General features: G+C 49.4%; 1 protein-coding gene across 1 annotated transcript; it reads left to right on the top strand.

The window, feature by feature from the left end:
* The first annotated feature begins 33,723 nt into the window (after positions 1-33,723).
* Positions 33,724-126,144, top strand: LOC119974705 (cytochrome P450 2D15-like). The gene is made up of 8 exons (XM_038813845.1): positions 33,724-33,991; positions 47,889-48,057; positions 66,536-66,696; positions 71,319-71,492; positions 99,031-99,172; positions 107,218-107,405; positions 118,120-118,261; positions 125,559-126,144. Exons 1-8 carry the CDS (start codon positions 33,782-33,784, stop codon positions 125,768-125,770), a joined length of 1,398 nt encoding a protein of 465 aa, XP_038669773.1. The 5' UTR covers positions 33,724-33,781; the 3' UTR covers positions 125,771-126,144.
* The last annotated feature ends 16,727 nt before the right edge of the window (positions 126,145-142,871 follow it).

Genomic DNA, 142,871 nt, shown 5'->3' with positions numbered 1-142,871 from the left:
TGCTCCCTCAGAGCAGACCATGGGGTTTCTGAAGATGCACTTCAGATGCCTGGACCGCTCAGGTGGCTCACTGCAAGACACACCAGAGAGGGTTTCTCGCATGGCCGCAGTATGCTGTGCCCTTCAAAAGCTGGCTGTGCAAAGAGCTGAACCCTTGCCAGTGAGTAAACTGAAGGAGGATGAGAGATTATCGAAAGGCAAAGATGTGGAGGCCCAGGAAAACAAAGGGACAGCTAAGGGTCAGTCTGAGTGCACTGATGCCATGGAGGAAGGAAGATGTGGGAGATGGGCCTGTGATAATTTAATTGCTGATTGGTTCCAGGAGCAGTAAAATTACGTGAAGTTATCAGGACACAGCTCCCCCAGCTCTCCAAGCCATTCCTAGTCTTCTCTGGGGATAGCCGAACCATCGCTGAGGGAATGAGTCCTGCACTCACACTTGTGTGTTTTGATCTCATGACTCACTAGGATTTGACCTGAGCTTTGGTCAGCAGTGACCAGCTAATGCACTTACTGCCAACTCAAAGCCAACAGAGGAATGACAGTGATGTGATGCTTTTCATACCATCTAATGATTCAAACACTGCTGCGAATGAGATTCAGACCAGTCTAGGACTCGCATCCTAAAGGTTCGGGCTCTAACACTGACAAGACCCAGATGTCACGAGAGTATCATTGTTGGTGAGCTGTTCTCAACCATTGCTGTCCCTCAAGGATTCAGGGTTCAAAACTTTCCCAACATACACTCCTAATTAAGATCAACACACATCTCCCTGAGAACATACAAGGGTCTGGAGACTAGTTGTATTGAGGTTAACATCGCGTGAACGTTTGTTGTATAATGGGACATTGTCACTGAGTGTGAGGATGGCTAAACCCGAGATCAAAGGATTACGAAGTACAAAATAAAAATGCCTTTGGTTGACCAGAACATTCACATACCCGTCAAATTAGTTTCAATAAGTGCAGTTTATTTACAGTGATAACACACCCCTGAACCAGAGGTAAGATTAACATTTTTACTCTCCTACCACCATGCCTTGGTACTGCCCCGACATCCTCAGGTGTAGGGACAGCCTGCTGGCTGCTACATCCTGATTCTCCTGATGATCTTGGCGCATGTCCTCTGATAGCTCTAGGCCAGGAGGGCCCAGCCTCAAAGGGTCTCCTGCTTGTGATGTTCTTGTCGGACGGCCTGCTTTATATTATAATAATACTTGTCGCTAAAGCTATAAATGATTTATTAACATTAATGTCAATAAGCTATATACAAAACAACAGATGAATAGCAATAAGATCATGCACAAGCAACCTCTCTCCAGCTTCCTCCAGGGGTCATCTGACTCTAACATTCACTTTTATACTAATGAGACTCCTAGTGGTCAGTTGGTGAATTACAACACAACCATGATTTCACTACATACTCTTTCCCTTGAAGGAATAAATTAATATATTATCATCAGTATATTTACATGTGATATCATGAGCCTGGGAGTCTAACAGTATTAATCTTTAACAGCAAGCATGGCATGTACAGAGTTCAAATCTACAAATTCAGTCGATCAGGTTTTCTTCTGACTCTGGCTGATCTTCTCAAAGTTTGACCTTGCTGCTCAGAACTTGTAGATTCAATGTTCTCCATGACATTGTCATGCTCTGGAACTGCTGAACTATCTGATTGCAGCTTGCGTTGATTCTGACGTAGATTGTCATCCATCATGTTGTTGTGAAAATCTTCTCTGGTTTTCAAGAGCGTGCAACGATTTCTTCTTAAAACCAACCTTTCTGTACAATGTAGAAACAAGGTGCTGTAGCCATTCTGGTGGCAGCTGCAGGAGGCACAACATCTTTGCTCAATAAAGTCTCGATTTTTCCACTGCTCTCGTCTTTGTGGTAATTGATAGTGCATCAATTTATTGAGCAAAGATTTTTAAAACGATGGATCGTCGCATCAAGACTGATTGCCTGCAGCTGACCCCTCAAGCAGCCAACGCTACGCCCGCTTTTGACCACTGGCTAGCCTGCTTCGAAAGGTACCTCTGAACAGTCGCTGAGGAACCCTCGGACTCGCAGAAGCTCCAAGTCCTTTATTCTCGGGTGAGCCCTGACATTTTTCCTCTGATCCTGGATGCACCCACTTACTCCGAAGCGATGGAGCTCCGGAAGGGACATTACGTTCGGCCAGTCAATCAACTATGCACCAGCGCCTTCTGTCCACGAGACAGCAACTCCCCGGTGAGTCTCTGGACAATTTCTGGCGTGCCCAGCACATCCTGGGGAAGAACTCTGACTGCCAGGCAGTTTCGGCAGTCCAGATAACAGAACTTTTAATCCGAGATGCCTTCGTTACGCGCATGAGGTCTGCTTACGTCCGCCAGCGCCTACTGGAAGGGGGTATGCTTGATCTTGCGGGAACTAGGCAGCTTGCGAACTCGTTAGAAGTGGCCTCCCATAACGTCCAGTCATACCCCCCCGACGGCGCGGCATCCTCATGGGCATCATGAGCCCCACCAGCTGCCGACACACAGCCAGCCTGTGCCGCGCGGCAGCCAGCTAACCTGGGGGGCCCAAGTGCTATTTTTGCGGCAGAACAAACACCCACCGGCAGTGCTACCCCGGCGCGGAATGCGACTTTCAACGGATTGTGGAAAGAAGGGACACTTTGTTTCTGTTTGCCAGGCCCGGTCAGTCGCATGCTGTGTTCCAGGCCCGGCATTCCTACACACCCCAGGGGCGCCGCCATTTTCCTTCTTGCAAGCCACGTGCCGCCATCTTTGATGCCACCCGCATGTGTGACCCGTGGGTGCCGCCATCTTCGGCGCCATTTTGACGCCGCCTCAGACCCCTGCTCGACTGCCGCGTACCTCCACCACCGCTGACCAGCCCGGGACAGCTCCGCATCTGCCCGCAGCTCACCTCGATCACCCTGGATCAGTCCTGGCGCGCATCCTCGCGACGCAAAACGACAGCGAAAATCGATAGGCATGAGATTGACACCTGCCTCATTTGACTCTGGGAGCACAGAGCTTCATTCCACCCCACGACGGTAAGGCACTGCCTCCCTCTGTGGTACATCCATTACCCAGAAAATCTTCCAGGTCTCTGGATTCCCATTCCATGGAAACCCGGGGGGTACTGCATCGCGACCCTCACCATCCAAGGCGTAGAGTTAGCAACTTATGGCTTAAGGTCCTCCCCACCCCTGTGCAGCCTGCTCTGGGCCTGGACTTCCAGTGCCACTTCCAAAGCTAACCGTAAAATTCGGCAGACCCCCTTCCCCCCCCCCCCCCCACCTTCACCGTATGCGGCCTCACGGACCCTTAAGGTCGATCCACTTCCTTGTTTGCGAACCTCACCCCGAATTGCAAACCCACTCGCCACCAGAGCAGACGGTACAAGTGCCCAGGACAGGACCTTCATCAGGTCGGAGGGTCCAACGGCTTCGTGGGAAGGGGGTAATTGAGGCCAGCATAGCCCTTGGAGAGCTCAAGTGGTCAGTATTAAAGACCTGGTGAGGCACAGCAGGATGGTCATTGACTACAGTCAGGACCATCACTCGATACATGCAGCTCGGCTCGTCCCCCTCCCACGCATATCTGGCATGGTCAATCAGATTGCGCAGTATCGGGTCTTTTCCACAGTGGACCTGAAGTCCGCCTACCACCAGCTCCCCATCTGCCCGGAGGACCGCCAGTACACTGCGTTCGAAGCAGATGGCCTCCTCTATCACTTCCTTAGGGTTCCCTTTGGTGTCACTAATGGGTCTCGATCTTCCAACGTGAGATAGACCGAATGGTTGACCGTACGGAACTGCGGGCCATCTTCCCGTACCTAGATAATGTCGCATCTGTGGCCACAGTCAGCGGACCATTACACTAACCTCCAAAAATCTCCAGAACCGCCAAGCTCCTTAACCTCACGTACAATATGGAGACATGCGTGTTCCGCACCAACCGCTTAGCCATAGAAACACTAGAAACATAAAGTGCAGAAGGAAGCCATTCGGCCCATCGAGTCTGCACCGACCCACTTAAGCCTACACTTCCACCCTTGTCCCCGTAACCTCCGAACCTTTTTGGACACTAAGAGCAATTTATCATGGCCAATCCACATAACCTGCACGTCTTTGGACTGGCCATCCTTGGCTATGTCGTGGAAAATGGAGTTCTAGGGCCCGATCCCAACCGCATGCGCCCCCTCATGGAACTCCCCCTTCCCCAAGGCCCTGAAACGATGCCTGGGGTTTTTCTCCTACTGTACCCAGTGAGTCCAAAATTATGCAGACAAGGCCCGCCCACTCATTCAGTCCACAGTTTTTCCCCTGACAGCTGAGGCCCGCCAGGTCTTCAACCGCATCAAGGCAGACATCGCCAAGCCAATAATGCACGCGGTCGAAGAGTCCCTCCTCTTTCAGGTCGAGAGCGATGCATTGGACGTAGCTCGGGCCGCCACCCTCAAGCAGGCGCGCAGGCCCGTGGCCTTCTTTTCCCGCACCCTCCATGCCTCCGAAATTTGGTGCTCCTCGGTCGAAAAGGAAGCCCAAGCCATTGTGGAAGCTGTGCGACATTGGAGGCATTACCTGGCCGGCATGAGATTCACTGACCAACAGTCGGTTGCCTTCATGTTCAATAACACACAGCGGGGCAAGATCAAAAACGACAAGATCTTGAGGTGGAGGATCGAGATCTCCACCTATAGTTACGAGATTTTGTATCGCCCAGGGAAGCTCGACGAGCCCCTGATGCCCTATCCTGCGGTACATGTCCCAGAGCACAAGTGGACATACTTCGGGCTCTCCACTATGACCTCTGTCACCCGGGGGGTCACCCGGTTCTTCCATTTTATCAAGGCCCGCAACCTGCCCTACTCCATTGAGAAGGTCAGGACTGTCACCAGAGACTGCCAGGTCTGCGCGGAATGCAAGCTGCACTTCTACCGGCCAGATCGAGCGCACCTGGTGAAGGCTCCTTTGAGCGCCTCAGCATAGACTTCAAAGGGCCCATCCTCTCCACCAACCGCAACAAGTACTTTCTGAACGTGGTCGATGAGTACTCCCGGTTCCCTTTTGCCATCCCATGCCCCAATATGACTTCTGCCACAGTCATAAAAGCCCTCTACAGCATCTTCACACTGTTTGGTTTCCCCACCTATGTCGACAGCGATCGGGGATCTTTTATGAATGTTGAGCTGCGTCAGTTCCTGCTCAGCAAGGGCATCGCCTCGAGCAGGACGACCAGCTACAACCCCTAGGGAAATGGATGGGTGGGGAGGGAGAATGGGACGGTCTGGAAGGCTGTCCTGCTGGCCCTGCGAAATCTCCCGGTCTCCCGCTGGCAGGAGGTCCTCCCCAACGTGCTCCACTCCATCCGATCGCTACTCTGCACTGCGACTAACGAGACCCCTCATGAACTTCTCTTTGCCTTCCCCAGGAAGTCCACCTCTTGGGTCTCGCTCCCAACATGGCTGACAGTTCCTGGACCCGTCCTCCTTCGCAAGTATGTGCGGACCCATAAGTCGGACCCTTTAGTCGAAAAGGTCCACCTCCGACACGCAAACCCGCAGTTCGCCTACGTGGCACACCCCAACAGGCGCCAGAACACAGTCTCCCTCAGGGACCTGGCACCCGCTGGATCCCCACCCATGACCCCCGACCTGACACTGCCCCCTCCCCCCGGTTGCCTCATTCACCCCTGTGCCACTCCCCCTCCCCCCAGCGAATCTCACTTCAGCCCCCGCCGCAGGAGGATCCATCCTCCCATTGGTTCCACTCAGGTGTGACGAAGACGAGGCAACATGCTCCCTGGAGGTCACAGGTGACCAATTCAGCGCCCAGATCACAAGACCAGGTACTGAAATCGCAGAGGAGGGTCAAGGCCCCCGACAGACTGAACTTGTAATTCTTTTCTTCCACCACCCCCGCCGACGTCTTTTTTTCTAAACAGGGGGGTGAATGTGGTAGTCACCACCTTAGCAGTATTATATGTATTACGGTAAGACACATATACTAGAGGTACATGGGTAAAGTCCCTGCCTACTGGCTCGCCCAGTAGGCGGCATATAAATATGTGTGCTCGCCGATGCTGCAGCATTCTGGTGCTACAGGAGGCACACCATCTCTGCTCAATAAAGCCTCAAATTAGTACACTCCTCTCGTCTTTGGTGGTAATTGGATAGTGCTGTACAGCTGACAGCAGGCAGACAATGAACTCCTGATCCACCAAGTGATTCGGAGAGACACTTGGTCAATGGCATAAGTAATGAGGTTCCAGGCACGTGGAATCACCGCGACTTCACAGCCTTCCGATCACATTCTGATAACGGGAACTTCCCACCATCGCATTTGGATAAAAAAATGGAGAATTCCACCCCCAGTAACAGAAGGTACCGAGAGGGTTAAATGTGATCCACAGAATGGGGCCCCCCACCTCCAGCCACCCCCACTCACTCTCTCGTATCTCACTGTTTGGATTTACCTTTGCAAACGACAGTGAGGGTTGCTCAAGTCTACCTAAGAATGTTCCCAATGAAAAGCAAACACCCTGGGCCTGGGAGGGTAGTTCTGACACTTCTTCCATCTCTTCATGTAGTCAAGGGCCAGGGCAAACACAGTGAAGAACACGGCCAGCACAGTGAATCTGTCAAATACAGTGAACAGGAAGCCGGGGGAAGCTGAGAGTGCCATCTTTGCCACAGAGACAATACACTTGTCCAGCAGCCAACCAGAAGAGGACAAACTCCGCCCAGTCTGTCAGCTGACTGTCAGTGAGATCATCTGAAGGGTTTTACTGGGATCTGCCACCCAATCTAATGTAACACACAACACCACGGGACTTATGTTTATCTGTACAGAAATGTATGGATGTATATATAAATATAGAAGCTATATGAATAAAAAGCTACACCAGAGATCGATGACTGCCCTTGTTAAACTAGTTGCCCTACGTTAATAAGATTATCAGATTAACCTATAAAGTGCTGGAATCTTCAGCGAATTCAGTTTTTGGAAATTCACTCACACTTCCAGAAGCTCCAGATTGAACAGACTTAAATAGATCAGAGATGTTGGGTTACATTTATAAGCCCATGCTAAGCATGATTCCAGTGGGGGGGGGGGGGGGGGGGGCATATAAAACAGAGCAGGTGCCCACTGCTCCCCTGCCCTACTCCCCCTTCGCTCATGGCCAAAATCAACACCTTGCTCGCCATGTATAAATATATAATTAAGGCTCAATTGTGCTTGCTAACAAGCCAAATGACCCCAACAATATGCACCCTATGGTACAAAAGGGTCAGTGCGGGTAATTGGGTGGCAGTGGGCTGGCTGCATTGCAAACAACGTTTCAAATGGCAGGATATGGAAGTGGGGTGTGGGGGTTGCTACCTTCAGGGACTGCCACTTACACACTGCGGGAGCAGCCCCTGAGGATAGAACCCACCCCTTTCTTCCTTCCCTCCTGCTCTTCAAAACCCACCACTGCCACCATCCCCATCCTTCCTAAACTACCCAAAACACTCCCTGACCGAGATCCGAGACCAGCGATTTTCAAAATGGGGGGTTGCAACCCGTGGATGGGTTGCCAGATGGTGCAGCATGGGTCACCAAAAGGTCACAAAATAATCTTCAAATATCGCCTGACCATGTTTCCCGGTTTCGCTTGAGGTAAATTCTCACTGCTGTAAGTTGTAGCAAATTAATCAAAGGACCAAAATTCCAATTTATTTGAGCAGATCAGGCAGACAACGGAATCAAGACAAACAGGCCATGAGTCATGAAACAGCCCTATCTCATCAAGAGACCGTGGGCAGTTGAAATGCAAATCTCTTATTGTCCTGGCCAGAGGGCACAATACCTTAATGAGATAACAATGTTGGCTCCAGCGACCATTGTCAAGAGACCAGCAGAAACCAGGGACATTGCAAGCTTTTTGTAAGGGCACTGATTAAAATCTTATTATATTAAGACACCTTGTGATTGGGGAACTTGATCACTTCCATTCTGTCAACAATCTGAAAGGCTTCCTTTGTCCTAGAACTCACCTGTGGGAGGGTCAGTGTTTGACCCATTCAGGGTTTTGCCCTTAAAACGTCAAGTCTGAGGAACTGTGAGAAGGAAAAAAAGAACTTTACTGGCCCCTGCAAGAACTCTTCCCTCCTGCAAGAACTCTGCCCTCCTGAAAGAAGCTCTACTCTCTTGCCTGACACACGCTTCGCCTGGCTGAAAACCGACCACGAGAACTGAAGGGGCAACAGCCACAAGGACCATAAAGCTTGGAAGAAGATCTAAAGATATCTGTGTCAATGTATTTTTTAACTATCCTGTCCCTGGAGCGGTGAGTATATTCCTCCAGCTCACAGAAAACCCCCAATTAGTATAGCTTGTTGAGGTTTGGGGTGGGTGAGTGAATGTATCTGTATTTGCGTCGCTAAAGTAAATCTGTGTAAACTGTAAGAATTTTCGATGTGCCATTTAGTCTCTTGTTTTACACATAGTATTTCATATTCGGTATGTGTGTGTGTGGGTTAATCTGAGTTGCAGAAGATTTAATTTCTCTTGAATAAATCAATTATTTTAAAACTACCAATATTGTGGTTCTCACCTTCCTTTCACTGTCCGCTCTGGTCGAGTCACAATAATTGCCAGGACATAATCCCGTAGTCAAGGACCGGAAAAGTGAATCTGAGCGCTTTGAACATGCTCACTCAGGAAAGGCTACTGGTCAGGAATAATCAGTGGTCCCTCTTTCTCTCTCTCTTGTGAAGTTGCACTAGTGGGGCACTTCCGGGTGACATTTCACCATCACAGGAGAGAGACTCACACAGGCGTAGGTGGCCCCCAATACCAGCCTGTTGTGGAGTAAAGGAAACCCTTTTTGTGACAATGGCGACCGCGGTGGGTCTACGTTGGACTGGAATTTGTGACTTACCAGAGGGGGTGAGAGAAAGGAGTAAAATGGAAGAGAGGATTTCCTCCTATTTATTCAAGAAAATTAACCTCACAAAACCGTGGGTATTAGCTCCCACAGGAGCAGAGCAGCCAGTAAAGGCTGCAAGGGAATGGATAGAGAATAAGCCATCATAAAAACCAGGAAAAGGCAGTCTGGCTAGTATGCTTGTCCCAACAGATAGCAAAAATGGGAAAGCAAATTATTGAGTTGGAGAGCCAACTTAAGGTAGCACAGAGAAATGCTGAGGAAAGCGCTAGGGCAGAGGAAAGGCTCTATGAGGAGTTGTATGAAGCCAAACAGTTCATTCAGCAGGTGAATGAGTCTAACCGGAATACCCAAGGGTATTTCCAACGTCAAGTAACAGAGGCAAAGGAGAGGGAGAGAAATTTCCAAGAACTCCATGTACAGGGTACCCAAAGGTACAGAGAATTAGAGGGGAAATTTAAAGACATCCAGGCAGCGTACAGGGTGGCCTGTAGTGAGCTGGGTGGGAGCGACCACAGACCTTGTCAGCTGAGGATCAAAAAGCTGGAAGAAGCTCTGTCCCAGGCAACGGGACGGATCTGCCTGATAGGACCGGGAGGGTCCCCAGGAGATAGAGGGCTTAAAGCAGCAGATGGTTCCCCAGGGGAAAGGGGGTTTAGACCCCCCCCTGAGGTGCCGGTAATGTGTCCGGGTCGGCAGGTGGGGTTCGAGCTGTCCGGGGAGGGACAGATCCAAGGGGGGTCAGGAGAGCATCCTCGGTTAGCGGCGTTTCCGCCATGTGTAGCACACCAGGGGGTGGGGTTACCGATCATGGTGGGAGAGCCGGAGGTAGGAGAATTACAGGGCCAGCAGCCCCAGGTAGGGCAGATGTGCCCGGTAAGGCAGCGCAAGTATGGTGCCCCAGTGGGACAGGCAGACAGGGCACCGCTAGAAAGTGACATTATCATTCCCCACGGGACATATACACTAAGGGGAATAGTGACCCACATCCCAAAATTGACCAGGACTGGGGACCCCTCGTTACACTTTATGGAAGTGCAGCAGGCAGCCGATATAAATGACTGTGATGAGGTGGAAAGGGTAAAGTTGCTGCTGATGACTTTGGACCCCGATCTTTGCAAGGCAGTGACCTCAAGGGAAGGTGGAAGACCTGCAACAATGGCAGCTGTGCAGCCTGCTGTTATGGAGGCCATGGGAGTAAACCAGGGTCGCTCATTTGTGAGGGTGCAGGAGACGAAACAACAGGTAGCAGAGTCCCCAGACATGTTCGCAGACAGGCTGTGGACAGTATATGAGGGAGCGTGCGGTGCCCCCCTCGATAGGCAGAATTTAGATGGGAGGGCAGCCCACTGGTTTAAAACACTAGTGGCTAACTCTCTCCCCAGGATTAGAGCCGAGGCAGAAAATTGGTTTGACCCGCAAGACCTAAATCTCAGGGAAGATGAGGTGATCCGTAAGCTGACCCTGGCATACCGGAATGGGGAAAGGGATGAGGAAAAGCCCTCCAAGGGAAGGGTGCACGAGATTCCACCAGCACTCCCAAAGAGAAGGGAGTGGAAACAGGAAGGCAGCAGAATCCCAGACAAAAGACTGGGGTGCTATGGATGTGGGAAACCTGGACACTTCAAGAGGGATTGTAAGAGCCCAAAGAAGCAAGTTGAGGAGAGGGCTCCTGCAGTGATAACCTCAACACCAACGTTAGGGGAACAGGGATTGGAGATGATAAATCTGAAGGATTTATTATCATTTGTACAATCTAAAGCAGTAGAATCAGGACAGGTAGCCATGGCAACAGGCCAGGGTGCACCAGTATCCATACCTCAGAGACCCTTATGACTACCCTCAAAACAGCCCACCTATTTATTTCCCTTAGAATATGACCCGTGCAGGCGACAGTGGGTCAGAATAGAGGTGCAGGATGTGGTCGGGAGTTACCTGCTGGACACAGGTGCTTCCAGCACAATAGTCCACATGGACAATCCCGGAGCATCCCCTCTATCCAGCAGGGTGCCATACAGTCTTGTCAGTTTCACAGGGAACAAGAAGACTGGGTTTTTCTCTGTCCCTCTGTCCATTTGGTTAGGAGCACTCCAGGCTCAGTGGAAGTGTGTCCTGATGAGTTGGGAGCAGGCAGGGAAGGGGAGGCCCCAACTTTATAGTGGCGCATCAGGTCTTAGTGGACCTGAGAAACCATTGTCTCTGGGGCATAGCAGGGGCGCGATTCTCCCAATGGGAGACTAAGTGCCGACGCCGGAGTGAAAACCGGAATATTTCATTCCAGTGTCGGAGGCCGCTCCTCGCCCACTATTCTCCCAACCTCAGGGGGCTAGGAGTGGTGCCGCGTCAATTTTGCGTGCCGTGCCTTGGCGCCCGCGTCAAAGCGGCGGCGCATAAATGACGCGGCCAGCGGCGCCTAAATGACTTCACCCGCGCATGCGCAGGTTGCCATCCTCCCCGCGGGCGCCCCGCAAGACATGGAGGATTGATCTTGCGGGGTGGTGGAGGAAAAAGCGTGCATCCTTTAGAGATGCTGGCCCGCCGATCGGTGGGCACTGATTGCGGGCCAGACCCCTCCTGAGCACCGCCCTGGTGCTCGATCCTTCTTCCCCAACCCCACAGGCCGCACACGCAGAGTTTGCACGCTGTTCACGCTGGCAGCGACCAGGTGTGGTTGGCGCCGGCGTGAACCGGTCGGATTGGGCAGGCAGCTCGGCCCATCCGGGCCGGAGAATTGCCGCTCGACCGTTAGAAACGGCGAGCAGCAAATCTCCGAGCGGCCTGTCGTAAAACTCGGCACGCCGGCACACCACTGTGGGGATCGGAGAATCGCGCCCCAGGTGAGGGGGCTGAGAGGGAGATGATGATCATAGAGGAAGCGCTGGGAAGGGGGGCTCTGTGCACAGTAAAGCCAAAGGAGTGTTACGATTTAGAGTCCCGAGTTAAAAACACCCCGGCAGAATATCAAGGGTACGTACAGCAAAATCCCGCTGCATTTTCCACCCACAAGCATGACTGTTGGAGGGTCACGAGGACAGAGGTTAGGATAGATGGGGATCCCATGTCTAGGCCGCAGAAGCAGTATAGTTTCCCCAGGGAAGCTGAAGCAGATTTGGAAATAGCTTTGGGATCGTTAGTAAAGCAGGGTACAAATTCGTCTTCACCTTTAAGGGGCAACAATTTTCTTGGAATTGCCTTCCCCAAGGGTTTTCATAACAGCCTCAGTATCTTCCATCAGTGCACTGCAGATTGTTTAAAAGGGTTTAGTGAGTCCCACAGGATCATCCAGTATGTAAATGATGTGCTGCTGTTCACAGACACTGGTGAAGAGCACGGCCCCTTAGTCAGTGAACTGCTGGAGCTGCTCTGTAAAAGCGGTTTCAAGGTTAACCCTAAGAAAGCACAGATAGGGTTAAGGGAAGTAAAATTATTGGGGCTGACAATAAGAGCAGGAGAAAGGGCCATCGATGAGGCACGGAGGCAGGTAGTGCAGGAACTCCCTGTCCCCACCAACGTAGGGGGAGTGTGAGATCTTTCTTCGGGGTCACAGGCTATTGTAGGGATTTCATAGAGGACTATGCTGCTACAGCAGCCTCTTTGCTCAGACTCTTACGTAAAGGAGTTGAGTGGGAATTGGACGAGCAGTGTGAAACTGCCTTTGTCCAATTAAAACAGGACCTACAAAGAGCACCAACCCTGGGAGCCATCGATCCCAAAGGTGAATATTTCCTGGATGTAGCAGCCAGCAGTGACAGTCTGAGTGCAGTGCTGCTCCAGGAACAGCATGGCAGGTTAAGGTCAGTAGTTTATATCTCCAGGGTCCTCATAGAGGTGGAGAGGGCATACTCCAACTGTGAGCGACACCACTGTCACACACTGGGCAGTGAAGAGGGTACAGGTCTTTATAAGAATGTCCCCCAACACTCTGCTAACACACAATACCCCGACCCAAATGTTGTTAGACGGTAGAGTTAAAGATGGGACGGTGAGCAGCGTGAGAGCCACCCGCTGGACTTTCCTCCTCTCTCAAATGGCACTGCAAGTTAAGGGGCTATGCGAGCCCCAGCTTGCAGCCAATGTGATATACCCAGGGGAGCTGCACTGATGCTCAGTAGAAGGGGTATGGGACGTTGACTTGGGGTTTAGGGCAGGCTTGCATCCCACAGGCAGGGAGATTTATGTGGACGGGTCGAACACAGTTTCTGAGGGCACGAGGCTCACAGGCTGTGGGATATGGGACCCTGAGGCAGGGATAGCCTTAGCCCTTAAACTCCCCCATACGTTAAGTGCTCAGCAGGCAGAGCTAGTAGCAGTAATGTATGTGGTCACCCACCCCGAACGTTTCCCCACTCCATACACCATCTGCTCAGACAGCATGTTTATGTGCAATTCATGCACCAAGTACCTGGCTATCTGGTCCCGCCGGGGGTACACTTCCTGGACGGGAAGCTTTGACAAGTAAACCCCTGCTAGTAAAGATTGTAGCAGCAGTAGGGGAGGGTGGGGATAGGTACATCCATAAAGTAAAAGCCCACTCCAAAGCGGAGCCACGGAACGAGGGGAATCAGCGAGCAGATCAATTGGCCAAATAGGGAGCTAGACCGGTGTGACTTGGGACCTCTATGAGGAAGGGCAGGTAGGTAGCTGTGGTTAGGGGGCCTCAGGAGAAGGGGGGCCCAGGGTTGGTTTTGGCCCCAGACCTTGGTGCGGTCCAGGTGCAGGATCCCATCCTGAAGGCTACCCTGACTGCTATCCGCAGGCAGGAAAAGGTAGAGGGTCCGTACGAGGCTGTAGATGTAGCTGTAACGGAAGGCATGCTTTTTAAGGGGGATAAATGGGTAGTGCCTTCCCTAGACAGAAAAGAGTTTTTGAAGCTAGCCCATGAGGGCACAGGGGGGGGGCACCCCAGACCAGAGACCACCTGGCAATGTGTGGGGATGGCAGGATGGTGGCCAGGTATTAGGGAGGACATCCGTGACTTTTGTGTGGGCTGTCTGTTTTGCACAGCAAACAACCCTGATCCCCAGAAGAGGAAGGTATCTATGGGACACATCAGGGGGGTACAGATCAATTACATAGGACCCCTTCCAACCGCACAGGGAGGTTACAAGTACTGTTTAGTGCTGGTAGATGTGTTCTCGAAGTGGGTAGAAGCCTTCCCCTGCCGAACAGCCACTGCCTTGGGCACAGCAAAAATTCTGGTTAGAGAAGTGTTCTCCAGGTGGGGTCTCCTGCAGTTTGTGGAGTCGGATCAGGGGAGCCACTTTACAGATCAAGTTATGCAGGCGACACTTAAAGTACTGGGCATAAAAGCCAAAAGGCATGTGGCTTATAACCCCCAGTCCTCAGGCCCAGTCGAATGGTAAAACCGGACCATTAAGCAAAGGATAAGGAAAGAAACCGGTGATTCACCCAACAGGTGGATGGAGGTTTTGCCCTTAGCGCTTATGGGGATCAGGGCCAGCCAGTCTAGGAGTACGGGGTGCTCCCCACATTAGCTCATGACGGGATGGGTTATGAGGACCCCCGTCCATGTCATGGTCCCAGCCCTTACAGAAGGACAGTTGAGGGAGGTAAACAGGGACAAGTTTGCAAAAAGGCTGTTTGAGCAGCTCAACAGATTAACTGGCAAGCTGCCAGTAATATGGGGCCCAGCACCAAAGGAATAAGCTACTGTTAGAACCTCGCACACACCGCGAGTGGGCAGTGAGTGACCAGGTAATGGTCAGGAGTTATGCTCAGGTAGGGTCTTTCGAATCCTTGTATGCAGGCCCATATAGCATAGTGGATAAAGCTAGTCCGATGGTGTATGCCATCCAACTCCCCCGTAGAGTCAAATGGTTCCACATCAAACCAGTGTAAGTTGTTTGATCCCACAAGGGCAGGAAAGAACAAAAGGGGAGCGCGGGCACAGGAACAGGGAGGTGAGAAGGCTCCTGTCGATGTGGAAACCATAGGGGAAACAGCTAACTCTGTCCCCCTGCATTCTGAAATGGCTTGCTGCCAGTGTGAGGCCAACATAAGGATCAAGTAAGGTTTTAAAAGGGACCATGGAGCAGGCTGCAGGCCTGAGTGAAGGGTTTAAGGAGACAGTGTTGAGGGCGGCAAGCCTGTGTAAGGACACTGACTCCAGCCTTCCACAGGCAGGTAAAGTAAACTGCCTCAGGGAGACAGAAATGGCAGAAGGAGAGGAGATAAGAACTAGGAGCAGGAGTAGGCCATCTGGCCCCTCGAGCCTGCTCCACCATTCAGTGTGATTATGGCTGACCTTTTGTGGACTCAGCTCCACTTTCTGGCCCGAACACCGTAACCCTTAATCCCTTTATTCTTCAAAAAACTATCTATCTTTATCTTAAAAACATTCAATGAAGGAGCCTCCACTGCTTTACTGGGCAAGGAATTCCATAGATTCACAGCCCTTTGGGTGAAGAAGTTCCTCCTCAACTCAGTCCCAAATCTACTTCCTCTTATTTTGAGGCTATGCCCCCTAGTTCTGCTTTCACCTGCCATTGGAAACTGTAACCACCTGAGTTGGCCACTTCCCAAGTTAAAATGGAGAAACACAAGGAACGCAGGGAAAATCGGACAATCCCAGAGAAACAGGCAGTTTGCAGACTTTTCCTGGGTATTCTGCCTGCAAAGAAAGCAGACAGCACTGAAACCAGCAGCCATGCATATTAATGAGCGGTTCCCGGGCACAATAGCAACAATCAAAGGTGATCGAAGTAAAGCTAGACTCCTCGGCGCCAGCAAGAGTCCAAGACAAAAGAAGCAAACGGGCACCCAAGGACCGCCCAGCGATCGGGAAACAGCCCCAGTATTGGAGAATTCAAACCAATCGATTTGTATGGGATCCAATCGATTGGAAGTAAGCTCGGGGTCCGCCCAAAAGGCGCAAAGCCCCTGAGGACTATAAGATAGAGTCCCCAAGGTCAGTTCGCTCTCTTAGCCGGCCCTCCCAGCAGAACATCTTACCAGCTCTCGAAGAACTTGACCGTAAGAAGGAGAGGCCTGGCCAACTGCTGCACCATCAAGTAAGTGTCCAGTCAACGCACGCTATGAGATAGACGCTCCTGACCCCTTAGTCCGTACCAGCTGGAAGCCTGCAGACTCAGGATCGAGCAAGAGGCCAGTGTTCCCTGACCCAGCGGGTTCCCTGATCCAGATAAGTACTGGCCTGTTAGTGGTAGGAATAGCCTAGTCTTTTAGTATTGTTTGCATGAGTAGTGAATAACTGTGTATTAATAAACGTGTTTTGATTTGAACATTACTAATTGGTGTATTGAGTCATTGATCTGAACTTGAACTTGAACCTCGTGGTGGTATCATAAGGATATCTGGCGACTCTAAAGCTACATAATAAAACAGAGCCAATTAAGTGTAAAGCGCACTCACCAGAACAAGCAACACAACCTGCCCGCATCTATCCTGTGTATTCCCTTCATAATTTTATATGTTTCTATAAGATCCCCCCTCATCCTTCTAAATTCCAACGAGTACAGTCCCAGTCTACTCAATCTCTCCTCGTAATCCAACCCTTTCAGCTCTGGAACCTAGTGAATCTCCTCTGCACACCCTCCAGTGCCAGTATGTCCTATCTCAAGTAAGGAGACCAAAACTAAACACAATACCCCAGATGTGGCCTCACTAACACCTTACACAATTGCAACATAACCTCCCTAGTCTTAAACTCCATCCCTCTAGCAATGAAGGACAAAATTCCATCCGCCTTCTTAATCACCTGTTGAACCTGTAAACCAACATTTTGCGACTCATGCACTAGCACACCCAGGTCTCTGCACAGCAGCATGCTTTAATATTTTATCATTTAAATAATAATCCCGTTTGCTGTTATTCCAACCAAAATGGATAACCTCACATTTGTCAACATTGTATTCCATCTGCCAGACCCTAGCCCATTCACTTAACCTATTCAAATCCCTCTGCAGACTTCCGGTATCCTCTGCACTTTTTGCTTTACCACTCATCTTAGTGTTATCTGCAAACTTGGACACATTGCCCTTGGTCCCCAACTCCAAATCATCTATGTAAATTGTGAACAATTGTGGGCCCAACACTGATCCCCGAGGGACACCACTAGCTACTGATTGCCAACCAGAGAAACACCCATTAATCCCCACTCTTTGCTTTCTATTAATTAACCAATCCTCTATCCATGCTACTACTTTACCCTTAATGCCATGCATCTTTATCTTATGCAGCAACCTTTTGTGTGGCACCTTGTCAAAGGCTTTCTGGAAATCTAGATATACCACATCCATTGGCTCCCCGTTATCTACCGCACTGGTAATGTTCCCAAAATCTCCACCAAATTAGTTTGGCACAACCTGCCCTTTATGAACCCATGCTGCGTCTGCCCAATGGGATCATTTCTATCCGGATGCCTCGCAATTTCTACCTTGATGATAGATTCCAGCATCTTCCCTACTACTGAAGTTAAGCTCACTGGCCTATAATTACCCGCTCTCTGCCTACCTCTTTTTTTAAACAGTAGTGTCACGTTTGCTAATTTCCAATCCACCGGGACCACCCCAGAGTCTAGTGAATTTTGGTAAATTATCACGAGTGCATTTGCAATTTCCCTAGCAATCTCTTTTAGCACTCTCGGATGCATTCCATCAGGGCCAGGAGACTGGTCTACCTTTAGCCCCATTAGCTTGCCCATCACTACCTCCTTAGTGATAACAATAATCTCAAGGTCCTCACCTGTCATAGCCTCATTTCCATCAGTCACTGGCATGTTATTTGTGTCTTCCACTGTGAAGACCAACCCAAAAAACCTGTTCAGTTCCTCAGCCATTTCCTCATCTCCCATTATTAAAACTCCCTTCTCATCCTCTAAAGGACCACTATTTACCTTAGCCACTCTTTTTTGTTTTATATATGGAGGTGTCATCTCTGGTGTGGGAAGCCCCAGTCAGGCGACGGAGTAGCAGGGTCTCAAAACTCACAGTAAGGTGGTCCCCATCACTAATGACACCTGGGATCAGTGCCAGAAACAAGAGGGCCAGCAATGAAGGGGGATCAGCTTGGACAGGGAGCCCAGGAGGACCCTGAGATCCAATAGCAGAGGAAGAAAGGGGCAGGCAGACTCCCAGAGAGAAGAGTTCTGTCTAGCGCAGCCCGGCCAGCCAGATGAATGGCTCCACCAAAGTTCCAACGAGTACAGTCCCAGTCTACTCAATCTCTCCTCGTAATCCAACCCTTTCAGCTCTGGAACCTAGTGAATCTCCTCTGCACACCCTCCAGTGCCAGTATGTCCTATCTCAAGTAAGGAGACCAAAACTAAACACAATACCCCAGATGTGGCCTCACTAACACCTTACACAATTGCAACATAACCTCCCTAGTCTTAAACTCCATCCCTCTAGCAATGAAGGACAAAATTCCATCCGCCTTCTTAATCACCTGTTGAACCTGTAAACCAACATTTTGCGACTCATGCACTAGCACACCCAGGTCTCTGCACAGCAGCATGCTTTAATATTTTATCATTTAAATAATAATCCCGTTTGCTGTTATTCCAACCAAAATGGATAACCTCACATTTGTCAACATTGTATTCCATCTGCCAGACCCTAGCCCATTCACTTAACCTATTCAAATCCCTCTGCAGACTTCCGGTATCCTCTGCACTTTTTGCTTTACCACTCATCTTAGTGTTATCTGCAAACTTGGACACATTGCCCTTGGTCCCCAACTCCAAATCATCTATGTAAATTGTGAACAATTGTGGGCCCAACACTGATCCCCGAGGGACACCACTAGCTACTGATTGCCAACCAGAGAAACACCCATTAATCCCCACTCTTTGCTTTCTATTAATTAACCAATCCTCTATCCATGCTACTACTTTACCCTTAATGCCATGCATCTTTATCTTATGCAGCAACCTTTTGTGTGGCACCTTGTCAAAGGCTTTCTGGAAATCTAGATATACCACATCCATTGGCTCCCCGTTATCTACCGCACTGGTAATGTTCCCAAAATCTCCACCAAATTAGTTTGGCACAACCTGCCCTTTATGAACACATGCTGCGTCTGCCCAATGGGATCATTTCTATCCGGATGCCTCGCAATTTCTACCTTGATGATAGATTCCAGCATCTTCCCTACTACTGAAGTTAAGCTCACTGGCCTATAATTACCCGCTCTCTGCCTACCTCTTTTTTTAAACAGTAGTGTCACGTTTGCTAATTTCCAATCCACCGGGACCACCCCAGAGTCTAGTGAATTTTGGTAAATTATCACGAGTGCATTTGCAATTTCCCTAGCAATCTCTTTTAGCACTCTCGGATGCATTCCATCAGGGCCAGGAGACTGGTCTACCTTTAGCCCCATTAGCTTGCCCATCACTACCTCCTTAGTGATAACAATAATCTCAAGGTCCTCACCTGTCATAGCCTCATTTCCATCAGTCACTGGCATGTTATTTGTGTCTTCCACTGTGAAGACCAACCCAAAAAACCTGTTCAGTTCCTCAGCCATTTCCTCATCTCCCATTATTAAAACTCCCTTCTCATCCTCTAAAGGACCACTATTTACCTTAGCCACTCTTTTTTGTTTTATATATGGAGGTGTCATCTCTGGTGTGGGAAGCCCCAGTCAGGCGACGGAGTAGCAGGGTCTCAAAACTCACAGTAAGGTGGTCCCCATCACTAATGACACCTGGGATCAGTGCCAGAAACAAGAGGGCCAGCAATGAAGGGGGATCAGCTTGGACAGGGAGCCCAGGAGGACCCTGAGATCCAATAGCAGAGGAAGAAAGGGGCAGGCAGACTCCCAGAGAGAAGAGTTCTGTCTAGCGCAGCCCGGCCAGCCAGATGAATGGCTCCACCAAAGTGAAGGCAGGTTTTAAGCTGGTCACCCGGAGACGGGTGGCATTGTACATAGAATTTGTTTTTTTTCCTTCTTCTCCACCCCAGAGGGAGGTTTTGTAGTGTAAATTATGTTTGTAATTAGTTTAAACGGGATTTTATTCTTCAAAGCGGTAGCTGCTGCTGCCGCCTGAATAAAATGCATGCACTTTAAGTCAGGGTGTGTTTTAAGAAGGTAGGTAGTACTGTAGAGGCATGGATGTGTTTTGTCTGTTTTACAGATGGGGCACCTAACGATGTGGATCTTGATGGTGATGGGCATACAGGTGTGTGCCGGGCGATGAGGGGACACAGAGGAGTCCCTGGTCTACGGTTGCTCTGGAGGCAGGGCATCCCTTGTAACAACCGGACAGGCGAACCTGGTAGCGGACGGCCAGGCTAACTATTCCCATGAGGGAAGATGGCTTGGATGGCTGGGGTCAAACTCGACCAGATTCTCTAGCCACAGGAGCTTTGAATTCGGAGAAGTGTCCGTCCCGTGTGCAGAAATTAAAGTGGTGACTGACCAGGTTAGGGTGACTGAGGGCAGGCGGGTGTGCTTGACCTGTGAGGGGGACGTTCCTTTTGGGAGATGGTGGAGGCTCAGGAAGCTGGGCTCGGACATGAAGGATCGATCCTCAGACTGGGAAAAACTGGACAATGACACCTACCGGATGATCACGGGGTCACCAGGACGGGTCACTGTATGTTGAGAGAAATGGTGGGCATATGACCAGGGGTTATATTTGTGTTTATGGGGGTCTGCCAAGGGGCTGAAGGGGCAGCAATTACCTTTGTGAGGTGGTGACAGGATCCCAGGAACGGGATAAATTGGGACCACAGTGGGGAAGCATGTGTAGCCCCCAGGGCAGGGATGGCAGTGAAAGCCACCGAACTGCTGGTTCAGGTGAAGAAGCCCCTACCCACAGCCCAACCGATCGACCCTCACAACTGTCCAGCCACCACCCAGGGGCCCAGGAATGGGTTAGTACTCATTCCCACAGAAAAGCTGCTGTATCAGGGGGTACATGACGCTGTGGTATCAGTGGTTTTAAACCTGACAGAGGTACGGTTACCTGTATGGTGTCCGTGGGAAACAGAACTACTGTACCTTCTGAAAGACATGTTTCAAAAGTTTTATAATCTGGATTTCGGGGATGTAAATATTGATCAATTGTATAAACAGGAAAATGTTTTTACTATGGGACCAGGGAGTCAACGGTGAGGGCTGGTCAATGATGGTTACACAGCATTTAATACTGGCACATCAATTGCCAATAGCCTAGACAATGTAGAATTGGCTCTACAAATGAATGATTTAAAGAGCCAGCTCAGGAAGATTTTGGGGGATGAAAATGCTGTGCTAGGGTCAGGATTCCACAAGGAGATGGTAATGACTCTACATTTAAAAGAAATTATAGCACAATTGGAGACACATGCCAAAACTATAAACGCTTTAATTAGAGATGATTGGAATGCATCAAATCAGGCTGCACAAAATGAGGTGTGTGGGCTCTATGGGGCTTGGTTGCTGGGAGACGGGAGGAACAATCTGGAGGATTTGAGACAAGGTCAGGTCCCCTCATGGATAAGCAACCAGCACCTAGCAGCGCTACACCCTTATTACAGCACATTGAGTCGCTGCCATCTTCGTGCAGCCTCAGAAGCCTACTGAGTACCTGTGGATTGTGGGAAGTCCAACCACACAATCATTGGGGTAGTTGTGAGAACCCTGGTCATGGGAACCTCTGCACAACCAGCCCCTCTGTACCGAGTGGAGAATGTGGGAGTCATTCACAAAATGGGGGGTTGCAACCCGTGGATGGGTTGCCAGATGGTGCAGCAGGGGTTGCCAAAAGGTCACAAAATAATCTTCAAATATAGCCTGACCATGTTTCCCGGTTTTGCTCGAGGTAAATTCTCACTGTGTTACAGTGTATGGCCGCACGAGGCTGATGTAGAAGCCAGAGTTGTGGGCCTCCTTGCCTCTCCGGCTGAGTGTAGTTGGGCAATTTGCAGTCAGAGACCTGTAAAATTCTCGTTGGTTGGTATATTGGGCAGCATGGTAGCCTTGTGGATAGCACAATTGCTTCACAGCTCCAGGGTCCTAGGTTCGATTCCAGCTTGGGTCACTGTCTGTGTGGAGTCTGCACATCCTCCTCGTGTGTGCGTGGGTTTCCTCTGGGTGCTGCGGTTTCCTCCCACAGTCCAAAGATGTGCAGGTTAGGTGGATTGGCCATGATAAATTGCCCTTAGTGTTGGGTGGGGTTACTGGGTTATGGGGATAAGGTGGAAGTGTTGACCTTGGGTAGGGTGCTCTTTCCAAGAGCCGAATGGCCTCCTTCTGCACTGTAAATTCTATGATATCCTGCTACTGTGTTCAGCTTGAAGATCTGTATAATTCCTTGACTTCAGTGTGGTATTATTTCTTGAGTTCAGTGCGTCACTAACAAAGCATGAGCACCTTTTATCATTTTCCCAGTTGAGTTAGACACACAGCCTCCTGCAGCCCTAGATGCCCTTATGTCCACTCCTTCCACTTCCGAATTGTCTCTCCACATCTAGGCTCTTGTCCTTCAAGGACTTTTATGTTTTTCATCACATACCCGCTGCTATTCACCCCCTCTTCCCAGGTACTCATCCCCAAGCATCTCTCTCTGCCATGTGGCTACATGGACTCCATCAGCTGAATCCATTCCTCTACATCTACAGCAAGTTTTTTGCATCTACCTTTATAGGGGCTTGAATTGTTCGCCAAAGATGGCATTAGCTGGCGAATAAACTACACTCATGTATCCATGAGCCGGTAAAATGTTGCAGATGTATGGAACGGAATGTGTCTGCATGTTTTGCATATTGGTCAGCTGAGCTGTGCCCAGCGTTGTTTTTTTGTTGCATGCTTTCAGTCTAATTACCTGGGAAACGGTACTGACAGGCATCCAGTGACATTCTGCCTGAGCGTATTTTTCGTTCAACTGTGAGGGCTCCTGTTTCTGAAGTTGAAGTTTTGAGTTTAATTTCCTATCCCAGTTTGTGTTAGGTTATGAACGTGTGAACATGACGTAGTTGTAACTGTGCAATACTGAACCTGTTAATCATTTCAGCGCTTGCACGCAATATGCTAACAAGGGGTGTGAAGAAATAAAATAATCAAATAAGCCTGAGTTACAGCCTTTAGCAAGGTAGCAGGGTGGAACTTTTGTTCAACGTGAAACAGCAACTCAATTTACAAATTTACATTTAATTATACAGAAGTGCCAATAATGAGTGAGTTTAAAAAAAAATAATTTTGGAGAATCTTTTGTGAATGTGGTGTGGGTCACGATAGTCGGCCATTCTGTCAGCTTGGGGAGGGGGGAAATTGGGACAAATTACACAACAAAACTTTCAAAGTACAATGGGAACAATATAGAGCAAATATTTCTGCAAACATATGAACAAACAGGGCAGGATAAATTCAGAACAATGATCCAAAGAACCAGTGCCTCCATTTTTACATCAGATCAATCAGAAATACGGGAGAAAGAGGATAAAGCCATATAAACATGATATCAAGTTCAGACCCTAATGTATAGCGAGATTATGGGTCTGGGAAACCTTGCAGGAGCAGGTCAGACAAAGCGGAGGCTTGAAATCTGAGATGGGTTCGCACAATTTACAAAATGTACAGTACGGATCACAGGCATTGATAATTAGGAACAAAGGATCAAATTCTAAGGCCCTGTCAAATATCCTCTCCAGCTCCTGAATGCCTACAGATCAATGGGATTAAATCAGATTCAATCTTGACACAGGTACGTGCACAGTGTATATAATCACCCTTGACTACCAGGCACTTTAGGAACATTGGGGATACAGCAGGATCAAACCTGTGTGTAAGACTCAGTGTGATATGCAAGCAGTACAGTATCATGAACCGAGTCTACTTCATTCTATTGTATACCAAAAATACATTGGCATAATCCCATACACTGCCCCATGTCTCCTCATCCATATTAGTTGCAAGTGTCTTTCTGAAGACTCTGAGGTACCCACTGTTCTTACACAGGATCTAGAACATAATGTGTCATAAAACCTACTAATTAGCTTTTTGGCTGCACAGGAATCAGGATTTTTTACGACGAGGGAAATTTACTGTCATTGCACAGACCACCAGGAGAAAAATTGGTTCGGCTTTTTGAGCCACATTTGGGTGCATGCCAATACACATTTTCCCTATCTCAAGTCACACTACAGCAACCAGAATATTGTTTTCTCAAATAAAAGACCTGCCTGTACCATTACAGGTTTTAGTCAACAACACACAAACCCCAACACAGGGCCACGTTAGTTCTGAGTGGACGTTCCTCAATACAAGTGAGGACCCGTAAGGACGTGTCCGTGAGATTATCTCCGGAAAATAACGTCAGTTCTAAACAAGAACTGCACCCCCCCCCCCCCCACAGGTCACAAAGTGTTACTCTCATAGACATTTAAATAAAGCGTCTGGAGCTTGGGACCTGCCAACTGACAGCAGGCAGACAAATTAGCTCCTGACTCACCAGGTGATTTGGAGAGAAACTCGGTCAAACAGAAATAAATGATGTTCCACGGACATGGAACTGGCACGACTTCACAACCTTCCAATAACGAGAACTTCCCACCATCCCATTTGGATAAAAAAATGGAGAATTCCAACCCCAGCAACAGAAGGTACCGAGAGGGTTAAATATGATCCACAGAATGGGGGCCCTCACCTCCAGCCAGCCCCATTCACTCTCTCTTATCTCACTGTTTGGATTTACTTTTGCAAACGACAGGTGAGGGTTGTGATGTGTTGGGTGCTCTGGATCCGTGGAACACATACAGGCCACCAACACTTAAAACAGTACAACACTATTTTATTAAACTATAAACTGTTGAACATACTCTTACTGTGGGTTAACACGATGTTAGATTAAACTAAAGACCTGTGCCTATCCTAACCAGTCTAATCACTCAGCACATGGTGAGGATCTGTGCTGTAAGTTGTAAGCTCTGCACTTCTGAAAGGCTGCATCCCGAATGAGCGGGAAAACTGGTGCCTTCTGTCTTTCTAGTGAGTGTGCTCTAACTGATGATTGGCTGCAGTGTTATGCATGTTGATTGGTCCTACTGTATGTCCATCAGTGTGTGTTTCTGCACCATGATATACTGGTGAATATTATGATAGGTTGCTCAAGTCTACCTGAAGAATGTTGCCAGTGAAAGGCACCCCCCCCCCCCCCCCCCCCCCCCGGGCCCAGGAGGGTCGTTATGACACTTCTTCCGTCTCTTCATGAAGTCAAGGGCCAGGGCAAACACAGTGAAGAACATGGTCAGCACAGTGAATTTGTGAAATACAGTGAACAGGAAGCTGGGAAAGCTGAGAGTGCCATCTTTGCCACAGAGACAAATACACTTGTCCAGCAGCCAACCAGAAGAGGACAAACTCCGCCCAGTCTGTCAGCTGACTGTCAGTGAGATCATCTGAAGGGTTTTACTGGGATCTGCCACCCAATCTAATGTACCACACAACACCATGGGACTTGTGTTTATCTGTACAGAAATGTATGGATGTATATATAAATATAGAAGCTAAATCAATAAAAAGCTACACCAGAGATCGATGACTGCCCTTGTTAAACAAGTTCCCCTACATTAATATGATTTTCAGATTCACCTATAACGTGCCAGAAACTTCAGTGAATTCAGTTTTTGGAAATTCACTCACACTTCCAGAAGCTCCAGATTGAACAGACTTAAATAGATCAGAGATGTCGGGTTACATTTATAAGCCCATGCTAAGCATGATTCCAGTGGGGGGGGCACATATAAAACAGAGCAGGTGCCCACTGCTCCCCTGCCCTACTCCCCCTCCGCTCCCGCCCCTGTGCTGATGGCCAAAATCAACACCTTGCTCGCCATGTATTAAACATTAAATCAGGGTATTTATAGTTTTTATAATAATAACAATAACAACAACATGAACATAGTATATAAGACATTTCCATCCCTCACACATCACTCACACCCCCAACAAAGAAACAATAGCCTAAACCCGCACACCCCAACCAGATTTCTGCCTGTGCTGACATTTGATTTTCTCCTAGAAAGTCGCCGAACGGCTGCCACCTCCAGACGAACCCTAACTTTGACGCTCTTAGGGCGAACTTGATTTTCTCGATACTGAGAAACCCAGACATGTCGCTAACCCAGGTCTCTGATTTCGGGGGCTTTGAGTCCCACCACATTAATAGTATCCGTCTCCAGACTACCAGGGAGGCAAAGGCCAAAACATTAGCCTCCCTCACCACCTGGACTCCCGGCTCTTCTGACACTCCAAAGATCGCCACCTCTGGACCCGCACCACCCATGTTTTAAGTACCGTGGACCTGACATCAGCGAAACCTTGCCAAAATCCTCTAAGCTTCGGGCATGTCCAAAACATGTGGACATGATTTGCTGGCCCTCCCTCGCACACCTGTCGTCTATACCAAAGAACTTGTTCATCCAGGCCACTGTCATGTGTGTCCGGTGGACTGCCTTTAATTGTATCAGGCAGAGCCTGGCACATGATGAGGATGTGTTAATCCTGCCTAAGGCATCTGCTCACAAACCCAGCTCTATCTCTCCCCCTCGTTCATCTTCCCACTTGCCCTTCAGCCGCACAACATCGTGGGCCGAAGGGCCTGCACTGTGCTGTACAATTCTATGTTCTAATGTCTCCCATTCCTGTGCCACCTGGATTCCCAGATATAAAAAGCTCCTTCCCACCACTCCAAACGGCAGCTCTCGCAGTCTCCTCTCCTGCCCCCTCTACTGGATCGCGAGCATCTCACTTTTCCCCATATTCAATTTGTACCCCGATAACCTGCCAAATTCCCCTAGGATCCACATAATCTCCCCCATCCCCCTAACTGGTCAGAAATATACACGAGCAGGTCGTCTGCGTAAAGTGAGACCTGGTGTTCCACCCCCCCCCACCCACCCCCCGATCCCCCCTCGCCTTGTCCCCGGTACAGTTTAAAATATCCCAACAGCAGCCGATTCGTTTGCACGCTTGCCACTGGTGCCTGATGCAGCAACCGCACACAGTCAATGAAGGTCTGTCCAAACCCGAACCTTCCTAACACCTCCCACAAATAATTCCACTCCACCCGGTCAAAGGCCTTCTCCGCGTCCATCGCAACCACCACCTTCATCTCCCCTCGCTCTGAGGGCACCATGATAACATTTAGGAGCCTTCTAACATTGGCCGTAAGTTGCCTGCCCTTCACAAACTCCTTATGGTCTTCCCCTATCACCTCCGAAACAGTCCTCTATCCTTGTGGCCGAACTTTTAGCCACCAGTTTGGCACCAAATTCATGACCCGCATTGCTCAGGGACCTTCTCCCGCTTCAGAATCAATGAGATTGAGGCCTGCAACATTGTTGGGGGAAGGACACCCCGCTCCCTTGCATCATTAAATGCCCTCACCAGCAGCGGACCCAACATCTCCGAGAACTTCTTGTAAAATTCCACTGGGTAACCGTCCGGTCCCAGGGCCCTGCCCGACTGCATGGCCTCCAGCCCCTCTGTTATTTCCTCAATTTCAATTGGGGCCCCCAACCCTTCCAGTCCTTCCTCCACCTTCGGGAATTCAACTGACCCAGGTACTAACTCATCCCCTCCAACCTAGCTGGGGGTTCTGCCTCATGTAGCTTGCTATAAAACTCCTTAAACACCCCATTCACCCCTACTGGGTCCAAGACCGTGATCCCACTTATGTCCATCTCTCCCTGGTCGCCCCCCTTTTCCTCAGCTGATGTGCTGGCATCCTACTGGCCTTCTCCCCATACTTGTATACCGCTTCCCTCACCTTCCACAATTGCTCCACCACCTTCCCTGCGGATATCAGCCCAAACTCCAACTATAGCCTCTGCTGCTCCTTTAGATACCCGCCTCCGGGACCTCTGAATATCTCCCATCCACCTAGAGTATCTCCCCAACCAGCCTATCCATCTCTGCTCGTCCCATCTTTTTTCTATGGGCCCGCATTGAGATTAACTCCCCCGTAACCACTGCCTTCAAAGCTTCCCACACAGTTGCTGCTGAGACTTCCCCCATATCATTTTTTTTCCATATAGTTCTGGATGGACTTGCTCACCCGCCCCACACACCTCCTCATCTGCTAATAGTCCCACATCCAACCTCCATAGCGGGCACTGCCCTCTCTCCTTACTCACCTGTAATTCCACCCAATGTGGGGCATGGTCCAACACAGCCATCGGCGAATACTCGGTATCAACCACCCCCGTCAGTAATGCCCTGCTCAGGAGAATATACTTTGTGCACATGGGAGAAAAAAAAGAAAAGTCCTTCACTCTTGGCCGTCAAAAGCTCCATGGATCTAACCCCCCCCCCCCCCCCCCCCCCCGCCATCTGCTCCATGGACCCCTTTAGTTTCTCCGCTATGGCTGGCGGTCCAACCCTGGGTCAATGACCGTATTAAATTCCCCCCGCCGCCGATCAACCATCTCCCTTCTTAGGCCAGCCTCCAGCTCACGTCCCTCGCCACATGGGGCCCGCCGTCGGGCATCCGCGGTCCTCGACCTCCCTTTTGTCCCCTCGCAGCAGTTCCTCCCCTGTCAGCAGAGCAACTCCCCCCCCCCCCCCATCAGCAGCACCACAATCCCAACCCCCCTTACCCAGCTAATCACCTGCTCACCCCTCACTGCGCTTCCATGAACTTGCTCACTGAGCTAGCCTGGTAGCTCCTGTCCATGGCACCAGACACCCTATCTCCCTATTGTTCTCCCTCCTCACCCCTGCTCAGACATAAATATTCAGAGCATCGCAGAAAAAGGAAAAGGAAGGGGCAAAAAAACAAGAATAATTCCTTGTTGCAGAGAGCACTACATATCCAGAACCTCACATAAATAATTGAAGCCAAATTGACCCTGCAATGCCCTCCCCCAAGGTTCAGTGTCCTTAGACCCCTTGCTAGCCTTTTGGCCTTGATAAAGTTCATTGTTTCATCCGGCGATTCAAAGTAAAGCTCCTGGCCCTCAAAAGTGACCCACAGACGCGCTGGATATAACATCCCAAACTTCACCCCCTTCTTGAAGTTGGATGATTTTGCCTTGTTAAATCCTGCTCGCCTTTTGGCCAGTTCTGTGCACAGATCCTAATAGATGCGCAACTCACACTTCTCCCACTTGCAGCTCCGTATCTGCTTGGCCACCGCAAAATCTATTCCTTTTCCAGGAACCGGTGCATCTGCACCGCCATCATACTCAGCGGTTCATTCGCTCATGGCTTCCTCGCAAGCACTCTATGCGCTCAGCCCACCTCCAAGGATCGAGTAAACATCCCCTCTCCCATCAACTTTTCCAGCATACTTGCCACATATATCCTCGCGTCCGATCCCTCACTACCCTCCGGGAGGCCTACAATACTCAGGTTCTGTCTCCTGGACCTGTTCTCTAAATCCTCCACCTTCTCCTGCAGGATTTTCTGGTGGTACTTCATCAGCCCCACCTTAGCCTCCAACGCGGTTAGATAGTCCTCATGCTCGGACACCTTTTCTTCTACCTTTCTGGATCGTCCGTCGTGGGCTTCTAGCCCCTGTTACACCTGATCAATCAATGCCACTGCACCAGGATATTGCGCCCCCACCGATACATTCCTGTGCTGCCGGTTCTGCATGCGCCTTCTTTGCTCGACTATATCTCCTTGTAACACCACTTCTAGTCCACTGCTCCATATACTGGTGGGGAATTTCTCCCCACTATCTCACTCTCCACCGATTATTCCAATAAAATTCTGATAAAATCGGGAAAAAGGTCCAAAAGCTCCGCCACAAGTGGGAGCTACCAAATGTGCGACCGCCTACTACGTGGCTGCCACCAGAAGTTCCAGATTCAACAGATTTAAATAGATCAAAGATGACGGGTTGCATTTTACATGCCCCTGCTAAGCATGCTTCCAGTAGGGATGGCATATAAAGTAGAGGTGGTGCCCACTGCTCCCCTGCCGTACTTCCCCTCCCTCCCAACCCCTGAGCTCACGGCCAAAATCAACAGGCTGCTCGCCATGTATAAATAAAAAATGAGGACTCAATTGTGCTTGCTAACAAGCCAAACGACCCCAACAATACGCTCCCTACGGTACAAAAGGGTCAGTGCAGGTAATTGGGCGGCAGTGGGCTGGCTGCATTGCAAACAACCTTTTCAAATGGCAGGAGATGGAAGTGGGGTGTGGGGGTTGCTACCTTCAGGGACTGCCACTTACACACTGCGGGAGCAGCCCCTGAGGACAGAACCCACCCCTTTCTTTCTTCCCTCCTGCTCTTCAAAACCCACCACTGCCACCGTCCCCATCCTTCCTAAACTACCCAAAACACTCCCTGACCGAGATCCTGGACCAGAGATTTTCAAAAAGAATATTCGCGACCTGTGAATGGGTTGCCAGATGTTGCAGCATGGGCCTCCAAATGGTCACAAAATAATCTTCAAATATCGCCTGACCATGTTTCCCGGTTTCGCTCGAGGTAAATTCTCACTGTGTTACAGTGTATGGCCGCACGAGGCTGATGTAGAAGCCAGAGTTGTGGGCCTCCTTGCCTCTCCGGCTGAGTGTAGACCTGTAATATTCTCGTTGGCTGGTATATCCTGCTACTGTGTTCAGCTTGAAGATCTGTATAATTCCTTGACTTCAGTGTGGTATTATTTCTTGAGTTCAGTGCGTCACTAACAAACCATGAGCGCCTTTTATCATTCTCTCAGTTGAGTTAGACACACAGCCTCCTGCAGCCCTGGATGCCCTTATGTCCACTCCGTTCAGTTCCGAATTGTCTCTCCACACCTAGGCTCTTGTCCTTCAAGGACTTTTCTGTTTTCAATCCGTACCCGCCGCTATTCACCCCCTCTTCCCAGGTACTCTTCCCCAAGCATCTCTCTCTGCCATGTGGCTACATAGACTCCATCAGCTGAATCCGTTCCTCTCCAACAAGGACATTTGCATCTACCTTTAACAGGGCTTGAATTGTTCACCAAAGATGGCATTAGCTTGACATCTTTATACAGGAGCCGGTAAAATGTTGCAGATGTATGGAATGGAATGTGTCTGCATGTTTTGCATATTGGTCAGCTGAGCTGTGCCCAGCATTGTTTTTTTGTTGCATGCTTTCAGTCTAATTACCTGGGAAACGGTACTGACAGGCATCCAGTGACATTCTGCCTGAGCGTATTTTTCGTTCAATTGTGAGGGCTCCTGTTTCTGAAGTTGAAGTTTTGAGTTTAATTTCCTATCCGAGGTCGTGTTAGGTTTTGAACGTGTGAACATGACATTGTTTAAACTGAACCTGTTAATCTTTCCAGCGCTAGCATGCAAAACGGCAACAAGGGATGTGAAGAAATAAAATAATCAAATAAGCCTGAGTTACAGCCTTTAGCAAGGTGGCAGGGTGGAGCTTTTGTTCAACGTGAAACAGCAACTCAATTTACAAATTTACATTTAATTATAAGAAGTGCCAATAATGAGTTAGTCTTTTAAAAAATAATTTTGGAGAATCTTTTGTGAATGTGGTGTGGGTCACGATAGTCGGCCATTCTGTCAGCTTGGGGAGGGCGGAAATTGGGACAATCATTGAGAATGGTTCCCCAATCGGTGAGGAGTCTTTTCTGCTGAGCTCGCCAGCAGGAAACCCCTCTGAGTGTGGCCTTGGTGGAGAGAAACTCCCCGAGGACAAATGTAATAGCAAAGTGCCATTGGACAGCTGGGTGGTTCTCAGCACTGCAGCCACAGAGAAACAGCCCGTTAAACGGATCGTTCAGCAGACGTGAATTGAGGTGCCCAATATCTCTGGTCCATTTAGGGCCTAATCCAGGCTTTCCCTGCCTGTGTGAGTTCAGAATCCAGGAACACAGAATGCAAGCCAATTTCTAGAAACTACCATTTTATATCTATATTTTTGTCAGGGTTTTATGATCTTTTACAAAATACTCAACAACATTTTCCAAGTACAATGGGCATAATATGGAGCAAATATTTCTGCATATATGAACAAGCAGGGCAGAATAAATTCAGAACAACGGTCCAAAGAACCAGTGCCTCTATTTTTACATCAGATCAATCAGAAATATGGGAGAAAGAGGATAAAGCCATATAAACATGAGAGGATAACATGCACACCCTAATGTATAGCGGGATCACGTCTGGGATTATGGCTCTTGGGAAACCTTGCAGGGGCAGGTCAGGCAAAGCAGAGCCTAGAAATCTGAGATGGGTTCCCACAATTTACAAAATGTATAGAACGGATCATAGGCATCAAGAATTCGGAACAAAACATAAATCCTAAGGCCCTGTCAATTATCCTCTCCAGCTCCTTAACCACAGCTGTTCAATAGGATTAAATAGAATTCAATCTTGACACAGGTCCATGCACAGTGTACATATAATCTCCTTTGACTACCAGGCACTTGCGGCAGAATGGAGATAGAGCAGGATCAAATCTGCATCTAAGACACGGTATGATAAGCAAGCAGTGCAGTATCTTGAACTGAGTCTCCTTCATTCTATTCCGTACCGAAATTTAATTGGCATAATCCCATATCAACACTTCTCCGATCTCAAATCACACTGGAGCCATCTTAATGCTCTTTTCTCAAATAAAAGATCAGTGTCATAATATACACCAGTATATCATGGTGCAGGCACACACTGATGGACACACACAGGGTCCAATCAACATGTCCAAACACCGCAGCCAATCACCAGTTAGAATATACACACTATAAAGGCAGAGGGCACCACGGTTCCCGTTCATTCTGGGTGCTGCCTCTGAGTGTAACGAGAATTCATCCAGCCCAGCACAGACTCACACCACGTGCTGAGAGAATCAACTGGTTCGGACAAGGCATAGGTCTCTAGTTTAAGTTAGCATCATTTAGACCCACAGCAATCGTGTGTTAGTTAGTTAGAAGTTAGTTAATAAAATTGAGTTGAACCTTCATCAGTGTTGGAATTGTCTGTTAATCTCTGAAGTCTACACTAGTCAACACTTCAATCAGTCTGTACCATTTTGTGATTTAGTCAACAACACACAAACTCCAACACAACAATGATACAAATGAATGATGACGACATTAGTTTTAAGTGGACGTTCCTCAAGACAAGTGAGGACCCGCAAGGCAACCCTATGGCTCCACTATCAGTACCGTCAGGAGACATACTCCTCAACAGAGAGGAGAAGAGAAAAAAGCTGATAAGGGAATGGGAGATAAATGTCCCTCCTGCATTTGTAACCCACCCATGAAGACCTAAACCCTCCAGCCACCTCCCGGCAATGGCACCGCGCAATTCTGCCATGCTTAAAGAGAGGACACCAAACAACCAGTATTACCATCTTAAAGACACAGATAAGAAGAAAAGGTGATGGATAATTAGCACATGGCACAGCTTCCACGAGTAAATGTCACTGAGATTCTTAAGAATAAGACAATCATTTCAAATTTCGCATCTGCCAATAAACAGATGACAATATAAAATCATGATGTGGCGATGCCGGCGTTGGACTGGGGTGGGCACAGTAAGAAGTCTTACAACACCAGGTTAAAGTCCAACAGGTTTGTCTGGAATCACAAGCTTTCAGAGCACAGCTCCATCTTCTGTTGAGTCTCACCTGATGAAGGAGCTAAGATCCGAAAGCTAGTAATTAAGGCTGGGAGGAAGTCCAAATTTTTAATTTCAACGAGCCTGCGATTGTCAGTCCAAATCCACACCTTCGACAAACGTTAATAAAGATATATTTGCTTTTTAAAACATATATTGCTTCGAAGAGTGAACAGATTGGGTAAGCTAAAATCACATGGTGTTGTGTGTTACATAAAAGTGGATGACCCCACCCAGTAAAGCTCTGAAGCAGAGCTCACTGACAGGTGGTAGACTGGATACAGTTCGTTAGCTGCTGGAAAGTATTTGTCTTTCTGGTAAAGATGGAGCTCTCAGCTTTCCCCGGGTTCCTGTTCACTGCATTTGACAGATTCACTGTGCTGGCCGTGTTCCTCACTGTGTTTGCTCTGACTGTTGACTTCATGAAGAGATGGAAGAAGTGTCAGAACTACCCTCCTGGACCCTGGGGTTTGCCTTTCATTGGGAATATGCATCAGGTAGACATGAACAACCCTCACCTGTCGTTTGCAAAGGTAAATCCAAACAGTGAGATAAGAGAGTGAATGGGGCTGGCTGGAGGTGAGGAATACAGTTCTATGGATCTTGTTTAACCCTTTCATTCTCTTTCCCACTGTTATTGGGGCTTATTGTTTCCACCCTATAAATTGTAAATAACTTAATTCCCTCTTTGACTCCAACTTTTCTTTACCCACAATGCTACTCTGGTTTAGCTCACCAGGCTAAATTGCTGGCTTTTAATGCAGACCAAGCAGCAGGCGAGCAGCACGGTTCCATTCCCGGACAGGTGCCGGAATGTGGCGACTGGGGGCTTTTTACAGTAACTTCATTGAAGCCTACTCGTGACAATAAATGATTTTCATTTTTCATTTCATTCTTGTTTATTTATTTTTTAAAACCCAGGTTCAATTCTGGCTGTGGGCGACTGTGTGGAGTTTGCACTTACTCCCCGTGTCTGTGTGGGTTTCCTCCGGGCGCCCCGATTTCCTCCCGCAGTCCAAAGATGTGCAGGTTCACTGGATTGGCCATGCTAAATTGTCCCTCAGTGTCCAAAAGGTTAGGTCAGGTTCCTGGGTTTACGGGAGTAAGGTGGTGGCGTGGGCTGAAGCTTAAGTAGGGTGCTCCTTCCAGGGACCAGTACAGACTTGACATCAGAATGGCCTCTTTCCGCACTGTAAATTCTATGATTTTGCAGCACTAACAGTAATTGTGGGGTGTGGGGATGGGGTTGGAGGGGGGTGGGTGGTAATGTGGGAACAAAACTGGTAGGTTAGAACCAAGGAGTTTGAAATGCTTTTCATTCCTCTGACTTTTCTTGGATAACTATTCTGCTAAGAGACCTGGAACCATTTGAAGTCTCTGGTTTAAATCCGTGTTTCAGATGGTTCTGAGAATGTGAAGCAAAGCTTAAGAGCCAGAATGAATATGTGATATGTTAGTGGAAAATTACAAGTGTAAAAGCGTGTTATTGAAGGAGAACAAACTTGCTGAAATAAGGGAGTTGAATAGCCTTGAGAAACAAGGAAGATGGCCAGGTGACAGGGTATGAAATGTGGGAGCCGCTTGCAATTATAACTAGCACCTGCTAATTAAGCTAAGACTGCTACATACTCATGTGCCAATAGATAACTTTAAAGTCTGTATAATTATGTACTGGAACTATTGCAATAACAAATTAATAACAAATTAGCTGCTTTGTAATGGGGGCGAGCTCAAGTGAATGTAAGAGACAGCCCCTAACAATACATATAAAAAAAGGGTGTTTCGAGCAAAACTTTGGCACTCTCCGAGGTGGTTCTTTGGAATACCTAGAGGGCTGCCCCGATCGCAATAAAGAATATTCTGAAGTACGGACGTGTTCGAGACTGTTTCTTCCGGACTGAGAGACAAGTGAATTAGAGACGCATTCACATTTGGTGGCAGCGGTGGGATTTCAAAGAGTCTCCACTGAGACTGGCGGCATAAGCGACTGATCGACTTCTGGAGCGAAGGAGGAATTGGGCCACCACTGTGAGTAAAATTTTTGCCACTTTGGTATTCCCCTCCGCTGTACCGTCCGCGATTCAGCCCCGCTGTCAGCACTCAGGGACGCTCCTACGAAATCCAGGTCAGTCCGGCGAACCCGTTTAAGGGAGGGAGTGTGACCCCTACAGTTACAGTCACTAGGCATAGTCAGGGACTAGTGCTTTAAAGGGAGGGTGTGTAGCCCCTACAGTTATAGCTGCAGAAGAGGTTTCGGCATCATCATGAACCTTGCTTTTGTCTAAAAGTGCCCCCGCGATAAGAAGCTTTAGAAGGGTGCGTGATCAACCCTAAGGTAAAAATATAACAAGGACGTTATAACCTTGTAGTTAGATAGGCTTGCAGGCACGGATGAGCCTGCTTGAATTGGGCAACGGAGCAGCATAATTCCGTTTAAATTCATGATTAAATAAAGTGGTCCAGGACCATTTCGCCAAATAAACAATAATCGCAAGGATCATTAACTGCCAATAGTGTTAGAGATGGGTAATACGTTAGATACAACCTCTGATAGTGAAAGCGCGCTTCAAACCTTGTGTAAACATTATCCGGAATATTCCAAGCAACTGAGACAATTGGCAGGAGAATTGCGTAAAAATCTAGGAGAAGAAAAATGGCCACTGGGGGGGGGGGGAACTAATGCGTTAAAATTGAGTATAAATTGACAGAGAAAGGAATAGTTAAAACAGCCAAGCTCTTAAAAAAAAAGGAACGCGCATATGGGAAAAGAACCAAGTCATTAGGCTATCCGCCTTGAATCTGTATATTAATCCATGTGAGTTTAAGCTTAAGTGGGATAAGGTGCTGTCAGGGACTGCGGAGTTCCCAAATCTTATCTCCCAGAATTCTGACATAATAAACTGCTTTGTTACTGATACTCAGGCCTTCGTGTGAATATTTTCACCCCTAACATTTAGTGTATGTCTGGAAGGATTTGCTGAGCTGGACGCCGCTCGAGCCGGTGGACAAGGCGAGTAGTCAAACCTTTGACTGCCAAAAATTAGAGTCACTCGGCAAGGTGGACAGACGGTGAGGTAACATCCAATAAATCTGGTATCAAGATCAAATGAGTAAAAAAGTCAGTTTAAAATTTTGTTTTGGTTTTTGAAGAGCAAAATATTCTGACAAAAAAAAAACAATGATCAAAGATGGGTGTGATTCCTGTGGAACAGAGAAAAATGGTGAGATACACAGAAGTAAAGATAAGACAAATAAAGTTAGAAGCACAAATGACATAAATTAAACCCTCACACCATTTGGAAGACAGGCTGGTTTAAAGGAATTAAGCTCTAACTCCTTTAACCATAGCGATAAAGCAGGTAAAGATACGGCAGTACAGATTCTGCAAACTAGCAAAAGACATCACAAAACTGCCAACAATTACGGCTAACGACTGTCCCGGAATGTCTCAAGGAGAAAAAAAAATCAAATTAAGTGAAGTCCAAAAGTTCAGAAAGGGGCTAAAACACTCAATTAGTTTTGTTCAGGAATATTTTAGGATGACTAATCCCCCCCTCCCAAAATGAAAAAATGGGGAGGAAAATAAATACAAGATTACGGTTAGAAAATTAAGAATGGATACATGTCGAGAATAACTTCAGATCGATTCAAGCCGTCCAGATAAATTCGGCAGTAAATCAACTAATTTGAAATAAAAGAAAAATAAACATCCAGTAATGTCTCTTTCCAAAAACCGGTTAAATAATGAACATTGAAAATTGAAAGAAAGGATGGATAATGTCTGATGGATAATGGATAAGGTCACGTAACGGATGGAGATGGCATCATGCCAAGTTCTCCACCACTTTCAATTCTGAACAAAAATTTAACCATTTCAGCAAGCAGGTCATCTGCACAAAGACATATACGTCTCTAAGAATAGTTAATGCCTCTAAAATTAATCAGTGGAAATTGACTTAAATGGAATGACACAGATAAAGTTTTCGAAGGAGAATGAAAAATTTTGTTCAGTATTTTAATTGAGCTCCATTTTAGAGAAAGAGTGAGAGGGTTAGAGAGAGAGAGAGCCAGAGACAAAGAGAGGGACTGGTAGAGACAGCGAAAGTTGAGAGAGCGAAAGTGAGCGAGTCAGGGAAAGACAGAGACGGGGAGGGGTAGTTAGATAAAGAGAAAGAGCGACAAGAGTTCCAGAGACAGACAGTTACGTAGAGAGATAGACAGAGAGAGAGAGAGGGAGGGAGTTTTAGGCATCTATAGAGAGGGAGTTTTAGGCATCTAAACTTTGTTCTGAACTATTCACTGTCTCTGTATTCAAACTTTGACTTCAGACCTTGACTTTTAAAAGTTTTGTTACGAGTTGTGATTATTTGAAAGCTTCAAATTGTCTACGCATTGCCTTTAAAGATTATAGTTTGAGTACAGTTAACAATTTTTTCTTTTCAAAGGCTATTATTGGCATTTCCAGGATAATTTTGATACACAAGGAATTTTAATCAGGGTGCAAAATCACGTATGTAAGAATAAGAAAATATTAATTTTATGGTGTTCAGTGGAGGTTAGGATAGTTGAAATACATATGACAAATATGATCAAGCCGGTGTTTCATTAGTTCAGGGTTAAAACTTCCCTGACACAAATAATCATCAGTAGGGTGAAACTAACCTGTCTCACAACGCAGATGTTTTAATTATGAGAGTGCAGAATTACTTATAAACAACAGATGGGTAAATGAAATATGTCCATCATCATGCTCGTCTGGGAAAGAACCACGATATAGCGCAAAATTAGTTCACTCAGAGTTTCAATAACATATTGTGTTTGCTGAAAGACTTGATAATGAGAATTTGGCAGCACTCCAACTTTTACTCCCAGTCCATTTGAGTGAAAAATATAAAAAAAACGTTTAGAGATGCGAATGGCATCATTCCAATTTATCCACCCACTATACGCCACTTTTTGTCTCTGCAAGACAATTAACCCTTTCAACAAGATGTCTTGACACTCCCATGCTGGGTTTGCCTGTGAGCTCTGGCCCTTTTAATTCAGATAAAGTAGTGAACAGTCCACACAGCTGAAGATGCATTTTAATTGGAACTTACAAATCTTAAGTTTTGAATTTTCACCCTCTTAACGACCCAGACCTGACCATGTTCACAGATGGAAGTGCTTCCATCGGTGAAAGGGGGTAGCAGTTATCAGGATATGTTATAGTCAACCAGGCTGGGGAGACAGTAGAATCAGCAGCATTTGAAACTCCATTCTCGGCCCAGCAAGCAGAATTGTCCGGACTAATATGCCCATGCGCACTAGGAGCAGGCAAAAAAGTAAATATTTATACAGACTCCAGATATGCCTTTTGAGTCGTTCATGACTTTGGACAATTATGGAAGAACAGAGGATTCTTAACATCCGCTGGCACCCCAATTTCCCATCAGCAGCTAGTAACCTAGTTACTCCAAGCTCTTATACTCCCAGAAAAGGTAGCAGTGATAAAGTGTACTGCCCATACGAAAGGAAAAGCTCCAGTAGATGAAGGAAATAGGCAGGCAGACCACCAAGCAAAAGAACCCTCAAAGTCAAAGGCCATGGTAGTGCCTAAAATGATGAGCCAGACTAAAAGCTCAAAAGACAAGTCTCCCTCTGAAAAACCTATGCCGACCATTACTGACGTGATCCAGCTACAGGAGGATACTCCTGCTAGTGATAAAAAGTTATGGGAAGAATTGGGATGTACATATGATAAAGAAAGTAAGCTGTGGGTCACCCCAGCAGGGCAGACATGTATGCCCGATGCTTTGGCAGCCTGGGTGGCCGAATGTGTACACTTTGCAACTCACTGTGGTGCTCGCGCTACAGGTGATATATTGTTAAAAACCTGGTGGCATCCCAGACTGCAGGAGATAGCCCAACGAATTAGCAGTCGCTGCTTGATATGTCAGCAGTATAACCCTGGGAAGGTTGTCCCCTGCGACCAGGGGAAAACACCATTGCCCAAAGGTCCCTTTGAGACCCTGCAACTGGACTACATTGAGTTGGAAAGATGCCAGTGTTATAAGCATGTATTAGTGATTGTTGATGTGTTTAGTAAATGGATAGTGGCCTATCCTACTGTAGATAATAAGGCTTCAACTGGAGTAAAAGTTCTTATGCGTGAAATTGTACCAAGATTTAGAATACCCTATTGTTTAAGCTCTGATAATGGACCTCACTTTGTGGGACAGATCAATAAAGAATTTGCACTCAACTGGGAATTAAACAGCAGTTACACTGCGCCTACAGACCCCAGGCAGCTGGAATAGTGGAAAGAGCTAACCAGACTCTGAAAACCAAACTTGCTAAGCTACAAGCAGAGACCGGAGCCACCTGGCTCAAACTTTTACCTGTTGCATTTTTCCAGATCAGAACCACTCCTGCGGGAAAGACTCGATTGAGCCCCGCTGAAATCTTGTACGGAAGACCCCTTCGCACCCCCTGGGACTGTCATACATCCCAAGACATTCAGTTCCACCACATGACTACAGAAATGGCTAATTATATAATAGCCCTCACTAAAGTATTAAAGAGTTTCCACTTGCGAGTACGTGCCACGCAAGAGGAAGTGCCACCCTTAGCTAGCTCCGATATTGTACAACCGGGAGATCATGTGATGATCCGTAATTGGACACGGAAGGGGTTGGAACTGCGTTGGGAGGGACCATTTCAAGTTCTCCTAACCACTCCCACGGCAGTCAAAGTTGAAGGACGCGATGCGTGGATTCACACCCACCACTGTAAGCTAGTGAAGTTTTTGTGATTATTAACTCTCGTGTTAAGTTTTAGGTACACACGACCTTACTCGGACTAGGAGCAGGACCCCACGATGAAGCTGCTCTTTTTACTAGTGATCCTCGCCAGCGCCATCCAGTTTACATTTACTAGCGACCGACGATGTAGACCCGGCGGACGAATTCTGCACCTTTGGCGTGAGGACACCTTTAGCTGTGCCAACAGCACCACAGATGAGACCTTGTGGACGGCGACCCCGGTAGATACCTGCACCACCATCATTCATCAAGACGAGCAGAAGCCTCGGTTCCTGACTACCCACGGATCCCTGACTGATTGCTTCGCTTGCCGGTGGGATTACCGGTGTAGAGGGGAGAGCAAGCCACGAGTTCCTGAATTTAAGACTATTCATACTCACCCGCCTGCCAGGAGGAAGTGGACAACGCACCATGTAACTCCGAATTCATTCCTGTTTATGTCTTATTCAATTTCTTTGCATAAGTATGTCTCCTCTTGTTGGGTATGTACGCATGTTCCCAGCCATGCTCATGGGGGTATTCCCTTGGTCCCTCTTTCCTATTTGATCGAGAAGGTTGCAGAATGGGCTCTGCGACGTAATTGCACTGATCCTGATAATGATACATAAGATATGATAGATTGGTGATCGGCCAGGTTCGATATGAGCAGATTTAAAGGATGGTGGTGGCCGAAATTTACTGCAACCTGTCAGCCGCCCTACCTGATCCTCCCCAGGTATGCTAAATTTCCAAAAGGCAGTATATGTTTTAAAAAGGATCATGCCAATGGGACCCACCTGATAGGTACCAGCCAATGTAACCAGACCTTGATTTGGCAACCACCCATAACTAATCTTACACAAAAAGGCTTGTTCACCTTTAATTGGTCAGCAATAGAAAACCATACTAGTGGCGGCCCCTGGAGGGGGGAGCCGACTAGAATCATGATGACGGATGCCAAGGGGAACTTGACCTCGTACAACGATACCTATTTTATATGCGGACATAAAGCATATCCCTGGTTGCCAGAAAATTGGTCGGGTTCTTGCTATATGGGCTTTGTAGTCCCTGGCATCACCCATTATACAGACCTATCCAACCATCCCCATGCCCGATCCACTAGGTCCCTTGTGCCTTGGGAGGTGATAGCTACTGTCCTTTGGCCGCAGTTCGGCAGTATTAGATCTCTCCAAAAAGTCACCAAGCTCCGGGATATATTGGAGCAGGTGGCCAATGATACCGCGGAAGGACTCAGCGAGCTCAACGTAGAGTTAATAGCTGTTCGGACGTATGCCTTACAGAACCGCATGGCTCTAGACTACCTCCTCGCCAATGAGGGAGATACGTGTGCTGTAGTGGGTTCTGAGTGCTGTACTTATATCCCTGATAGCTCGGAGAACATTACTCACCTAGTGGACCACATTAGGGATGGGGTAAAGAGACTCCGCCAGTCCTCCTCGGACGACTGGTGGGGATGGCTGTGGTCTAGTTCCTGGACCACCTATCTGTTTCATGGATTTATTATCTTTATCGTTATTTGCCTTTTGCTATGTATCATTGTAACCTGTGTTAAATGCTTTTGTAATCGTTTAGGCGCCTCTGTGATGCCACAGATGCTGCAGCGGCTTTCCCAGTTAGACAAGCAGGACTTACTAGGTGCCGAAAATGTGTATGGGGACGTTGGACCAAAGGATGATTTCCCGGAGGAATTCCTCAGACTCTCAAGGATCAGCCCCTGAGGGCTGTGTGATCATGGAATGATCAAAGGGGGGAATGCGAATGTGAAGCAAAGCTTAAGAGCCAGAATGAATATGGGATATGTTAGTGGAAAATTACAAGTGTAAAATTTTGTTATTGAAGGAGAACGAACTTGCTGAAATAAGGGAGTTGAATAGCCTTGAGAAACAAGGAAGATGGCCAGGTGACAGGATATGAAATGTGGGAGCCGCTTGCAACTATAACTAGCACCTGCTAATTAAGCTAAGACTGCTACATACTCATGTGCCAACAGATAACCTCAAAGTCTGTAAAATCATGTACTGGAACTATTGCAATAACGAATTAATAACAAATTTATGCTTTGTAATGGGGGCGATCTCAAGTGAATGTAAGAGACAGCCCCTAACAATACATATAAAAAAAGGATGTTTTGAGCAAAACTTTGGCACTCTCCGAGGTGGTTCTTTGGAATACCTAGAGGGCTGCCCCGATCGCAATAAAGAATATTCTGAAGTACGGACGTGTTCGAGACCGTTTCTTCCGGACTGAGAGACAAGTGAATTAGAGACGCATTCACAGTTCGAGGTGCAGGATAATTGCTCAGTGGAAGTTTGAACTGATTCCCGGGCAGTTGTTGCTCTGGGACTCCAGAGGAATTTCCCCAGTGTATCTTCTGAGCCATCTCCAGGGTACAACCCCGCCCTCCCCCGGCCACTGGAGATTGTAAGTTTCTCCAGGACAGAAGCAATATTGAATGACAGAAGAATAGTCCTCTAGCGTCAAAGGCAATGGAGGTGGAGCAGTGTCTCGAGCAGGTCTGCTACTGTCGGAAAGCAAAAATAATGAGAAGATTGAAACATGCATAAACAAGGAAACAAAATGGTGCTGCTGGTGGGGAGTGGTGCCGGGGAGGGGGTTGAGGGTGTGATATGTGTGTGGTGGCATCAAGAATTCATGATCTGAAATTGTTACACTCTGTGTTGAGTCCAAAAAGCTGTAAAGTGTCTAATCAAAAGATAAGGGGAGCGATTGAACTAAATGGGAACTATGTCCCACAGCAAGCACATTTAGCCGGGTGTTTGCCGGCGGTCACAGCGAAGAGAAACACAACGCTACTGAACGTGGCTCCGGTTAGATACAGGGCTTCAGTGGGAAACGAGCAGCTGAAGCAGCACTTAGTCCTGTTTCCTGCACTGAGGAGCCCCGCTCGCCAAAACTTCGCAGTGCAGGCAGAGATCAGGACGCCAAATTTAAATGGTGTCCTGAAATCTCAAGCCACCGTTGCTACCCCCGAGCCCCACTCCCCCTCTCCCCCTGCCTCAACTCACTGCAAGAACACTGGCCCATACCAGCACAGGGCACCTCCAGTGCCAGGCTGCTCGTGCCAGGCTGGCATCCAGGTGGCACGATCAGAGTGCTCAGCTGGCACAGCCAGGATGCTAGGCTGGCACTGCCAACGTGCCCAGGTTGCACCATCAGTGACAGGGTACTGTACACTGGCCTAACACTGGCTGCAGCTTAGATCAGAAAGATACTCCCGATCTTGACGTTAGTTCAATCTGGTTTATTGAACTAATAGCACAGTTAGCACAGTTCTCTGTGAGTTCGACTCTCTGCTAACTTAAGTGAGGTTACTCTGTCTGACTGAACCAGACTAGTCCTTAGCCACGTGGTGGAGGTGTGAGATTGTAACAACACCCTTGACTGACTCTCTAGATGTTCATCAGTGGAACGAGGCGGAGTGTGAGTGCCTCGTGTCTTTTATAGTAGGATCCCACCCCTGAGTGTCCTGCCTGCTTATTGGTCATGTCCTGTTCTCTGTGTCCATTAGCTGCTTGTCTGTATATCATTATGTGTTTGTGTGTGCCTGCATATCATGACAGGTACCATCCTGCCCAGAGGACATGCACCTTGGACATTCCAATCCCTTGGGAGACCCCCACAAGTGCTGTTCCATCCAGTTCCATTTGTGGAGACGAGCACTGAATGGCACTTGCCCGAGTTCTCCAAGGTGAAGGGGATAGTTCCCAATGCCTTGGTTACCTCAGGGAACTGTATATTAGAATGAGACGAGTGGTCTCGCTCTAATATGCAGATTTGCCAAAAAGTGATCCCACCCATCGTGGGTGGGCTTCACTTTGCGACATCTTGCGAGATCATGTTAGATGTCCCGATGCATGCCGAGCTGTTTAGGTCCCAGAAGTGGAGTCTCCCGGCAGTTACAGGCCATATTGCACTGCGGTGTGCTGATTTTCAGGCATGGCGTAGCTGGTAGATCGCGCCCTAGGTGTCCCTCAAGCTTACATTGAGTCTCATTTTGTCATGATGTGATTGAACGATAAATATTGGCCAGGACACCAGTGATAGTCCCCACCTTCATCGTGCCGTGGCATCTTTACATCTTTGACAGCCACCAAGCCCCAAGTAGACATTTGGGCCTCGCTTTATAATCTCACCCAAAAGACATCTGCTGCTCCAGCAGTACACTCCATCAGTGACGTTCTGGAGACAGGTCCACAGGTCACTGAAAGGGGCAACACAGGTGGGGAAGGTAGTCAAGAAGGCATACGGCATGCTTGCCTTCATTGGCCGGGGCATTGAGGAAAAGAATTGGCAAGTCATGTTGCAGCTTTATAGAACTTTAGTTAGGCCACACTTGTAGATAGTGTTCAATTCTGGTCACCACACTACCAGAAGGATGTGGAGGCTTTAGCGAGGGTGCAGAAGAGGTTTACCAGGATGTTGCCGTGTATGAAGGGCATTAGCTGTGAGGAGTGGTTGAATAAACTCGGTTTGTTGTCACTGGAATGACGGATGTTGAGGGGCAACCTGATAGAGGTCTGCAAAATTATGAGGGGCATAGACAGAGTGGATAGTCAGAGGCTTTTTCCCCAGGGTAGAGGGGTCAATTACTAGGGGCATAGGTTTATGGTGCGAGGGGCAAGGTTTAGAGATGTACGAGGCAAGTTTTATTACACAGAGGGTAGTGGGTGCCTGGAACTCGCTGCCGGAGGTGGTGGTGGAAGCAGGGACGATAGTGACATTTAAGGGGCATGTTGACAAATACATGAATAAGATGGGAATAGAGGGATACGGACCCAGGAAGTGTAGAAGATTTTAGTTTAGACGGGTAGCATGGTCGGCACAGGCTTGGAGGGCCGAACGGCCTGTTCCTGTGCTGTACTTTTCTTTGTTCTTTGTGCTTCTCATCTGGAGTCAACTTCTCCAAGATGTCTTCATTTTCTTGTTCACTGTTCACAATGATGTGCTCTCAACTGATTTGCTCACTGTTGCACTCTCATTGTCAGCCTCTGCACAGTCCAGTGGAGAACTGTCACTCTCGCATTGTCCTGCACAGCTTGTATGCTACTTGTGATCACCTTGTCACTACTGCCAAATAAAGTAAATAGACTTATGGGGTCGTCATCTTCTTCTTCTAGTTCATTGTCTGATTCTTCACTGATATCCAATGTCGCACAGTTGTGCAATTCCATCTGGTTATCGGTTCAGCCAATATTTTTTGGAATTGTCCCCTCATCCTGATTTCAAACAATTGTGATTGGTTTTATTTTTTCAGCTTCAGAAATTTCCTGTGGACCTTTATCTACACTTTCAATTGTGTTCATATAGAATGAATCATCTAATTCAAATATATCTTCCGAATCTACTTCATGTCCTCTAATGTCGGGTTTATCCGTTTTATTTTTAGATTTATTGAAATTCACTTTTTGTTTGATGCTGCTGATGTCTGGTTCAGTTTGGTGAAATTTCATCCAAGTTCTGCATTGTGAGGCAAAGTGGTTTAACTTGCTGCACTTCGCACACTTTCTTTCCAAAGGCTGGGCATTTTTCTTGGGTGGGCATGGCCACAACGCGTGCATGTCATGACGCTCGTGACATCATGCGCAAACTTGTCATGCGCATGTGCAGAACGATTTCCGGACCACACTGCTTTTTCAAATGTGCATGTGCAAAACGGTCTCCGTCCAGAAAGCGCTGTCTTTTTACGCATGCTGCGCAAATGGCCGCTTTCTGTATCGCTTAATTTTTAGCTGCACCAAAGCTTCAATGGCATTAACCATGTTGTGCACTTTCGCACCTCATTCCCTCATTAATATTTTGGGACATCTTGAGATTTTTTTGTCGCAAGTTTTTTTCTTTGAACGGAGATTTTTTTCTTTCTCCCTGCTATTTTACTTTAGGAATCACCCCTGGCACCATGTGTTGATCTCTGTTTTGCTCCACCTGGATGGCTTGGATGTGTAGTGTTGAACAAAAGAACAACAAGCTTTGTGAACTAACAAAACTAATTTATTAACATGATTAAATAAGATTTGTATGTATTCCTAAAGTATACACTTATTAAATTAAACTATGCTATCTTTAACTGCAGAATTCTCAAATACACAACTGATTTAACTCACGCCTAACAACCTTCTACCCAGAATCCCAGAAGTCACATGATATTTATGTCACTGCTCCTCGTCTCCATCTGGAGTTGAAAAGGCCACAATCAGTACGGATAGGCAACAACACCTCCTCCACGATCATCCTCAACACCGGTGCCACACAAGGCTGTGTCCTCAGCTCTTTGTACACCTATGATTATGTGGCCATATTCCCCTCCAACTCTATTTTCAAATTTGCTGATGAAACCACAGTAGTGTGTCGGATTTCAAACAATGATGAGACAGAGTACAGGAATGAGATAGAGAATCTGGTGAACTGGTGCGACGACAATAATCTCTCCCTCAATGTCAACAAAATGAAGGAGATTGTCATCGACTTCAGGAAGCGTAGTGGAGAACATGCCCCTGTGTACATCAATGGGAACAAAGTAGAAAGAGTCGAGAGCTTCATGTTTTTAGGTGTCCAGATCACCAACAACCTGTCCTGGTCCCCCCATGCCAACACTATAGTTAAGAAAGCCCACCAGCGACTCTACTTTCTCAGAAGACTAAGGAAATTTGGCATGTCACCTACGACACTCACCAACTTCTACAGATGCACTATAGAAAGCATTCTTTCTGGTTGTATCACAGCCTAGTATGGATCCTGCTCTGCTCAAGACAGCAGGAAATTACAAAATGTCGTGAATGTAGCCCAATCCATCACGCATACCAGCCTCCCATCCATTGACTCTGTCTACAATTCCCGCGGCCTCGGAAAGGCAGCCAGCATATTTAAGGTCCCCACGCACCCTGGACATACTCTCTTCCACCTTCTTCCATCAGGGGCAGCACGGTAGCATTGTGGATAGCACAATTGCTTCACAGCTCCTGGCTCCCAGGTTCGATTCCGGCTTGGGTCACTGTCTGTGCGGAGTCTGCACATCCTCCCCGTGTGTGCGTGGGTTTCCTCCGGGTGCTCCGGTTTCCTCCCACAGTCCAAAGTTGTGCAGGTTAGGTGGATTGGCCATGATAAATTGCCCTTAGTGTCCAAAATTGCCCTTAGTGTTGGGTGGGGTTACTGGGTGATGGGAATAGGGTGGACGTGTTGACCCTGGGGTAGGGTGCTCTTTCCAAGAGCCGGTGAAGAATCGAAGGGCCGAATTGCCTCCTTCTGCACTGTAAATTCTATGAAAAAGATACCGAAGTTGGAGGCCACGCACCAACCGACTCAAAAACAGCTTCTTCCCTACTGCCATCAGACTTTTGAATAGACCTACCTCGTATTAAGTTGATCTTTTCTCTACACCCTAGCTATAACTGTGACATTATATTCTGCAGTCTCTCCTTCCTTCCCTATGTATGGTATGCATTGTTTGTACAGCATGCAACAAACAATACTTTTCACTGTATACTAATAGATGTGACAATAATAAATCAATAATAAATCAAATCAGTATTAACATCAAATTGTTAATCAGTTGTATTGCTTACAATATACATATTGTTACACCCTAGTTAATTTTTTTTTCATTTTTAAGCTGCAGAAGAAATATGGCAATGTGTTCGGTGTACAGATTGGATGGACAAACACCGTGATATTGAATAGTTATGAAACTGTAAAAGAGGCACTGGTGAAAAAATCTGAGGATTTTGCTGACCGGCCAGACTTCCCCGCATACGATTATTTGATGAAGAACTCAGGAGAAGGTAACTGGGTACCTAACTTCAGAGACAAGCTTGTGAAATTGGGGTCGGGGGTGGGTGGTGGAGCAGGGCTGGCTACTATTATTTGGTTTGAATTGCTATTTTCAGTGCTTCGAACATATTTGAACTGTTTCTATTGATAAACAACATCCCATCACCTTCTCGGTCTGTGGGGGATTCTGTGGAGGGAGATGAATGATCCTCAGTTGTCTAGATTTAATGCAGTTCATTGCGGTGAGAGACTCCATGGCACGCTTCCCGGTGGTGGCAAAAACACCTTCCGATTTAATCGAAGAGCATGGGATGTGGGCGTCACTGGCCACAATGCTCTGCCTCCGATGGCCGAATTCCCGACGGAGTGGCCACATGTGGTCTTAGCGGTCATGAGCCTGGTGTGGAAGCTGTGGCGAGAGAGAGAGAAAAGGCGTGCAGACAGTGTCCAGCCTCACCACACTCCCTGAGAGCTGTTACCGTTGGCCCGGGGGGCTTCTGCCAGGGTTGGGGGAGTAGTGGGGGATGGGCAGAAGTGGGTTGTGGGCTCGGGATGGAATGGTAGGCAGTCCAGCACAACTGGCACCATCTTTTCCTGCATCTTTGGTGTGTGGTGTGGGGCTGTAGGGTTACGCCTGGCTGTAGCTAGTCAGCCCTGCGCATATCCAGCATGGACCCAGTGATTCTCAAGATGATTTCTGCGTCTCATATGGGTGTTTCGTGCGGCGCTGGTGCTAGCCCCGCACCGGTAGTGGTACGGGTGTGGCACTGATTTTTCTGGCTTGAAACAACATGGGTTCCTCCGTTGGCATCAGCAGTCTCGATGCAGGAATGGAGAATCCAGCCCAATGTCTTTCTCGAGTTTTTGTTTTGTTACTTCTTCTTTCTAGGCTTGAGGTATTTTCTCTGGCAAGGTTGTCTACTTTCTCTGTACATTCAGGATTAGTTCAAGTTTACAGCAAAGATATACCCAGCACCCTCTGGTTTTTAGAACAATAAAGTTCTTTACTTCATAGCAAGAGAGAGAGACTGTCCCTTTCAATCAAATCGACTTCCGCCAAATTTGATTCTTAAGATTCACAGTCAGCCCCAATGAGTCTGTTGCTCCTCTCCAAATACAAAAACCTAGGGACACAATGTCTTGAAAAAGCAGCTGCTTCAGCTTGAGTCTTCTGCTTAAAGGTATCAGGCATCGCAATTGAAAACCTGGAACACCCTCTCTTGCCTGTTCCCTACTTGCTGAATGCAGCAGCTTCTGTGAGTTGCCTTTTAGAGGTCCAGATGAACCATGGAAAGCCAGGCCCACTTTTGGGTCCACCTGTTTAGTCCATCAGCTGCAACATTCCACACTGGGCGGCATGTTGAAATCATTTAAGTAAGCAGGCGGTACAAAATTCACCTTTCTGCCTGTCTGAATGGGACTGAGGGAGCGGGTCTAATTGTTCTCATGATCCCTTCATCTGAAAACGGGCCCTGGTGAATTTAGTCTCTCTGCCTCTGTAGGTATCGTCTTTGCAAAATATGGTAAATGGTGGAAAGAGCAGAGAAGGTTTTTCAAATTTAACATTGAGAAACTTTGGACTTGGGAAGAAATCTTCAGAGATGCGAATTGTGGAAGAGGCTGGATTTTAAACAAAGAACTTGAGGATCGAGAAGTGAGCAGATTCCAAATTCCAAATTCCCTGTCCTCATTTAACTCTTCAATGAGCCCTGTGTACACCAGTTCTTGGACAGTTTTACACAATGGAATTTGTGAGCTTTTCCCACTTTTGCTCTTGATAGGCATCTCATTGAACACTCAAACTGTTTGAGAATAGGGTCATTTCAATTCAGACCAGCTCCAGTGTAATTTAACAACATTCTCCCCATTGCCTGACAGAAAATAAATATCCCCAATAAAGTTAAAAACTCACCACTAATCTTAGAATGCCCCCTATACCATCTTCTAAATGGTGAACAGGGATTCTCACTACCTGACTCCTGTGCAGGTTTAGTTGGGTGCTATTCAGGTCAAACTATGTTTTCAAGTTATCCCCCGGTATAACCCATACCTTCACAGAAGAATTTTACCTACTTACTACTTAGTAGCATCAATATCCTGGGTCCTGCGTTGCTAAGTAAGTAAAGTAGGCTTTGTAATAACCACTGTTTCAGGTTAAAACTTATTTTATTATAAGTTATTTTATTATTATATATTTTCTTTTAAAACATGAAATCACTGTCTTTACAGAAAAGTAAAAAGATCTTGCTTCTGGATCCTTCTGGTTGGTTGAAGAGACCTTCAGGTCCACCTTGACAATCACTCTTCTTTAGCCTTTGATCTTCCTCAGATGTGTTAGCTGTTCTGCTCGGTTGCTATGCTCTATCTTTCCCATGTACTGAGCTGTGAGAGCTGGCTCTCTCTCTTCTTTAAATTCTGGTCTTCCTTAGATGTATTAGCTGTTTTAGCTTGGCTGCTTTGCTCTGTGCCTTTCCCATGACCGAGCTATGAGAGATGGCTCTGCTTCTTTCTCTGCTTCTCTGCCACCCGTCCCCTTTCACAGGGTTTATAACTCCCTTCTTGCAGTTATTAAGTTTTTATGACTTTATTGCAAAGTATCTTTTATTTCACTTGGATTGTAAAAGGTACCTTTAATCTAAAGTTTTCTAAGACTAAGTATTCATTTTGAGCATGACCTCATCTCATAGATCTCTGGTTACATTGTTTCCTTTATGATGTTCAAAAATGCTTTGATTTCAAAGGGGTGTTACTTTTGGTTCCTGTCATTTCTATAGTTTTATTATTATCAAATTATGCCCACAGCTCATAATTTTGACTTAAATTTGGGTCTAATTTATATTCTCGTAGACACGTTGTCTCCAGCTTCCCATATCCACCTGGTGTCAGCAGAACTTCACAGCTAGAATTGTCATCTAATTCAACTGAACCTCATCCATTATTTTCCATCTGCTTACCTAACTTAAAAAGGAGGTGTAAAACACTGCTTTTAGCTGTATACTAAAATTCATTGATTGTGTCTTAAAAGACCTGCTTGATTTGTTTGCTAAGCCTGTTTGACCAAGGCTATCTGCATTTTACAATCCTCTCCTGACAGCTGCTGTTAACCCTTCGTGGGCTTTATCCCTATATTCGCTCATGTTTCTTAAATCAAGTATTACCAGACTTCCATGTTTCAAATGACATATCTTTCCATATTTCCAATTACACCAAGGAACCTCGGAGCCTGAAGTGGCCAACGTGTCTCTTCAGTTTGGAGGATCTGTAACGGGGCTGCTGGAAATCTGTTAGCACATCTAGAAAGTTTTTTATTTTTCATCAAGGTGCAGCCTCACAAGTCTGGTGACCACCTGGCAGCTCGGGGATTTCGCATTTGATCGATTGGGCTAAACCTGTTTGCAGTAGTAATGTGAAGGATGAGTTCATACATTCAAGGCAGTCTAAATCAGTTATCAAGGGATCAACAAAGAGCAGGCAATTTTTAGATCTAGTAGTGTGCAATGAGCCAGTGTTAATAACATTGTAGTAAAGGAGCCTCGAGGGAAGAGTGATCATAAAATGTAGAATTTTATATTAACTTTGAAAGTTGTTATAAATTGCCTGGATCCTATTGGCTGGGGACAATTGTTTATCCCATGATTCTTGGGATCATGGGTTCCCCCAATGAGGGGGGGGGGGCACAATCATTAGTACTGGTATAAATAGAGCTGGCCAGTATGGCACCAGTAGAGAAAGAAGCAGTAGTGAACTACTGTTGCTGTGTCCATATTGTTGTAAATAATGTTACTTTCTGTATGACTCGACAAACTCATGCTGGAGTCTTCATGGCCCTCACAAAAAAAGTAATCTGCTAAAACTGAAACTAATATCTTAAATATGTCTGGAACAAATGCTGTATACTCAAAATGAGGAGTGCACCATTTAAGAATGAGATTAGGAAACATTTTTTCTCTGAAAAAGTTGTGAATCTTTGACATTCTCACAGAGATTAAAAAGAATGTGCAAATAAAAACAAAGAGTAACATTGCCGGAAACCGTAAGTTCTTTCGTTGGTAAGAAACTTCTTCTAGGCACTGTTTTTGATTTAATTAGAAAAGTAGAATATTTTAAAACAAGAAGCTACACTTGGAATTAATTGAGAAGCCCCAGGAATAAGGGAAAGTCAGCGCCAATATAATAATGAATTATGAGTAATCCAAAGTTGAATAATGTCAATGTAAGGGAAGTGAAGTTTAAGCTGGCAGGGCTGCTCACTCAAGTGGAATTGGTGTCCTGTAATATGTGGGAAGTCATGGACCCTACCGGTGTCCGAGGTTAACAAATTTGCAGGATGTAGAGCCAACTGCAGAAACCTGAGCTCCGGGTTTCAGAGCTCAAACAGCAGCTCGAGTTACTGTGGTGCATACAGAAATCTGAGAACTCTGTGGATAACATTAAGAGAGGTGGCCACACCAAAGCTTAAAGGACTGGAAGTAGAAAGGAAATGGGTAACCATTAGGTAGTCCAGGACAATCAGGCAATTAGTGCAGGAGTTTCTGCTCAGAAACATATTTTCCATTTTGGAAGCCGGTGAAGGTGGTTGTTCCTCAAAGGACTACAGTCAGAATCAACTTTGTGGCACCACGAGCAACTCAGCTGTACAGGAGGGGAGAAAGAAGAAGGGACGAACAATAGTGATATTAAAAGGCTCAATAGTTAGGGGCACAGACAGGTGTTCCTGTGGTTGTAGACGTGACTACAGGATGGTACGTTGCCTCCAGGTGCCAGGTTCAGGGTGTCACTGAACGGCTGCAGGGCAATCTTCTGGCAGTGGGAGAACAGCAAGGGCCATGGTCCACATTGATACCAATCATTTAAGTAGGAAGGGCGATGATGTCCTGCAATCTGAATTTAGGGAGCTGGGTAGAAAATTAGCAAGCAGGACCTCAAATGTAATAATTTCTGGATTATTTCCAATGCCACTTACAGCTCAGTATAGAAATAGGACGGTGAGGTGGATTAACACATGGCTGGAAGGATGGTGCGGGAGAGAGGATCTTAGATTATTGGGAGTGGCTCTGGAGAAGAGGGCACCTGTACAAGTCGAATGGTTTGCACCTGAACAGTGCTGATGCGGGGCTGATTTCCTTCCAGGGTGTTTTGCCAGTTCTTTTGGGAGGAATTTAAACTAACTCAGCAGTGGTGTGGGAATCAAGTGGGAATTTAGAGAGGAATACCAGGGTGCACAAAATATTGGGAGAGACAGGTAGCGCCAGTGTAGAGAATAGTAAATTCATAGGCGGTGTTGGAGAAAGTAATTACTTCTAAATCAGGGTTACTTTGTGTGAATGCCTGAAATATAAGGCGAGATCTACCGTTGTGTTCTGCCCAAAAAGCAGCGCAGTCCGATACAGCGCGACTGGTAGATGCTGGGTGTTTCCACTTCAGGGATCTACCTGGGTCACCACGGCTCGAGGGATCTCGCGAGACATTGCGATGTGAATCCCACCCATTGTGGGCAGGATAGCTTTCAGGCAAATCTGCATATTACAGTGAAACAACTCGTCTCATTCTAATATGCGTTCCTGAGATAGAACCAAGGCATGGAATCTAACCCCCTCACTTTAGAGACCTCAGGCGAGTGCCGTTCAGTACTAATCCTTACAAACAGAGAGCAGACGGGCGGCACTCGTGGGGTTCCCCAGGTGATCGTAAGCCCCCCCCCCCCACTGCTTCCCCTATGGGAAGTGTGGTACTGCACTACTGCTTCTTTCTTTACTGGCAATGCTGGTGCGATCCAGGTACCCTGACACTGCTAGCCTGGCAGTGCCACCTGGGTTCCAGCTTGTCACTACCAAGGTACCAAAGTGGCACTGCCAGCTGGCAGAGGCACACCCAGACTGCCAGGCTGGCACTGCAAAGGTTCAAATCTAGCATTTTCCAAGCAGTGGGCATTGAGCCAAGGTGCACAGCACGGGTGCAGGGATGGCTGAGGACCCCCTCCTACATGGGTTGGGACTTGGGCGGTGGGGGGGTGGGGGGCTGGGGTCTGGGGATCGCGTCGGTTGCTCGAGAGATCGGGATGCCGTTTAAAAATGACGTTCCCATCTCTCCCTGTACTGAGGGGTTCCGGTGAGGGGTACTCCTCAGTGCATGGAACGGGGCTAAGTGCGGCCTTGGATGTGCATATCCCGCTGATGCCCCTGATCTATCCGAATGAGCGTTAGAAAGTGGGGTCTTTCTCAGCAGTCCGAGCCTGGCTAATCACCCATTCGGATAGATCGCATCCATAGTAAATAATAAATAAGATTGGGGAGTTATAGGCACAGATTGTCACATGGAAGTATGATTTTGTGGAGACAACAGAGACCTGGCTGAAGGAAGGACAAGACTTGTGATATGGTATGAATTAAGTAATGGCATGATGGGAAAACTGGTCAATGGGAATACCGGTCAAAATGTTTGATACAATGTAAGAAAAGCTGCCCTAACCATTTCAAACTGTAAGACTGATAAGGCCAACTCTGCATAACTTGATGTCTGAATAAGATCAGAGAAGGTCAAGCCATTCCAAAATACCGGACCTCGGCAACTCCTGATAAAACTAACTTGTTATAACCCAGGACCGTAGGAATAAAACAAGATAAATTCAGGAAGGAATAAGTCTCCTCCGACCTTTCAATGTTCCCTCCAAGGACAAGATAATGGTATGAGTGATGCAACAAAAAAGGTCTGTTTTATGACATTGCTTCCGTTTCTATTTCCGATTGAATTCCTGACTAAACTGTTGTCACGCAATCTTGATAATGATAATGTATAAATATTGAGCTGATTCTCTGTAAAAGCGCGGACTTGAGTAGGAATCAGCAGTGACACTCTCTGCTCTCCGACCTCAACTTTCAGCCATAAATTGCAGTCTGTTTGAAAATAAAGTCTTGTTATGTTTTCTTAACGAGCGTTGTTGAATCTTTCTACCACAGCCCAGAAGCGGGAAAAATATTGGCTTTAACAGACTGGGTGTTAAATATTCCTGGCTACAAGGTTTTCAGAAAAGATAGGAAGGAAAGAAAGGGGGTGGAGTGCATGTAATGGTTGTATTGGAATTCTGGAGAAAGAGGATGTCCCAGAGGATTCAAGGGCAGAATCAATTTGGCTACAGCCAAGGAATAAGATGCAACTACATTGCCCGGTGTAGTCTATAGCTCATCAACTAGTCGAAAGGCTGTAGAAGAAAAAATCTACAGGGAAATTACAGAGAGATGTTAACTTTATTGAATAGTTATAATGGGAGACATTAGTTCGCAGAATGTATACTGGGACAGTGGTAGTGTAAGGAGCAGAGAGGGGCAACCGCTCTTCGATTGTGTTCTGGAAGATCATGTGTCCTGTGTCCTTTATATATGGGTTGGTGTAATGGCCCCCTGTGGTAGTGTTACCTCTGTGTGTATCGTGAATGCCCATTGGTCGTGTCCTATCTTACTGACCTATTGGCTGAGTGTCTGTATCATGTCTCTGGTGCTCCCTCTAGTGTCTAGCTAGTCTACATGTACTTACATTAACCCCTTGTGTATCTACAGTGATGCATATCAACACCCCCCCCTTTTTTCATGTTATATATTTTCTGTACACTTAAAGAAAATTGAACAAGAACAGGTAGATAAGTGATGCTATGTACAAGTCATGAGAACAGTGATCACTAAACAATAAGTCCAAATAATATGTGTGAGTCCAAAACCCATCAATTATCATGGTCGAATGTCTTTCTTGTTGGGTTGGTGAGTTGGTGATTTTGATTGCGGCATGTCCTTGTGAACGCCATCAGTGTCCCTGTGCATAAGGAACCACGAAGTAGTCAAATCACTTTGTTGTCTGATTTGGAGTCTTTTTTTCTTCCGTTGCTTGTGATAGCGATGTTGGATGGCATCTGTCCTGAAAGGCAGGTTGCCTGTTGGTAGTGCAGCACACGTGAATTGGGAAGATGCATCATCCTGCCAAGGTATGTCATTATACTGAGCTGAGCAGTACCAGTGTCCCTCATGGGCAGAGTTGTACCATGTCGTACAGGTTGTAGTTCCATTGGTGCAGTCTTTGTTGTGCTTGCTGTCGACGTTGTTGCCTTTTTCACGCGTTGTGTCATTGTCTTTGATATGGTTTTCATAGGTTGTGATGCTGTGTTGCATGGTTCTGTTGTGTTCGCTGCGCTCAAGGACCACACTCTGTGGATAATACGAGTCCTTCACACAGTTACTCGTGTTAGCGTGCTTTGTGGCATCTGCTGTTTTCTTGAGCGTGCCGTCACTGAGTATGCGGCGCTCCCCGTCTGGAGTCATATCTGGCTTACTTGAATTAGCTTTGGCATTTGGTTGCTCCCCATCTGGCGTCTGGTCTGTTTCACCTGAGTCAGTGTTGGTTTGTCGATGCTCCCCGTTTGGAGTCATAGCAGGTTCACTGGAGTCGGCTGAGATTTCTTGATGTTCCATTTCTGGAGTCAAAACATTCAGGAATGCATTTGCTTGTGGAGAGGCTCGAGCGAATGAGGTTTGAAATAAGGTGGTGTCACCGGAATCACCAGTAGTCTCACTGTGATCATCGAGTGCCTCTGTACACACTAGCTGAGGTCTGTCACATTGCACATCTTGTATAGGAAGTGGGATGCTGTCGCCACTCATCTCACATACAGTGGGTAGAGCCTCAGTAGCTTCTTGTTGTTCACTTGAGCGTGGTAGACTGTCACAGTCGTCTTGCTGTTCACTGGAGCGTGGTAGACTGTCATAGACTTCTTGCTGTGCGCTTGAGCATGGCAGACTGTCATAGTCTTTCTGCTGTTCACTCAAGCGTGGCAGACTTGCATCGTCCATTGCTGGTTGCTCAGAGGAGGTTGCTAGACCCTCATGGTCTTGTTCATGCAAGGACTGCGCTGTGGAGTCTTGCATAGCTTCTATCATGGAGGCTGTCCACGAGCTCGCTGTGGAGGCTTGTATCACTCGAGTCACTTCTTGTTCATGCAACGACTGCGGTGTGGAGTCTTGCGTTTCTTCCATCGTGGAATCTGTCCACGAGCTCGCTGTGGAGGCTTGTACCGCTCTCTGTATCTTGGTGTCAGGCCACAACATAATCCTGCACTCATGAGTCGGGATTTCATATATGCTGAGCTGAAGATCCTCAAATCCAAAGAACCCGTCATCGGGGTCTTGAATGTACAACACATCTAGTTGTGGTTCGGATTTGGTACTGGGGTAGCCTCCCAAGGTGAAAGCTTTGTCTGAGTTGTTATCTTCCAAGACCTATCATCACGTTTTGTGTCGGAGCTGGCATTGGGCTCGCGATGTCCAAAGAAAAATTCAAGGTCTGCGTCATAGCCTTCAAGGACTGTGGGCTTCTCGCACAACTGCGCATGTGCAGTACCTGTACTAAGATGGCCGCCGATCAAAATTGTCGTTCTCTGCTCCGGGATCTCAGTTTTCTGTTGGTTTGATTGTGTTTTCCTCACAGTATTTACCGAATTTGTCCAGGACTGCCTGGAAGTCGCTCCTGTTTTGCCCTTTGGAGAAATTGAACGTTTTAAAGATTTTCTCTGGCACCGGCAATGGTGAGCAGAAGCTCTGTCTTTTCAGCATCGGCCACATCTTGTAGGTCGGCTGCTACCAGGAAGATCTCAAACCTTTGCCTGAATGCATGCCAGTTTTCGCAGAGATTGCCGTGGCACTTGAGCCGCTGCGGAACCGGGATCTCGATCATCTTGCCTGGGTGTTGTTGTTGGTTGTCACTGTCTGCTGAGTTGTAGCTATATGGATTTAGACAGTTACTCGCTGGTACCATGTCTTGTTATGCTCTTAGCGTAGCATAAGTGGCTTCCTTGATGTGCACTCTGACAAAGGAGGGTTCAGACGTGGAGATAACTTCAACACGTTTATTGAACTATATACAATTCTCCAACTCCAGTTCGCCACTACTGTTAATCCTTCTTTAGCTACTCAGACTGACGAACCAGTCTGCTACAATCCACATGGTGGATGTGATGTTGAATCAACACTGTGTCTGTTCTCACTGAGTGTCCCCACTGGAAAGAGGAAGATCATGTGTGCTGTGTCCTTTATATATGGGTTGGTGTAATGCCCCCCTGTGGTAGTGTCACCTCTGAGTGTATCGTGAATGCCCATTGGTCACCAGAAAGGCGGAGACACAGTGGAGGAGGGCGCAGGGCGCGGTATATGAGTATGGGGAGAAGGCGAGCAGGATGTTGGCGCATCAGCTCCGCAGGCGAGATGCGGCTAGGGAAATTGGTGGAGTGACGGATGAGGGTGGGAATGTGGTTCAGAAAGGGGCAGAGGTAAATGGGGTCTTTAGGGACTTCTACGAGGAACTGTACCGGTCAGAGCCTCCGATGGGGGGGGGGGATGGAGAGCTTCATGAACAGGCTATGTTTCCCAAAGGTTGAAGAGGAGCTGGTAGAGGGGCTGGGGGCGCCGATAAAGTTGGAGTAGCTAGTCAGGGGGATTGGTCAAATGCAGTCAGGTAAGGCGCCGGGTGGGTTCCCGGTAGAATTTTATAAAAAGTATGCGGATCTCGTGGGTCCCCTGTTGGTGCGAGCCTTCAATGAGGCATGGGAGGGGGGGATGGGGGGGGGGGGGGGGGGTGGGGGTGGGGGGGGGGGGGGGGGGGGGGGCTTTGCCCCGACGATGTCGCGGGCACTGATCTCTCTGATCCTGAAGCGGGATAAGGACCCCTTGCAGTGTGGATCATACAGGCCTATCTCGCTCCTCAATGTTGACGCTAAGTTGCTGGCGAAGATCCTGGCCACGAGTCCGGTGGTGGCGGCTACCCTCAAGATTTGGGGGCAGTGGAGGCGACGTAGGGGAGAAGTGGGGGGCTCGATGGAGGCTTCGCTAAGGGGGAACCATCGGTTCGTCCCGGGGAACATTGATGGGGGATTCCAGGGTTGGGACAGAGTGGGCATCAGACAGCTGAGGGACCTGTTCATTGATGGGAGGTTTGCGAGCCTGGGGGAGTTGGAGGAGAAATTTGGGCTCCTCCCGGGGAACATGTTCAGGTATCTGCAGGTAAAGGCGTTTGCTAGGCGGCAGGTGGAGGGATTCCCTTCGCTTCCCGCGAGGGGGGTGAGCGACAGGGTGCTTTCGGGGGTCTGGGTCGGAGAGGGGAAGATATCTGATATCTACAAGGTAATGCAGGAGGTGGAGGAGGTGTCAGTAGAGGAGCTGAAAGCTAAGTGGCAGGGGGAACTGGGTGAACAGATCAAAGACGGGACATGGGCTGATGCCCTGGGGAGGGCTAAATCTTCCTCCTCATGTGCGCGGCTTAGCCTCATCCAATTCAAGGTGCTGCACCGGGCCCACATGTCCGGGTCTAGGATGAGTAAGTTCTTTGGGGGCGAAGACAGGTATGTCAGGTGTTCGGGGAGTCCAGCGAACTATGCCCATATGTTCTGGGCATGCCCGGCACTGGAGGAGTTCTGGAAGGGGGTGGCGAGGACGGTGTCGAGGGTGGTAGGATCCAGGTTCAAGCCAGGCTGGGGACTCGCGATTTTTGGGGCTGGGGTGGAGCCGGGAGTGCAGGAGGCGAAAGAGGCCGGTGTGCTGGCCTTTGCGTCCCTAGTAGCCCGGCGGAGGATCTTGCTACAGTGGAAGGATGCGAGGCCCCCAAGCGTGGAGACCTGGATCAATGACATGGCGGGTTTCATTAAGCTAGAGAAGGTCAAATTCGCCCTGAGAGAATCGGTACAAGGGTTCTTTAGGCGGTGGCAACCTTTCCTCGACTTTCTGGCTCAACGATAGGGTATTGGGACAGCAGCAGCAGCAACCCGGGGGGGAGGGGGGAAAAGTGGGGGGGGGAAAAGTGGGGGGGGGAAGTGGGGGGGGGGGAAGTGGGGGGGGGTAGTGGGGAGGGAGGAAGAAAGTGGGGGGGGGGAAGTGGGGGGGGGGGTAGTGGGGGGGGGAGGAAGAAAGTGGGGGGGGGACGATGACTATGTTTATTTAATTTTAATTTATTTTAAGTTCTCTTGTTGTTCACTGGGTTTGGGGGGGGTGGGGGGGGGATGTGATTAATGCGTTGATACGGTTTTGGAGGTGTTACAGCTATTATGGTGTTATTTTGTTGCTTTTCATTGTTTGTTGTCATATTGTCTGTAAAAAATTCCAATAAAAATTATTTAAAAAAAAAAAGTGAATGGCCATTGGTCGTGTGCTATCTTACAGACCTATTGGTTGAGTGTCTGTCTGTAGACTAAGTCCCCACGCCGGCGTGAAACGTACGCCAGGGAAACTGGTGCCAAACAGCCACCGATTCCCTGTTCGGGGGGGGGGAGGGGGGTGGCTCACAGCCAGACAGCATAGAGCTTCCAGCCCGGAGAATTGCTGGGTCCATGGCAGCTCATGTGCACGGTGGAGTGTCTGCGCAGTGTTGCATGGCAGATGCCGCTCGCTGACCCGGCCCGCTCGTTGACCCGGCCCACAAAAGTCCCCCACTTCGGCCGGCTCGTGGGCCCCGGACCGCCCCACCACAGTGCCCCCAGCCCCGAATATGTGTCTCCTGCCCACGGATTGGCCCTCCCCCATGTGTGGAAGCACTGGACTGAGTCCGCAGCTGCCGCGTTGAGTTCCCGATGGGTAAGACCCATGCTGTCGGAAACTCGGCTGGTTGGGGACGGAGCATCGTGGGGCGGGCCTCAGCCAACGTTCGGAAGCCGTGGATATGGTGTGCCGTACTCTCCAAGTACACCGATTTTCAGGGGGCTGAGCATTCCGAAAGCTGCACCGCCCCTGATTTTGTTCCAAATGGGAATTCTCCACACCGTCGCCGAACGCGATTTCAGAGTCGGGGATCGGATAATCCAGACCCATGTTTAACTAACTTGCTGCAATTTATTGAAGAGGTAAGAGAAAGGATTAATGAGGGTATTGCTGTTGATGTTGTATACATGGATTTTAAAAAGAGACATTTGATGCAGTGGCACGCAACAGACTTGCAACACAAGTCATAGCTCATGGAATATAAGGGATTGTAGCAACGTGAACAAAATTGATTGACTAATAAGAAGCAGCGAGTAATAGTCAATAGATATTTTTTGGGCTTGAGGAAGGTTTGTAGTGGAGTTCCCCAAGAGTCAGTATTGGGACCCTTGCTTTTCCTGATATATATTAATATTATGGGTCAGGATTTAGAGAACCCCAAAGTGTGGCATGGAGTTCACCTGACCCACAACTTTTAATAGATTGCGATATGGGGAGCACACGGCCCACTCTACAGGTGTGGTACAGCAGAAATGGAAAAGTATTTTTTAAAGTAAACAATGTTTATTCTATGAACTCAAGTTAACCTTATTAAAACATACAGTGAACATCTTAGCAACCGTCAATTCAAATACAATCCCCAAAGAATACAACACTAAGTAATCCTTAATAACGTCCCAAACAACATCCAGAAGACAAAAGAAACACCTTTTAACAGAAGCACATTAGGTTTACATTCATTACTGAGAACATTTATAATTCTGAAGTCATCAAATGATCAAGAGATAGACTTTTATGGCAGAGAGATCAACAGTACACCTGCAGTGTCTGGCTTCAGCTCCAACACTGAAAACAAAACTAAAACACTACCTGCAGCAAACAGCCTAAAACAAAAGTAAAAAGCTGACAGACAGCCCAGCTCCACCCACTCTCTGACATGACTGCACTAGTAAACACCCATTTCTTAAAGGTACTCTCACAGACATTTATATATACACCCATGTTTTAAACACCAATTTCTTAAAGGTACTCTCACATGACATTAATGATCCAGAACTTTGCGTGCAGGGGAAATTTCAAAGTTTGCGGGTGACAAGACTTGGAAGTGTTGTAACACAGGAAGAGGTCAGTTTAAAACTTCAAAAGGACATAGACAAGTTGGTGGAATGGGCAGAAAGGTGGCAGATGAAGTTCAATGTAGAGAAAAGTGAGGATGTATTTTGGTTGGAAGAACATTGAATGACAGTATAAAATAAGGGATACAATTCTTAAGGGTGCAGGAGTCGAGGGACCTGGGTTCATAGATCACTGAAGGTAGCTGGGCAGGTGGAGAAAGCATACAATATTGTGGAATGTATTAATAGGGATACAGAATACAAGAGGAAGGAGGGTATTCTGCGACCTCACCAGCTTGCACGATGACACACTCCTTAAAGGGAGTGAGGATCTTGATGGTGGAATTTAACCGTCTCCCAAGTCGGAGTGGTGAGATTGATGGAACTGTGGCTGGAGCGGGGCAGAGGACATTGCGGTGGATCCTCAACAACGTCCATCAGCTGCTCCAGGGGACGTAGCTGAACTTGGGCGCAGCAGTCGTCTTTGGTTCCTGGGTCATCTCCTTGCTGTGCATCAGTCCTGATGTGCACGGCTGTGTTCTAAATTAGGAGCCCAGGGCAAGGTGGCAGAGAGGTCAAGGCGTGATGGGCAAATTGCAGGCTGCCCTCTCTGAGTGGATGATACGGCTTGAAACCCTGCCATTGGGGCTGGCGGGGAAACTACCCTTTTTCACTCCCACCATGGCACTTGGTGTAAAAATTGGAAAATTCCACCTAAAGAGGTTTGGATAGGAAATCCAGAGCTCAGGGCCATGGCAGCTGAAGAGAAGACCACCAGTGGTGCGGCAAATGTAGTGAAGGAGTCCATAAGAAACCATAGTTTCTACAGGCAGCACGGTAGCATGGTGGTTAGCATAAATGCTTCACAGCTACAGGGTCCCAGGTTCGATTCCCGGCTGGGTCACTGTCTGTGTGGAGTCTGCATGTCCTCCCCGTGTGTGCGTGGGTTTCCTCCGGGTGCTCCGGTTTCCTCCCACAGTCCAAAGATGTGCGGGTTCGGTGGATTGGCCATGTTAAATTGCCCGTAGTGTCCTAAAAAGTAAGGTTAATGGGTATATGGGTTATGGGTATAGGGTGGATACGTGGGATTGAGTAGGGTGATCATTGCTCGGCACAACATCGAGGGCCGAAAGGCCTGTTCTGTGCTGTACTGTTCTATGTTCTATGTTCTATAGTTTGCGAAAGACAGAGGCATCAAGGGGTATGCTAAGAGAGTGGGTTTATGGTATTGTGATAGAGGAACAGCCCTGATCATATTGAATGATGGGGCCAGCTCTGGGGACCAAATGGCCTCCTCTTGCTCTGACTATCTATGTTACAATATTTTGGTGTTTGGGGGAGATTTTATAGATAGAGGGTTGAGGCCATGAAGGGATTCAAACACTGTGAATATATTTACATTTTAAAAAATTAATTTGCGGTTTGTGGGCATCACTGGCTAGGCAAACATTTGTAATCTTTCCATAATTTTTCTTGAGAAGGTTGTGATGAGCTGTCTTCTTGAATCACTGCAGTCCCTCAAGTGTAGGTACACCCACGGCACTGTTAGAGAGGGAATTCCCGGATTTTGACCCAATGATAATGAAGCATTGGCGATGTAGTTCCAAGTCAGGATGGTGAGTGACTTGGAGGGGAACCTTCAATGGTGGTGTTCCCAGATATCTGCTCGATGATAGTAGCCATGGGTTTGGAAGATGTTGCCGAGGCACCTTGGTGATTTCCCACAGTGCATCTTGCAGATGGTACACCCGGCTATAAATGTGTGTCGGTACTGGAAGGATTGAAGCAATCAAGTGGGCTGATTTGTCTTGGTTGTTGTCGAGCTTCTTGAGTGTTGTAGGAGCTGCTCACATCCAGACAAATGGGGAGTATTCCATCACACCCCTGACTCGTACCTTGCAGATGATTGACAGGTTTTTGAGGGGTCGGAGGTGAGCTATTTGCCGCAAGATTCCTAGTCTTAGGCCTGCATTTGTAGCCACAGCATTTATATGGTCAGTTCAGTTAAGTTTCTGGTCAATGGTAAGTTGACGTGTTGGTGGTCTGAGATCCAATGTAGATCAACGAGCACGGAGGTGAGAGGTGAGTGGCATTTGATGTGCAGTAGGATATGCGCAGCAGAGTTTGTGTGTGCTGAAATGAATAGATGGTGAATAAAGGAAAGTCAGCCAGGACAGTATTCCAAAACTCCATGGACATGGGAAAGGTTCCAGTGGATTGGAAAAATACTAATTAAAAATGCTAATTGCCCTTATCCAAAATGGGAGGGAGGCAGAATATGGGAAATTACAGACCAGTTAGTTTAAGATCTGAGCCGGCATTCTGGGGATTAAGTCCCCACGTCAGCAGGAGAACTGGCGCCAACCACTCCGACGTCAACAGAACCCGAAAGTGTGGAATTCTCCGCACTTTCGGGGGATAGGTGGACACAGGAGGGGTTGGCGCCACTGCAGCAGGCACCGAAGGGACTGCACGAGTTTGCGCATGCACCAAAGGACCGGCGTGACCTCGTGCATATGCGGGACCACCGGCGTGTTTTGGCATATGCGCGGGGGGATCTCTTCTCCGTGCCGGCAATGGCAGAGTCCTACAGGGGCTGGCGTGGAAGGAAGGAGTGCCCACACGGCACAGGCCTGCCCGCAGATCATTGGGCCCCGATCGCAGGCCAGGCCACCGTGGGACCTCTCCCCCGGGGTCAGATCCCCCCGCGCCCCCCCCCAATGACCATCCCAGCCGACTTACATACCAGATCCCGCCATGTGGGACCATGAGGAACCCACGCCGGCGGGACTGGCCAAAACTGGATGGCCGCTTGACCCATTGGGGCCCGGAGAATTGCCGGGGGGTGGCGCTGCCAACGGCCCCCAACCGGCGTCGCGTGAACCCTGCTGTCACCTGAAAAACGGCGCCAGAGAATTTGTGGGAAAATTGTTGGAATCAATTATCAAGAACGTAATATCAGGACATTTGGAAAGCCAAAACGTTATCCATCAGAGTCAGCATTGCTTTATGAAGGGCAAATCATGTTTGACTATTTTGCTAAAGTTCTTTGAAGATGTAACAAGCAAAGTAGATAATGGGGATGTAGTATATCTGGACTTCCGGAAGGCGTTTGATAAGATGTCGCACAGAAGATTGATTCACAAGGTAAAATCACATAGGATTATTTGTTAGCTTGGATAGATAGAAGGCAGGCTGACGGGCAGAAGACAGATAGTCGGGATAAATGGGTCTTTTTCTGAATGGCAAAATGTAACTAGTGGGGTGCCACAGGGTTTGGTCCTTGGGCCTCAGCTATTAACAATCTATATTAGTGACTTGGATACATGGATAGAAGGTTCTATAGCCAAATTTGTCAATGACACAAAAATAAGTGGGACAGCAAGTTTCAATGAGGAAATAAGAACCTTACAAATGGATATAGATAGGTTAGGAGAGTGGGCCAAAATGTGGCAGATGACGTTTAATGTGGATAAGTATGAAGTCATGCATTCTGGCTGATTAAGTGCAAAGGCAACTTATTGGGAGAGACTTCGGGGGTCTCCGATGCAGAGGGATCTGGGTATCCTTGTGCATGAGTCACAGAAAATGAGCATGCAGGTGCAGCAGATAATAAAGAAAGCAAATAGAATGTTGGCATTTATAGCAAAAGGAATTGAGTACAAAGGGAAGGCAGTGTTGCTACAACTATACAAGATATTGGTGATCAGTTTTGGTCCCCGAATGATGTTGTGGCATTGGAGGCAGTTTAGAGGAGGTTCACGAGATTGATTCCAGAGATGAGGGGTTTGTCGTATGAGGAGAGATTGAACAGTTTAGGCCTACATTCTCTAGAGTTTAGCAGAATGAGAGGAGATCTAATTGAGGTATACAAGATGCTAAAAGGTGTGGATAAAGTAGATGTGTAACTGATGCTTCCTCTCATGGGGCATTCTAATATGAGAGGTCATAATCTCAGAGTAAGAGGGAGCCAGTTTAAAACAATTTGAGGGAAAACTACTTCTCTCAAAGGGTTGTGAATCTGTGGAATTCGCTACCCATGAGTGCAGTGGATGCCGGGACAGTGAGTAAATTTAAGGAGGAGTTAGATTTTTTATTGGTAATCGTTTGAAGGGTTATGGACAACGGGCAGGATGGTGAAGTTGAGGCCAGTATGGGATCAGCCATGATCACATTTCGGGTGTTAGGCTCAGGAGGCTAAATTGCCTCTTGGGTCATGTGTTCTAGGGTGGAGATGCTCTGGCTGATTTTGCAATCCAGCTCTTGGTCTGTAACATTGTAGGTAGCAGATGAGGAACATATCAGCCATGATAGAATGGCGGAGCAGACTCGAATGGCCGAATGGCTTAATTGTGCTCCTATACGTTATGAACTTATGAACACGAAAGTTTACAGAGCTGAGAATCCTATCTGCTGTGATAATCGATGTTCTGCATTTACTGGAAACCAAGACCCCGGGTTTCCAAAAAGGGGAAACATTGGACACAGATTGGAACAGATCAGAATGGAGGGATTTAAATGTGAAATGAACACCCAACCTTCAGTCAGCTGCTAAATATGTCACTAAAATCTGTTCATGTAAGTTTCAAAATGTCTATTATTACCAGGATCACCTCTGAGAAAAATATTATAATTGATTTTCTTTTATACAGGACTCCCTTTTGATCCAAATTTCCTTCTAAGCTGTGTGAGTTCGAATATTATCAGTTCAACTGTCTTTGGAGAACGTTTTGAATATAACGATAAAAAATTGCTCGCTCTTTTACAATTAATTGAAGAAAGCTTTTTATTAGAAGGTACATTTTGGGGTCAGGTAAGACAAATTCATTGCATAATTAATAAGTAGAAGGTGTGGGTTTTATAGGGTTCTGAACATCAGTGTCAATCTCAAATGATTCAAAGATAAAGTTGGGTTACATTTGTCAATAATAAGAGGGAAAGGTTTGATGAAACATTGTCATTACCTGTATCTTGCCTAACTCAATAGAATTGCTTGTGATTACGTTTCCTATGTCCTCACCTGACTTTATTCTCACAGTTTTTCACTAATACTTCAACCCCACCATCTCCTCTCTCTCAGGCTTCTTACTGCTCCCATATACCTTGATCATATTTCGTTACCTCAGCAAAGTGACCAAGATGTCAGCATTGACAGAATATCATGGATTTTCCTGGTTGAGAATTGCCTTCACATTTTGCTGGTTCCATTACACATCATTTAGGATTTGAGCCATGGGTATCATTGGTGGTTCAATTGGATCTAAACGCAATGTCGATGAGAGAGTATTAGAGAACACTGGTGAGGTTGTAAGGAGAACTCTCAAAGCAATTGCATACTTTGAAGGAAGTCTCACCAATAATACAGCTCCAGCAATTGGCAAATTCAGACTTTTACCATCACCATCCAGGGCTATGTCCTGTCCACCGAGAGGGTGGACTGTTAATGGTATGCTAATCATATTGTTGGGGCACATAGGTAAAGGACATTGTTTAACTCAGTACTTTGAGCACATATAATAAAGGACATCCTCTATGATAGCGGTCTCCCTTGAGCGGTGAGAGCCACAGGAGATTGTGTGCATCATCACGCCCTGGAATTATATTTTAGTTTGATTAGCTAAGTTTCCTTTCAAGTTATGGCTCCAGGCAGCAGGTGGTCGAAAGGGTTATCCAGCCTGTCCCTTTAATGCAGCAATGTTCACAGCCGGGTGGCCCTGGTGAGGGAACACTCCGTAGTCATTGGTACGCTTGAGGCCTTCTGTGACCAGCAGGCATTGGAGGAGCTGGGGTGAACCATCACCCCCGGAAATAATATTTTGGCTTAATTTTTGTTTCAGTTTCAGGGGAAGACCCCCCCCCCCCCCCACCCCCGCCCTCTCCCCCCCCCCCCCCCTCTTATTTTCTGATTTTTGTTTATTGATTTTTTTGCTTATAAATAGGGAATAATTAGTTTAATTAGCTCAGATCCTTAAAACATTTCCTTTTTGTTACAGTATCACTTTAAGGGGCTGTCACCGCGTTAATTTGTTTATTTGCTCATTGACCAACATTGATTGCTGCTCTGGAAAGGCCTCCATTTAAAAATTTTCACCTTGGTTTTCTCATTACTTTAATGGACTTTGCCCTCCCTATAATGCTCTCCCAATTCTGACCTCTTGCTGTGTCTCAGCTGCCTTGTCCCTCTGCTCAGAAATTCCCTCCTAAACTTCTCCTCCTCTCTATCCTCCACAGAGACATTTGATGCTTTTAAAATAATTTATTCATGTGATATGGGTATCACTGCTTTTAATCTGGGTGGCTTGCTCTGTCATTTAAGTGTCAACCACACCGTATTTGATCAGCTATGATCATATTGAATGATGAACCGGGTTGATGGGCTGAATGTTTCTATGTTCCCATTGCTGGACCGTGGAGTCACATGGAGGCCAGACCAGGTAAGGACAGCAGGCTTCCTTCTCTAAGGGACATTAGTGAACCAGATGGGTTCTTACAACAATCAGCAATGGTTTCACGGCCATCATTGGACTTTTAATTCCAGATTTTTACTGAATTCAAATTTCACCATCTGTGGACTTGAACCCAGGACCCTGTCCAGCGACAATACCACGACACCATTGCTCCTTCCTGACCCTATCTTCATGCCAATTTGTTCGCAGGGAGCATGAAGCTCTCAGGGAGAGCTGGCATGCATTTGTAAAGGGAAGGTCATGTCTGAAAAATCTCATTGAATTTTTTGAATAGATGACCAAGGTCATGGTTCGGAGAACGTCTATGGATGAGTATTTATCTGGACTTCCAAAAGACATTTGACAAAGTTCCACATAATAGACTGTCAACTAAGATGGAAGACCACAGAGTTGAGGACAAATTATTGACATGGTTAGGAAATTGGTTGAGTGGCAGGCGACAGAGAGTGGGGATAATGGGTAATTACTCTAATTGGCAGGTTGTGCCTGGTGGTGTACCACAGGGATCTGTGTTGGGGCCTCAATTATTCACATTATTCATTGACGGCTTGGATTATGGCATAGAAAGTCATATGTTCAAATTTGCTAACGATACAAAGGTTAGGTGGCATTGTAGTCTAGATGATAGTACAAAATTGCAAGGAGATATTGACAGATGAGGTGAAAGGGTACAATTGTGACAGATAGAATTAAATGTAAACAAGTGTGAGGTTATACATTTTTGACCAAAAAAGTGTAGAGCAGAGTACTTTCTGAATAGGAAGAGGTTCAGTACAGTGGATGTCCAAAGAGACTTGGGGGTTCAGGCACAAAGATCTTTAAAATGCCCCGAGAAGTACAGAAAATAATCAAAAAGATTAATGGAATGCTAGCCTTTATTTCTGGAGGATTGGAGTATAAAGACACAGAAATAATGCTGTAGCTATACAAAACCCTAGTTAGACCCCACTTGGAGCACTATGAGCAGTTCTGGGCAGCACACCTTAGGAAGGATATTTTGGCCTTGGAGCGCGTGCAACATAATTTTACAAAAATGATACCTGGTCTAAACGGGTACGAGGGGATATTACACAAAACCTAGTGAAAACTTCCTTTGCAGCAGCAGAGGCCAGTGTTGGGCTGGTTAGTTTAACTGCTGTGCCAGCTGGTTGAAAGAGATAAAGGATGTGTTCACTCCTGCTCCATCAAACTGAGGGATTAAATGGCCAAATTTCAATATCTCAGCCCAGAAGCCTGAGCTCAGGGTATCTTCAAGGGACTCAGTGAAATCCCTCACCCTCCTTTTGTGAAATTAAAACTCCCTTTTCTTTTCCCTTTCCTTTCCAGGAATTATCCGTCTTCTCTCCATTCCCTTTCCTGCTTCTCCCTCTGTTTACCTTTACTCATTCCCTCTATTATTCCAATTCCAATTACCGCCACTTCCACCTTAATTTTGCTGCCGCTAATTGATCCGTTTCGGTGCTTTCAATTTTCACCTCGGGATATTTGGCCACTCCTTTTAAAATTCTGCACGTTCTAGCTTTTGGGCAAAATTCTGGAAATGAGTGCCATTTAACTCTGCAAGAGGCAGGCGTTTTCAATCCTCAAAAGTAACTTCCCTCGCTTCTCAAATGGCACTGGCTTTAAATGTGGACATTTTTTCCACGTTGGGATTTATAGACCCCAAAAAACCCTTGGAAGGAACTATTTATTATTCGCACTCTAATTAAAGACACTGTGACATACACAGATCTCAGAAGAAAGAAAGTTTAGAGTCCGAATAACAGTTAAAAGTATATATAATTAAATCCTTTGTTTGCCCTTGAAGCTTAGTTTAGTCGGCCACAAAAGAATCCGAACCAAGTCAGTCAAAAGAAAACTTGGTTTGTTGAAAGTTACCATATAAATCAGATCCCAGCCAGATCTGCTCTGTCACTTCCATGCCTGGCCGATTTTATACAGATCTTCAATCATGAATATCCTTAGGCTCCCCATCCCCCCAGTGGGGGATCTCGTATTCAGTGAGACTCACGGTGAGACTGATTACTCCAATCACCTAAGTCTCGTGCGGCTTATAACACATAAATTGTTGAACATTGTGGCCATTTGCAGTTAGCTTTTTCCTTTAAAATATAAGAGTTGAATTGAAGTTTAGGTAACTGCGCTTAGCTGGAGTCTAGATTAGCTTCTGAGAGAGAATGAAAGAGATTCCTTACTGCCTCTTCCAGTAGTTTTTTCCAGTTGACTTTGATGACTTCTGGCTTGGCAAAACCTGTTCCAAAACCTTCTGGCTGGACATTCCATTAATTAATTTGATCAACATATCTTGCAGTAATTGTCGTAGTGCAAGTGATTACATTTTTAATCTTTTATCTCTGAAACCTTAAACACATTTCAATATAGTAGAAACTAACAGAAGGTGGGGCTACTTTGTCCCCCACACAAGGTTTTGTGTATCTGGTTGGTTAGCAGCGCCATTATCTTCAAGAATTACCATTATTAAAGTCCAGAGCTTTGCATGTTAATGCCTTCCTTTCAAGAGTTCCTGTTTTGAAGTGGGCCTTGACACATCCTAGTTAAAAGATACCATCCATTAAGTCAGCGCAGGTCTGCAGTGCAGTCCATATGGGAATTTTCCATAAAAGTGATTAACTTAAACCACCGGACATCAGGTGACTGGTAGTAGCCATCTTTTGTAGGTGTCTCTTCTTGTGCTTTTTTTTAAAAAACAGGTCCTCTTTAAATGGTTTAACATGTTTTTGGTTAGATGGGGAATTTATAGGTGGCTCTTGCTCTGTCATCATATCCTCTTGTAGTGACGATTATTATTTGTTAAGATATAAGTTTGGACCCAGGGGAAATAATTCCACTATGTGTTGCTTTCATGGTAAATATAATGGGATGAATTTCTGTGCTCACTAATTTCAACAATATCATATATGTTTTGTAGAAGGATGTATTTAATTTCAAACCCTACATTATTTTGCAGCTGTTGAATGCGTTCCCATTTATTCGTCACTTTCCGGGTCCACAAAATAAGATATTTGAAAATCAAAAACAAGCCATTGATTTTGTTCAGGAAATTGTCACGGAGCATAAAAAATCATGGGATCCTAATGAGCCCAGAGACTTCATTGATGCTTTTTTGGCAGAGGAGGAGAAGGTATGTTTTTGGCAGAGGAGGAGAAGGTATGTGATGCATCATATTCTAGTGTTGTGGGAATGTGTTTTAAATTCACTTTCTGAAAATGTTGAATAAAAATATTTTTCAAAAACAAAAATCACTTTCTATGCACTATAAGAAGTCTTACTTACAACACCAGGTTAAAGTCCAACAGGTTTGTTTCAAATCACTAGCTTTTGGAGCACTGCTCCTTCCTCAAGTAAATGAAGAGCTATGTTCCAGAAACATATACAGAGACAAAGTCAAAGATGCAAGACAATGCTTTGAATGCGAGCAGTTGCAGGTAATTAAGTCTTTACAGATCCAGAGATAGGGGTAACCCCAGGTTAAAGAGGTGTGAATTGTCTCAAGCCAGGACAGTTGGTAGGATTTCGCAAGCCCAGGCCAGATGGTGGGGGGTGAATGTAATGCATCATGAATGCAAGCTCCCGGTTGAGGCCGTACTCATGTGTGGAACTTGGCTATAGGTTTCTGCACAGCGATTTTGCGTTGTCGCGCATCCTGAAGGCAGCCTTGGAGAACGCTTGCCCGGAGATCAGAGGCTGAATGCCCTTGACTGCTGAAGTGTTCCCCGACTGGAAGGGAACATTCCTGCCTGGTGATTGTCGCATGATGTCCGTTCATTCGTTGTCGCAGCGTCTGCATGGTCTCACCAATGTACCACGCTTCGGGACATCCTTTCCTGCTGCGTATGACGTTGACAACGTTGGCCGAGTCGCACGAGTATGTACCGCGTACCTGGTGGGTGTTGTTCTCACATGTAATGGTGGTACCCATGTCGATGATCTGGCATGTCTTGCAGAGATTGCCATGGCAGGGTTGTGTGGTGTCGTGGTCGCTGTTCTGAAGGCTGGGTAGTTTGCTGCAAACAATGGTTTGTTTGAGGTTGCGCGGTTGTTTGAAGGCAAGTAGTGGGGGTGTGGGGATGACCTTGGCAAGATGTTCATCTTCATCGATAACGTGTTGAAGGCTGCGAAGAAGATGTTGTAGTTTCTCCGTTCCAGGGATGTATTGGATGACGAAGGGTACTCTGTCAGTTGTGTCCCTTGTTTGTCTTCTGAGGAGGTTGGTGTGTTTTTTTGCTGCGGCGCTTTGGAACTATCGAACGATGAGTCGAGCGCCCTATCCCATTTCTACGAGGGCGTCTATCAGCATCTCCAGATGTCTGTTACGCTCCTCCTCGTCTGAGCAGATCCTGTTCATACAAAGGGCTTGTCCATAGGGGATGGCTTCTTTAATGTGTTTAGGGTGGAAGCTGGAGAAGTGGAGCATCGTGAAGTTATCCGTGGGCTTGCGGTAAAGCGAAGTGCTGAGGTTTCCATCCTTGATGGAGATCAGTGTGTCCAAGAATGCTACCGATTTTGGAGAGTAGTCCATGGTGAATCTGATGGTGGGATGGAACTTCTAGATGTCATTGTGTAGTTGTTTCAGTGATTCTTCGCCGTGGGTCCAAAGGAAATGTGAGCGATGTATCTGGTGTATAACGTTGGTTGAAGGTCCTGTGCGGTGAGGAGGTCTTGTTCAAACCTGTGCATGAAGATGTTGGCATATTGAGGTGCAAATTTGGTTTCCATGGCTGTTCCGTGGGTCTGGATGACGAGCTTGTTGTCGAAGGTGAAGACGTTGTGATCCGGAATGAAGCGGACGAGTTGTAGAATTGCGTCTGGAGATTGGCATTTGTCAGTGTTGAGTACTGAGGCTGTTGCAGCAATGCCGTCGTCATGGGGGATGCAGAGTGCCGAGACGTCCAATATGATGAGGAATGTTCCTGATTCAACTGGTCCATGGGTGCTGAGTCTTTGTAGGATGTCCGTCGTGTCGCGACAAAAGCTGGGCATTCCTTGTACGATGGGTTTCAAGATGCCCTCGATGTAGCTGGAGAGCTTCTCACACAGGGTCCCATTGCCTGATATGAAAGGACTGCCTGGTGTTTTGGCCATGTGTATTTTTGGGAGGCAGTAGAGATCTCCAATGCGGGGAGTACGTGGGACGAGAGCACGTAGGATGCTCTGAGGGTCTGAATCCCAGGTCTTGATCAGTCTGTTGAGTTGGTGGGTGTGTTCCTTGGTCGGATCTGCGGGTAACTATCTGTAGTGTTCCTGGTTGTTGAGTTGTCGGTACACTTCTTTGCAGTATCCGTTCTGTTCAGTATAACGGTGGCCCCTCTTTTGTCTGCTGGTTTGATGACAATGTAGCAGTTGATCTTGAGAGCGCGGATGGCATTGCCTTGTGTTTGGGTGACGTTCGGGGCTTTCTTGTGAATGCGACTGATGAATCTAGCATTGACGCGACTCCTGACGGCGGGATTCTCTGTAGCCGGTCGCCGATGTTGTAATTGCTGATCCTGCGGAGAACCCATTTCGACTCCCAAATTGGGGCCACTGTCGGTTTGCAAGTCTCCACCTCTTCGAAATGGCATCATCGCGTTGAGCGCCGCACGCCGTTGCAATGGCGTTGGCACGTCATCGGCAGACCCACCCATGATGCTCCGCCACCGATGGGCCAAGTTCCTGACCGTGCGGTTGACGTGTGGTCTGAGAGTTCGGGAACTCGGCGTGGTGGCTGCGGACTGTCTCCAGCATCGCCACACTCAGCTGGGATCCATGCCGCTGGCCGGGGGGCTTTTTGTGAGGGCTGCGGGGCTGGTGGAGGGTGGCCAGGGGATGGCCAGAGGGTGTATTATGGGGTCGCGGAAGGCGGATCGGGTCTGCGCATGGCTGGCGCCATGTTGTACGGCACGATCACTGAAGGTCGCCGCGGTGCGCATGCACGGCCAAGGACCCGCCCATTCTCCGGCCGTGTTCAGCACGGGAGCTGAGAGTTTCACCCGGCGCCGCTATTAGCCCCTCACCGGTCCCGGAATCGGTGAGGGTTCGGCGCCGATTTTGGAGTCACAAAACGCGTGGGAATTCTTTGTTTCAGCCGGCATTTGGAGAATCCAGCCCCATTCGGAATCACTATTCCTGCATCTTCCGTTCCTTGCATCCCCAACAGGACTATCCGGCTTACCCTGAGAAAGTCAATCTGGGAATATACCGTGTACACACGTGAGAACAAGGAGTACTCCCTCTCTCCCGGATGCCCAAACCTCCATGGATCCACCATCCCCATTCTCTCCACAAATCCTCTCGCGACATTCTCAACCAACCCATCAACGTAGGGCTCAACCTATCCATCCTCAGCTCCAGTACGCAATTAAACCTACCTCCCCCACCCCCAAATCAGCTGGCGAGAGTTCGGGTCCAGAATCATTCCTAACAGCCTCTTCATGAATCCAGTGTCATCCCAATTAGGTAGATATATACTCACCAATACCACTGGAATCCCCACTCACACCCCACTCACAAACATCCCCCGCCAGGTGCCGGACCTCCCCAGCCCCCGAAACCCCATTTTCCTATTTAGCAGTATGGCGACTCCCCTCGACTTCGAGTCAAATCCTGAGTGGAACACTTGCTCCACACACATTTTCCTCAGCCTCATCTGACCTTTCACCCGGGGATGCATACCTTGCAGGAAAATCACCTCTGCTCTCAAACTTTTTAAGTGTACGAAAACCCTGCATCGCTTAACCGGCCCATTCAGCCCGCGGACATTCCATATCACGACTCTAACCGGAGGTTTCCACCTCCCCTCCACCCTAGAGTCCGCCATCCTCACCCTTGTACTTCAGCCCCCCAGGCCCCTCTCTGAATTGGACCCGCCCAAGATGGTCCCCCGCGCCCCATCCATGCTGAACCTCATCCTACATATTGGCCGCATCACGTCCTCTCCTCCCCCAACCCCTTTTCAAAAAACTCCCCTGTCCTCTCCCCTCTCAACTCCCGACCCCTTTCCCCTCACCCAGGCTAACCACAGCAGCCCCCCACTTCACTTCCGTTCACTAACATTTTCTGCTAGTGTGGCGACTCCCACCAGAAGGCCCTAACCCAAAGACCCACCTTCACCAATTCCTCTCCCCATCCCCCCCGCTCCTACACCCCACTATTGCTTCTCTCTAGCCTTCCTCCTTGGCCACTCCCCCAGGACCCCGCACCCAACCCAGTGCAAGAAACATCACCCCAAAATGGCCCCCATACAGAACATAGCCGCCCTGCCACCTCACCCTGACACCCTAAAACCCCTCATGAACTGTACAGAGCGTAACAAACAGTGCAATACAATTAAACATGAAACCCCCACAACAAAAAAATCGGAAGGGCCTACCTGCTTCCCTCAACCCCGCTCAAGCAGCCCCTTCTTCACCCGCGGGGTTTTACCCCCACACACAAACCCAAAGATCATCGCATTCACTTTTCTAAAGAATGCCTTGGGGATAAAAATTGGCAGACTCTGAAAGATGAACAGGAACCTCGGGAGCACTGTCATCTTCACTGTCTGCACCCTCACCGCCAATGACAGCGGGAGCGCATTCCACCTCCGAACGTCCCCGTCATCTGTTCTACCAACCGACCCAGATTCAGCTTGTGCAGCTGCTCCCACTTCCATGCCACCGGATGCCCAAATATGGAAAGCTCCCCCCTACCACCTTGAACGACAGCTCCCCCAATCACTTCTCCTGTCCCCTTGCCTGTATCTCAAAGACCTCATTCTTGCCCACATTCAATTTATACCCCAAAAACTGACCCATTTTCTCTAATACCCCCATAATTCCTCCATTCCCACCGGTGGGTCTGAAATATACAGAAGTAGATCATCCGCGTATAGCGAGACCCTGTGCTCTCCCCCTCCCCCGCACAACTATTCCCCGCCAGACCCCCGACGTTCTCATGCCATTGCCAATGGCTCTATAGCCAGGACAAACAGCAGTGGGGAAAGTGGGCACCCCTGCCATGTTGCCCGGTGCAGCTTCAAGTAATTTGAACTCACCCGGTTCATCCGCACACTCGCCACCGGTGCCATACAACAACCGGACCCAGTCCACAACCTGCCCAAATGGGCCGAAGTCGCGCAGCTGTCATACCTCTCCCCCATGGTGGTCTGGCCCGCGATCGGGGCCCGCTGATCGGCGGGCGGGCCTGTGCCGTGCAGGCACTCTTTTCCTTTCACCTTCGCCATGGTCTTCACCATGGCGGAGACGGAAGTGACGCTCTCCCCTGCACATGCGCGGGGATGACGTCAGCAGCCGCTGATGCTCCGGTGCATGCGCGGACTTCCGCCAGCCGGCGAAGTCCCTTCGGCTCCAGCTGCCGTGGCGCCAAAGGCCTTCCACGCCAGCCAGTGGAGCGCCAACTGCTCCGGCGCAGGTCTAGCCTTTCAATGTTAGGGCTTGGCCCCTAAAGGTGCGGAGACGCTGGAGTGGTTCACGCCCCGCCGGGTAGGGGAAAATCCAGGCCTATATTCCCACCCGCGTCCTTCACTTTCCCGATCTCCCTCGCAGCCTCCTGCTTCCTCAACTGGTGTGCTAGCCTCCTGCTTGCCTTCTCCCCAAACTCATGCACCGCCCCTCTCACCCTTCTCAACTATCCCACAGCCTTTCCTGTAGATAGTAGCCCAAACTCCATCTGCAGCTTCTGCTGCTCCTTTAGCAGCCCTGCCTCCAGGGCATCAGCATACCTCCTATCCACCTGCAGGATTTCCTCCACTCGCCTTTCTATCTCCGCCCACTCCGCCTTCTCCCAATGTGCCTGAACCAATATAAACTCCCCCCTGACCACTGCCTTCAGTGCCTCCCATACCGTACCTGCCAAGACCTTCCCTGTGTCATTAATCTCCACATATCCCCGGATAGCCTTCCTCACCCACTTACACACCTCTTCCTTCGCCAAAAACTCCACGTCCAACCTCCATTGCGAATGCTGGCCCCCTCCCCCTTTGCTCAACCACAGGTCCACCCAGTGCGGGGCATGGTCTGACACCTCTATTGCCGAGTACTCAACATCCACCACCTGTGCAAGCAACGTCTTATCAAACACAAAAAAGTCTATTCGGGAGTACACCTTGTGCACAGGGGAGAAGAATGAAAATTCCTTTGCCCTCAGTCTCCCAAATCTCCATGAATCCCCCCCCCCCCCCCCCCCCCCCCCACCGGCCATGTGCTCCATGAACCCCATTAGCTCCTTCGCTGCTGTCAACACCCTCCCCGACCTTGAACTCGGCCGATCCAGTCTCGGATCCAGAACCATATTAAAATTCCCCCCCACCCACTGATAACTAGCCAATGTGAGTCCAAGTCGAGAATCCTGCCCAACACCCGCCTCATAAATTTTATGTCGTCCCAGTTTGGGGCATAAATATTCACTCGTACCACCTGCCTCCCCTCCAATTTCCCACTCACCATAATATCCGTCCCTCCAGAGTCAGCCACTATACTTCCTACTTCCAACACCACCTGCTTGGTGATCAAAATTGTCCCCCCTCTCATTTTAGAATCCAATTCCAAGTGAACTATTCAGGCGCCCACTGTCAGCGGTCCTCCTCCTACCACTTTTTCAAAGCCCTTCCCCGTCAGTTGTCCACCCCCCAACACAACAACCCCGACCCCCCCCCCCCCCCCCCCCCCCACTAACCTCCTGCTCAACCTCCACTGTGTTTCCGTGAACTAGCCCACCCAGCTAGCCTGGTAGCTCCCACCTAGCATCCTACCCCCCACTGATTCTCCTCCCCTGCTCGACCATCCTGTTAGTACAAACAAAACAACCCCACCCCAAGCCCAATTGAAGAGAACAACCCCCACATCCCCCACCAAATAACAGAAACAAACGCAGAACAAAACAATGACCCCAAACACAGTATAACAGTGACTCACCTCAACCCTAGAAACACAGCGCAAAAGCATCTCCACCAAAGTTCAATCTCCTCCTTCTCCTGCCAGTCCAGTGTCTCTGACAAACTCCGTCGCCTCCTCCGGCATCCCAAAGTACAGATCCCGGCCTTCATAGGTCACCCACAAACGTGCCGGGTACAGCATCCTGAACTTCACCCCTCCTTGAAGAAGGCCGTCTTGACCTTATTAAAGCTCTCTCTCCTCTTGGCCAGCTCTGCACCCAGGACCTGGTACATGCGAATTTCACTGCCCTCCCGGATGCTTCCCTCCGGCAGCACCACGATTCTAAGATTCTGCCTGCGCGACCAGTTCTCCAGGTCCTCAACTTTCTCTTGCAGCCACATCTGCTGATCCCGTATCAACCCAATTTCCACTGCCATCGAGGCGAGCTGCTCCCCATATTCCCCTGCCACCTCCTCCATCTTCTGGATCACCTGACCCTGGGCCCCCGGCCTTGTCTTCACGCAGCCGATCACCGCCTTAATCGAGTCCACCGTGCTAGCCAGGTCCTCAGATTCTCCTTTCGTTGCTGGATGAACTACCCATTTAGGAAGCCCACCAGCTGCTTCTGCTTCCAGCTCCATAATACAGTCACTCTGGTTGGACATCACCTTCTCCACCTCTTGGATTGTTGCCCCCGTGCACTTTCGGGCGCTTTACCACCCGCTACAAAGTCCCATGGAGAGATGCCATATCCCCTCAATCACCTTCAACCAGCCACTCTGTATTTCTTTATACTGCTGCTGAAATTAGTCCTCAATTAAGCTCATCAGCTGCTCCATTGGCAGCTTTCTAGTCGACGATGACCTTACCCCCCTGTCATTTTCCAATTGATACTACGTCATGAGTCTCCCAACACTTCATTCAGGGCTCTCACTGTCTTCTGTTGAGTTTGATGCCCCGTAGACATGCTCATCCAGGGGAGAATTGATTCCCCTTACATGCTCCGTACAACGTTTACACCAAAATCCACTCACTCCATGCCTGCCACCGGAAGTCCATTTCTTCTTATCTTTGTCTTAAATGAGTGACACCTTATTTTTTAACAATGATCCTTTGTTCTAGATTCTTCGGCATGAGGAAACATCCTGTCCACATCCACTCGTCAATACCCCTCAGGATTTTAAAGTTTGTGATCAAGTTGCCTCTTACTCAACCCCTCCAAACTGTCCTCATAAGACAACGTGCCCATTCTAATATAGAAAACCTTCTCTGAACTGCTTTTCATGCATCTACATTTATTTTTTTTTTAACAAACAATTTTATTGAGGTATTTTTGGCATTGTAAACAGTAACAATATGCATTAGTGTGCAGATACCAATTACAAAAAACATAGTGCAAATAACAGCACCACTCTCGCAAATAGACCCGTCTATTCTTCCCCCCTACTCTACACTATTCTACCCCCCCGCCCCACCCCGCCACCCGCTGATGATTAGTTCCCCGCGAAGAAGTCGATGAATGGTTGCCACCTCCAGGCGAATCCGATAGTGATCCCCGTAAGGCGAACTTGATTTTTTCCAAGCCGAGAAAGCTTGCCATGTCCGACAGCCATACTTCGGTTTTTGGGTGCTTTGAGTCCCTCCAGGCCAACAGTATTTGTCGCCGGGCTATCAGGGAAGCAAAGGCCACAACGTCGGCCTCTATCCCCTCCTGTTCTCCCGGGTCTTCCAACACCCCAAAAATCGCCACCTCTGGACTCATCGCCACCCTGGTTTTCAGTATCCGGGATATGACGTCTGCAAATCCCTGCCAGTATCCCCTGAGTTTTGGACACGCCCAGAACATGTGGACATGGTTCGCTGGTCCTCCCCCACACCTAGCACACTTGTCCTCCAGCCCAAAGAATTTGCTCATCCGGGCCACCGTCTGATGGAACCATCAATTCACCAGACACGTGTTTCCGATGTGAATCTAGGCTTTAATCGACGTACTTCAGAGCCAGCCTGTTACCTGTCGATGAACTCGTAGTGAACTCAGGCTGACTCTGGACACGGGTATTTATACAGCTGCACTAGGGGGAGGAGTCGTGGGCGGAGCCAAGGGTGGAGCCCAGTACAAGTTCCTGTGTGCTCCCAGCGCTACTCCCCCTAGTGGTAGGATAGCGCTACTGCGCTTACAAAGACAGTGTGAATTAACATATATACGTCCATATTACATTCACCACATTCACCCCCTGCAAAAAAATCAAGTACGTCGGGGGTGGTGGTCTAGTCTATAAAGTCAGTCTGTCCGGCGGTCGAATTGTCCGCTGAAATCTGCAGAGCACTGGGGTTGCAGCCTCTTGCGGTGGCTGGATGGGTGTAGTGTGCTGGGGTACGATGGGGGATTCCAGGGAGGGTTGTATCCGAGCTTCATACTCTCCTGATTCGACCGGGGACTGGGGGCGCTGGGGGCTGGCCGGCGTGGGAGTGCGGAACTGGTGGAGCGAGCTCGTGGGCTCAGGAGCGCAAGGGGGCGGAAGCATGGGGTGTAGGGTGAGAGGTCCTTCTGTGGGGGTAGAGGGGGCGCTGGATCCGGCAGGTGCCAGATCCCGGAGGGATACCGTGTCCTGACGGCCGTCAGAGAACTCGCCGAATGCGTACTGGGGGTTGGAGTAGAGCAGGCGCACCTTCTCAACAAGGGGGTCGGTTTTGTGCGCCCTGACCTGTTTCCTCAGGAGTACGGGTCCCGGTGTCCTCAGCCATGCCGGAAGTGAGACCCCCGTGGTAGTGCCCCTGGAAAAAATGAAGAGCCTCTCGTGAGGGGTCTGGTTGGTCGCCGTACACAAAAGGGACCTAATAGCGTGGAGTGCGTCTGGGAGGACTTCCTGCCATTGGGAGACTTGGAGCTTTCTAGACCGGAGTGTCAGTAGGACGGTCTTCCAGACCGTTGCGTTCTCCCTCTCTACCTGTCCGTTCCCCCTGGGGTTATAGCTGATAGTCCTGCTCGAGGCAATGCCCTTTTCCAGCAGGTATGACGCAGTTCGTCGCTCATGAAGGACGAACCCCGGTCGCTGTGTACGTGGCGGTGCGCCCCTGGATCTGGACAGAATGGGAGCCTGAAGCGAGCGAGATAGTTTGCTGCACGGGGAAAACGGGGAGCGAACAGGGTCTTACCCTGTCTGGGTGTATGAAGCTCTAAGTCGAAAAGGCATGGCGTGTTGTACCCGTTGATTTGGACGTCTGCCATCGAATTTCGCAGATGCTTCGGGCGTGATTGATCCAGGGTGACTGCGCCGAGTTGCGGGCCGCTTGATGAGCGCCCGGGGAGGTCGTACTCTTCCGATGATTTGTCCGAGCGTGGAGATGCAGGTCGGGCTCGTGGATCGCACGTGGCGGGCGGCGAGGAAGATGTCATCCAAGATGGCGGCCCCCATGAGTCGCACGTGGCTGGCCACGTGGTGGAGGTTTACCAAGATGGCGGCCCCCATGGATCGCACGTGGCGGGAGGGGGTGGGGGCGGGGCATAGGCCGCAGCGTTTTGGGCCCCGCGGGCCTGCGGGTGTGGGGAGTGATTACTTCGTGCCGCTGGGGAGTTGGAAGCTGGGGCACTTTTTGCGAGGCACCCTCTCGCGTAGTGGCCTTTCCGCCCGCAGCTGCTGCTGGTCGTGTTGCGGGCCAGGCAGTGCTGCCGCGGGTGCTGATTCTGGCCGCAGAAATGGCAGGTTGGAACAGCATAGTGGCTGGCTGGAGCAGCATAGTGGCTGGCTGGGGCAGCATGGTGGCTGGGCGGCCGCGTGGCACAGGCCTGGGGGAGCCGCTGGTCGGGGGCCCATGATTGGGTTGCGGGGTCCGCGGGGAACGAAGTGAGGCTGCGGAAGGAGACCTCCATCGTGGTAGCAATTTCCGCAGTTGTTTCTAAGTCTTGGGCCCCCTTTTCCAGCAGTCGTTGGCGCACATAATTAGACCTGAGGCCCGCTACAAAAACATCGCGTACAGCAAGTTCTCTATGTTCAGCCGTGGTAACCGCTTGATAGTTACAGTCATTTGATAGATTATTGAGCTCTCTTAAAAATTCGGCAAGTGATTCTGTAGGCCGCTGGCAGTGAGTCGTGAACACATGGCGTGCGTAAACTTCGTTAATGGGCCTTACATACATCTTATCGAGTATCGCTAGCGCTGCAGTATATGAACCAGCCGAGTTTAGTTGCGTAGAGATTCTGTGGCTCACCCTCGCATGCAGTAGACTTAACTTCTGTTCCTCTGTTGTTTCGGCTATGCTCGCTTCTGCCAGGTAGGCCTTAAAGCACCGCAGCCAGTGGGAGAAGATTTCTTTTGCCTCTGCATCCTGTGGGTCGAGTTCCAGGCGTCCAGGCTTGAGGGCTGATTGCATGATCGATCCTGACTGTTCTTAAGTAGATTACATTGGTGGAACCATCAATTCACTAGACACGTGCTTTAAGATATGAACAGTGGTTTTAATCTACTTACTACAGAGCCAGCCTCTTACCCGTTGAACTCTCGATGAACTGGCAGGCTGGCTCTGGACAAGGGTATTTATACAGCAGTCCAGGGGGAGGAGTCATGGGCGGAGCCAAGGGTGGAGCCCTGTACAAACTCCTGAGCATTCCCAGAGCTACTCCCCTAGTGGTCGGATAACGCTACTGCGCTTACAATGGTATTGGTAAATACAGTGTGAATTACTAAGTTACTTTCACCACAGCAACATTCCCAGAAGAAAAAAAAAGCAAAGAGAACCCGAACAGCCCCCCAGCACCCAACAACTTAAACTTTAACTATCACTTCGGCTTTAGCTTTAAAACTTTCAAACAGGCAAACACAAACACAAGAACACCCCAAATTTTAAATAAAAGAGCATGCCGAACGACATCGCTAACACGAAGGGCAATCTGTGAAAAACTGCAGACATCCCTTAGTACACTCTGACTTGAGTCCATGGGTCCTCAGTTCGGCACCAGTCCATGCCCCTTAGCGAAGTCCATCGCTTCCTCCGGGTCATCAAAATACTGTTGCTGTTCCTGGTATGTGACCCAAAGCCGCGCCGGGAAAAGTAGCCCAAACTTGACCTTCTTTTTAAACAGAATCTCTTTAATTTGTCTGTAGGCTGCCCTCCTTCTGGCCACCTCCTGGCTCAGATCCTGGTAGATGCGCAGGACACTTGTTCCATGAGCAGCTCCTCGTGCTCTTGGCCCATTGTAGAACCTGCTCCTTGTCCACGAACCTATGGAACCTGACCAACATCGCCCGGGGGGGCCCCCCCTCGTGGCTGCCTCGCCTGCATTCTGTGTGCCCTGTCCAGCTCCAACGAACGCGGGAAGAAATCATCCCCCACCAGCTTCTGCAGCATGTCTGCCACATATGCCGTGGCATCCACTCCCTCGGCCCCCTCCGGGAGCCCAATGATTCTCAGATTCTGCCGGCGAGACCTGTTTTCCAAGTCCTCCAGTCTGTCCATCAACCTTGATTGTTGCACCTTCAACTTTCTATTTTCCACGTCCGCTACCATTTGGAAATCCGCCTGCTCTTCCACTGTCTTCTCCAGTGCCTGGACCTTCTTATCCTGAGCATCCAGCCTCTGGTCAAGTCTCTCCACCGCTTTCTGGAGCGGTTCCAAATTATCCCGCTTCAGTGCTACAAAGCTCTCTTTCATGACCTGCAGCATGTTGTCCAATGCTGTCTGGACCGTCCTTTCCGTGGTCCGTTCATCGGCCATCTTTCTTCCCACTTGAGCTTCCACACCACCTTTGTTCAGCCCCTTCTTCGCCTGTTTTCGCTCCCTTCTGCTCCTTAAGTCCATACAACTCTGTATAGATTCAGATCTAGAGTGCTATTGCTTTTCACTCCAGCGCTCAAAAGTTCAAAAATGTCGGGGAAAAAGGTCTTAAAGTCATTCCGGAGCGAGAGCCACCAAATATGCGACTTACTCCCTCATAGCTGCCACTGGAAGTCTCATGCATCTACATTTATGCTGAAATAAAAAGACCAATGCTGTACAGTACACAGTACTCTGGATGTGGTCCCACCAATGCCCTGTCTAACTGAATCAAAACCTCCCTACCTTTGTAATCAATTCCCCTCACAATAAATGATAACATTCTATTAGCTTTCCTTTTATACTAGTCTTTTGAGATCAATGCACTAAGGCACCCAGATCCCTCTGCATCTCAGAACTCTGCAATCTCTGACCATTTAGATAATTTAGCTTTTATTTTATTCTTCCTGCAGCAGATGTAATGTTTTCACCCCTGTGAGTCTGTAAACAATATAAACTCAAAAACTAATGGATGGATGTCACCAAACTTGGCACACAGAGAAGGTATGATCCAAGGAATAAATAATTAGTGAAGGTGATGAAGATGCAGATTCAGATCCTGGAAGTTTTGAATGAATTAACATTGAGAGGAAGGGCAGCTTGACTCTATTTAAAATAATTTTGTGGGTTGTTTGACTGAGAATGTGTGGATTGTTTTAGAATTTTCTGAATCATCTCAGCTGCTCTGGTGGAATTTGCAGCATGTATCAACATGTGAGCAATGTTTTCAGAGCAAGTTGTTGGATGTGGATTGGCCTGAAATCTACTTTGCAAAGTGAAAGCTCTGAATTTTAAAAAAATTAATTTACGGGATGTGGGTATCAGCATTTGTTGCCCATCCCGAGTTGCCCTTCAGAAGGATGTGGTGAGTTGTGTTATCATAGAATTTACAGTGCAGAAGGAGTCCATTCGGCCCATCGAGTCTGCACCGGCTCCTGGAAAGAGCACCCTACCCAAGGGCAACACCTCCACCCTATCCCGATAACCCCAGTAATCCCACCCAATACTAAGGGCAATTTTGGACACTAAGGGCAATTTATCATGGCCAATCCACCTAACCTGCATATCTTTGGACTGTGGGAGGAAACCGGAGCACCCGGAGGAAACCCACGCACACACGGGGAGGATGTGCAGACTCCGCACAGACAGTGACCCAAGCCGGAATCGAACCTGGGACCCTAGAGCTGTGAAGCGATTGTGCTATGCACAATGCTACCGTGCTACCCCAGTTCTTCTTGAACCGCTGCAGTCCTTGAGGTATAGGTACACCCACTGTGCTGTTCGGGAGGGAGTTCCAGGATGTTGCCCCAGTGACAGTAAAGGAGCGGCATATATTTCCAAGTCAGGATGGTGAGTGACTTGGGAGGGAAACCTCCAGCTGGTGGGTTCCCAGATATCTGCAGCTCTTGTCCTTCTGGATGGCAGTGGTCGTGGGTTTGGAAGGTGTTGTTGAAGGAACCTTGGTGTGTTATTGCAGTGCATCTGATTTGATTTGATTTTGTTTATTGTCATGTCTACCGAGGTACAGTGAAAAGTGTTTTTCTGCGAGCAGCTCATCAGATCATTAAGTACATGAAAATAAAAGGAAATAAAAGAAAATACATAATAGGGCAACATAAGGTACACAATGTAACGACATAAACACCACATCGGGCGAAGCACACAGGGGTGTAGTGTTAATGAGGTCAGTCCGTAAGTGGGTTGTTTAGGAGTCTGGTAACAGTGGGGAAGAAGCTGTTTTTGAGTCTGTTCATACGTGTTCTCAGATGTTCCCCTGCCCGATGGAAGAAGTTGGAAGAGTGAGTAAGCCAATTGCAAGGGGTCTTTGATTATGCTGCCCGCTTTCCCCAGGCAGCGGGAGGTGTAGATGGAGTCAATGGGTGGGAGGCAGGTTTGTTTGATGGACTGGGCAGTGTTCACGACTCTCTGAACTTTCTTGCTGTCTTGGGCCGAGCAGTTGCCATACCAGGCTCTGATGCAGCTAAATAGGATGCTTTCCATGGTGCATCTGTGAAAGTTGTTAAGGGTTAATGTGGACATGCCGAATTTCCTTAGTTTCCTGAGGAAGTATAGGCGCTGTTGTGCTTTCTTGGTGGTAGCATCGACGTTGGTGGACCAGGACAGATTCTTGGAGATGTGTACCCCAAGGAATTTGAAACTGCTAACCATCTCCACCTCGGCCTCGTTGATGCTGACAGGGGTGTACACAGTGTTATGGGAGCGGCATTTTCAGAACCCCAAAATGTATCATGGAGTTCAACCAACCTCTCCCTTTAATGTATTGTTGATTTTGAAGCACACGGCTTGGTCTCCAGATGTGGTATTACAATTATGGACACGTGGGTTTTTAAACACAAAACAATGTTTATTCCATGAATTCAACTTAACCTTTTTAAATAAACATTGGATCCGTTAACACCCCTTACTTCAAAGATGACCCCGAAAATAATACAACACTAAATAATCCCTCAAAATGTTCCTTCAAACCTCCAAAAGACTTAACACCTTTAAACAGAAACACATTAGGTTAAAGACCTAATTATGAGTTTAAATCACCCAAACAATTCAGAGATAGTCTTTCCTAGCAAAGACACAGCAGATCCAGCTTACTGCAAACATAGACACACCCAAGCTCTTGTCCTCAAAACTGGCTTTTCCTTTCAAACAGCTCACAGCAAACTAGCCAGGCACTTTTCAGCTGCTCTCTGTCAAACTGAAACCAACACACTGCAAAAGCAGAAGTGATCTCAGCTCTGCTCCCCCCTCTGACATCACTTCAGTAATATGAGCTGCTGCATTTCTTAAAGGTACATTGCTTAAACATTCATTTCTTAAAGGTACTCTCACATGACAACAGTACTTTGGTTCTGAAGATGGGGCAGCACGGTAGCATGGTGGTTAGCATAAATGCTTTACAGCTCCAGGGTCCCAGGTTCGATTCCCGGCTGGGTCACTGTCTGTGCGGAGTCTGCACATCCTCCCCGTGTTTGCGTGGGTTTCCTCCGGGTGCTCCGGTTTCCTCCCACAGTCCAAAGATGTGCGGGTTAGGTGGATTGGCCATGCTAAATTGCCCATAGTGTCCTAAAAAGTAAGGTTGGGGGGGGTATTGTTGGGTTACGGGTATAGGGTGGATACGTGGGTTTGGGTAGGTTGATCATTGCTCGGCACAACATCGAGGGCCGAAGGGCCTGTTCTGTGCTGTACTGTTCTATGTTCTAAGTCAATGACCAGCTCTTTAGTTTTGCTGGCATTGAGGGATAGATTATTATTGCTACACCACTCCACTAGGTCTCCATATCCCTCCTGTGTTTTGACTTGTTGTTATTCGAGATCTGGTCCACTATGGTCGTATCTTCAGCAAACTTGCAGATGGAGTTGGAACCAAATTTTGCCATACAGTCGTGTGTGTACAGAGAGCATAGTAGGTGGCTAAGTACGCAGTCTTGTGGGGACCCGGTATTGAGGACTGTTGTGGAGGAGGTGTTGTTGTTTATTCTTACTGATTGTGGTCTGTAGGTCAGAAAGTCGAGGATCCAGTTGCAGAGTGAGGAGCCAAGTCCTCGGTTTTGGAGCTTTAATATGAGATTGGCTAGGGATTGTGGTGTTGAAGGTGGAGCTGTAGTGAATAAATAGGAGTCTGATGTACGAGTCCTTGTTGTTGAGATGCTCTTGGGATGAGTGTTGGCGTCTGCTGTGGACCGGTTGCGGCAGTATGTGAATTGCAGTGGTTCAAGGCATTCTTGGAGTATGGAGTTGATGCGCTTCATGACCAACCTCTCAAAGCACTTCATTACGACTGAAGTCAGGGCCACCGGACGGTAGTCCTTGAGGCACATTGCCTGGTTCTTCTTTGGCACTGGTACGATAGTGGTCTTCTAGATCCGTGCAGGCTCTGAGTGCATGACCAGGGATCCCGTCGCCTTCCGAGGGTTCACTTTCAGAAGGCCGATCTGACTTTGGAATCTGCCACTGTGGGTACGTTATGTGGGTGTGTTATGGGCTGCTGGGGCACTCGACAGCGGGTCGTTGTTTTCCTTCTCAAACCGAGCATAGAATGCATTGAGTCCATCGGGGAGGGGTGCGCTGCTGCTGGAGATGTTGATCGGATTTACTTTGTAGCCCATTATGTTATTTAGTCCTTGTCAGAACCACCCAGAGTCTGTCTGTGGCTCTAGTTTGGTCTGATATTCTCTCTTGGCATCTCGGATGGTTTTGCGGAGGTCGTACCTGGATTCCTTGTATAGGTTAGGGTTGCCTGACTTGGACGCCTCAGACCTGTCCTTCATGAAATGAAATGAAAATCGCTTATTGTCACAAGTAAGCTTCAAATGAATTTACTGTGAAAAGCCCCTCGTCGCCACATTCCGGCACCTGTTCAGGGAGGCTGGTACAGGAATTGAACCGTGCTGCTGGCCTGCCTTGGTTTGCTTTAAAAGCCAGCAATTTAGCCCAGTGTGAGTCAATCTCGCGATTGAGCCATGGTTTCCAGTTGGGGAATGTACGTACTGCTTTCTTTGGCACACAGTCGTCCACACATTTGCTGATGAAGCCTGTGACGGTGGTGGCATACTCATTTGAGCTGGTCGATGAGTTCTTAAATATGGACTAAATATGGATACTGTCCCGAAGCAGTCAAGTAGCTCTTCTGTTTCCTCGGACCAGCACTGCACGGCATTCTTAGCTGGATTCTCCCACTTGAGTTTCTGCTTGTATGCCGGAAGAAGGAGTACCGTCTTATGGTCTGATTTCCTAAAGTGCGGTTGGGGGATGGAACGGTAGATGCCCTTGATTTTTGAGCAGCAGTGGTCACGAGTGTTGTCGCCCCTGGTGGGACAGGACATGTTTTCATAGAATTTACAGTGCAGAAGGAGGCCATTCGGCCCATCGAGTCTGCACCGGCTCTTGGAAAGAGCACCCTACCCAAGCCCATACCTCCACCCTATCCCCATAACCCAGTAACCCCACCTAACACTAAGGGCAATTTATCATGGCTAATCCACCTAACCTGCACATCTTTGGACTGTGGAAGGAAACCGGAGCACCCGGAGGAAACCCACGCAGACACGGGGAGAACATGGGCTGGTGGAATTTTGGCAGGTTGGCCTTGTTGAAGTCCCCGGCCATGATGAACAAGGCCTCCGGGTGTTCTGTTTCGTAGTTATTTATAACTGTGTACAGTCCGTCCAGCGCCTTCCTCACTTCTCCCTGGGGTGGGATGTAGACCACTGTGATACTGTCTGAAGTGAACTCATGTGGAAGATATTATGGGCGGCACTTCACGATCAGGTATTCCAGTTCCGGGGTGCAGTAGGTCGCCAGGGTCGCCACATCCAAGCACCAGGCGGAGTTGATGAGGAGGCAAACCCCTCCACCCTTCGCTTTGCCTGATGACGCGGTGCGTCTGCCCGATTTATTGAGAAGCATTCGGGTTGTATGGCACAGTCCGGTGAGGCAGGGGTGAGCCATGTCTCTGTGAAACAGAGCACACAGCAGTGTTCTCTCTGAGAAGTAAGTCTGGCATTAAGTTCATCCAGCTTGTTTTTGATCGCTTGGACGTTTGCCAGGAGTATGCTGGGCAGAGGAGTCTTGAAACTGCGTTGCTTCAGTCTCACCTGCAGACTGCCGCTTTTCCCTCGCTTCCTCAGTCAGCGGTTGTGGCTGGATGATCCTGTGATCCGATGGGTGAAGTCAGCCCTAGTAGAAGATAGGTGGTTGTGTCTGGTGGGGGCCAGGGCGCTGGCGGCGACCAGGGTGCTGGTTACGTTTCCGGGGTCGCATCTGTCAGAGTCCCGGATGCTGGTTGAGCTGGTGGGATTGCTGGGGGCTCATCTTTGCGCTATGGATGGGTCCCGGTGTTCTGTAAGCACAGGAATACCTTGTGGCGCGTTTGGGTCCTTGCGCGGGGTTCTGTTTCGGGGTTTCTGGTTCACGGGCAGGGGCTTCCTGAGGCAGGTTGGTCTGGATCCCGTGTTCTGTTCTCTCCTTAGGCGCTCTTGGGGTCGGGCTTTGGAGTAGGCCCGATCGGGTCTCCACATAGATTTTTCTTTCCTCCATCTCCAGATAGGTCGGGTTGCTGGGCGAGTCTCTCTGGATCGAGTTGGGCCAGGTCTCGTGGTCGGGGACCAGGGTCAGGAGCTCTGGGGACTGGGCCAGGCGGTACGGGGCTGGCATCGGTTCTTAGGCTGGGTGGGGCGCTCCGAGATCCGGGTTGAGTCCAAATCAAGGTCGGGGCCTCACTTCCGGTTTGGGACCCGTCTACTTCCAGGTCGTGGAGGTCAGGTTGGGTCGGGTCAAAAGGTCTCCACAAGCCTCGGAGGAGGTTCAAGCCTGCAAGAAAAGATAAAAGAGAGAGATTAGTAATAATGTTAGTTTTAGAATTAAATTTTTAAAGATTAGAACGATTGTAAGATAAGTTAAAAGAGGATCTGTTAGGGAGAGCTCGCAGAGTGTCGCTCCGTTCCAGTGCCATCTTCTGACATCTTGTGGATGGTACACAAGACTACCACTGTCCATCAGTGGTGGAGGGTTTGAATGTTTGTGGATGGGGGAGCAGTCAAGTGGGATGCTTTGTTCTGGATTGTGGTGAATCACAGTAGCATAATTCACACTGTATTACACATGTTGTACTATGTCTCTGTAAGCTCGACACACGAGCAGTTGCGCTGCTCTGCCACTGGGGGAGATGCACTGGGAGAGTACGGGAGTTTGTACTGGGCTCCACACTTGGCTCCACCCATGGCTCCTCCCCCTAACCAGAAGTGTAAAGGTTGATGCTGAGACCCTGCCTGCCAGTTCATCTGGAGTTCATCTTGTCACAGGCAGGCTCTGTTGGAAGACGATTAAAACCACTGTTCACTTCTAACCACGTGTTGCGTGAATTGATGGTCTCATCAATTTAATTGTCTGAAGAAACAGTAAGGAACGACTATGGAATCAGCCCTCAAGCCTGATCGACTGGAACTCGACCCACAGGATGCAGAGGCGAAATAAATCTTTTCACATTGGATCCGATGTTTTAAGGCCTACCTGGCTGAAGCAAGCACCCCAGAAACGACAGAGGAGCAGAAACTCAGCCTACTGCACGCAAGGGTGAGCCATTGTATATCTACTCAGTTAACTTGTACCGGCTCATATACAGAGGCCCTGGCCTTACTCGACAAAATGTGAGGCCCGTCAATGAGGTCTACGCGCGCCACGTATTTACTACTCGCCGCCAGCGCCCCACAGAATCGCGAGAAGAATTTCTAAGAGACTTAAATGCCTTATCCCGGGATTGTAATTACCAGTAAATGCTGCTGAAAATTGAGAACTTGCTGTCCGCGATGTCTTTTTTGCAGGCCTTAGATCGAATTACGTGCGCCAGCGAGTGCTGGAGAAAGGGGCTCAGAATTTAGAAGAAACTGTTGAACTCGCTACAACTATGGAGGTTTCTTTTCGTAGTTTCACTCGTTTCCTTCGGACTCCGCGACCCCGTCATGGGCCCCCGACTAGCGACTGCCCCAGGCCAAGCGACCTGCAGCAGCTGCGGGCGAAAAGGTCACTACGCCAGAATGTGTCTGGCAAGGAAGGCCCCAGCCCCGAACCCTCCCGCGGCACAAAGCAACCGCTCTCAGCACTCGCAGGCCCACAGGCCCCGGAACGCTGCGGCCTATACCCCGACTCCGCCCCCGCCCATCACGTGCGATCCATGGGGTCCGCCATCTTGGACGCCATCTTCCTCGCTGCCCGCCGCGTGCGATCCACGGGGGTGGCCATCTTGGGCTCCATCCTCTCCAAACTCAGAAAATTTGATTGAAGACTGCGACCTCAGCGGGAACTCATCGCGGGGCCACCCCAGCGCAGCCGAGTGAGCCGCCGTCGACCCGCAACTCAACGCAGTTACACTGGACCAATCGCACCCAAAACATCTACACAACTCTATGACAACGGTCCAAATCAACGGGTACAATATACCATGCCTTTTCGACTCCGGGAGCACCGAGAGCTTCGTACATCCAGATCTGGTAAGACGCTGTTCGCTCCCCGTTTTTCCTGCACGGCAAACTATCTCCCTCACTTCGGGTTCCCACTCTGTCCACATCCAAGGACGCACCGTCACGACTCTAATGATCCAAGGCGCTAGTTACTCTAATTTTCAACTATACGTCCTGCCTGAACTCTGCACCCCACTCTTACTGGGACTCGATTTTCAGTGCAATCTCAAGAGTCTCACCCTCAGCTTCAGCAGACCTCTACCCCCACTCACTATCTGCAGCCTAGCCACGCTGCGAATCCCTCCCCCCCTTTCTTTGCCAATCTCATTCCGGACTGTAAACCTGTAGCCACTCGCAGCAGGCGGTACAGCCTACAGGACAGGGTGTTCATTCGAACCGAGGTCCGGAGGCTCCTACGTGAGGGGATCATAGAGGCCAGTAACAGTCCCTGGAGAGCTCAGGTGGTGATCATCAAGACCGGGGGGAAATTCCACATGGTCGTAGACTATAGTCAGTCTATTAATCAGTTTACGCTCCTCGACGCGTGCCCCCTCCCCAGGATTGCAGACATGGTGAATCAAATAGCCCAGTATCGGATTTTCTCCACGGTGGATCTGAAGTCTGCATACCACCAGCTCCCAATCCGCCGGAGGAACGGCACTTCACGGCATTCGAGGCCGATGGCTGCCTCTTCCACTTCCTCTGGGTTCCCTTTGGCGTCACAAATGGGGTCTCGGTGTTCCAACGAGCAATGGACCGAATGGTGGTTCAGTACGGGCTGCGGGCCACGTTTCCGTACTTGGAAAACGTCACCATCTGCGGCTATGACCAGCAGGACCACGATGGCAACCTCAATCGATTTCTCCAGCAGGCCCAGAAGCTTAATCTCACATACAACAAGGAGAAATCCTTTTTCCGCACAGCCAGACTAGCCATCCTCGGCTATGTCGTGGAATACGGAGTCCTGGGCCCCGACCCGGACCATATGCTCTTAGAACTCCCTCTCCCTCATTGTCCCAGGGCCCTCAAACGGTGCCTGGGGTTCTTTTCATATTATGCCCAGTGGGTCACTCAATATGCGGACAAAGCCCGCCCACTCTTCAAGGCCACATTTTTTCCCCTGTCAGCTGAGGCCCATCAGGCCTTCAACTGCATCAAGGAGGACATCGCCAAAGCGGCCATGCAGGCGGTGGATGAATCTGTCCCTTTCCTGGTTGAGAGCGATGCCTCAGAGGTAGCTCTTGCAGCCATATTAAATCAGGCAGGGAGACCAGTTGCATTTTTCTCCCGAACTCTCTCCGCTTCGGAACTTCGACACTCCTCAGTCGAAAAGGAGCACAAGCCTTTGTGGAGGCTATTCGTTACTGGAGGCACTACCTCGCAGGCCAAAGATCGGTTGCCTTCATGTTTGATAACTCGCAAAGGGGCAAAATTAAAAATGATAAAATTCTGAGGTGGAGGATCGAGCTCTCCACCTACAAATACGATATTATGTATCAACCGGGGAAGCTCAACGAGCCCCCAGATGCCCTGTCCCGCGGCACGTGCGCCAGCATGCAGACCGACCGCTTAAAAGCCATCCACAATGTCCTCTGCCACCCGAGGGTCACCCGGCTCGCCCACTACATTAAAGCCCGTAATCTGACTTTCTCCACCGAAGAGGTAAAAGCCGTCAACAGGGATTGCCCGGTCTGCGCGGAGTGCAAAGCGCACTTCTGCAGACCAGACAGGGCCCACCTGATCAAGGCTTCTAGGCCCTTTGAACGCCTCGCTATCGATTTCAAAGGGCCACTCCCCTTGACTAACAGGAATGTGTACTTCCTGAACGTCATAGACGAGTTCTCCCGTTTTCCCTTTGCTATCCCGTGCCCCGATATGACCTCCCACACAGTCATTAGGGCCCTGCATAGTATCTTCACCCTGTTTGGTTTCCCCAGCTACGTACACAGCGACCGGGGTTCGTCCTTTATGAGCGACGAGCTGCATCAGTACCTGCTCGGCAAGGGCATCGCCTCGAGCAGGACTACCAGCTACAACCCCAGGGGGAACGGGCAGGTGGAGAGGGAGAACGTGACGGTCTGGAAGACCGTCCTACTGACCCTCAGGTCTAGAAAGCTCCAAGTCTCCCAGTGGCAGGAAATCCTCCCAGACGTGCTCCACGCTTTTAGGTCCCTCTTATGCACAGCAACCAATCAGACCCCTCACGAGAGGCTCTTCATTTTTTCCAGGGGCACTACCACGGGGGTCTCACTCCCGGCATGGCTGAGGACACCGGGCCCGGTACTCCTGAGGAAACACGTCAGGGCACACAAAACCGACCCCCTTGTTGAGAAGGTGCGCCTGCTCCACTCCAACCCCCAGTACGCCTTCGTCGAGTTCCCTGACGGCCGTCAGGACGCAGTATCCCTCCGGGATCTGGCACCCGCCGGATCCAGCGCCCCCTCTACCCCCACAGAAGGACCCCTCACCCTACACCCCATGCTCCGCCCCCTTGCGATCCCGAGCCCACGAGCTCACTCCACCAGTTCCGCGCACCCGCGCCGGCCAGCCCCCAGCGCCCCCAGACCCCGGTCAAACCAGGAGAGTATGAAGCTCGGACACAACCCTCCCTGGAGTCTGCCATCGTACCCCAGCACACAACACCCATCCAGCCACCGCAAGACGGTCTGGAAGACCGTTCTAATGACCCTCCGGTCCAGGAATCTCCCGATCTCCCATTGGTAAGAATTCCTCCCCGACGTGCTCCACGCGATTAGGTCCCTGCTATGTACCGCTACCAACCAGACCCCTCACGAGCGGCTCTTTATTTTTTCCAGGGGCACTACCACGGGGATTTCGCTCCCGGCATGTTTGAAGATACCGGGCCCAGTACTCCTCCGGAAGCACGTAAGGGCGCACAAAACTGACGCACTCGTAGAGAAAGTGCTCCTACTACATTCAAACCCCCAGTACGCCTTCGTAGAGTTCCCTGACGGCCGTCAGGACACTGTATCCCTCCGGGACCTAGCACCTGCAGGATCCAACCCCCCCACTACCACCGCCGAGGTACCCCTAACACTACACCCCACCCAACTCGCCCCCCCACCTACCAGTTCGCTACATTTTTTTTGCACGCCAGCGCCAGCTAGCTCCCAGTGCCCCCCGTCCCCAGTCGAACCAGACGGGTACGAAGCTCGGGCGGAATCGCTCCCGGGGTCAGCCATCATACCCCAACCGACGGTTTCTCATCCAGCAATCAGAAGGGGCTGCAGCCCCGGTGCTCCGCCGACGACAGCGGACAACTCGGCAACTCGGCCACCGGACAGACTCAATCTGTAAGCCACCAACCCCGCCGGACTTGATTTTTTTACAGGGGGTGAATGTGGTGAAGCACAGTAGCGTAATTCACACTGTATTACACATGTTGTACTATGTCTCTGTAAGCTCGGCACATAAGCAGTTGCGCTGCTCTGCCACTAGTGGGAGATGCACTGAGAGTGTACGGGAGTTTGTACTGGGCTCCACACTTGGCTCCACCCACGGCTTCTCCCCCTAACCGGAAGTATCACGGTTGATGCTGAGAGCCTGCCTGCCAGTTCATCTGGAGTTCATCTTGTCACAGGCAGGCTCTGTTGTAAGACGATTAAAACCACTGTTCACTTCTAACCACATGTCGCGTGAATTGATGGTCTCATCATGGATGATGTCGAGCTTCTTGAGTGTTGTTGGAGTTGCACTCAACCAGGCAAGTGGAGCTTATTTCATTACACTCCTGATGTCTTGTGCCTTGTTGATGCTGGACAGGCTCTGGGGTGGGCCGGGGGAGGGGGTAGGGGAGGGGGTTCAGGGGTTGAGTTACTCAGCGTAGAATTCCTAGTCTTCGAACTTCCCTGGTAGCCACAGTATAAATGTGGTTAGTCCAGTTCAGTTTCTGATCAATGGTAACCCCCAGGATGTTAATTGTGGGAGATTCAGCGATGGTAATGCCATTGAATGTCAAGGGACAGTGGTTAGATCCTCTCTTGTAGGATATGATCATTGCCTGCACTTGTATGGCACAAATATAACTTGCCACTTGTCAGCCCAAGCACGGATATTATCCAGGTCTTGCTGCATTTGGACATGGACTGCTACAGTCTCTGAGAAGTCGCGAGTGGTGCTGGAAATTTGCAATCATCCGCAAACATTCCCACTTCCGACTTATGATGGAAGGGAGGTCACTAATGAAGCAGCTGCAGATGGTTGGGCCTCGGACTCTAACCTGAGGAACTGCTGCAGTGATGTCCTGGAGTTGAGATGATTGACCTCCAACCACCACAACCATTTTCCTTTGTGCCAAGTATGACTCCAACCAGTGGAGAGATTTCCCCTGATGCCTATTGACTCCAGTTTTGCTTCAGGGCTCCTTGATGCCATCCTCGGGCAAATGCTGCCTTGATGTCAAGGGCAGTCACTCTCACCTCACCTTTGCTTTTTCATAGTGTACAGAGCTACAACCAGACAGGCAAATACCTCAGGGAAGAGCTGCGGAATTCTAAAATGTTGAGTTAATACTGGGTGGTTGAGATATGCAGTCTACAGAGTGTCCACTCCACTTGTCTACTTGATTTTACTTGTCTATAGTGGTCTGATATAACTGAGTGGTTTACAAGTGAATTTCACTGGGCTGTTCAGATTCAATCACAGTGCTGTGCATCTGGAGTCACTTTAGGCCAAGCCTAATGGGGAAATCATTGTCCCTGAAGGACCTTAATGACCAAAGCGGTTTTTACAACAGTCCATGGTTAATTATTATTCCAGGTTTAATAAAATAATTGAGTTCAAACTCCCCTGGGTGGTATTGAAAAAGTGTCTCTGAAGTATTAAGTCTATCACACTAGTCCACTTATAGTAACACTCTCCACTAATTAAATTTCCAATCTTCAGTGCCACACTGGGCAATGTATTAAGACATTAATGTATGGAGGCACTGGAGGGACCTGTCAGACCTCTCAAACCACCAAAGCTCAGGGCAGTCTCACAGAAGATGTTGAATAAATTTGGGGGAAAACTGAACCATCAGCACATCTGACATGTGACACGTGTGAGACCTTCATATTCTCTGTGGGTAGTTTCAAACCCACACCCCAGTGTGATAGAACACATTGGGTGGGATTCTCTGTTAGCTGAAGCCAAAATCGGGAAAGGCGATTGGGTGGACAATCGGTTCCGACACCAAAATCGCGGCAGGAGCCGATTTGACGGCAAATTAAAATGCTCCAGCATCTCGATAGGGGCATCAGTGCATTGTGGAACGCACGTCCAACAGACACTGTTTGTATTCTCTGGGGCTTCCAAGATTCTCCACCTCTGATGGGTCGAGTTCCTGACGGTGGGGTTCATTTTTGCTTTTAAAAATCATTAAACCGGCTACTGAGGGAGAGAGAGGGGGTATGGAAAGTGTCCAACATCGCCATAGTTTGCTGACAGTTGCTCCGCTGGCCGGGGGCTTCAGCCATGGCTGGGGGAGTAGCCAAGCATGGCCAGCAGGTGGGCTGTGGGGACGGGGTGGATGGGCATTGAACGCCATTGCCACAACTGGCATGACAGTCAAGCAGCTGCGCATGCCACAAACAGCCCACTTTGAACTTAGTGCCATGGATCATACAGAGGTCCCCCCAGGGCAACCTCCCTAGGTTCCCTCTGTGCCCAGCTGACCCATCAGCTGTATGGGTGTGCTCCAGAACAACCAGTGCCATCTTGTTAGCTGGGATGAGAGTGTGTGTAGGGATTGTAATGTATATGTAGCTGCAGCTTGTCAGCCTCCTGAGTGTGAATCATGGACCCGGCGGATCCTGCACCATTTTTCATTGGAATCGATTGTGTTCCATGCAGCACCCAAGCTAGCCCCATAATAGTAGCGGAATTCGTCCAGGCATAGCGCCAGTTTTTCTGACGCGAAAGTCCACGAATCCTGCATTGACACCAATACTTGGTCTCAGAAACTGAGAATCCCGCCCATTATGTTTTCAAAGCTGCAATGGAAATGCCGAATGGATGAGCTTTGGAGATTTGGAAAGGGATAAAATTCCTTTAAAATCATTAATATTTTGATAATGTTCAAATGGCTGAGATTGTTATCACGTGCAGCAGGGTTGCTAACAAGAGGACACTTATTTAAAATTGGCACAAGTCCAGAGCAGAAATGAGGGGAATAATTTTGTAGGCAGAGCTTCGTTGTGATCTGGAATTAACATCAGAACATAGGAGCAGGAGTCAGCCATTCAACCATCGAGCCTGCTCCGCTACTCTATATGACCATGGCTAAGCATTCATGTCAATGCCTTTTTCCAAAACTATCCCTATATGTCTTCATATTATTGGCATTTAGAAATCTGTCCATCTCTGCTTTAAACATACTCAATAGCTAAGCTTCCACAGGCCTCTGGTGTGGAGAAAAAAACATTCTCCTTGTCTTGTGCATTGCGTGAAACAGATTCAATGAGCAGAATCTAACGGGTAGCAGGGTTTCCTGCCCTTTTCAAGAGCAACTAAGGATGGGCAACAAATGCTGGCCAACCAGCGACGCCCACTCCCCATGAAAGAATAAAAATAAAAACCAAAGAATCGTCGCGGAACACACTCTCGCCAATGCTGGCTGCCCCTCAGCCAATAATTGACCACTTAAGGGCCTCAAATGGGACAAGGGTGAGCAGACCACCCAAGGTCTCAGTCACCACAGCATCCCCACGACCCCAAAATTGTGGACAGGTCGGGAGGGTGTTGGGAAGGCCACTGGGTTATTTAATGGTCCCGTTCCACCACCCACCACCAGCAAACCTACCATTAGGGGACGATTAAATTCTGCCAAGTGGTTACTTTCAAAGGGGAATTCGATAAATAGCTGAAGGGAAATTATTTTCAGTGCACTGGGCAAAGAGCAGGAATGTGACTAGTTTGAGTGCTCTCCAAAGTGCAGGCAACATATAATGGCCTGCATGGCCTTGTTCACTGTGGTCTCATTCTATATTGTATAAACTATCACTGATATACTTTTTAATTTAGATGAAGCACGTCCCCGACACAAGTTTCCAGGAATCCAAAATGATCGGGACAATTTTGAACCTCTTCGCCGCTGGTGCAGAGACCACCTCCACCACCCTCCGCTGGGCCCTGCTCTACATGATGCTACATCCAAATCTACAGTGTAAATATAAATTAGACTCAAATACCTGCCGTGGTATGGGGGACATTAAGGACAGTGGGAGAGGGGAGGAGGGACCCGCCAGTGTGAAGACCCGCCAGTGTGAGCTGAGATGGAGGGTTTGGGCACCAGTTAGAGTTGCAGGAGGGAGGAGAATAACATTCAGAAATACATTTGGAAGCAGTGGGGTGATTGTTCATTTCCTTTATTCAGCACTGACTGGAATGATCTAATGATCAGTAAGGCAGGTTTGGAATTCTTCATTTGCTATTCAATAAGGCAGATTACCTGATATTTATCTCATTGATGTTGTGGGAGCTTGCTGTGCACACGCTGGCTGTTGGGTTTCCTGCATTCCAGCAATGATTACACATCAAAAAGTATTTATTGGTTAGGGCTCTCTGAGACATCTCCAGGTTGCAAAAGATGTTAAGAATGCGCATATTCTCCACTTTGATTTTAGGGTGGCACAGTGGTTAGCGCTGCTGCCTCACAGCGCCAGGGAAGCATGTTCGATTCTGATCTCGGGTAACTGTCTGTGTGGATTTTGCACTTTCTCCCCATGCCTGCATAGATTTCCTCCGGGTGCTCTGGTTTCCTCCCACAGTGCAAAGATGTGCAGGTTAGGTAGATTGGCCATTCTAAATTGCCCCTTCGTGTGGAGCTGCAGGAATAAGGTGGGGAATTGGGCCGAAGTAGGGTGGTCTTTTGAAGGGTCAGTGTAGACCCGATGGGCCAAATGACCTCTGTCATAATATCCACTCATGTATATAATGAGGTGCAGACAGTCAGTGATTGACACACAGGATGACCAGTAAGCATACAACACAGTGCAGCCAATCACCAGACAGGACACTACCACTATAAAGCCAGAGGGCACCAAGTTTCCCGCTCTCTCTGGACCCAGCCACTGAGACAGTCAGAGTCCACGAGCTAGCAAGTGCAAACACCCTGCGGTAGCTAGTAAGTCTGGTCAGGCTAATACTAGGAGCGCGATTCTCCGCATTGCAAAGTTGGCCGTGAAAACGGCCGAGTTTTTCGACGGCCCGACACGACTCATTTCCCGATGTATTCACGTCCGGGAAATAGGCTAGGAACGGGGTCGCGTCAATCACGTGTGCGATGACGCCGGAATGTGGCGACGCTACGAACACGCCCACATGATGCCGCCCGACGCCGTAAAAAGGCGCAGGCGAGCACAGAAACTGAAGGCCAAGATGTCGGAGCTGAGGAGAGCAGCCCTGCGATTTGTGGAGGCTGATGTGGAGATGCTGCTCGATTCCATCGAGCAGAGGAGGGGCATCATCTGCCCGCGTAGAGGGCATCGCCACCCAGCCAGCGCGGTGCGCCAGGCCTGGCGTGAGGTTGCTGCTGCCGTCAGTGCTGTGGGGCAGACCCCTTGTTCAGCTGACCAGTGTCGGAAGAAGATGCACGATCTCACCAGGGCTGCCAGGGTAAGTGCCAAGAGGGTGCCCCCGAGTCACAACCATCCCTCCCCCCCCCCTTTACTTAATCACCCACCTCCCCCCTGGCATGGGGGGTGGAGGGGGATTGTGGCAGAGTGAGTTGAGGGTGGTTCACAAAGTTGTCACAGACCCAGCGCTCTGGCCCCCGTGGAGAGATGCAATCGTCTTATTACAACTTGACCCCCAAACTGCACCAGTATCTGAACGGACTGCTGATACCTGCCGTATTGTAATAATCTACCTATGCCCCCTCCCCAACAGGACAAGACCGCTCACAACACCCGTGAGCGGAACAAGACGGGAGGGGGTTCACCCATCCTGCGGCCCCTCACCACATTTGAGCAGAGGGCCCTGGACCTTGTTGACGGATCTGCTACTCGGGAGATCGCGCAATGCGTGTTTGGTGGAGCTGCAACAAGTGAGACAACCCTGCATGACAAACACCCCCCCTCCCCCATCCTCTGTCCCTTCACACACCCTGCCCACTGGGACACCTCCCCCATCCTCTGTCCCTTCACACACCCTGCCCACTTGGACACCTCCCTCATCCTCTGTCCCTTCACACACCCTGCCCACTTGGACACCTCCCCCATCCTCTGTCCCTTCACACACCCTGCCCACTTGGACACCTCCCCCATCCTCTGTCCCTTCACACTCTGCCCACTGGGACCGTCCAGCGCCCGGCCGAGCGTCTCTAAATAACCCGTTTCATTCTCTTCCCTAGGACGTGATGCCGAACGACCAGGGCGGTCTGGCTCCAGACGGACACAGGCATCTGCCCCCACCTCACCCAGGGCCGCACGACAGAGGGTGCCTGATCACCGGGGAGTCCCATCCTCCCCAACAGAATCTGTGGAGCAGGACGCCCAGAGGGCGGCGACTCCGCTAGATATAGAAATGGCCTGCGAACGCCCTGCGGCCTCTCAGCGGGCCGATGACATCGAGGAGGCGTCCACCCAAGACGACCTCGAGCTTGCGGCACAGCTATCTCCCACACCATCCACCATCCCAGAGACACTCACCCCGGCTGGCCTATTTAGTGATGAGGCTCCTGGGTCACAGTCTGGGTCGCACATCACAGCTGAGCAGGTACAGCAGGTGGAGGTCGGAGCAGCCGAGGGCCCGGACTGGCGGAGTTCAGGCCAGGCCCAGCATGCAGCTGGCTCCCAGACGTTTTCAGAGTTCCTGGACTTTCTCAACCCACCCGCACAGCCGATGCATCAAGAAACCCAGGGACACAATGACGGGATGAGGGCTGTCTTCTAGACTCTGCAGACGCTGTTAGAGGAGTCAAACCACGTCCACGAGCAGGGAGTGGTGCCGCTCATGGCAGAAACCCAGGCTGACACCGCACGGGTGGCATCCGCGGTGGAGGCAATGGGTGAAACGGTTTCGGCCATGGGTCAGGTTATGCAAGACGTTGGGCTTCACGTGCACGCGTCATCCTCGGCCCTGGACAGGGTTGCCCTCTCACAGGCAGCAATGCGCCAGAGCCAAAACGACATTGCTGGCGCGCTGCGGGCCTTGGCCGAGTCTCAGCAGGTCATGGCCCAGTCGCAGCAGTCAGTCGCGGAGAGCATCAACCGCCTGACACACGTGCTGGATGGCGTCGTGCACTCACAGGTTGAGGTCGCACAGTCCCTGCCGGGAATGTCTAACTCCCTGGACTCCGTCTCTGCAAACCTTCGGATCCTGGTGGATACCGTTGCAGGCCTCCAGGACTGGCAGCGCCAGGTGTCGGTGGTGCGACGGGGAACCTCCCCGCTCGCACCTCTGTCCCAAAGTGAGGCCCGGGGGCCACCGGGCTCCCCGAGGGAGGAGGTGGTTTCGGGGCCCGTCCCATTAACTCCATCACGGGACGTCCCGGAATTCTCGGCCTCCCCCCGTCCCATCACTGGTGCATCGGGTGGGCAGCAGGCAGAGCAGGGTGGCACAACGTCACCCGAGACGCCCACAGAGTAGCGGCCACCAAGGTGGATGGTTCAGCTATTGCCATGGGTCAGACTCTCTCTAACGATTCTGAGCTCACAGCTCTTCGCAGAGCGGGCTGTCATCATTCCACATGGCACTGATCACACCCGCTGACACAGCCATCAATGTCGTGCCATACCGTCTGGACCCAGTGATAAGGGTGATGCCTAAGTGGAGCAGTGTACACTGAGAGGGGGTGGGGGGGGTGGGGCTGTGGTGGTGGCAGTTGTGTGTTGACCCTCTGCACGACTAGCGATGCAGGTGGTGGTTTGGTGTTCAGCGGGGACGTCACATGCGATGCGTGAACCGTGCTGCCACCATGGCGTCGCGTGCCCGCCGTCCTCGGCGGGTCCGTCGTGCCGCCTCCTGGACATCACCAGCACCTGGGTCGTGTCTGCGTGCTGCGCCCGCCACTCCGCCAGCCTCCTCCTCCTCCTCCCTCTCCTCCTCCTCCTCCTCCTCCTCTGTGCTGGCACCACTGCCACTGGCTTCTCCCTCCGCCTCCTGCAGCAGGTCATCTCCCCTCTGCATCGCGATGTTGTGCAGCGCACAGCAGACCACAACAATGCGAGCGACCCTGTCGGGCTGGTACTGCAGGGCCCCTCCGGAGCGGTCCAGGCACCTGAATCTCATCTTCAGGAGGCCAAGGCAGCGCTCCACCACACCCCTGGTTGCTGCATGGCCCTCGTTGTATCGGGTTTCCGCATTGGTCTGAGGCCTCCGTATAGGCGTCATCAGCCAAGACCTCAGCGGATAACCCCTGTCGCCTAGCAACCAGCCCCTCAGCCGGGGGGGACGCCCCTCAAACATCGCAGGGATGAACGACTGCGCCAGTGTGTAGGAGTCATGCACACTCCCTGGGAACCTTGCACAGACGTTCATGATCCTCATGTGGGAGTCGCATACCACCTGGATATTCATGGAGTATGTCCCCCTCCTGTTTGTGAACACCTCCTTGTCCCCTGCAGGCGAGCGCATGGGGACGTGAACACAATCGATTGTTGGCTGAGGAACTGAACAGGTTTTTTGGGTCGGTCTTCACAGTGGAAGACACAAATAACATGCCAGCGACTGATAGAAATGAGGCTATGACAGGTGAGGACCTTGAGAGGATTGTTATCACTAAGGAGGGAGTGATGGGCAAGCTAATGGGGATAAAGGTAGACAAGTCTCCTGGCCCTGATGGAATGCATCCCAGAGTGCTAAAAGAGATGGCTAGGGAAATTGCAGATGCACTAGTGATAATTTACCGAAATTCACTAGACTCTGGGGTGGTCCCGGTGGATTGGAAATTAGAAAACGTGACGCCACTGTTTAAAAAAGGAGGTAGGCAGAAAGCAGGAAATTATAGGCCAGTGAACTTAACTTCGGTAACAGGGAAGATGCTGGAATCTATCATCAAGGAAGAAATAGCGAGGCATCTGGATAGAAATTGTCCCATTGGGCAGACGCAGCATGGGTTCGTAAAAGGCAGGTCATGCCTAACTAATTTAGTGGAATTTTTTGAGGACATTACCAGTGCAGTAGATAACGGGGAGCCGATGGATGTGGTATATCTGGATTTCCAGAAAGCTTTTGACAAGGTGCCACACAAAAGGTTGCTGCATAAGATAAAGATGCATGGCATTAAGGGTAAAGTAGTAGCATGGATAGAGGATTGGTTAATTAATAGAAAGCAAAGAGTTGGGATAAATGGGTGTTTCTCTGGTTGGCAATCAGTAGCTAGTGGTGTCCCTCAGGGATCCGTGTTGGGCCCACAATTGTTCACAATTTACATAGATGATTTGGAGTTGGGGACCAAGGGCAATGTGTCCAAGTTTGCAGATGACACTAAGATGAGTGGTAAAGCGAAAAGTGCAGAGGATACTGGAAGTCTGCAGAGGGATTTGGATAGGTTAAGTGAATGGGCTCGGGTCTGGCAGATGGAATACAATGTTCACAAATGTGAGGTTATCCATTTTGGTAGGAATAACAGCAAACGGGATTATTATTTAAACAATAAAATATTAAAGCATGCCGCTGTTCAGAGAGACTTGGGTGTGCTAGTGCATGAGTCACAGAAGGTTGGTTTACAAGTGCAACAGGTGATTAAGAAGGAAAATGGCATGTTGTCCTTCATTGCTAGAGGGATGGAGTTTAAGACTAGGGAGGTTATGTTGCAATTGTATAAGGTGTTAGTGCGGCCACACCTGGAGTATTGTGTTCAGTTTTGGTCTCCTTACTTGAGAAAGGATGTACTGGCGCTGGAGGGTGTGCAGAGGAGATTCACTAGGTTAATCCCAGAGCTGAAGGGATTGGATTATGAGGAGAGGTTGAGTAGACTGGGACTGTACTCGTTGGAATTTAGAAGGATGAGGGGGGATCTTATAGAAACATTTAAAATTATGAAGGGAATAGATAGGATAGATGCGGGCAGGTTGTTTCCACTGGCGGGTGACAGCAGAACTAGGGGACATAGCCTCAAAATAAGGGGAAGTAGATTTAGGACTGAGTTTAGGAGGAACTTCTTCACCCAAAGGGTTGTGAATCTACGGAATTCCTTGCCCAGTGAAGCAGTTGAGGCTCCTTCATTACATGTTTTTAAGGTAAAGATAGATAGTTTTTTGAAGAATAAAGGGATTAAGGGTTATGGTGTTCGGGCCGGAAAGTGGAACTGAGTCCACAAAAGATCAGCCATGATCTAATTGAATGGCGGAGCAGGCTCGAGGGGCCAGATGGCCTACTCCTGCTCCTAGTTCTTATGTTCTTATGATTGCCCCCTGCACCATCGGTATCCCGGCCACGCTGGCAAATCCACGAGCTCGTGAGTCTTGAGTTGCTCGGTCCTCGGGAAAGGTGATGTAGCGATCGGCGATGGCATAGAGGGCGTTGCTCACATCCCGGATACACCTATGGACTGATGACTGGGAGATCCCGGAGAGGTCCCCGCTTGGAGGCTAGAAGGAGCCGGTCGCATAGAAGTTAAGAGCGACCGTCACCTTGATGGCAACCGGGATCGCGTGTCCTCCCCCCGTTCCACATGGGGCGAGGTGCGCCACGAGGTGATAGATATGTATCACTGTCCACCTACGCAGCCGGAGTCTCCTCCTGCAGGTGATGTCCGTCATTGTTAGGAAAGAGATCCGGGCACGGTACACCCTCGGCCTTGGACGTCGCCTCTGGCGCCGTGGCTGCACCCTCACTCTCTCCTCCTCCTCCTCCCCCTCCTCCTCCCCCCATGCTGCTCGATGACTGGCAACTTCTCGGCTCTTCCCTCTGCTGCTGCAGCTGGCCCTGCATCCACTGCGGGTTGCGGCTGTGGATGCTGCTGCATCTCCAAATGCAGTGCAGCGGCCCCAACCACTGCGCAGAACATAGCCGTTCTGTTCGCAGACATTGTGCTAACCAACAGAAGGGTGGTGGGGGCAGAGAAACGGGACATGTTAGACGGAGGTTAGTCGACACCTTGGCAGCCGCCTGCCACGGGATACCTGTGTGTCCCGGTGGCCTGGTCGCGCTGCTGAAACGCGGGCAGCCTAACCTCTGGTCACTTTCTGCATCCAACGGGCAGTTAACTATGTCCTCTTCACCGGTGCATCAGTGGCCTGTGTCCGTAAGCCACAGGGCAACCAGCGGCCGTGTACTCGTGACCGGCACGCCATGGCATGGTGGCAGACATTTTGTAACCGGGGTTGGACGGGTCACTCTCTCACTCTCTCCCTACCCCCCCACTCCCACTCCCCCACACTTCTCCCCCTCTCCCCCCTCAGACTCCCCCCTCCATCTCCCCCACTCCCCCCTCCGTCTCCCCCACTCCCCCCTCCGTCTCCCCCACTCCCCCCTCCGTCTCCCCCACTCCCCCCTCCGTCTCCCCCACTCCCCCCTCCGTCTCCCCCACTCCCCCCTCAGTCTCCCCCACTCCCCCCTCCGTCTCCCCCACTCCCCGCCTCGTCTCCCCCACTCCCCCCTCTGTCTCCCACACTCCCCCCCCCCGCTCTGGACCCCCTCCCATTCTCGGGGATGCCTTCCCCGTTGTGGCCAGACTCCAGCAGTGCGCTGAGCGGTGCGCTCACCTCCTCGAAGCTCTCGTCAGCCAGTACGACTGGTTGACGAACTTGAAAAGCAAGTGTGTTGGCCGGCATGAAAACAGTGCGTGATGACGTCGGGACTTCGGCCCATCCGGGCCGGAGAATAGCGGGTGGCCAATAAGTTGCGATTCTGGTTGTGTCGGGGGCGCGTTCGAGGCCTTTGCCGGGAATGCCGACGTGTAGTTTGTGCGGGGTTCGAGAATAGCGGGAGGGCGTCGGACCAGCGTCGCCGTGAAAATTTGCGCGGCGTACTATTCTCCGAACCGGCGTGAGTGCGGAGAATCGCACCCTAGGTCTCCAGTCAGTTCAGTATAGTGTTGACCCACAGCTGAATATGTTTATCAGTTCTATCATTGAAGAAAACAATGTTGGATCTTCTCCAGTGTTAGGCGTCTGTTTCTAGCTTCCCTGCATCGAGTGCAGTCCACATCGAACCAACCTGCCTAACACATCAACCGCCTACTGCGCTGGAGGGATTCTATGATAAATATAATTTACTTATTTCAATAAATACTCAAAATTTGTCCCTCTTTTGTTTCTGTAGCTAAAGTCCATGAAGAGATTGACAGAGTAATTGGGAAGGAGAGAAAGCCAACGTTGGAAGACCGTGAGAAAATTCCGTACACCAATGCTGTTATCCATGAAACCCAACGCTTCGGAAATGTTGCTCCACTTTCGCTTCCTCATCAAACATACAGAGATACAGAGGTTATGGGATACACAATCCCTAAGGTGCGGTCAGGAATTGATCCTGGATATGTCGTTAGCTCCCCCACCCTGAAGACCTGTCCCTCTCTGAAAGCTCAACTGCTCCCCAACTGTAATTGTTATTTCTACACATGGACTGTTGTGCTGAGAGTTTAATAACAGGAAAGAAGGAGATTCGGAGTTCGCAGAACTACCCTCTATTGGTTAACGGTCTGAGTTTCCCTGAACGCAATACTGTTACTGGGGTAGAAGGCCAGCTCCTGGCACAAGGATGCCTCAACCTCTTCTAGTTATCCTAATGATCTCCCATGGTTTTGGTCATGGTCTGCAGCCAACAGGGTAGATGTGATAGTGATAAGAGGCCTCTTGGTGTATCAATGGGTTTCTGGAAGCACTTCTGAGCTGGAAACACAAAGCTTAATGGTGAGGGATATGAGGTGTCAGCAGCAGTCTTGAACTTAAAGTGGGTGGTTTAAGGCCATCTGTACATGACAGGAGTGACAAGCATCTTGGACAGGGATTATGGTCCTCAACCCAGAAGGACTAATATCCCCCTGTCTGAGTACAAGTATTGGAATCCTCCTTATTGCTCTGCTGGTTATTTGCAAATATATTCTTGGCAACCATAACATGATAGAATTTTTCATCAAGGTGGAGAGTGATTTAGATGATTCCGAGAATAGGTTCCTGAATCTTAAAAAAGGAAACTGCAATGATATAAGGCATGAGTTGGCTATGATAGCTTGTGAAATGTTATTTAAAGGGATGACAGTGGATGGGTAATGGCAAAATTCAAGTAGCAAAAGGGTGAACTGCTACAATGATTCATTCCTGTCTGGCACAAAAGTAAAACAGGAAAGATGACCAAACCAAGGTTTAGAAGGGAAATTAGAGATATATTAGATCCAACGAATAGGCATACAACTTGGCCAAGAAAAACAACAGACTTGAGTATTGGGAACAGTTTAGAATTCAGCAAAGGAGAACAAAGGCATTGATAGAGTACAAGAGTAAGCTTGCCTGGAATATAAAATGGTTGTAAAAGTTTCTATTGGTAGGTGAAGAGAAAAAGATTGTTGAAGACAAATGTCAGTTCCTCACAGTCAGAAACAGGGGAATTTATAATAGGGACAAAGAAATTGCTGACCAATTCAATACATACATCGGCCCTCGATGTTGTGCCGAGCAATGATCACCCTACTCAAACCCACGTATCCACCCTATACCCGTAACTCAACAATCCCCCCATTAACCTTACACTACGGGCAATTTAGCATGGCCAATCCACCTTTGCGAGTTGTCGGACATGAAGGCAACCGATCTTTGGTCGGTGATGAGGGTGAACCTTTTACCTGCGAGGTAGACACAGCAGAAAGAAGCCTGACTATGCACAAAATCGTCACAACTCCATGGTCAAAAGTAGGCACTGATCTAATTTTCTTTCAAGGCAATGAAATAACAGACTTCTTATAATGGCTGCCACCTGGAGCACATTTCTTTTTTTGGTGTGCCATTGCATTAATGGCATCGGCCACATTGTTAGTTTTTGCGCCACTTTCTCTGACCAATATTTCTGAGAATTGATTTCTGGCAAGGTCGCTTGCTCTGCACATACTGATTGTGCCTTCTGACGTCAAATCAGACTGTTGCGATAACCTTTTGCAGTTTGTCACTTTTTGCTCCGTACACTATCTGATCTCAAAAAAGTGTCTAGGAGAATCTAAAAATTCCGGGCTGGATTTTCCAGAAATGGGGCTTTGTCCCGAACAGGCGCCGGAATGTGGCGACTAGGGGCTTTTCACAGTAACTTCATTTGAAGCCTACTCGTGACAATAAGCGATTTTCATTTCATTTCATTTCATGTCACGTAAAAACGCTGGCATTTCACTCTTGACTTTTCTTAAAAAGGCTGAACGGTTCACTTACCTGCAGGGGGATAGCAGGGCCCTGGAGTGCTTCTCGCAGCTCTGGCTGCGGATACAGGATCTTGCACTTCCACTCCAGAGTCCGTGCAAGCGCACAGCGGTGGCAAACAGTGTTCCAACCATGCGCCATGGCGGACTCAGATCGTAGACCGACATCGACATTGTAGGCCCCCTGGAGATGACGTATGCCCGTGGATCCAAGCCTCCCAATTGCTGCCCTGGCCACCCATGAGGCGCACCCCCCCCCCACCCCCCCGGTGCTCGATCCCCCCGCACCCCACCAATGTGGCCACGGACTGAGTCCGCAGCTGCCACCTGAGGTTCCCAGCCGGCAATACACGGTTAGAACCATTCCATTGGGAACTCAGCCAGTTTTGCCCAGAGAATCGCTGGGGGTGGGGGGCCTCTGTCAATGGCCCCCCAGCTGCACCGTGTAATCCGCGTGCGAGCGATTCTCCAGGGACCGGAGAATTGCGTGAGCGGCGCTGGGCACGATTTCCTCGTAAATATAAACTCACTGCCCCCGTGCCAAGCACGATTTCGGTGTGGGGCTGTGGAAAATCCTGCTCTACACGTCTGCACCCAAATGGGAGATGTGGTCCCCTAGGAATTTGATATCTGTCTGACCGAAAGAGCATTTGGCTCTATTGAGGTGGAGACCATGTTCGTGTATGCGTCTGAAAACGCCCTGAAGGCGATTAATGTGCTTCTGCGGGGTGGTGTCACATTCACAGCATGATGTAGCGTAGTCCCAGACAGAGGTATTCCATCCCTGTGCTCCATGGCAGGGAGCATCGGGACCCCAGTCGGCGCGGTATGGGGCTCCAGGACTGGCAGAGAGGCTGATGGGAGAGCCGCGGGGGTTAATTCTATTTCACCCCCATCCGATGGAATAGCCCAGGAGGAGCTGGTGATGGGAGTCTGTGCCGGTGACACCTGCAGGGGAGATGTCAGAACGACACAGCGCCTCGAACCCCCCCCCCCCTTCTGTCCCTGGCGCATCTGTAGAGCAGCGGGCAGAACAGGGCAGGACCACACCTCTTGGGAGACACAAGCATCAGCAAGACCCATCCAGGCCCGGTCGCCCTGGACGATGGCCACAAAAGGGGACCCAGGTCACAGTGCGGTAATCTCAGCATCCCAGACTGGGGATCTACCTCGGCATAGCGTTAGGGCTCATAAGGCCAGAAGGATAGACACCAGTTAAATTGACATGGGTGCAGGGCACAGTATAGAGATAGCGGGCAGAATTCTCCGTTGGCCGATGGCAAAATCGAGACAGGCACCTATTTGACATCAAATTGCCATTCTCCATCACCACAACAGTGGCGCCAATGCGTTGCAGAACGTGCATACAGTAGACACCGTTTGCATCTCATTAGCACCCCCCCACACACCCGCTGCACCCCTCCCTTACTCGGTTGTCACATGCCAGCAGCCCACCCACAGCAACAGCCACAGTAGCCTCTACGGGGGCTTCGGTGCCTTCCCCTGGCAGAGACAGTGCTAGCCAACGGTACCCCGGCATCAGGGCTGGGCACCAAACCCCAAAGGACCCCACGGTGCCTGCCACCGAGGGCCCGGGGTGAGGGGGGAGAGAGACATGCAGTGGCGGATTCCACAGTGCCAACAGGGGCCACCAAATAGCCTGGTGGACCTGGTTGGGCACGGTGGTATGCACCATGCTCACCAGTCCGCCTTTTACAATGGATATTGGAATACAACCAGCAATGGAGGTCTTCCTGCTCATCGCCATATATCCTGGGGGATGCCCTGCGGCTATACGAACGGGCACTGCTCGAAGAGGAGGAGGAAGCTACAGCGGCAGAGCGGGCAACAGAGGAGCGTGCAGTAGAGGGGCAGGAGGCAGTCGCCCAGGGTGGAGAACTGGTCACCCAACTGGAGGAGGAGGTGTGATTTTTCCATCAGGAGGTGCCAAGGAGGTGCCGTATGAGGCCTCATATGTACAGGCACCGTCTGTCATTCGAGGAGCTGCAGGTCTGGGCATGCCGTTGAAGGCTCCAGCAGAGCATGTAGACAGTGTGACACATCTGCCTGATGATGACACACCTGACACCATGGGTGAATGGTGGGGGACACCTGCTCCCAGGACCATCAAGGTGACGGTTGCCCTTAACGTCTATGCCACGAGGTCCTTCCAGGTGTTGAATGCAGAACTGTTCCGGATCTCACAAACCTCAGTGCACAGGTGCATCCGCGCCATCACGGATGCCCTATATGCCGTGGCAGCTCAATACATCCACTTCAATGTGGACTGAGCCCACCAGAATGCCCGGGCAAAGAGGTTTGCCGCCATCGCCGAGATGCCTCGGGTCCAGGGAGTGATCGACGCGACGCTTGTTCCTCTACGGGCACCTGCAGACGTTAGGCCACTGTACACAAACTGACAGGGGTTCCACTCGATAAACATGCAGCCGAGATGTGACCATCAGATGCTCATAATACACGTATGTGCCCGATACCTGGGCAGTGTGCACAACGCCTTCTCAGCACAACTCAGCAAGGACTCACTTCCCCGCTCGTGGCCGAGCTCCACCTCGATGACCTCCCATTTCTCTGGGCCGCCAATCATGTCTGGGGCCCTCTGCCTGGCCCCGGTGAGAGGCCACAGGTCTGGCGGTCCCCCGCCTGTCTTCTCCTGCTCCCGGTGGTTGTGCGCGGCCTTCTCCTGGGGGAGGTAGGCGGGGGAGAACAGAAAATGTCAGTGTTAGACAGTCCGACATATGCAGCCTAGGTAGCTGGTGGCCTTAGTAGCCAGGGCACCCAGTGCAGGGTGGGGGTTCGTCCAGCCTCTGGTTGGGGAGTTGTCCAATTACGGAAGTGTGGGATAGGGTTGGTGCTGGGCCACAGTGCTGCTGATTCACCTGGCCGCCTTGAGGACGCAGTGAAGTTTTTCCCGGCATTGTTGGCCAGTGTTGCCCAAGGCGCTCATGGCCTCTGCCACCTGCGCCCAGGCAAGGCAGCCTTCTTCCTGGGTCGGGGTACAGGGTCACCCTCCTCTCTTCCACAGTTTCAAAGAGGGTCTTGAGCTCTTCGTCCGCTCTCCTTGGTGCCGCTCTCCTTGTCAGCCTTTTGAGTGTGAATCGCAAAACCGGTGAATCCGGCACCGTTTCTCATTCGGATCAATTGTGCTTCACCGTGCTCGCCCCTTAACAGCAGCGGAATCGGCGCAGGTGCGGCACCAGCTTTTCTGTCGTGAAAGTCCAAGAATTCTGTGCTGGCATTAACACTTAGTCTCAAAAAGGGAGTATTCCGCCCAGGGGCTAGGGCACAAACCTCTATATATTTCTTCACATTAAACACCTGTGCATAACGTTACAACCGGTCTTGCTCCTGTGTCAGAAGGGTGTGAGGGATGGGGTGGTCTGGGCTGGCCAGAGAGCAGAGGGGGGGGGGGGGGGGGGGTAGGGGGGTTGGAGGTGGGGATGGGCACAAATTGTGGGTGGGCTTGGTCCAGGGACCACAGTTTAGCCATAGCTCACTGCACCGGTGTCCCACCCCCATCCCACTCACCCCCCTGACCCCCAGCACCCACCTCCACCACCCTTGGAATTCGATGGGACCATGTGGTTGAATGGCCAGCTCACATACAGGGATCACCCAGGTGGATGGTGCAAAGTGCAACGGTGGACAGGAGTCAGGCGTTGTCGAACGATGCGGAGCACCAGAGTTCATCAAGAACTGGTTGTCATCATGCTCCATCCCATGGGCCAAACTCGCTGTTACTGCCAACCCAGGGCCCTCACCCCGTACGGAGGCAGGTAGATAGCACAAAGGGGTTTGCAAGGTGTAGAAGCGTTTCCAAGGACTGAGTATTGAGCTGACTTTTATGTAATGTTCCTCCCTCTTAGTTACAGCTCAGCTGAACATAAAGACCAGCAGTCACATCAATTCTGGTTAAGGTGGCTTTATTTTTTCCAAGCTTGGTCAATGTACGAGGGAGAGTGATTTGGATAAATGCCAAAACCGCTCTACTTTACACTGGTTCTGACCTCCCAAATGTACAAATTTGCCAAAAATCAATCACCCCCCCAGTTGGGCTTGATCCAATCCAGGGAGGTGTCAATTTTATATTGACCAATGAAGTTTTCTTTAAACAGCTTGATGACTGTGATCAGCTCGTGATTTAACCTCATCCTGCCACCTGTTGTTTACCAGGACATTTTAGCCGTAATGTTTTGTTTTGCTCCCACTCCCATGTTACTTATCTCAGCCAGTTCCTGGCCACCTCAATGTTCATCCGGGTGCAGGATGTTGAAGTTGGTTCCTCCTTCCACCATGGATTGTCTGAGAAACGATGTTGGGGTCACTGATAAGAACTAACTGAGCTGACTGTGTTATTGCTGACCACACTATTTCTGTCTAATTCTGTTTGTCTCAAAAACATGGGCAAGTTAGTTAGCTTAAAACCCATCATGCATTACAGCCAGTGCTTTGAGCAAGGGTTTAAATGCGTGTTAATGTTATGTCCTGAAAATACATGTTCAATGGTTAATAATGGGGGGTGGGGGGGGGGGATCGACTTTTGGAAATTTGTATATTTGGGCGGTCAGAACCAGTGTCAAGTGGAGTGGTTTTGGCATTTATCCATGGGTCTACTTTCTTTGATTAGTCTCAATCCTCAATAAATAACTTATATAAAACTATTCTAGTGTTATCCTACTCTCTGGTTGTAAGGGTCTAATCTCAGAACACCCCCCTTCACAAGGAGAGATGAGGGGGAGGTTGTTGTGCAGGGAGTGTGTTCATGGGAGCGGTTGGGAGTGGGATGGGATGTCTGTGCCGCTGGCCAAGCCCCTTAGTCGGTGAACCTGGAGGCATTTGGAGCATCCTGTGCGTGTTGGGTGGCCTCCCGTGCCTACCCGGGCACCATGTCCTGCCCATCTTTGGCCTCCACAGTACTTCCCTCATCGGATGAGGGCTGCCTTTCATCCTCCTCCGGCAGCACGTCACCCCTCTGCTGCGCAAAGTTTTTTTTTTAATGTTTTATTCTCCATTTTCACATTTTCCTCCAAAATCCACCCCCCACCCCAAAACAGTAAACGATAACAAATACAAAGTCAATCCCCTTAACAATAACAACGATCCCATCCTCCCACCACCCCAAACAACAGTCCACCTGTTAATATGTGCATCCAATGAAACTAACCCTTCCATGGTGGAAACAAAAAACAAAGATAAAAGAGAAAGGAGTCCGGGATCGCCCATGGTCACCCTAGAGTCCATCACCGCCCCCCCCCCCCCCCCCCCCCCCCCCCCCCGCCCATGGTCACCCTGGAATCCCCCCTCCCCGTACTCAATGCCGTCCAACCTCTGAAAGAGTACGTGAGAGCGTATGTGATATGGGTATGTGATACCCAAGAGTTGTAAACCCTCCCCTCCCCTCCCCTCCCCTCCAGCTCCTCCTGCCCACTGCCTCTTGTAAACTCCTCCCCCCAACCTTGGTTCCTTCTCCCCAACTTTCCACCCCGGCTAGACCACTCGAACCCAGTTCCGCCATGCTCCGATGGCCGCAGCCCCTCCCCCCACCTCACTCCCGTTCACTGACCAGTTTAAACCGGCCAGCGCGGAGGCCCCACCCGGGTCCCTTTCTCCCTTGCCCGGCCCTAGGAAAACCCAGAAATCCCCATTTAGCCCACACACCCCGCAAATCCACCTACGCCCCAAAAGCCCTCAGGGGCTGGTTTAGCTCACAAGGCTAAATCGCTGGCTTATAAAGCAGACCAAGCAGGCCAGCAGCACGGTTCGATTCCCGTACCAGCCTCCCCGGACAGGCGCCGGAATGTGGCGACTAGGGGCTTTTCACAGTAACTTCATCGAAGCCTACTCGTGACAATAAGCGATTTTCATTTTCATTCTAGTGCAAGTCCCATCATTTCCCTTGTCCAAATATATACAACATTGGCCCCATTAGCCCATACACCCGCACGCAGTGAAACAAAAAAGAAGAGACAAAATAGAAGAAAATACAGTCCTGAGGTTACATCGGCACATGGCCATATCTCAATTTATTAGATCCGCCACAGTCCTTCTGCCTTCATAAACTTCTCCACTGCTTCCACCGTTGCAAAATAAAAGTCCTTGAGCTTATAAGTCACCCTCAGCTTCGCTGGATATACAATGCCGCACTGCAACTTGCTGATGTACAGCGCCCTCTTCACCCGGTTGAACGCAGACCGCCTCCTCGCCAGCTCCGCCGTAAAGTCTTGATATACACGTATACTAGCTCCAGCCCACTGCACCACCCGCTTCTGCTTGGCCCAGCACAGGACCTTCTCCTTCACACAGTACCTACGGAAACACAAGGTCACTACTCTTGGTGGCTCACCCGCCTTCGGTACAGACCTCCCTGATCGATGAGCCCGCTCCAGCTCTTATCGGGAGGGATCCTCCCCCTCCCCCAATAGCTTCGCCAGCATATCGCCAAAATACTCCGTCAGCCTCGGCCCTTCAACTCCTTCGGGCAGCCCCACAATCCTCAAATTCTGTCGCCTGGACCTGTTTTCCAGGTCTTCCAATTTTCCTCGCAGATCCCTGTTCACCTCCATCACCTTCCACATCTCCTTCCCCATCGAGGCAAGTTGATCACCGTGCTGCGCCACAGTATCGTCCACGACCTTCAGCACCTCTCCTTGCGCCCGCACCTCCGCCACTGCACTCGCCTCCACCATCGTCACCGAGGAAATCGCCTCCTCCACCAGCAGACTCAAAACCTCCCTCATCTCCTTCCTCATCGCCTCCAGGTGTTTTGTAAACTGCTTTTCGAATTCTGCAGCCATTACCGTAGTTATTTCTTCAGCCTTCAGCAATGAGGCCTCTCCTGGTGCTCCAGCCTCCTTTTTCCTGGTGACCCCGTGGTGACCTCTCCTCTCCCCGACGGGCCCTCAGCTGTTTTTTTAATGGCCGCTTTCTTACCGACCCTTGACATCTTCCACTGCTGTGCCTCCTCTCCGCCTTCTCCGTGACTTCCACTCCTCTGTGGACCTTGGGGCCGGGCTTAAAGCCCCGAAAATGCCGACCCGATCAGGAGCCCTCTGTGCGCGGCTGCTTCCCACCCGCCGCCACCTGAATTCTCTGCTGCGCAAAGTTATGGTGGATGTTGCAGGTCACCATAATGTGGGAGGCCCTCCTAATGCTACACTGGAGGGCCCCACTGGAGAGGTCCAAGTGTCCGAATCACAACTTCATGATGCTGAAGCACCACTCAATCACACCCCTGGTCGCTGCATATGCGTCAATGTAGCGGCTTTCCGCGTCGGTCTGTAGCCTCCGGATGGGCAACATCAGCCATGAGTCCAGTGTATATCCCTGTTACCCAGAAGGCAAACCGAGGGGGGGGGGGGTCTCGATGAAGTCAGGAACCGTCGAGTGTGCCGGGAATAAGGCGTCGTGCACACTGCCCGGGGATGCGCAGCTTATGGTCAAACACCAGCTATACGTTCATCGAGTGGAACCCCTTTCAGTTTGTGAAGACCGGCCTGTTATAGGCCGGTGCTCGTGGGCAACATGCATCTCGTCAATCACCCCCTGGACCCAGGGCATCACGGCGATGACGTGGAGCCCCACTGCCCAGGCACAATGATGGGCTCAGTCCATGTCGAATTTGATGGATTGTTCCGACCAGGCACAGAGGATCTCCATGACGCCGCAAATGCACCTGTGTACCGAGGTCTGTGAGATCATAGAATTTACAGTGCAGAAGGAAGCCATTCGGCCCATCGAGTCTGCACCGGCTCTTTTGAAAGAGCACCTTACCCAAGCCCAAACCTCCACCCCGTCCCCATAACCCAGTAACCCCACCCAACACTAAGGGTAATTTTGGACACTAAGGGCAATTTAGCATGGCCAATCCACCTAACCTGCACATCTTTGGACTGTGGGAGGCATCCGGAGCACCCGGAGGAAACCCACGCACACACAGGGAGAACCTGCAGACTCCGCACAGACAGTGACCCATGCCGGGACCTGGGACCCTGGAGCTGTGAAACAATTGTGCTAACCACCATGCTACCGTGCTCCGGACAGGTCCACACTGGGCACCTGGAAAGACCCTGTGGCGTAAATGTTTAGGGAGGCAATCACATTGTCGGTTACCGGGACCAGGTGTTGTCGGTGATTTAGGTTATTCCGGACCTGATAATATTCTATCACTAACCTATGCCCTAGCCCATTCCCTCATCACCCCCGTCATCCCACACTGCGGCACTCCCTCCCCCCCCCTCCCCACACACCCCCGGGCTTGGAAGGGCCCCTCCAGTCCTTCCTGACCAACAGGATTGGCAGCCTCTGCGTGTCCTACCTCCACTCTCTCCCTCGTCAGCCATCGTGCCTGTTTCCCAATTTTTAAAAGCTGAAGTTACACTCGACGGTGGGAATTCCCCCCAACGGTGGCGGAGGCCATGGAGAATACCGGGTCGGGTCCGCCAATGATATGCAAACGGAGTTTACTGTACATGAGGAGTAGAACGTATTGATGTCACTGTCACCGCACCGGAACATTGAAAATTGGTGTGCGCCTGGCACTTGCCACGATTTTGGCTTCACAGCTGATCCTCCACCCAATCACCTTTCCTGATTTCTGTGTCGCCCCTGTACGTTTTCATGAAGCAGTTAGATATAACACTTGGGGCGAAGGGGATCAAAGGATAGAGAGGAAGGCGAGATTAGTCTATTGAGTTGGATGATCAGCCATGATGATAATGAATGCAGAGCAGGGTCGAAGGGCTGAATGGCCTCCTCCTGCTCCTATTTTCTATGTTTCTGATTTGTCTCATTATTCAAATGCCTTACAGGGAACAACGATCATTCCAAACTTTACCTCCATCATGCTTGATGAGAACATTTGGTCGACTCCACATCAGTTTAATCCTGGTCACTTCCTCAACTCGGAGGGGAAGTTTGTGAAACCGGAAGCCTTCATCCCATTCTCTGCAGGTAATGTAGGATTTGAGGAATCATAAAATGTACTGCAATATGCAACCCTGCATTAATAATGGATGTCCAGCCACGTCCGTGTACCTCAAAGAGGATGTGTAACATTCCTGAAATTACAATCTAAATTAATGTCTGCTCTCAAAGCCTCTATGGTCAACCCAGTTTCTAAAGAGTTAATTTTGCAATTGTCAAAGTGACATGTCACTTCCGGTGTGCAGTATGAAGTGAGTGAGCACACAGTGGCAGCTCCTGCCCAAGGTTACAGAAAAGAGCTCTTTTTTGGGCGGCACGGGTTGGAATTTCGATGAATAGCCTTAGGTGAATGTTCAAGGAGTACTTTCCCCCAGGAATAGTATGTTTCTGGGTTATCAGACCCTCAGAAACAGTGCAAGATTGGGCAGAAGCAGCAGCAAATAAGAGCCTCTACAAGCAGGCAGGCGGGGGAAGTGCCAACTCAGATTTCTCAAGCTGACTTGAGGGCCTTTATGAAAGCTGAATTCTAGCAGCAGTCGACGCTGTCCCGACGAATCCCAGTGGGGGAAGGTGTCTAGAGGAGCATTCCCCATAATGTATTGTGCTCACCCGGAGTGGGGCAAAGGAAAAAGCTGCAGCAGCTCCCCAAGAAAAGCAGGGGAAGAAAGACAAAATGGCGGCCGGCGGAACACCCGAGGACTAGTGGAAGTGGGCGCAGGAGCAGCAAGCCTCTCTTCTGCGATGTTTTGCGGAGCTGAAGGCTGAGTTGTTGGACTCCCTGAACGCAACTACAAACAAGCTGCTTGGGACCCAGGCGGCACAGGAGGTGTCGATTCGGGAGTTGCAGCAGCAGGCCGCTGAGAGGGAGGAGGAGGCCGTGGTCCTCGTGGGGAAAGCGGAGTTGCACGAGGCACTTCACAAAAAGTGGCAAGACCACTTGGAGGAGCTGGACGTTCGCACGAGGCGAAAGAATTTGAGGATCCTGGGCCTGGCGGAGGGCCTGGAGGGGTCGGATCTCCCGGCGTATGTGACCACGATGTTGAGCTCGTTGATGGGAGCGGGGTCCTTCCATTTGCCCCTGGAGCTTGAGGGAGCTCATCGAGTGATGGCCAGGAGGCCTAAGGCAAATGAACCCCCGCGGGCGGTGTTGGTGCGGTTCCATCGGTTTAGTGACCGGGAGTGTGTGCTGCGCCGGGCCAAGAAAGAGAGGAGCAGCAAGTGGGAGAATTCGGTGGTGCGAATCTACCAGGACTGGAGTGCGGAGGTGGCAAAGCGGCGGGCCAGGTTCAACCGGACGAAGGCGGTGCTGCATGCCAAGCAGGTCAGATTTGGAATGCTGCCGCCTGCGCGTCTGTGGGTGACATATAAGGACCGGCACCACTACTTCGAGTCCCTGGAGGAGGCGTGGGCCTTTGTACAGGCGGAGAAGCTGGACTCAAACTAGGGTCTGGGGACACACTATGGCCGTTGCTGTTTTCGCTGTTGCTGTTCTTCACTTTCGACAGGTGTTATTTTTATGCTGGTTTTCTTTTTGCTCTGTTTCCGGGTGGGTTTGTCTGTTGGGTATGGGTGTGGGGTATGTGGGGAACGTTGGGGGTATGTGCTTTATATGTTCTCTTCTGTACGGGGCTGGGGGTTGGGGTGAAACTGGATTTTGAGGAGCTGTGTCAGAAGGGTGGGGTGTGGCAGTGTGAAAGCGCGGGCTTTCCTCTGGATGTCCGCGCTGCGGGGCGGGGGGGCGGAGCTGGAGGTGGGGGCGTGGCCTTCACTGGTTTTCTTTCCCCCGCTGAAGCGGTGCCAAGGAGGTGTGGCAAGAGGGGGATGACCCCCATGCCGGGAGGAGATGGGTTTTGGCGGGAGCTACCGGGTCAGCAGAAGTCAGCTGACTCACGGAAGTACCATGGAGGGTGCGTCGCGGCTAGGAGGGGTCCTAGCCTGGGGGGGTGGCGGGGGGGGATACCGGGTTGCTGCTGGAATGGCCAGGAAGGAGCTGGTGTGGGCCGGGGGGGTAGAGGAGAGGCGTTATCGCCATGGGGAACGGGTCAGGCGGGGCGAGCTGGCCTGGGGCGAGCAGTCGATAAGCTATGGCTAGCTGGCAGGGGAGAGGGGCAGGTTGCCCTCTGATCCGGCTGATTACCTGGAACGTGAGGGGACTGAATGGGCCGGTTAAGAGAACTAGGGTATTTTCTCATCTGAAAGGGCTGAAGGCGGACGTGGCTATGCTCCAGGAGACCCACTTGAAGGTGGCGGACCAGGTTCGTCTGAGGAAGGGGTGGGTGGGGCAGGTTTTTCACTCAGGATTGGATGCGAAGAACCGGGGCGTGGCGATTCTGGTGGGGAAGAGGGTGGTGTTCGAGGCGGCTGAGGTGGTGTCGGACAAGGAGGGCAGATATATTATGGTGAAGGGTAGGCTGCAAGGAGAGAAGGTGGTGCTGGTAAATGTATATGCCCCGAATTGGGATGATGCCGGCTTCATGAGGCGCTTGTTGGGCCGCATTCCGGACCTGGAGGCGGGGGGCCTGATCATGGGGGGAGACTTTAACACAGTGCTGGATCCCCCACTGGACCGGTCCAGTTCAAGGACGGGTAGGAGACCGGCGGCGGCCAAAGTGCTGAGGGGATACATGGACCAGATGGGAGGGGTGGATCCCTGGAGGTTTGGGAGGCCGAGAGCGCGGGAGTATTCCTTTTTCTCCCATGTCCATAGGGTCTATTCCCGAATAGATTTTTTCGTCCTGAGCAGGGGGTTGATCCTGAAGGTGCAGGATGCAGAGTATTCGGCCATAGCGATTTCAGACCATGCTCCACACTGGGTTGATCTGGAGATGGGGGAGGCGCGGGACCAGCGCCCGCTCTGGCGCCTGGATGTGGGGCTGCTGGCGAATGAGGAGGTGTGTAGGAGGGTCCGGGGAAGTATTGAGGGGTATCTTGATACCAACGACACGGGGGAGGTCCGGGTGGGGATGGTCTGGGAGGCTCTGAAAGCAGTGATCCGGGGGGAGCTGATCTCCATCCGGGCCCATAGGGAAAGGAGGGAGAGGAAGGAGAGGGAGAAACTGGTGAGGGAGCTCCTGGATGTGAACAGGAGATACGCGGAGGCACCGGAGGAGGGGTTGCTGGTGGAACGGCGTAGTTTTCACGCCAAATTTGACTTGTTGACCACCAGAAAGGCGGAGACACAGTGGAGGAGGGCGGAGGGCGCGGTATATGAGTATGGGGAGAAGGCGAGCAGGATGTTGGCGCATCAGCTCCGCAGGCGAGATGCGGCTAGGGAAATTGGTGGAGTGACGGATAGGGGTGGGAATGTAGTGCAGAAGGGGACAGAAGTAAATGGGGTCTTTAGGGACTTCTACGAGGAACTGTACCGGTCAGAACCTCCGATGGGGAGAGGGGGGATGGAGAGCTTCATGAACAGGCTATGTTTCCCAAGGGTTCAAGAGGAGCTGGTAGGGGGGCTGGGGGCGCCGATAGAGTTGGAGGAGCTAGTCAGGGGGATTGGACAAATGCAGTCAGGTAAGGCGCCGGGGCCGGACGGGTTCCCGGTGGAATTTTATAAAAAGTATGCGGATCTGGTGGGCCCCGTGTTGGTGCGAGCCTTCAATGAGGCATGGGAGGGGGGGGGGGGGGGGGGGCTTTGCCCCCGACGATGTCGCGGGCACTGATCTCTCTGATCCTGAAGCGGGATAAGGACCCCTTGCAGTGTGGATCATACAGGCCTATCTCGCTCCTCAATGTTGACGCTAAGTTGCTGGCGAAGATCCTGGCCACCAGGATAGAGGACTGTGTGCCAGGGGTGATACACGAGGATCAGACAGGATTTGTCAAGGGACGGCAGCTCAACACGAATGTGCGGAGACTGCTAAATGTTATTATGATGCCGGCAGTGGAGGGGGAGGCGGAGATAGTGGTGGCGCTGGATGCGGAGAAAGCGTTTTATAGAGTTGAGTGGGGGTACCTGTGGGAGGTGCTGGAGCGGTTCGGATTCGGGGAGGGATTCATCAAATGGGTGAGGCTGCTCTACGCGGCTCCGATGGGAAGTGTAGTTACCAATGGAAGGAGATCGGAGTACTTTAGGCTCTACCGTGGGACCAGGCAGGGGTGCCCCTTGTCCCCCTTGCTCTTTGCACTGGCGATTGAACCTTTGGCTATGGCGTTGAGGGAATCAGGGAGATGGAGGGGTCTGGTGCGGGGTGGGGAGGAATATCGTGTATCACTGTATGCGGACGACCTGCTGTTGCATGTGGCGGATCCAGAAGGGGGAATGCCGGGGGTGATGGAGCTGTTAGCGGAATTTGGGGGCGTCTCGGGCTATAAGTTAAATTTAGGCAAGAATGAGGTATTTGTAGTACACCCGGGTGATCAGGAGGAGGGAATTGGGAGACTCCCATTTAAGAGGGCAGTGAAGAGTTTCAGATATCTGGGGGTGCAGGTGGCCAGGAGTTGGGGGACTCTCCATAAGCTTAATTTTACCAGGCTGGTGGAGCAGATGGAGGAGGAATTTAAAAGGTGGGACATGGTACCACTATCGTTGGCGGGAAGAGTGCAGTCCGTCAAAATGACGGTTCTCCCGAGGTTCTTGTTCCTTTTTCAGTGTTTGCCCATCTTTATCCCTAGGGCCTTTTTTAGAAGGGTGACTAGCAGCATCATGAGGGGAAGATATCTGATATCTACAAGGTTATGCAGGAGGCGGAGGAGGCGTCAGTAGAGGAGCTGAAAGCTAAGTGGGAGGGGGAACTGGGGGAACAGATCGAAGACGGGACATGGGCTGATGCCCTGGAGAGGGTTAATTCTTCCTCCTCGTGTGCGCGGCTTAGCCTCATCCAATTCAAGGTGCTGCACCGGGCCCACATGACTGGGATAAGGATGAGTAGGTTCTTTGGGGGTGAAGACAGGTGTGTCAGGTGCTCGGGGAGTCCAGCGAACCATGCCCATATGTTCTGGGCATGCCCGGCACTGGAGGAGTTCTGGAAGGGGGTGGCGAGGACGGTGTCGAGGGTGGTGGGATCCAGGGTCAAGCCAGGATGGGGACTCGCGATTTTTGGGGTTGGGGTGGAGCCGGGAGTGCAGGAGGCGAAAGAGGCCGGTGTGCTGGTCTTTGCGTCCCTAGTAGCCCGGCGAAGGATCTTGCTACAATGAAAGGATGCGAGGCCCCCAAGCGTGGAGACCTGGATCAATGACATGGTGGGTTTCATTAAGCTAGAGAAGGTCAAATTCGCCCTGAGAGGGTCGGTACAAGGGTTCTTTAGGAGGTGGCAACCTTTCCTCGACTTTCTGGCTCAACGATAGGGTACAGGGACAGTAGCAGCAGCAACCCGGGGGGGAGGGGGGGAAGGGGGAGGGAAAAGGGGGGGGGGCGGACAATGACTATGTTTGTTTATTTAATTTGAATTTATTTTAAATTATTTGTTGTTCATTGGGGTTGGGGGGTGGGGGGATGGGATACATACGGTCTGGGGGTGTTACAGTTATTATGGGTTATTTTGTTGCATTTCATTGTTTGTCGTTATGTTTTATATTTTCTGTAAAAAATTCCAATAAAAATTATATTTAAAAAAAAAAGTGACATGTCGAGTGACGTGAGTGACCATCGTCTCCCAAATGTTCCGATCATAGCAGTAGTGGATAACCTGGTTGTTGGTGTTCAGGTTATGTTACGGTCCCCTGGGCGAGCTCACAGTCAATTCCAACCCCACTTGACCCAGAGTCGAAACACAGTTGAATTAACCAACAATTCTTTGAAAAATGCCTGAAGTCTTTGGACCTTGGTTGCAAAATAACTACAGTCACCAGGTTTGTAAGTTTAAACACAATTGCTTTTTATTTCTCTTGTGAAATGCACAACAAATACAACTGGTTAACAATTATCTAATTCCTAATCCCCCACTTTAACTTTCCCCCACCCCTAACACACACACACACATAGACAAGGTGAAAAACACAGGAGGGGAGGGGAGAGGTGTAAAATAAAGGAGAGAGTCTTTGTTTCAGATGGTTGTCTTTAAGACATAGACATAGAATTTACAGTGCAGAAGGAGGCCATTTGGCCCATCGAGTCTGCACCGGGTCTTGGAAAGAGCACCCCACTTAAGCCCACACCTCCACCCCATCCCCATAACCCAGCAACCCCACCCAACCCGTTTGGACACTGAGGGCAATTTAACATGGCCAATCCACTTAACCTGCACATCTTTGTACTGTGGTAGGAAACAGGAGCACCTGGAGGAAACCCACGCAGACAAGAGGAAAACGTGCAGACTCCAAACAGACAGTGACCCAAGCCGGGAATCAAATCTGGGACCCTGGAGTTGTGACGCGTAGGGGCTACAGTGGGTGTGGCCCTTGATTGGGTCATGTAAATGCCTGCCAGTGGGTGGCAGCCGGTTGGGTGGTGGGGGGTGTGGTGGAGGGTGGGGAGCGGGATGGGAGCTGGGGTGCGGGTGTGGGGAGGGTGCACCCATACTGCCGGTGTCACTCTGCAGAACCAGTGGTCAAGGTGGATGGTCAGTCGGGTGCACAGCAAGATGGCTGCCTTGCAGGCTGCGGCAATAGAGGTCCGTTCCTGGACTCTCTGGTCCTGTAGTGGGGTCTCCGCAGCCACTCGGCCTGCTGCCCCCATCACTTCCCCTGCCCGGCAGCCCACAGTCACGCCTTTCTGTGTCCTATCTCTTCTCTTTCCCTTATCAGCCACGACGCCGATTTCATGATATTTAAAAGCACAAGTGCACTGCGCCATCAGGAATTTGGCCAATCGGAGGTGAGGAATCGCGAGGCCCCGGAGAATACCGGGTCGGGCCTGTTAATGATGTGTAAACGGTGTTCTGGAATTTGGCGTCAAATCGGTGCCCGCAGCAATTTTGCTTTCAGAACTGATTCTCCGTCCAATCACGTTTCCCGATTCCGGTGTCGGCCAACGGAGAATCCTGCCTAAGCAGTCTCAATTTTAATACTTATATGAGGAGAAGTTTCCGGGTCTCAGAGGGTTGAGAGTCTTTGGAACTCTCTCTCCCAGGGAGCGGTGGAGCAGGGACATTAAATATTTTTAAGCTCGAGGTACTTAGATTCTCGGTGGGCAAGTGAACCAAAGGTCACTGGGGGTCATCGGGAATTTGGAGCTGAGGTCAGATTCAGATTAGCCATCATTGTGTTGAATGGCGGAGTAAGTTCCATGGGCCAATGGGCCTACCCCAGCTCCTAATTCATATATTACATATGGTGGTATTTAAGACTGTGGGGGATCCAGCCGCTGTCCAATCAATTTGACCCCAGAATGAACATCCGGCCTCTCACCTGCAGTATCTAACTACTCTCGTTCCTCGTCCGGCAGGTCATCGTGGGTGCCCGGGGGAGCAGCTGGCAAAGGCCGAACTCTTCTTGATCTTTACCTCCATGCTCCAACGCTTCACAATCCAACTCCCGGAAAATGAACCAAGACCCAGCTGCACAGAAGGCATATATGCAACTGACCGGAACCCTCTTCCTTATCGACTGTGTGCTAAACTCAGAGCAGTGAGGAGAGATATACCCTCTTCAATTTGAAACTAATCCACTGACTAATTGTTTTACTGTTCTCTTGGGTGTGAAATTCTAACAGATGGCGTAGGGAGTTCGGAAAAGCTCTGATCTATTGGGGGAAAACAAATCTATTGGGGGAAAACTTACAACTGGGAAAGCACAAAAGAATAGACTAGCGTGACAATGCAGAGTAGTTTAGCGAGAACAGGGTTCATTACTGAATGAAACTATACAGCAATCATAGAAAATATAAACATAGCCTAAATTGCAACACCTATATGCACTGTAATTCAATAGAAATGCATTTTTAAGTCAGAATAATACTGAAATATATTACTTCTAAAAGGTTCACAAGGCATAATGGGATACTTACCAACATTATGGGCAGCACGGTAGCATTGTGGTAGCACAATGGCTTCACAGCTCCAGGGTCCCAGGTTCGATTCTGGCTTGGGTCACTGTCTGTGCGGAGTCTGCACATCCTCCCCGTGTGTGCGTGGGTTTACTCCGGGTGCTCCGGTTTCCTCCCACAGTCCAAAGATGTGCAGGTTAGGCAGATTGGCCATGATAAATTGCCCTTAGTGTCCAAAATTGCCCTTGGTGTTGGGTGGGGTTACTGGGTTATTGGGATAGGGTGGAGGTGTGGACCTTGGGTAGGGTGCTCTTTCCAAGAGCCGGTGCAGACTCGATGGACTGAATGGCCTCCTTCTGCACTGTAAATTCTATAAATCCAAGATTATTGAGAGTGATGGGAAAATACAAAATGCACAGACACATAGAAACTCTGAAAACAGCCAGGCAAGCAGGAATTCTTATCAGTGAAACAGCCTTACTGTGGACAATGGAACCAGTTAATAATAATAATAATAATCTTTGTCACAGGTACGCTTTCATTAACACTGCAATGAAGTTACTGTGAAAAGCCCCTAGTCACCACACGCCGGCGCCTGTTCGGGTATGTGGCGAGAGAATTCAGAATATCCAATTTACCTAAAAGCACGTCTTTCGAGACTTGTGGGAGAAAACTGTAGCACCCGGAGGAACCCCATGCTGGCACAGGCAGAATGTGCAAACTGCGCCTAAGACAGTGACCCAAGCCAGGAATCGCACCTGGGACCCTGGCGCTGTGAGGTAACAGTGTTAACTATTGTGCTGATAGACTAGAATGCATACAGCGCATCAAGGACAGACAGATAAGAAAGGTCTGGAAACCATCTGTGAACCATCAATAAGGCATTAGAAAATCATGAGGTGATTATACTGGCAGAAAATTAATTTTATTGGTTAAATGATGTGGTTGGAACCCAGCCAACTTGGGGTGGACAACTAACTTTTTGAAAATGTATAATTACTGTACCGAAACTCTGTAAATTCAGAGACATTTTGAGACTGCCTCCCTTGTATGTTGATCAAACTTGAAAATAAAGAACGTCTTCTTACCAGAGTAGCACTCTCTGGGTCTTTGTGCTGACTGAGCTGTAAATAAAGGGAAAGTCCCCTATGAAAGTCAGTCCAATACATCGTCTCTGAAAATGTTCCCCTTCAGATGGTATTATGTTACGGAGCGTACTTCTCACAGGAACATGTCTAGTGTATATGCGGCTTGGCCCACTTTACTTCTCTGAATTTCTCGGCCATGCGCTATTTGCTGGCGGAGAAATTATTTTCTCGCACCGCTTGTCAATGCGATTTTCCATTGAAACCGCCCCACACAGCCGCAAAACTCACTGGTGAGGGTGTGCTGCCAACGGGAAAAGTGAATCTTGACGATTGGAGAATTCTGACCCATTTCTTCTCAGTCTCTCTGTCGAAGTGTTCATTAATTTACAGATTTAAACCTGCACATACATCAGGCACAAGTCACGTCTCCAATTGTTTTAAAGGTACTAGACAATTAAGAGAAAAATTAAATTAATTCATTCACTTGGGTATTGTTTATTTTGGAACATTCATTCTCCAGGTCACATTAATCAGTCTCTCTCTACACTTTGTCGTGAGAATGCGGTATGTACTGCCTAAAGGTACTATGGATCAGAGTACCAATGTTCTAATGATGTCTCAAACATTTATTTAATTAAGAATAGAAAATTCTTGAAATTTGAAGCAGTTCCGCTAGCGTCTAAACTTTCAGAGTGCAACCCATGACCAGTTCAAATTGCAGCCTCGCTCAAAACAAATCTCCACACAAACACATTAGGAATGGAATGGTAAATGAGTTCCAGATCCTGGCCGCATCGTCAGGAAGGAGGACAAAAATCAGCATTTGAAAGCAGCAATGTGTGCAGTGATAGCAAATAATGAGACCGCCCGATGGCCGAAGCTTTCATAAAATAACAAAATAATTTCCAATAGAAACAATTAAGGCTGTGTTTTGAAATTATTATCACAGCAAATTGATGGACAGAGCTTAAGAAAGGTTTGATCTTACCACATGACTTGCAGCATGGCTTCAGTGATGTCATTTGTGGGTGGAGCTGGACTCTGGTTGTCAGGTGAGAGGGGGTTTAGGATTTTTGTGTTTCAGTTTTGGATTGTTGCTTTGGACTGCAGAAGAAGAAAGCAGTGTTTCCTTATTTTCACTTTCAAGCAAATTGGGTGTGGCAAACTGCCCTGCTAACTTTAAAGACAGAGTTGCTTTCCGGAATGAGTTTTGAATCTGCTGGTTGGAACTGGATCAGAAACTCAGGGAAAGGACCAGTCCCATTCAAGAGAGATGACAGTGTGTTGGGCCACACTTGAAAGGGGTTTTGGTTTATTGGATTTTGTATTTAATTGGAACAGTTACTAAAGGGAATTCATTAAGAGTTATACACATAGATTACTGTAGCTTTATGTTTGCAATTGAGAACAAATTCTTGCTGTGTGTTATATATGTTAACTACATTCTTATAATAAACTTTGTTTTGATAAAAGCACCCAAGAAGTCTGATGAATCACACCTGAAATGAAGGCTCTTGTGCTCATCTTAGCCAAATTTAACATAAAAGTTATAGGTCAGGTGAACTTCATCATACACTTTGGAGTTTCTAAGCCCTGGCCCATAATAGACCGCTGGAAAGATGCAACTTTACAACTTCACTTTATGCCAGATTTCACCTTGATGATTATACCAAAGAAGAATTATTTTGAAATGCCAACATAGTAGTCTTGAAATATTGGAGGTTGAAGAAGCACATTCACGCTGACTGCCCTCTATTCTTCTGCGATTTGTTCCAGTGGTATAGTTCAGTGGCTAGCATTCTTACCTTAAGAGTCAAGGAGGTTGTTAGCTCAAACCCCCATTCCAGAGACATGAACAATAGATCTGGGCTGATAGTTCTTTGCAATACTGAGGTTGTGCAGCACTGACAGAGGTGCTCTGATTTGAATGTGATCTTAAAGCACCTTCCCAGATGAATGTGAAAGATCCCACAGCAGTATTTGATGGTCAGTTGGGTTATCTCTGTCAATATTTATCCCTCAGCCAGCAACAGTAAAACTGATTATCTGGTCATTTTCACAACATTACTTGTGGGACTTTGCTGTGCACAAAGTTCCTGCTGTTTTTCCTACATTGTAATGGTTATGCTTTACCAGCGGTCTGTCATACATCCCTCTACTTTCCGTGAGGTGCACATTTCTGACCATTTCCAATTCTTCTGGGATCTGCAAAAAAAAAAATAATTTTCTTCAGCAACCTGAGAACTTTATGTTTTTTAACTTCTATTATTGTTCAGAGGTTTGCGTCCTGTGCTGCAGTTTCTATTTGATAATTGACACTGTTTACTCTTCTCAGCTTCAGTCTCTTCTCAGAGTTTTGAGATGTTCCTTCAGAGCTTATTCTGCCCTGGAGAGAAATCTTTGGAATTCTTCTGTCTGAGTTTTCTGAGTGTTACAATGACATTCAGAGGTCAGTAACTCACTTAGATTTCTTGGTGCATTGTTCTTTCCCCCTCACACATTCTGGATTGGGAACACAGATGGATAATCTATGTCACGTTCAGTCTCTGAGAAGAGACTGGGAATGACCAAAGTGAAAATCCTGTGAAGTTTGCCTTTTGTGCACAGTAGGCTACATTCATGTTGAATGCTTCACAAGTGAGTTGCATGTTGTTTCATTGCTTCATTGGGCTATGGTGAGGCACAGTGGTATGTGGAGTGGTTGTAAAAGTTTCGAACAAGAGTGAGATTGAGATTAAACCAATTCCATTGTGCGGATCTTCAGCCGGAGGTGCCGAGTAGTTGATTCAAATCTGTCACTCCGTGAACTCTCCATCATTATAGATACCCAGTCTTCAGCCAATTCAATTCACCCCACAAGATGACAAAAGTAATAGCTGAATGCACTAGAACCGTCAATATCAAAGGCCACAGGACCTGATAACATGCAGGCTGCAGTCGTATGCTACCACAATGGTGACAACAATTGGGGTCAGCACGGTAGCACTGTGGTTAGCACAGTTGCTTCACAGCTCCTGGGTCCCAGGTTCAATTCCCGGCTAGGTCACTGTCGGTGCGGAGTCTGCACGTTCTTCCCGTGTCTGCGTGGGTTTCCTCTGGGTGCTCCCGTTTCCTCCCACAGTCCGAAGATGTGCGGGTTAGGTGGATTGGCTATGCTAAATTGCCCTTAGTGCTCAAAAAATGTTAAGTGGCCGTCACTGGGTTATGGAGATAGGGTAGATATTTGGGCTTCAGTGGGGTGCTCTTTGTAAGGGCCGGTGAAGACTCGATGGGCTGAATGGCCTCCTTCTGCACTGTAAATTCTATGATATCTATGACAACAATGCTGGGAACGCATAGTTTAGTGAGAGAGAGGAACTGAAGGAGATCAATATTAGTAGAGAATTGGTGTTGGGGAAATTGATAAGATTGAAGTCTGATAAATCCCCAGCAACTGATAATCTACATCCCAGAGTACTTAAGGACGCTCTAGAAATAGTGGATGCATTGGTGGTCATCCTCCAAGAATCTATAGACTCTGGAACAGTTCCTACTGATTGATGGATTGCTAATGTAACTCCACTATTTAAAAAGGGATGTAGAGAGAAAACAGGGAATTATAGACCAGTAAGCCTGACATCGAAATTCTAAAATCCATTATCAAAGATTTTATAGCAGAGCACTTAGAAAACAGTGGCGGGATCGGACAGAGTCAGTATGGATTTATGAAGGGGAAATCATGCTGGAATTCTTTGAGGATGGCACTAGTAGAGTTGATGAGGGGGACCAGTGGATGTGGTTTATTTGAACTTTCAGAAGGCTTTTGGCAAAGTCCCATAGCATGTAAAATTAAAGCGCATGGGATTGGACGTAATGTATTGAGATGGACAGAAAACTGGTTGGCAGACAGGAAACAAAGTGACCATAACAGGACAAAGTTCAGTGTTAGTGTGAGCTGCGCAGGGTCTTTTTCAAATTGACAGGCAATGGCCAGTGGGATACCGCAGGGGTCAGTGCTAGGACCCCAACTATTCACAATATATATTAATGATTTAGCTTAGGGAACAAAATGTAATATTTCCAACTTTGCAGATGACATTAAGTTGAGTGGGAGGGTGAGCTGTGCAGAGGATGCAGAGATCCTTCAGTGTGATTTGGACAAGTTGAGTGAGTTGAGTAAATGAATGGCAGATGCACTATAATTTTGATAAATGCAAAGTTACTTGCAAGGTAGCAAAAACGAGAAGGCAGACTATTATCTGAATGGCCATAAATTAGGAGAGGGGAATGTGAAATGAGACCTGGGTGTTCTCTTACACCAGTCACTGAATGTAAGCACGCAGGTATAGCAGTGGTAAAGAAAACAAATGGTATGTTGGCCTTCATAGCGAGAGGATTCAAGTACAGGAACAGGGATATCTTGCTGTAATTATACAGGGCCTTATTAAGGCCACATGTGGAATATCATATGCAGTTTTGATCTCCTTATCTGAGGAAGGGTGTTCTTGCTCTTGAGGGAGTGCAACAAAGGTTTGCCAAACAGATTCCTGGGATGGTGGGACTGACATATGAGGAGAGATTGAGTTGGTTCAGATTGTATTCGCTGGAGTTCAGAAGAATGACGGGGGTCTCATCGAAACCTATAAAATTCTAACAGGACTAGACTGGGCAGATGCAGTAAGGATGTTCCTAATGGTGGGGGAGTCCAGAACCAGGGGTCACAGTCTGAGGATACGGGGTAGACTATTTAGGACAGAGATGAAGATAAATTTCTTCACCCAGAGATTGGTTGGCCTGTGGAATTTGTTACAACAGGAAAGAGTTGAGTCCAAAACATGTTTTAAAGAAGCAGTTAGATGTAGCACTTGGGCGAAGGGGATCAAAGGATCCGAGTGGAAGATGGGATCTGGCTATTGAGTTGGATGATCAGCCGTGATCACAATGGCTGGAACAGGCTTGAGAATGTGTAAAATTGTCCAGGTATGTCCTGTTCATAAAAAGCAAGACAAATCCAAATCCACCCATTATCGCTAGATCAGTCTATTCTCAATCAACAGCAAAGTGATGGAACGTGTAATCAGCAGGGTGCTATTCAAGTGTTCTATTCCATTCACAATGCCTCAAATAATGAAACAGTCTGTGCCTGCATGGAACAAGAGCTTCGAAGTTTGGGTAGACAAATGGTCAGTAACATTTGCGCCACACAAATGCCAGGCAATGACCACCTCCATCAAGAGAGAATCTAACCATGTCCCCATGACATTCAGTGACATTACTGTTGGCAAGTCCCCATCATCAACATCTTGAGGATCAAGACACTGAATTGGACAGCTATATAAATCCTATAGCTACAAGAGTGAGTCAGATTCTGGATGTTCTAATGTGAGTAATCCACATTTTGAATCCCCAAAGCTTCTACATCAGCTACTAGGCACATGTCAGGAACGTAATGGAATACTCCCAACCTGGAATGCAGCTCCAAAAGCACTTAGGAGATATGAACACCATTGAAGACAAAGCGACCTGCTTGATTAGCTCCCCTTTAAACATTCACTCCCTTCAACAACTTTCCTAGGCTTTTCCAACAGAACCTTCCAGAATCATGACCTTTACAACTTAGAAGAATAACGACAGCAGACAAATGAGAACATCACCACCTGCAAATTCTCTCCGAGCCACTCGCCACCTTGACTTGGAAATATGTCACCGTTCCTTCCGTGTCGCTGGATCAAAATCCTGGAATTTCCTCCCAAACAACACTGTAGGTGTACCTCCACCACATGGGCTGTAGCTATTCAAGAAGGAAGCTCATCATTACCTTCTCGGGAGCAATTAGGGATGGGCAACAAATGCTGGCCTAGCCAGCAGCACCCATGTCTGATGAATAAAATGAAAGTATCCAATGTCGCCAAGGACCATGGGCCAGGATTTCTCAAACTCATGATCGTTGCCACGGGCAGGTGTCGGGAGGATCACGGAGCAATCGGTCGCGGCGTTCCAGATAATGGGAGAAGCACCCAATGGCCACGACCGGCTATTACGAATGCCGGCCATGACTGGCTTTTAAGTTGAGAATGCCGGCCATGACCTGTCTTTAAATACAAATGATGGAAATTCTCTCTGTTGCGGCAGAGAGCAAGTCACACGCCCAGCGCGTAAACTGACGTTATGCGTCCTTGACGTCCCTGTTTTGTGTGTGAAATCATGGAGAGATTCTTCCATTTTCTAGCTGCCAGTAAGCAACACTGAAGGTGGATCATTTTGTTATAAGAAAGGGACAACCAGAGACGCAAACAGGCCCGGACCTCACAGTGGAATCTGCTGTAGAGAGCTGTCAGGAGAGTCCATAACAGGACAAAGCAGTGTTAGTGTGAGCTGATCAGGAGAGTCCATAACAGGACAAAGCAGTGTTAGTGTGGGCTGCACAGGAGAGTCCATAACAGGACAAAGCAGTGTTAGTGTGAGCTGCCCAGGAGAGGCTGCAGAAGGACAAAGCAGTGTTAGTGTGAGCTGCACAGGAGAGTCCATAACAGGACAAAGCAGTGTTAGTGTGAGCTGCACAGGAAAGGCTATGGCAGGACAAAGCAGTGTTAGTGCGAGCTGCCCAGGAGAGGCTATGGCAGGACAAAGCAGTGTTAGTGTGAGCTGCACAGGAGAGTCCATAACAGGACAAAGCAGTGTTAGTGCGAGCTGCCCAGGAGAGGCTGCAGAAGGACAAAGCAGTGTTAGTGTGAGCTGCACAGGAGAGTCCATAACAGGACAAAGCAGTGTTAGTGTGAGCTGCCAGGAGAGTCCATAACAGGACAAAGCAGTGTTAGTGTGAGCTGCACAGGAGAGTCCATAACAGGACAAAGCAGTGTTAGTGCGAGCTGCCCAGGAAAGGCTATGTTAGGACAAAGCAGTGTTAGTGCGAGCTGCCCAGGAAAGGCTATGTTAGGACAAAACAGTGTGAATGTGAGCTGCTCAGGAGAGGCTATGGCAGGACAAAGCAGTGTTAGTGCGAGCTGCCCAGGAAAGGCTATGGAAAGACAAAGCAGTGTTAGTGTTCGCTCTGGACAGAGCTCTAGGGCCTCTGGTGAGCAGCCAACAAAGAAAAAACTGAAATTGGGAAAAAAGCAATATAAAGATGATTTTTTGATGTGTGGATGTGTTAATTTTGCCAATGCAAATCACGATGCAAAACCATTGTGTGTTATATTCAGGGAAGTACCCTTAAAACCCTCAAAACCTCAAAGGCATTTGAAGACTAATCAAACCTCTTGATTTGTTTCAAAGGATGCAGTGAGAACCTAAATCGTCAGCTGAAGTCCTTAGCAGAAATCTAACATTAAATGACAAAGCAAGTGAGATTGTGAGGACCAAGCAGGCTCGGCTGTCGCATTAAAAATAAGAAATAATGGTGGGTCCCGAAGGTCGGTCGGCTGGGTCCTGAAGGTCGGCCATTTGGTAAAAGTGCGTCCCGGGAAAAAGTTGTAAAATGCTGGTGTAGGCTGCCTTCGCCTTTTGAGAGCTGACTGGCGGTGATTGGCTTCATTCTGCATCACAAACCAGCTGTCCAGCCAACTGAGCTAACAATAAATAAATCACAGCTACACTGAGCATGTCTGAGATATCGAACAGGTATCTGTTGACCTGCAGAGATATATATATATATATTGACTTTGTTATCATTACAACAAATGCAGTGCAATCTCTGGTTGAGATCTTTGCTGGTGTTATGCTTCTTGAAAGAATGCTCGAAGTCGTCTTTAGGTTAAGGATGATTTATTGTGTCCCACAATAAATTACAGATTACACTTGAGAAAAGGCTGCTCTTCAATGTTCTGCAACTAGGCCCCAAACAGACTAGCACCCTTCAGTTTCTTGCACCTCGTGCCACTCCAACCCCTCCGGCTTCAAGTGCGGAGGCCGGCCTTCGGCGTTCCTTTTATGGGTGTCCCCGCGCTGCCCCCTGGTGACTCAGGCGAGGATCACCACATCCCCCTTCTTCACTTTTTTTTTTTTTTTTTCGTAGTTGCAGAGCTGTAGTAAAACACAAAGGTAAAGAGTTAGGTTTATATATATATATACACAGAACAGGGCAGGGCGATGCATTTGTCAGTCCATGTTCACAGGTTCAGACGGTCAGGTGCACGTCTGATCCGTGTAGACCTCCTGAGTGGGCTTGGAGATCCAGGGTCGTTTGTGTCCGTGCGGACATCTGCTGCTGGGGTGTCAGGAAGATGTATGACCGTGTCCTGTGGATCCAGTGTGTCCTGCAGATCGAGTGTCGGAAGGACCCGTGGACGAGGTGTGACCTTCAGAAGGTCTCGCCGATTTCGTCGAACCATTGTTCCATCATCCGACTGCACGACGTAGGACCGTGGCGATGTTAGGCGGAGGACCACCGCCATTTTGGACCAACCCCCAGCTGGGTTTCGCAGCCTCACTGTGTCGCCGATGGCCAACGGTGGCAGTACCTTGGCCTGCTTGTCATAGTGCTGCTTTTGCGCTTGGCGCTGTTGACGCATTTGATCCAGGACAGGCGAGTGATCAGGATTGGTGAAGTGTAGCGCTGGTAAAGTTGTCCGCACATCCCTGTTGAAAAGCATCTGAGCTGGTGACAGTCCCGAGCTCAAAGGTGACGAACGGTACGATAGGAGGGCCAAGTGTACGTCAGATTTTGAGTCCGCAGCCTTGCTGATGAGTTGCTTGACTATGTGGACACCTTTCTCCACCCTGCCATTCGATTGCGGAAAGTGGGGACTCGACGTTATGTGCTGGAAATTGTAAATCTTGGCGAAGTCCGTCCACTCCCAGCTGGCAAAACAAGGACCATTGTCGGACATGACCGTCCGTGGGATGCCATGCCTGGAGAAAGTTTCTTTGCAGGCCTTGATGATGGCTGCTGCTGTGAGATCCGGGAGTTGCAGGACTTCCGGGAAGTTGGAGAAGTAGTCAATGATCAGGACATAGTTGCGGCCCATGGAGTGGAACAAATCAATGCCCACTTTGTCCCATGGTGACGTGGCCATCTCATGCTGCTGCAGTGGCTCCTTGCATTGTGCCGGTCGATGTCTTTGGCACGTGTCACAGGAGAGCACCATGTTGGTGATGTCCTCGTTAATCCCTGGCCAGTAAACAGATTGGCGCGCTCTCCTTTTGCATTTTTCGGCACCAAGGTGCCCTTCGTGAATCCTGTGGAGGATGTCCGCCCGGAGAGCCATTGGAATGACGATCCTGTCGTTCCGCAGTATAATGCCATCGACCACGGATAGTTCAGTCTTGACATTCTGGAACTGTGGGCACCGCCCCTTTGGCCAGCCATGCTGCAGGTTGTGTAGGACTTGAAGGAGGGTGGCGTCCTCCTGTGTCGCCTGACGAATTTGCTGCAGCTTCTCGTCCGTTGCCGGGAGCGTCTCCTTGCACCACTGTGCATGAGCTTCCACATCATTGATGGACGCCAGTGGCGGGTTGTCAGCGTCCATGGCTCGTGATAACGTGTCAGCTATCACAAGGTCCTTGCCAGGGGTGTAGACCAGCGTGAAGTCGTACCTGCGCAACTTCATCATCATGCGCTGTAGGCGCGGCATCATATCATTGAGGTCCTTGTCAATGATATTGACCAGCGGCCTATGATCCGTTTCCACGATGAAAGTGGGGAGACCGTACACATAGTGGTGGAATTTGGTCACTCCTGTTATTAGCCCTAGGCACTCCTTTTCTATCTGTGCATACCTGCACTCTGTGGCGGTCATCGCCCGTGAAGCGTAAGCCACTGGAACCCAGTCCAACTGGTCATCCTGTTGCAGTAGCACAGCACCAATCCCATGTTGACTGGCGTCAATGGAGATCTTGGTAGGTTTCACCGGGTCAAAAAATGCAAGCGTTGGAGCTGCCATCAGCTGGTATCTTAGATCATCCCATTCAGCCTGGTGAGCCTGGGTCCAGGCAAACTCCGTGTCCTTCCTTGTCACGTTCCTCAACGCCTTTGTCCGTGCTGCCAGGTTGGGTATGAATTTACCAAGGAAGTTGACGAATCCCAGGAACCTTAGAACCGCTTTCTTGTCCTGTGGTCGCTGCATGCTCTGAATTGCAGCGATCTTCTCAGCGTCCGGCTTCACCCCGTGCTCTGAGATTGTGTCGCCCAGGAATGTCAGAGAGGACTGTGCGAAAGTGCACTTGGCCCGGTTGAGCTTGAGTCCAAAGTGGTGTATCCTCTGGAAGACTTGCTTCACCCTCGCAATATGGTCTTTCTCCGTCGCCGACCATATGATGATGTCATCCACATAGACACGTACGCCTTCGATGCCTTCTACCATCTGCTCCATGATTCTGTGGAATATTTCGGATGCAGAAATAATGCCGAAGGGCATCCGATTATAGCAGTACCTTCCAAACGGCGTGTTGAAGGTGCATAGCAGGCGGCTGGACTCATCGAGCTGCATTTGCCAGAAACCCTGTGAGGCATCAAGCTTGGTGAAGATGCGAGCTTTTGCCATTTCGCTCGTGATTTCCTCGCGCTTGGGGATCGGGTAGTGTTCCCTGCGAATGTTCTTATTCAGGTCTTTGGGATCTAGACAGATCCGAAGTTCACCAGACGGCTTCTTGACGCACACCAGCGAGCTGACCCAGTCGGTCGGCTGTGTGACTCTTGAGATGACGCCTTGAGTCTGGAGACGCTGAAGTTCGGCTTTTAGCTTGTCCCGCAATGGAGCCGGGACCCTCCGTGGGGCATGAACAACCGGTATGGCTGTCTCTTTGAGCAAGATTCTGTACGTGTAGGGCAGTGTACCCATGCCCGAGAAAACGTCGGGGTAGTCGGTGAGTAGCAGCTGTATGTCCTCGTAAATGCGTGATGATGCAGCCGTGTGCATGAAAATCCGCTGAATGAGCTGCAAATCCTTGCAGGCTTGAGCGCCGAGCAGCGAGGACCTGTTGTCTTCCACAATCTCAAAGCGTAGGCCTGTTACGACAGTTTTGTTGGCAACTTGTAGGTGGCAGGATCCCTTGGAGATGATCGGGTTGCCGTTGTAGTCAGTGAGCTTGCATGCTGCAGGTAACACCTCGTGCGTCCCTGGGACCGATGCGAGATCTTTGCTCGTTAGCAAGTTTGCTGAGGCTCCCGTGTCCAGTTTGAACGTGATGGGGAAGTCCTGTACGTGCACCGTGGCAGTCCATTCACTTGCAGAGTTGATGGCATGCACGTGTCGAGGTTGTGTCGTCAGCGCCTGTGGTCCCGCTGTGGCATTAATAATGCCAATGCTGTACGTGTGCTCCCAGGAGTTGAATTCTTCATGGTCGGAAAAATTGTCGTCGGGAGCCTGAGTGTTCGTGACATCAACTGTGCGGACTTTCAGGTTGCCATGCCGTTGAGTGGACGAGTGAAATTTAGCTGTGGATTGACATTGGGAGGCGAAGTGATTCATTTTTGAACACTTTCTGCACCTTTTTCCTTGGGCAGGACATTGCCCTTTTAAGTGGGAGGAGCCGCAGTAATGACACGTCATGACGTCATGCGTATGCTGCGTTCGCGCATGCGCATTGCGGTTTTCAGACCAGGGCCGGTATTGCGAGTAGTGCGCATGCGCGGACCGATCACTTCCGGGATCGCGTCTTTCAGGACGGTGCGCATGCGCAGACGGGCCAGAGAACGGAAGAGACGGCCTGGAAAACGGAAGAGACGACCTGTGAGGGGAATTCACCATCTTTATATCGTCCTCGTGGTGGATGTTTTGTAAGGAATGTTTTTCAAATAGCTCCTGTACCTGCTGCATTTTCTGCTCCTGTAACAAGCATTTTTCTATGGTAGTTTTTAGTGTTAAATCGTTTTGCAGTAATAGTGAGTCTCTTAGTTTTTTGTCAGCAAGACCATAGATTAGCTGATCTCTGATGAGTGAGTTTGTTAAATCACCAAAGTTGCAGCCTTGTGCCAGCAAGCGTAACTCTGTGACCAAGTGGGTGATAGTCTCCCCTTGTTTTTGGAGTCTGTGACGGAGGGTGAATCTTTCAATGATTTCATTGGATTGAGACTTATAGTGTTCATCCAATTTTGCCATTATCACTTGAAACTTAGTTTTGTCTTCAGTATCCGCATATGTGAACGAGTTATATGTGTCTACCAGTTGCTGGCCACACGATGTGATTAAAAGTGCAATTTTCTTTCCATCGGTGGCTGTATGTAAGTCCTGAGCTAACAAGTACATTTCAAATTGTTGTTTGAACATTTTCCAATTATAATTTAAATTACCTGTAGCTCTCATTGGCGCTGGAAGTACCGTGTGTTCCATTGTTGCAGAAAGTCGTCTGAAGTTGAGAGGCTGCAAAGTCTGGTGGCCTGCCTGTTGCTGGTGTTTCTTCTTTGTCTGCTGTCTTTTTCTTTCTTTGTCTTGCTGGTAGCGCTGGTTCCCTCTGTTCAGAGAATCCACTCCTGTACCATGTTATGCTTCTTGAAAGAATGCTCGAAGTCGTCTTTAGGTTAAGGATGATTTATTATGTCCCACAATAAATTACAGATTACACTTGAGAAAAGGCTGCTCTTCAATGTTCTGCAACTAGGCCCCAAACAGACTAGCACCCTTCAGTTTCTTGCACCTCGTTCCACTCCAACCCCTCCGGCTTCAAGTGCGGAGGCCGGCCTTCGGCGTTCCTTTTATGGGTGTCCCCGCGCTGCCCCCTGGTGACTCAGGCGAGGATCACCACAGCTGGGATTGTATTTCCTGACAGCACTTATCAGTTAAAGCAACACAGATACCCCCCCGAAAACACAGCCACCACACCCCTCAAAATATGACCAACCCCCCCCCCCCCCCCCCCCCCGCCCCAAACCTTTTATAAGGTCTAACTACTATAATTTAGGGCCAAAATGGCAAAAAGAAAAGTTTTTTTTTGGTGAAATGAAGAACTGCTACATTTATTTACATGTAGCAGGAGTTAATCCGGCATCCGCCACCTATACTGGTTTGATGCCCGGTGTCTCAACGAACACAAGTAACTGATGGAAAAACAAAAAAAGGGAGGTACTCCAAAACAACGAGCGGAGCGCAGCCCAAAAGAATGAGAATGAAAAACGAAAACTTGACAAAACCCGTCAAATCAAAGTGTGTGATTCGGGGTCGTTAAGGCAGTCCAACCCTACTGCTCCCACCGAGCACGGAAGGCTTTGAGTGCGCCCATAGAAACCGCATGATCCCGCTCCATTGACACCTGACCGCGGACGAGGCAGCGGAAGATGGGCAGACAGTCAGGCCAGACGACCCCCTTGGCTGCCTGGACATAAAAATGGCAAGTTTGGCCAGGCCCAGGAGCAGGTTCACGAGGAGGTCCTCCGCCTTCCCCGCCCCCCTTCGCACCGGATGTCCGTAGATCAGGAGCATGTGTCTGAAGTGCAACAAAAACCTCAACAACAATGTTGTCAAGAAATCAAAGAGGGAGTGCAGCCTGGGACAAACAACATAGATGTGCTCCACGGTCTCCACCAGGCTGCAAAAGTGGCAGGTCTCTGGCGAGGCCGTGAAGCGGTGCAATCTGTGGTTAGACGGCACCGCCATATGCAGCACCCTCCCCCCCCCACTAAACACGGTCGTCCCCACTCAAACATGGCCACCCCCCCCCATACACGGCCAACCTCCTTAAACACGGGAATCCACCTAAAAACAGCCATGTTCTCCCAAACACGGATACTCTCCAAACATGGCTACCCTCACTCAAATCACCGTTACTCACATCGATCCGGGGGGGTGCACATTCACCTACGTCCCAGGGGACATAACATTCCTCCTCAACTCCCCAAGTCCAGGGAAATGCCCACATCCTGCGGCCGATCCGCCTGCCGCGCAGTCTGTTCTGCCCGGTGTCGGCGTTGCGACCATGAGGCGGTTGGCCCAGGAGGCGGGCGCGTGCTGCCTGGTTGGTGAGCTGTGCTCCGCGCGCCTAGCATGCGCCCAGGATGGGGGCTGGCAGCGCTGGAGAGGGAAGAGGAGCGGCACGAGAACCGGCATTGTTGTCGACATCCGTGAACCTGTGTCTTCCCGCCACTGGACATCCATGTCGGAGGCCAAGTCGGGGTCCGAGAAACAAAATCGGGAATCTCGGCTGTCAATGGGGGGGGGGGGGGGGGGGGGGTGGTACTGGGCGATGGCGGCTGGTGCTGGCAATTCTTGGAGGCGGCCACGCATGTGATCCACATGGCGGTTAGATTCCTGGCTCAATGCCCTTCCAGAGTAAGATACTGGCCCTGTTTGGCGTAGCACGTTTCCCGCGATCCACGAGACTCCATCTCTGAAATTCTGGCCGTTGTTGGCATCCGCCGGAGTGAAACTGCGGAGTGGCCTCCGACATCCCGTGTCGGTTTTGGACCGCTCTCAAACCTGCTGAACCTTCTTCCCGATGTCGGGAATGAGCCTGATGTGGAGATGCCGATGTTGGACTGGGGTGAGCACAGTAAGAAGACTTGCAACACCGGGTTAAAGTCCAACATGTTTGTTTCAAGCACAAGCTTTAGGAGCTCTGCTCCTTCCTCAGGTGAGCAAGCCTGGCAGCGCCCGGAGGCGTCTACCCATGAGTAGCTCGGCCGGTGCCACCCCCATGTTCGCATGCAGTGTGGTACTGTACCTGAACATGAAATGAGCCAATCGGGTTTCCCAGGTTCGGTTGGTCAGCTTCGTCATCGCCCCCTTAATGGACGGGCAGTCCATCAGAGGCCAGATGATGTGCGGCAGTCCGCAGGCGGTGGATTCCGTTCACCGCCACGAATGCCTCGAACTCTGCACTGGTGAAAGTGGCTCCATTGCCAGAGACCAGTACCTCAGAGATACCATTTGTGCTGAAGGTGTAGCACAGGCGGTCCACAGTCGCCCTTGTGGTTGTTGCCTGCATGCTGTGGATGTTGAGCCACTTTGAGTGTGCATCTACAGTGATCAAGAACATCAATCCCTGAAAAGGACCGGCAAAGTCTACCCGGCCATTCCCAAGGGTGCAACAGCGCTACTGGTGGAGCTTTCTGGTGTTCCTGGAATTACCAGCGTCGTTGTGCCATCTTCGCTATATCTGTATCGATGCCGGCCACCAGACGTATCTGTGGCCGAGTATCTTCACCTTGGACATCTCTGGCTGTCCATTATGGAGGTCCTATAGTGAGGTGGCTTACCTACGTTCCGGGTTGACCCCCCTGGTCCCCCAAAGGAGAATGCTTTCCTCCACGCCAAGCTCTTGAATTTTGACGGTTTAGGCCTTCAATCAGATAACGCCCTGTGCTGGGTCCCATACAGCACCATGTGGTGGATCCGGGACATCTGTGGGGCTGTCTGTGACCAACCCTTTATTCGGGCTGCCGTCATGGGCAACGAGTCTATCAAGTGACATGCAACCACTACCTCCTCTGCGGAGGGGGTGATGTTGGCCTTGTGCGGAGGGGGAGACGGTTAAACGCATCCGTATGTGGGATCATCAAGCCGGGGCGGTGTTCCAATGCCCCCAGTAATAGGCCCCAACACTGGATCCCGGCAGACGTGATCGGGGAAATTACTCAGTTTTCTTTGAACATGCCCAATAACGGTTTGTGGTCAGTGCAGACCACGTAAGTGTGTCCGTAAACGTATTAATGGAACTTACAGGGCTGGTTTAGCTCAGTGGGCTAGACAGCTGGTTTGTGATGCAGAAGAAGGCCAGCAGTACGGGTTCAATTCCCTTACCAGCTGAAAATTCTGAATTCTTCCTCTGTGTACCC

Source organism: Scyliorhinus canicula, chromosome 12 (genome assembly GCF_902713615.1).
Source record: "Scyliorhinus canicula chromosome 12, sScyCan1.1, whole genome shotgun sequence".
Taxonomy (NCBI): domain Eukaryota; kingdom Metazoa; phylum Chordata; class Chondrichthyes; order Carcharhiniformes; family Scyliorhinidae; genus Scyliorhinus; species Scyliorhinus canicula.
The sequence above is the reverse complement of the archived record's forward strand: the minus strand, read 5'-3'. Positions and strand labels throughout refer to the sequence as shown.

What these genes read in the sequence shown, in the direction of transcription:
- LOC119974705 (XM_038813845.1), top strand. Translation starts at nt 33,782, where the DNA reads ATGGAGCTCTCAGCTTTCCCCGGGTTCCTGTTCACTGCATTTGACAGA. An exon ending in TTTTGGCAGAGGAGGAGAAG is followed by an intron (nt 71,493 to 99,030) that starts GTATGTTTTTGG and finishes TTTTTAATTTAG; the next exon opens with ATGAAGCACGTCCCCGACAC. An exon ending in TGGGATACACAATCCCTAAG is followed by an intron (nt 107,406 to 118,119) that starts GTGCGGTCAGGA and finishes AATGCCTTACAG; the next exon opens with GGAACAACGATCATTCCAAA.